The sequence below is a fragment of the Cajanus cajan genome, chromosome 3, assembly GCF_000230855.2.
Source record: "Cajanus cajan strain Asha chromosome 3, NIPB_CcT2T_4, whole genome shotgun sequence".
Classification (NCBI taxonomy): Eukaryota; Viridiplantae; Streptophyta; class Magnoliopsida; order Fabales; family Fabaceae; genus Cajanus; species Cajanus cajan.
The window spans coordinates 44,901,889-45,046,067 of record NC_138519.1 but is presented as its reverse complement, the minus strand read 5'-3'; positions in this window follow the sequence as shown (position 1 = coordinate 45,046,067).

Below are 144,179 nucleotides of genomic sequence, written 5' to 3'. Positions count from 1 at the left end.
GATTTTCTTTTTTTGAAGGAGTGCCTCTGAGTAGGCGAATAATCTTGATGTTCAGTGTTCGGCTGAGTGCCGGATTCCGCTTGGGGAATGGTTATTGATCTTTTCGATTTTTCTATTTTTCAAGGGGTGCCTCTGAGTAGGCGAATGATCTTGATGTTCAGTGTTCGGCTGAGCGCCGGATTCCGCTTGGGGAATGGTTATTGATGTTTTTGATTTTTTGCTTTTTGAAGGGGTGCCTCTGAGTAGGCGAATGATCTTGATGTTCGGTGTTCGGCTGAGTGCCGGATTCCGCTTGGGGAATGGTTATTGATGTTTTTGATTTTTTGCTTTTTGAAGGGGTGCCTCTGAGTAGGCGAATGGGAATTGAAGATCTTATGTATCCCAGAGTATTATTTAGAAAGCCTCTTCAGGCTTAGCTTCACTCGTCGCTCGAGTTGGACAGCTATCTTCCACTGAGGAAGTCTGAGTCCTTTGACTCGGATATTTCGTTTGGATGATCATTGCTTCCATTGGGGGATCTTACTGATCTTGCTTTGATAGCTCTTACTGGGAATTTGGTCCAAGAGTGTGAGCTGAGATGTCTCTTGGGGAGTATTATTTCGGCAAGCCTCTCCAGGCTCAGTTATTCTGTACGATTGGGGAGTATTATTTCGGCAAGCCTCTCCAGGCTCAGTTATTCTGTACGATTGGGGAGTATTATTTCGGCAAGCCTCTCCAGGCTCAGTTATTCTGTATGATGAGGGAGTATTATTTCGGCAAGCCTCTCCAGGCTCAGTTATTCTGTATGATGAGGGAGTATTATTTCGGCAAGCCTCTCCAGGCTCAGTTATTCTGTACGATTGGGGAGTATTATTTCGGCAAGCCTCTCCAGGCTCAGTTATTCTGTACGATTGGGGAGTATTATTTCGGCAAGCCTCTCCAGGCTCAGTTATTCTGTATAATGAGGGAGTATTATTTCGGCAAGCCTCTCCAGGCTCAGTTATTCTGTATGATGAGGGAGTATTATTTCGGCAAGCCTCTCCAGGCTCAGTTATTCTGTATGATGAGGGAGTATTATTTCGGCAAGCCTCTCCAGGCTCAGTTATTCTGTACAGTTGGGGAGTATTATTTCGGCAAGCCTCTCCAGGCTCAGTTATTCTGTATGATGAGGGAGTATTATTTCGGCAAGCCTCTCCAGGCTCAGTTATTCTGTATGATGAGGGAGTATTATTTCGGCAAGCCTCTCCAGGCTCAGTTATTCTGTATGATACGGTTGATTTTCAAAATCTTTTGCCTTTTTTCGTTGATTTCGGCTTTTCTGTATTTTTGCCTTTTTTTGTTGATTTTTGGCTTTTTCTGTACGGAAGGATCTCAAACACACTCACAGATGAAGTATGCAGAGGAATGAAGATGTTGTGATGAATGAGAATGGGCCAATACGGGTCGTATTGAATTCAATACGCCCGTATTGGTGTGGACGTTATGGCCAATGCGGCCGTATTCATTTCGGTACGCCCGTATTGAGTTGAAAATTTGTTCATAACCCTGATTTTAGTACGGGTGTACTGAACATGATACGGGCACATTGTTTTTTCTGAAGTTTATGTTTTTTGTTTTTTTGTTTTTTTGTTTTTTTGTTTTTTTGTGTTTTTTTGTTTGTTTTTTCAATAAACAGAGAATAAGTGATCTTCCAGTACACCTATCATCTGTATGCATGTATGCGGTATGATGCACCTAATTCTATTTGATTTATTTTTTCAAAAGAATTAACCGATGCTTTTCTTTGTTTGGATCTTGCCATTCCTCTAGACAGGCTGTGCGCTGCCGATTTCTGTAACCGAGGAATGATGCGTGTTATATCGAGATTGGTGTCATCAACCCAGTGATTCTTCCCTTCCTTTAGAAGACATGTCAACCCTCCTATTGACCACTATATCTCCATGTTTCCACTAGATTATTCTAAAATCATTTGGGACAAGAGAGAAAAGAAGTGATAGCAAACTTAGGAGAAGTGATGGATGATCTTCTCCACGGATTTGCTTAGGTCGGATCTTCTTCAATGGAGGCTTGATTCTTCAACTCAAGAACACTTAGAAGCTTAAGAACTCACGGATGCACTCAACCTAGAACTAGGAGGGAAGCATCCAAGCTCAAGCATCAATGGAGAGCACACTTCAAAGAGGAGGATTCTAAGGTGAAATCCTAAGGTTTTGAAGATGAACTCTAAGGGACTTTTGAGAGAGGAAACTCGGCCAATGGCTCACAAATTTCAATTATGATCAAAAGTGAATACAAAAGGTGAAAGAATGGCTTAAGTATGCACGGAATTATGACCCATAGGTGCCTAAACTAAAGCCTCACAAAATGGCGCCTAAAGTTTGAATTCAAATTTGAATTTTGAATTCAAACTTTGGTGCACATTGTCGCCACCGGCCCAAACGGGCCTCGGCGGTCGCGAAGACGGTCGAGCTCGCTTTTATTTTAGTTTTGAAAATGTATTGGATTATTAGAACGACTTGTTCTCAAACTGAGACCTTGTCGATCTTATCCAATTTATTTATTAAAAGTCTCACTAATCCATATTAATCCCAAGCGGGACCCTCCATGGATTAGTGGTTTTCGCAAAAGGAGGGTTCGTGGAGTCGCCACCAATGTTTTACTCAAAACATTGGAAAAAGGGATAAGGCAATTGATTTTATAAATCAACTTTGGCCATTACAACCAGAGTCGGGTAAGGGAGTCGGTTACGCGTGGGGAAGGTGTTAGCACCCCACAGCGCCCCTTTCGGGTTCCCTATGACAGATTATTTTCTAAAATAACAGTGTAAAATTACTAAATTACCCCTATTTATCATAAGCGATTATAAATTAACTATCTACATGATGACAGTTTAAATATGCACACAGAAAGCAGTAAAAGGAAGGATTTAAGAAGAAACCTCTTGAAGCGTGCTTTTATATATTGAGTAAAACTGGGAAGCTTTTTGGCGTTCCCTCGCTCTACAAGCTCGCTCGCTCCTTCCTAAAAACTTTTGACTATGGAAATCCGGAGGATTTCCCTTCGACTAGGTTCGAATCTCCAAGCTAAGTGCTCGGAATTCCAGAACTTCGTCGGATCGACTCCCAGAGAGATTTCTAGGGCAGAACACTGCTCAAAAACCCCAGAATACTCAAGGAAGGAGTCAAAACTGAGTGTGAAAGTGTCGAATGACGTCCAATTGACGTCATATTTATAGGGAATAGGCACAATACGGCCTACAGGAGCAATACGGCCGTATTGAAATTTTTGAACTTCAATACGGTCGTATTGAGTTCAATACGGCCGTATTGAAATTCAGAAATTTCAATGCGCCCGTATTGAGTTCACTGCGGCTGTATTGAAGCTTCAATACGGCCGTATTGATTTCAGTACGGCCGTATTGAAGTTTCAGAAACTTCAATACGCCGTATTGAGTTCACTGCGGCCGTATTGAAGCTTCAATACGGCCGTATTAAGTTCAGTACGGCCGTATTGGGCTTCATTCCCTCCACTTCCTTATTTTGAGCTATTCTAAGACCTCTAGACCTACAGAGAACCCTCCTAGGGCCTTCCAGGAGTCCTTCTGGCTGATCTTCCTTCAGTCTTCGAGAGTCTTCAAGCTTTATTTCCGACCCGGACAATTTTAGGGGTCTACAGCTGCCCCCCCTTTTCTTAGTCGGACGGCCTTTTGGTGTACCGGCTGACAAGTAAAGGAGTTGACCCAATTGTCCGGGTGATGTGCCAACCTTCTGACTTGTAGCGTCTTCCGGTGGAAAATTGTCGAGTAGCCTCTCCAGGTTTTGCTTTGCTTGCTGCCCAAGCTGGAAGCTGTGAGTACCCGCCTCTCCAGGCTTAGCTTCACTCTTTGTTCGAGCCGGAAGCTAAGTACCTTTGTGACGACGGTGAGCAGTGAGTTTTTCGCTTCTCCAGGCTTTGCTTTGCTTGTTGCCCAAGCTGGAAGCTGTGAGTACCGCCTCTCCAGGCTTAGCTTCACTCTTTGTTCGAGCCGGAAGCTAAGTACCTTTGTGACGACGGTGAGCAGTGAGTTTTTCGCTTCTCCAGGCTTTGCTTTGCTTGTTGCCCAAGCTGGAAGCTGTGAGTACCGCCTCTCCAGGCTTAGCTTTACTCTTTGTTCGAGCCGGAAGCTAAGTACCCTTGTGACAACGGTAGCAGTGTGAGTTTCGCCTCTCCAGGCTTAGTCTCGTTCTTTGTTCGAGCCGGAAACTAAGCACCTTTGTGACGACGGTGAGTAGTGTGAGTTTCGCCTCTCCAGGCTTTGCTTTGCTTGCTGCCCAAGCTGGAAGCTGTGACTACCGCCTCTCCAGGCTTAGCTTCACTCTTTGTTCGAGCCGGAAGCTAAGTACCTTTGTGACGACGGTGAGCAGTGAGTTTTTCGCCTCTCCAGGCTTTGCTTTGCTTGTTGCCCAAGCTGGAAGCTGTGAGTACCGCCTCTCCAGGCTTAGCTTTACTCTTTGTTCGAGCCGGAAGCTAATGTACCCTTGTGACGACGGTAAGCAGTGAGTGCCTCCTTTCCAGAGATAGCTTCGCTCATTGCTCGAGCCGGAAGCTGCATACCTCCGTGTTTGTGACGACGGGGTAGCGTGAATATCTCCTTTCCAGGGATTTGTGATGATTTTGTCTCCACAGTCCACGATGTTGCTTTGACGGTTTTTTTTTTTTTTTTTTTGATTTTTGTGCCACTGAGGGCTGGATAACGCAGGGATCCGTCTAGGGGATGTGCAGTCATTCATAGGTTCTTGTGTCCCAACTTGCATTGCATTGTTGGTACCCATTGAGGAATTTCTATTTCCTTGGGGTGTAGACACAGATGCTCTTCTTGAATTGAGCGATGCCTTATGTTTGGCTGACGTCCTTTGACGTTGGTGGAGTATCCCGGTTTATCCTTATTCGGGTATCTCTTTTTGATTTTCTGATTTTTGCTGCCTCTGTGTAGGCTGTTATCCGCTGGGGATTCTGGATGTTGATTTTGTCTCCACAGTCCACGATGCTGCTTTGACGATTGTTTTTGATTTTTGTGCCACTGAGGGCTGGATAACGCAGGGATCCGTCTAGGGGATGTGCAGTCATTCATAGATTCCTGTGCCCCAACTTGCATTGCATTGTTGGTACCCATGGGGAATTTCTGACTCCTTGGGGTATAGACACAGATGCTCTCTCTCTGAGTTGAGCGATGCCTTATGATTGGCTGACGTCCTTTCGACGTTGGTGGAGTATCCCGGTTATCCTTATTCGGGTGACTCTTTTTGATTTTCTGATTTTGTAGCCTCTGTGTAGGCTGTTATCCGCTAGGGGATTTTGTCATTGGTTGAAGGAGTGCCTCTTATGTAGGCGACTAAGGAATTGGGGTTCAGTGTTCGGCTGAGTGCCGGATTTCGCTTGGGGAATATTTATTGATATTTTTTTTGATTTTTCTCCTTTTGCAGGGATGCCTCTGAGTAGGCGATTGGGGAATGAGGGATCTTATGTATCCCAGAGTATTATTTAGGAAGCCTCTGCAGGCTTAGCCTCACTCAGCGCTTTGAGCCGGAGAACTATCTTCCACTGAGGAAGTTTAAGTCCTTTGACTTGGATATTCTGCTTGGGAGATCGTACTTCCATTGGGGATTTTGACGATCTTGCTTGATAGCTCTTGCTGGGGATTTTGAGTCCAAGAGCGTGAGTTGAGGTTTCTCTGGGGAGTATTATTTCTGCGAGCCTCTCCAGGCTCAATTATTCTGTTTGTTGGGGGAGTATTATTTCTGCAAGCCTCTCCAGGCTTTAGTTATTCTGAGGAAGTATTATTTCTGCAAGCCTCTCCAGGCTCAGTTATTTCTGAGAGAGTATTATTTCAGTAAGCCTCTCCAGGCTCAGTTATTCTGATGAGAGTATTATTTCAGCAAGCCTCTCCAGGCTCAATTATTCTGTAAGAGTATTATTTCAGCAAGCCTCTCCAGGCTCAGTTATTCTGATGAGAGTATTATTTCAGCAAGCCTCTCCAGGCTCAATTATTCTGAAAGATGTGAAATCTTTGTCTTTTTTGTCGACTTTTGACTTTTTCTGTATGTTTGCCTTTTTTGTCATTTTTTTGGCTTTTTCTGTATTTTTGCCTTTTCTGTTGTTTTTTGGCTTTTTCTGTATTTTTGGCTTTTTCTGTGTTTTTGCCTTTTTTATTGATTTTGGCTTTTTCTGTGTTTTTGCCTTTTTTGTTGATTTCGGCTTTTTCTGTGTTTTTGCCTTTTTTGTTGATTTTGGCTTTTTCTGTACAGAAATGTCTCAGTTATTATGAGAGAGTATTATTTCGGCGAGCCTCTCCAGGCTCAATTATTTCTGAGAGTATTATTTTGGCGAGCCTCTCCAGGCTCAATTATTTCTGAGAGTATTATTTCGGCGAGCCTCTCCAGGCTCAATTATTCTGTATGAGTATTGTTTCGGCAAGCCTCTCCAGGCTCAATTATTCTGTATGAGTATTGTTTCGGCAAGCCTCTCCAGGCTCAGTTATTTTGAGAGTATTCTTTCGGCAAGCCTCTCCAGGCTCAGTTATTCTGTATGACGCTGTTGATTTTCTGAATCTTTGCATTTTGTTTGCTGCTGTCATACACAAGCAATTTTTCCTATTTTTTCTAATTTATGTAGTTGCCTCATGACGAGGTCTTTGAAAATTTCTTTATGGCCAATACGGCCGCATCCATTTCAGTATGCCCGTATTGAATTGAAAATTCGTTCATAACCCTAATTTTGGTACGGGCGTACTGAACATGATACGGGCGTATTGTTTTTCTGAAGTTTATATTTTTTTGTTTTTTCAATAAACAGAGAATAGGTGATCTTCCAGTACACCTATCATCTGTATGCATGTATGCGGTATGATGCACCTAATTCTATTTGATTCATTTTTCAAAAGAATTAACCGATGCATTTTTGTGTTTGGATTTTGCCATTCCTCCAGACGGACTGTGCTCTGCCGATTTCTGTTACCGAGGAATGATGCGTATTATATTTGAGATTTGGTGTCATCAACCAAATGATCCTTCCCTTTCTTTAGAAGATGTGTCAACCCTCCTATTGACCACTATATCTCCATGTTTCCACTAGATTATTCAAAAATCGTTGGGACAAGAGAGAGAAGAAGGAAAGGGTATATTTTTCAAAAGTTTGTGTTTTAGAGGGGATTATTTTATTTTTTGAAAAATGGATTTTGTAAGAATGGCTGGCCAATGGTAGGCTTATGTGTTTAGGTTTGTTCGATTAAACACTTATGAGGTTAAGCACATCTTTGTTATTAATGATTGTGCTTTGACAACTTGGATAGCTTTTCTTGAGCCCCTTGTTGAATTCAATTGATGGTACCATCATGGATTTATTTTTTTCTTTTTTTGACGGCCCTAACTTTTGCCTAAAACACCCATTTGTGATGTCTTAGCGGGCTTTTGTATTCATTTTGTAACCCTAATTTTTGCCTAGGTCACCCTTTTGTGGGATTCCTAGCGGGTCTTTTGCTCTTATTTTGTAACCCTAACTTTTGCCTAGGTCACCCTTTTGTGGGATTCCTAGCGGGTCTTTTGCTCTTATTTTGTAACCCTAACTTTTGCCTAGGTCACCCTTTTGTGGGATTCCTAGCGGGTCTTTTGCTCTTTAGGATTTCTTTATCCATGATGGCACTTATTGAGGCCAAGAAAAGGTGCTCCAAGTTGACACACACACTTCCACATAAAAATGATGTGGGTTTATTATTATTAAGATGATTTTAACCTCATTCATGTTTATTCAAACAGGGTTAAAATAATGTGGTCTAGAATTTTATTGCAAGCGAGAAAAGAAGCAATAAAGAATTAATGAAGAATGATTTTATTATAATCATAATGGAAACATGTGCCCTATCGAGGCTCGGGGGTCGGGCTGTCCCCGAGGAGTAATCTCTAATAGTCATCGGGTCTATACATCCCTATCAGAAGGAGAAGAGCACTTGATGACGACAACCGGTCTTGACGCTTGTGAACCGGCCTTCCTAAAGATCTGGCTTAAAGAACGTCGAGAAGGATCTTGGTTCCTCTTCGTCCTTTGATCTTTATTAGGGTTGTATCCTAACCCTTGTTTCCCCGGATTGTCCTTGATAATGGGTAGCTCCGGGATTCCTTGGGAGTACTTGCCTAATCCTTGTCCTGGCAAGTATCCGTTCTTGATGAGCATATGGGCTACCTTCTTCATTTCTCGGGGAAACGTCTCAACATTGGCAATTTCCAATGCTTGGAAGGTGGTTTCCAAAGCTTCCTCTGCTGCATCCACATAAGGTATGTTGGATGGCTTGCTGATGAGTATGTCATCTTCAGCTTGTACAGTCACCAGTTTGTCATCCACTATGAACTTGACTTTCTGGTGGAGCGTAGAAGGAATAGCTTTCGCATCATGAATCCAAGGTCGGCCAAGGAGACAGCTGTATGCGGGAGTAATGTCCATCACTTGGAATTCGACATTAAAGACGGTGGGTCCAATTTGGATTGGAAGATTGACTTCTCCCACCACTTCTCTTTTAGAGCCGTCGAAAGCTCGAACGATCATGTTGCTCGGGCGCATTTGGACTCCCTTGATTGCCACTTGGCATTACGTTCAAGGAAGATCCATTATCCACCAAGACTTTTGCGATGTGGTACTCCTTGCACTTTACAGAGATGTGCAAGGGTTTGTTATGATTCGGTCTCCCAGTGGGGATTTCTTCATCGGTGAAAGAGAGGTGATCATTAGCCGTGATGTGACTAACAATCCCCTCAAATTTGTCTTGGGAGATAGTGTGCGACACATATGCCTCGTTCAAGACTTTCGACAGAGCTTGCCGATGCGGTTCGGAGCTTAGGATCAACGACAACAGCGTAATCTTTGCTGGCGTCTTATGAAGTTGATCCATGATGGAGTACTCGCTCTGTCGGATATACTTTAACAGCTCGTCTGTCTCCTCCTCGGATTCTTTTTCCTCGGTTTTCTTTTCTTCTTTTTCTTTATTCTTGGGGGCTTTGTTATGAAGATCATCGGGAGTGTAGATCCTGCCACTCCTAGTCATGCCCCCAAGTCCAGCGATGTTAGAGATATCGCTGTCGGCAGAAGAATGGATGTCGTATATCCACGGCACAGCCTTATTTGATTCGTAGGGAAAAGGCCTTGGAGTAGTGATCCTTAATGGTGTTGGACCTTCCCCCTTGTTTGTCTTGATTACCAACAACGGAATTGATGTGTGTTCGCTTGGCGCGGTTGTTGGCTTACACTTGATAACGAATGGCGTGCGATCCATCTTGAACATACGCATCGATTTAATCCTTTCTTTTTATTTATGTTTATTAATGAATTACTAGGAGGGATGTATGAAATGAATGACTCCTAGATCCCTCCATGATCTATATGCATGATATGAGATGATGATGTTGAATATGCATGCATTGTGTTTATTCAACTAAGCATTATCATGTTTTCGGGATGTTCCTAAGATGATGCATGATATTGCTTGGTTTGGATAAATAACCCTTTTTTCTTTTTTTGGGTATTTTTATTTATTATTTTTTTTTGTATTTTTGGGTGAAAAGGGAAACTACCTATATGAATGTGATGAAGGTAGATGTTAACACCATGTAATGGAAGATTCTTATTCCTATTTATTTTTATTTTAAAAGAATAGGAATGTTGTATGTTTAAAGAAATGCAATGTATGCTCAAACAATTTCACATAATCAATGCACAAACAATTCACTCATCCACGAACAGTCACGAGCGAATCACGAGGTAGGGGTATCCTGCAGAAATGGTGCATATTCAAGGTAGGTTCTAACTGTTCTCACCAGTCCAAGGCCCCCAAGGTGCCCCCATTATAGGGACCCAATTCCTCTCATCGTAGGTCGATGGAAAGCTCCAACGCACCGTCGGACTCAAGTTCATGGTTATCACCTTGAGTGATGTTTTCCGACAACGGTCTACGGGCACCTATAGACCCATTCGACAACCGGCCGTACTAACATCCACTCCCTATGGTTAATCACTCATGCCCCCGGGTATAGAGGGAACTGTTGTGTGCAAAGGTTTGTGTGCAGTTTTTATTTCAAACAATTGCGTAAATTTAAAAATACAACAGTTATTAAAAGCCATATAATAAATCATGTTATCATGCAAGCAAGGGGTAACGAAGTAATTTTTAACTATTATTTGTTAAAAATAATCTGTCACTAAATGGGACTGACTCTCGAGGCTTCCCCAGTGGAGTCGCCATCTGTCGCCACCGGCCCAAACGGGCCTCGGCGGTCGCGAAGACGGTCGAGCTCGCTTTTATTTTAGTTTTGAAAATGTATTGGATTATTAGAACGACTTGTTCTCAAACTGAGACCTTGTCGATCTTATCCAATTTATTTATTAAAAGTCTCACTAATCCATATTAATCCCAAGCGGGACCCTCCATGGATTAGTGGTTTTCGCAAAAGGAGGGTTCGTGGAGTCGCCACCAATGTTTTACTCAAAACATTGGAAAAAGGGATAAGGCAATTGATTTTATAAATCAACTTTGGCCATTACAACCAGAGTCGGGTAAGGGAGTCGGTTACGCGTGGGGAAGGTGTTAGCACCCCACAGCGCCCCTTTCGGGTTCCCTATGACAGATTATTTTCTAAAATAACAGTGTAAAATTACTAAATTACCCCTATTTATCATAAGCGATTATAAATTAACTATCTACATGATGACAGTTTAAATATGCACACAGAAAGCAGTAAAAGGAAGGATTTAAGAAGAAACCTCTTGAAGCGTGCTTTTATATATTGAGTAAAACTGGGAAGCTTTTTGGCGTTCCCTCGCTCTACAAGCTCGCTCGCTCCTTCCTAAAAACTTTTGACTATGGAAATCCGGAGGATTTCCCTTCGACTAGGTTCGAATCTCCAAGCTAAGTGCTCGGAATTCCAGAACTTCGTCGGATCGACTCCCAGAGAGATTTCTAGGGCAGAACACTGCTCAAAAACCCCAGAATACTCAAGGAAGGAGTCAAAACTGAGTGTGAAAGTGTCGAATGACGTCCAATTGACGTCATATTTATAGGGAATAGGCGCAATACGGCCTACAGGAGCAATACGGCCGTATTGAAATTTTTGAACTTTAATACGGTCGTATTGAGTTCAATACGGCCGTATTGAAATTCAGAAATTTCAATGCGCCCGTATTGAGTTCACTGCGGCTGTATTGAAGCTTCAATACGGCCGTATTGATTTCAGTACGGCCGTATTGAAGTTTCAGAAACTTCAATACGCCGTATTGAGTTCACTGCGGCCGTATTGAAGCTTCAATACGGCCGTATTAAGTTCAGTACGGCCGTATTGGGCTTCATTCCCTCCACTTCCTTATTTTGAGCTATTCTAAGACCTCTAGACCTACAGAGAACCCTCCTAGGGCCTTCCAGGAGTCCTTCTGGCTGATCTTCCTTCAGTCTTCGAGAGTCTTCAAGCTTTATTTCCGACCCGGACAATTTTAGGGGTCTACACACATGTGTAAGTCCGAAAATTTAGGTGCCAAGGTGAATTTAGGTGTGATTTGAGAGTCATTTAGGGTTAATTTGAGTGGCACATGTTCAGCCACCCATGGTGCTAAACATGTGACTCAAATGTAACTTAAATGACTTCCAAATTAAACCTAATTTAACCTAATTAGCATACTTTAGTATTCCTTGTATTTTCCTATTCTAATGACCTAATTACATTGGTCAAACAATTACAATGGAAAGGAAAAATTACAAGAATGAAAATGAGCCCAATATTGGGTACCAAAAGCCCAAAGGCCCATGAAGCCCAAAACTAGGCCCAACTAGCCTAAAACCTAAAATGCTACTCTATGTGGTCCAAAATACAAGACCAAAATATATGATACCTATACTAACATGATGTATACAAAACATATGAAAATAGCTATAACAAAATATGGCCCATGAAAAGTTCAACTTGGGCCTTCCCAGGCCCATCAGGCCCATTGGGCCCTGACTGACCCAAACCTTCATGTCTAGCCAACTCCTCTTGGTTCTTTGAGTATGTCACCTCTTGCACTCCAAAGCATGATTCCATCATCCCCTCCCTCTTGAAAAGGATTTGTCCTCAAATCTCGAGGATGAATGGAAGAAGAAAAATTAACACCTACATATAAAACATGCAAGGAATAAGAAGTAACATGATAAGATAAAAGATCATGGATCCTAAGAGGAGTCCTAGTATCTAACCTAACAAAGAAAGATAAAATATTAGACTCTCTAGAAATAGGCTCCTCTTCTAAGCATAACCTAGAAGTAAAACCTAAAAATGTAAGAACACTATGACTAAGACAATGAAAAGACTGATTTTTAAACACTACAATATCTTGCCTAAAGTACCCTAAATGGTATCCTAGGCTTTTCCTAAAATATAAAGAAAATACTACTAAAAAACGTCCTAAACAATTTTGGATTTGATTGTTTATTAGATACTCATAGTCATATAATCTATTTTTGTCTTGTAGGGAAGGAAACATATTAAGTTCAAAAAAATAAGAACTTCCCATAAGATCAAACATAGAATATAGATTATTACAAGTTATATCTACTAAACAATGTAAACCGAAAATTGGGTGCTTTATGAAATCTAAAGAAATACTTCCTTCCTTGTGCACCTTCAAGGAAGTAGTATAAGGAGTAACACTAGGTATAGTCCACTCCTTCTTCACTATATCTCGAAGTTGAGAAGAATTCTTTACTTGAAATTCATTTTGTTCCTCATTCTCAACTTTAAGATAAGTGGCAGCATTAGGATAAGAGTCAAGACTTTTGTGAATAAAGAGAGTTCTTTTTAAGTCTTGTTTGGTCATAAAATAACTCTCTTTTGTCATAAAGGTCTTAGTGGAGTCCCATTTATCCACACTCTTTCCTTCTTTCTTTTCTTTGTTTCTTTTCTTTTTCATTTGCTTTTGATCCTCAAACACTTGGGATGGTGTTAAAGGATTAAAAACAATTTCCTTATTTTTATGAGTGAAGGATATTTTGTTAGTGAGGCCATCATGTATAGTTTGTTTATCAAATTGCCATGGCCTACCAAGCAAAATATGACAAGCTTCCATAGGGATCACATCACATAAAACTTTGTTTTTATAATCCCCTATAGAAAACTTGACCTTCACTTGTTGATTCACCTCCAATTCCTCACCTTCATTGAGCCAATGAAGTTTATAAGGGTGAGGGTGAGGAATGGTGGTAAGGGCTAACTTGTTAACCATCCTTGTACTACAACAATTAGAACATGATCCACTATCAACAATGAGAGAACAAGTTCTTTTAGAAACCAAACATCTTGTATGAAAGATGTTCTCTCTTTGAGATAGTGAAGTGGGACAAGGTTGGCTTCCAAGAAGCCTTTTGATCATAAGAAGATCACCATCCACAGGATATAACTTTTCAATTTTAGGATCTTCCTCACTAGTCTCACTACCACTTGAAGTGGTAGAACTAGATTCATCAAGACTACTATAAATGTCTTGTCCTCTCAAAATCATGACCTTTTTAGTTGGACATTGAGAAGCTATATGGCCTCTCCCAAGACATTTAAAGCATTTGATGTCACTAGTTTTACTACTAGAAGTGACAACATTTTTATCATTTTCTTTTTCTTTTTCTTGACTTTTACTAGAGCTTTTAGAAGAGTCATATTGACCCTCCCTCTTGTAGTCATTCTTGATATAAGAGTTAGCTTGAGTTTTTCCTTTTAAAGAATTTTTCCTTAAATTTTGTTGTTCCACCCTTATACAAAGTTGGACCAAATCATCAAGGTCCCTATAAGGGAGTAACTCAACTCTATCTCTTATGTCAAAATTTAGACCACTCAAAAACCTAGCAATGGTCAATCTTTCCTCTTCCCTTATGCCAGCCCTCATGAGATACAACTCCATCTTTTGTCTATACTCCTCAACACTCATATTCTTTTGTTGGAGTCTTTGGAGCTTATCCATAAGCTCCCTACTATAATAAGAAGGTATGTGCCTTCTTCTCATAGCACTCCTCAACTCATTCCAATAAGTGATTGGAGGGTCATTGTGAAGTCTTCTCTCTCTCTCTAAGGATGTCCACCAATACATAGCTTGTCCTTGGAAAGCTAAGGTGGCCAAGGGAACTTTTCTTTCTTCACCTACTTGGTGACAAGTGAAGATTTGCTCCACTTTCATTTCCCAATCCAAGTAGGCATCCACATCTTCTTTTCCATGAAAGTAAGGGAGATCAACCCTTGATTCCCTCACTTTGTGTTCTTTAATGACTCTCCTAGGATGAGGTTGATAGTATGCATCCATGTTCAAACTACCATCATATTCTTGGCTTTGAGAATCATTGGAGCTCTTGGTTGAGCTCCTAGAAGAACCTTTTGGACTTTTATTTTTATTCAATCTTTTCAAAAGTTTTTCTTCTCGTTGCTTAATCTTTTGAATCTCTTGTTCTAAAGCCATGATTTGTACTTCCTTTTCAAGTTTTTCTTTTTGTTTTTGAAGTATTTCATCATGCTTCCAAAGTTTTAGTGCCTCAACCTCCTTGACAATTCTTTTAAAACTTTTAGGAGATTCAAAGTCACTACTACTTTGAGAATGTTGACTCATGATTAAGCAATAAGATTTTATATACTATGCAAAAAGTTATAAAATGTTTTTGGTATTTTCTAGGAATGAAAATAACACTTGGAAGTCTAAGTGTACAAGTTGCACTATCAAGGGAGGTGATCTACAAAGAGCCACTTAATAACCAAGCCTTTTCAAGTGGAAATCACTAAACTCCTTTGTGGTATCTCCAATTCCCCAAAACTTTTCACAAAAAATTTTGAATGCTTTTTCACAATTTGTTTGTTTTTTGAGACTAAACTAAACGTGAGCAAGTAAATCTACACAAGTCTAGACGTTTCAAGGCAACAAAATAAAGCAATTAAAAGAAAAAGAACTTAAAGGAAACAATGTAAGCAACTAGTCGGATATCCTAAGTGGAAGCTTGAAACATATGAAATTTCCAAGCCACTTCCACTAGCACTACACGTGAGAATGCTAACAAGGAGTTAGATATACCTGACCAGCTTCTTAATACTCCCTCCAAGCTTTACAAATTGATTTTAAAATACAAGAGAGATTGCAAAATTTAAACTAGCCTAGAAAGCAATAAATAGCGGTTTTGGTGACCAATTAGTGACGGTTTTGTGTTCAACTTTTCTAACACTTGTTTAAGTGTCTTAATCCGCCACTAATCCTTCAAATTTGATGCTCCTGGACCTGCAAAGAATCACAAAAAAAGAGGTTAATGGTGGCTGCCTCATAAGGTGAAAGGAATGGTCACTCAAGTGAAGGGAGTTTAGGAGAAGTTTTGGTCACTAAATTAGGTCAAATTTTTAGGTCTTAGTGTCCAAACTTTTCCTACTCTTTGTTGAGCAATGCTTGATCCTTGAGCAAGGATTTGAGGCCACTTCCAGCACAGGGAAATTATTGAAAGAAAACTAGACAAGCAATAAAGCACAATTTGGAAAGCTTATACCAAAAGTTAAGAGTAATATGTATATATGACAAGACTCAAAGAGGTTCAACAAGTAAAACTGGAAAATAAGACTCCAAATAAAGCTAGCACTCAGTTAGGAATGTTCCTAGATAGGTACTAGAGTAGATGAACAAAACAAAAAAAATTTGAAAGCAATTGGATAAGTATAGCACAAGTAGTAGTCAAAACAATAACAACGAATCAAGTGATTTTTCACCAATGTACACCTCTCGGCTTTTTCACTTTAAAATGCTTTCTCTAATTTTTTTTTTAATTATTTCTTTTTCTATATTCAAGTTAAGAGTCCAGAGAGTATATTTGCCTTTTGTTTCAAATTTTTCTAAGATTCCAAGCTATAGAAACCGTGACTACAAGTTAGACAAAAATTCAAATGAAAACAAGGAAACTAGTGCACTAGTTTTTAGGTTTTGTCTTGGATTCTTTTGTACACTTTTCTTCTTTGAATCTTTGTACTTTTCTTTTGATTTAGGCTCTGTTTTTGTCTCTGTTTTCAGCCTATTTACTTTTTAAAATTTGAATCCAAAAGATAGTGCACTAGAAGCAAGATTAAGCACTTGAAATTTTGAGTCACAAAAATTTTTATAAGATTTTTCAATGGAAATGTGATTTGAAAACTTAAGACACAATGGAAACCTAACTCTAAAGAAACTTACTAGAACTAATAGCAAGTTATGAACACAATAAGGTAAAAGAAAAAGCACATATAGGAGGCAAGAACAATAAGCAAACCGAGAGCAACAAATTGATGAACAAGACACAAAGAAATTTAGGTCAACATGCTATTCAAGGAATTTTAAGACATATAAAGACTACACAAACATACTAAGACAAAACATGGATTAAAAACCAAAATCTAAATGCAATGTATGCAGTCCAATCACAGACACATATTAGGAATGGAGAGACTCAAAATTAAAATCAAAAACAAGCACAAGCTAATAGGTCCTAAACAAGTTGATTGAGGAAGAAATTCAAGAACAATCAACCAATGGATCTATGGAACAAAATATGATAAAAAGCATGTAGATCCGAAAAGAAACTCAAACAAGACACTTAGAACACAAAGAACACAAAAACAATCGGACCAAAACAAGATGAAGAACTTATCTCCTTGAAGACCTTGCTCTTGATACCAAAAATGATAGCAAACTTAGGAGAAGTGATGGATGATCTTCTCCACGGATTTTCTTAGGCCGGATCTTCTTCAATGGAGGCTTGATTCTTCAACTCAAGAACACTTAGAAGCTTAAGAACTCATGGATGCACTCAACCTAGAACTAGGAGGGAAGCATCCAAGCTCAAGCATCAATGGAGAGCACACTTCAAAGAGGAGGATTCTAAGGTGAAATCCTAAGGTTTTGAAGATGAACTCTAAGGGACTTTTGAGAGAGGAAACTCGGCCAATGGCTCACAAATTTCAATTATGATCAAAAGTGAATACAAAAGGTGAAAGAATGGCTTACGTATGCACGGAATTATGACCCATAGGTGCCTAAACTAAAGCCTCACAAAATGGCGCCTAAAGTTTGAATTCAAATTTGAATTTTGAATTCAAACTTTGGTGCACATGTGTAAGTCCGAAAATTTAGGTGCCAAGGTGCATTTAGGTGTGATTTGAGAGTCATTTAGGGTTAATTTGAGTGGCACATGTTCAGCCACCCATGGTGCTAAACATGTGACTCAAATGTAACTTAAATGACTTCCAAATTAAACCTAATTTAACCTAATTAGCATACTTTAGTATTCCTTGTATTTTCCTATTCTAATGACCTAATTACATTGGTCAAACAATTACAATGGAAAGGAAAAATTACAAGAATGAAAATGAGCCCAATATTGGGTACCAAAAGCCCAAAGGCCCATGAAGCCCAAAACTAGGCCCAACTAGCCTAAAACCTAAAATGCTACTCTATGTGGTCCAAAATACAAGACCAAAATATATGATACCTATACTAACATGATGTATACAAAACATATGAAAATAGCTATAACAAAATATGGCCCATGAAAAGTTCAACTTGGGCCTTCCCAGGCCCATTGGGCCCTGACTGGCCCAAACCTTCATGTCTAGCCAACTCCTCTTGGTTCTTTGAGTATGTCACCTCTTGCACTCCAAAGCATGATTCCATCAAGAAGGGAAAGATATTTTTATTCTGAAGTTTGTGTTTTAGAGGGGATTTATTTTTCAAAAATGGTTTTTGTAAGAATGGTTGGCCAAGGTAGGCTTATGTGTTTAGGTTTGTTTGCTTAAACACTTATGAAGTTAATAAAATCTTGTTTATTGACGTTGTGATTTTGACAACTTAGATAGCTTCCCTTGAACCTTTCTTTTTTGAATTCGGCTCATGGTACCATCATGGATTTCTTTTGCTTTTTTTTATTGTCCTTATTTTCGCCTAAAACACCCCTTTGTGGCGTCTTAGCGGACCTTTGTTTTTGTTCGTTTTTGCAACCCTAACTTTTGCCTAGGTCACCCTTTCGTGGGATTCCTAGCGGGTCTTTTGCTCTTATTTTTGCGCAGCCCCCTTTTTGGGTTTCCTGCCGAGCTTCTTTTATTTTAAAGGATTTCTTTTTTATCCATGATGGCACTTGTCGAGGCCAAGGGAAGGTGCTCCAAGTTGTCACACACACTTCCACATAAAAATGATGCGGGATTATTATTAAAATGATTTTAACCTCATTCATGTTTATTCAAACAGGGTTAAAAATAATGCGGTTTAGAAATTTTATTGCAAGCAAGAAGAGAAGCAGTAAGAAATAATAAAGAATGATTTTATTATAATCATAATGGAAACATGTGCCCTATCGAGGCTCGGGGGTCGGGCTGTCCCCGAGGAGTAATCTCTAATAGTCATCAGGTCTATACATCCCTATCGGAAGGAGAAGAGCACTTGATGACGACGACCGGCCTTGACGCTTGTGAACCGGCCTTCCTAAAGATCTGGCTTAAAGAACGTCGAGAAGGATCTTGGTTCCTCTTCGTCCTTTGATCTTTATTAGGGTTGTATCCTAACCCTTGTTTCCCCAGATTATCCTTGATAATGGGTAGCTCGGGAATTCCTTGGGAATCCTTGCCAAGTCCTTGTCCCGGCAAGTATCCGTTCTTGGTGAGCATGGAGGCTACCTTCTTCATTTCTCGGGGAAACGTTTCAACATTGGCAATTTCCAATGCTTGGAAGGCGGTTTCTAGAGCTTCCTCCGCTGCATCCACGTAAGGTATGGTGGATGGCTTGCTGATGAGTATATCGTCTTCAGCTTGTACAGTCACCAGCTTGTCACCCACAATGGATTTGACTTTCTGGTGGAGCGTAGAAGGAACAGCTTTTGCATCATGAATCCAAGGTCGGCCGAGGAGACAGCTGTATGCGGGAGTAATGTCCATCACTTGAAATTCGACGTTGAAGATGGTGGGTCCAATTTGGATTGGAAGATTGACTTCTCCCACCACTTCTCTTTTAGAACCGTCGAAAGCTCGAACGATCATGTTGCTCGGGCGCATTTGGATTCCCTTGATTGCCACTTGATCGAGCGTTCTTTTTGGCATCACATTCAAGGAAGATCCATTATCTACCAAGAATTTAGCGATGTGATATTCCTTGCACTTGACAGAGATGTGCAAGGGCTTGTTATGATTTAGTCCCCCAGCGGGGATTTCTTCATCGGTGAAAGTGAGGTGATCATTAGCCGTGATGTGACTAACAATGCCCTCAAACTTGTCTTGGGAGATAGTGTGCGACACGTATGCCTCGTTCAAGACTTTCAACAGAGCTTGTCGATGCGGTTCGGAACATAGGATCAACGACAACAGAGTAATCTTTGCGGGCGTCTTATGAAGTTGATCCATGATGGAGTACTCGCTCTGTCGGATATACTTTAACAACTCGTCTGTCTCCTCCTCGGATTCTTTATTTTCCTCGGTTTTTTCTTTTTCTTTTTCTTTTCCTTTATTCTTGGGAGCTTTATCATGAAGATCTTCAGGAGTGTAGATCCTGCCACTCCTAGTCATGCCCCCAAGTCCAGCGATGTTAGAGATATCGCTGTCGGCAGAAGAATGGATGTCGTATATCCATGGCACAACCTTATTCGATTCGTAGGGAAAAGGTCTTGGAGCAGTGATCCTTAACGGTGTCGGACCTTCCCCTTTATTCGTCTTGATTACCAACAACGGAGTTGATGTGCGCTCGCTTGGCGCGGTTGTTGGCTTACACTTAATAACAAATGGCGTGCGATCCATCTTGAACATACGCATCGATTAATTCTTTCTTTTTATTAATGTTTATTAATGAATTACTAGGAGGGATGTATGAAATGCAAACCTAGATCCCTCCATGATCTTCGATAAGAATGCATGATATGAGATGATGGCGTTGAATATGCATGCATTGTGTTTATTCAACTAAGCATTATCATGTTTTCAGGATGTTCCTAAGATGATGCATGATATTGCTTGGTTTGGATAAATAACCCTTTTTCTTTTTTGGGTATTTTGTTTTTTTGTATTTTTATTATTTTTTTGGGTGAAAAGGGAAACTACCTATATGAATGTGGTGAAGGTAGATGTTAACACCATGTAATGGAAGATTATTATTCCTATTTATTCTTATTTTAAAAAGGAATGTTGTATGTTTAAAGAATCCAATGTATGCTCAAACAATGTCACATAAACAATGCACAAACAATTCACTCATCCACGAACAGTCACGAGCGAATCACGAGGTAGGGGTATCCTGCAGAAAAGTGCATATTCAAGGAGGTTCTAACTGTTCTCACTGGTCTGAGGCCCCCAAGGTGCCCCCATTATAGGGACCCAATTCCTCTCGTCGTAAGTCGATGGAAAGTTCCAACGCACTGTCGGACTTGAGTTCATGGTTATCACCTTGAGTGATGTTTTCCGACAACGGTCTACGGGCACCTATAGACCCATTCGACAACCGGCCGTACTAACATCCACTCCCTATGGCTTTCCACTCATGCCCCCGGGTATAGAGGGAACTGTTGTGTGCAAAGGTTTGTGTGCAGTTTGTATTTCAAAGAATTGCGAGAATTTAAACATACAACAATTATTAAAGCCAAATAGATAAAACATGCTATCATACAAGCGAGGGGTAATGAAGTAATTTTAAACTATTATTTTGAAAAGAATCCATCACTAAATGGGATTGACTCTCGAGGCTTCCCCAGCGGAGTCGCCATCTGTCGCCACCCGCCGAAACGGACCTTGGCATTCGCGACGATGGTCGGACTCTTTTTTATAGTTTGAAAAGTGGTGGATTGTTAGAACGACTTATTCTCAAACTGAGACCTTGTCGAACTAACAATTTTATTAAATGATTCACCAATCCATGTTAATCTCAAGCGAGACCCTCCATGGATTAGTGGTTTTCGCAAAGTAGTAGGGTTCTTGGAGTCGCCACCAATGTTTTACTCAAAACATTGGAAAAAGGGATAAGGCAATTGATTTCACAAATCAACTTTGGCCATTACAACCAGAGTCGGGTAAGGGAGTCGGTTACGTGTGAGGAAGGTGTTAGCACCCCACAACGCCCCTTTCGGGTTCCCTATGACGGATTATTTCATAAATAATAGTGTAAAATTACTAAATTACCCCTATTTATTATAAACGATTATAAGTAAAATATTTACATGATGAAAATTCTAAACATGCAATGCAACAATCAGAAAGCAGTAAAAGAAAGGATTTGGAAAAGAAACCTTTGAAGCGTGCTTTTATATATTCAAATGTTAGGAGGCTTTTTGGCGCTCCCTCCCACTACACGCTCGCTCGCTCCTTCCCTAAAAATTAATCTTTACTATGGAAATCAAAAAGATTTCCCTTCGACTAGTTCGAATTCTCAAGCTAAATGCTCAGAACTCAAGAACTTCGTCGGATCGGCTCTCGGAGAGATTCCTAGGGCAGAACACTGCTCAAAAACCCTAGAATACTCAAGAAGAGAGTCCAAGAAGTGTGGAAAAGTGTGGAATGACGTCCAAATGACGTCCTATATATAGGAGTGAGGCGCAGTACGGCCTCTGACATCAATACGGCCCGTACTGAAGATTTGAACTACAGTACGGCCGTATTGAATTCAGTACGGCCGTACTGAAGTTTCAAAAACTTCAGTACGGCCGTATTGGTTTCAATACGGCCGTACTGAAGTTCAAAAACTTCAGTACGGCCGTATTGGGTTCAGTACGGCCGTATTGTAGTTCAAATTGTTCAGTACGGCCGTACTGAACTTCTAGGAGGCCGTATTGAGCTTTAATTCTCCCACATCCTTATTTTAAGCTACTCTAAGACCTCTAAACCTACAGATAATCATCCTAGGGTCTTCCAGGAGTCCTTCTGGCTGACTTTCCTTCGGTCTTTAAGAGTCTTCGAGTCTTATTTCCGACCCGGACAATTTTAGGGGTCTACATTAACGAGGCACATATTTTCATCAATAAAGTAACTCATTCTCTCCTATTCACATTCTTTTATCTTCATCATTTTACCACAAAATGCTTTATGCTTAACGCGCTTATCCAAGGTCAAATTCGAACCTTGGTAAAGTACATTCTGCTATAAGTTCGAGGTCGAGTACGAACCTTAAAACGCTAAAATTCGAGGTCGAATTCGAACCTTGATGAAACACGTTCTACGCTAAAATTTGAGGTCGAGTACGAACCTTAACACGTTTGTTTTAGGTCGAGTGCGAACCTTAACACTTCTATATGAGGTCGAGTCTGAACTTCGATATGATTAAGGTCGAGTCCGAACCTTCACAAAAAACTACTTAACGAAAAACCCGAGGTCGAATTTGAACCTCGATATGATTAAGGTCGAGTCCGAACCTTCACAAAAATTACCTAACGAAAAATCTGAGGTCGAGTTCGAACCTCGGTATGATTAAGGTCGAGTTCAAACCTTCACAAAAAATTACTTAACGAAAAACCGAGGTCGCGTTCGAACCTCGGCATGATCAACTCAAGGCGAAGTATCACCAAGTATAAAAGCATACAATAGACATCGAACGCATGTCTCAAAATGCACAAACAACAAAAATCAAGCCTAAACACAAAGGCAAAGAAAAGCGCAAACGCAAATAGGAAAAGAAAAATATACACATACATAACCATGTTTACCGAGTTCAATACATGAATCCAAGTAAAGGAATAACAAAGCAAAAAAACATAACAAAAACGGCCTAGGTGGAGGCGTTGGCACTAGAGCTATCCTCGACATCGTTTTCCTTGACAAGCTTCCCGAAGCGGATGACTTTCTCCACGTGCATGGCGGAGAAATCGAATCCTGGCGCGAGAAGCCAGGCCTGGCGAGCAGCCTTGAGGAAACGCCTCTTATGCTCAATCAAAACTGAGCGCTCGGTCTCCTCAAGCTTCTTCTCCAGCGCTGCCTTCTTCGCCTCCAGCTTCACGAGGTCCGCTCTCAAGGCGGCAATCTCCTCTTCCCTGCCACCGAGAATGACCTCATCGCATAGACGCTTCTCAGCCGCCACAACAAGCTCGCCCCTCAGAAAGGTCACTTCGTCTTCTAAAGAGCGAACCCGGCCCCAGGAAGACGTCACCTCATCTTCCAAGCTCCGCACCCGACCTCGGGACGACGTGACGAGCCCCTACAGCTCGCCCACCTGGGAAGCATAATTCTCGTTGGAGCGTAGGGCAATCTCCAATGATTTCTGAACCCTGGCGAGATCTGCCTTCGCTGCTTGAAGCTCGGCACCCTGCATCTTCGCCTCGCCAAGGGCGGCACTCAGCACCTTGTTCTCCTCCTTTAGGACCTTGTTCTCATCCTTCAAAGGTTGAACTCGGTTCCTTAACCTGACCAGCTCCTCCTGCTGTGTGGACCACTTATGCTTCTAGTGGTCCACAATCGCCATAGTTCTCTGCAAAAAAACTTGGGCAGCGTCGAAGCTTTCCACAGGCCCAGCCCCGTCGATCAGTCCCTGGTCATCCGAGGTCAGCGAACCTCGAGGGAAGAACTTCTCGGCGGTCACCCCAGTGCTCTACAGCGAGTTCATGTCGGCCGACGCACTCACATGGTCCAGTCGCACCTGGCTGAGGCCTTTCCCGAAGTGGTGAGCTATGTACTGGCTCCGAGAAGCCCCCTGCGACGATCCTGACGGCGCCGCCGAGGTGGCAAGTGTGGCTGTAGGGACCTCAAGACTCAGCCCCATACCACGCGCCTCAATAGAAGCGGAAACGGGTGTCTCCTACTCGGTGACAGGGGGTCCACGTCTGGAATCTCCGACCTCGGAGGCACCTAGACCTCAGCAGCGCCCCCTTCCTGCAACAACCGACCTCATGTCAAGAAACAAGAGACTAACACAAGATAGACGAAAAAGGAAAAAGTGAGGTACTCACCTTGGTAGCCTGGGCGACCTACGCAACAACCAGGACCTCCACCTCGGCAGCTATCCCTGCCTGCAAAGAGAGACAGCACCTCAACAAACTGAGTCAAATCAACATAGAATATAAATTAAAGCACAAAACACCTACCTCCGCAAAGGGAACAGCTTGCTCAGCAGTCCCTGTAACAGCCACTTGGGGAACCTCCCCAAGCGGAGGGCTCCTAGTGAGATTGACTGCATCAACATCTGCAGCCTTGGAGGTCACCTCCTCCATTTCGCGAGGGGCAGAGGTCCCCCCGACCTCTTTCTCACCCCTCTTTCTTTTTCGGTTGACCTTCAGGGGGGACATCTCCTCCTCTTGAGGCTTGGGAACCTCGAGCTCAGCAATGTTGTAGCGGTGCTTCAGCTCCTTCCACTTATTCTTGCCCATTATGCCTGAAAACACAAAAAGCAAAGAACATCAGCAAAAAAAGGTTTTGCAAACCCTAACAATCTAAAGAGGACGAGATACTCACTCTCTAGGCCCCTCTCTTTGTACGCTGAATTCGCAAGTGACAAGACGAGCTTGCAATCCAGCGGGCGAGGAAGCGCAACAAGATTCTCAATGGCGGCCGCCTCCGAAGCCGTCAATTTCAATTTGGCCCACCCCGTGAAACCTAGACGGTTTGGGGCACCAATAGAAAGGGAATTTCGGCAGCCCGCCGAAGTAGAACGCCCCATCCTCCAATGGGTCGACATTCACAAGAGCAACTCGGAAAAACTCTTGTTTGAAGTTTTTGTATGACTGGGAGTAGAGAGTAAACAAACCCCCATCCCTACTCCCACTCAGAGACAATATGCCATATGGCGGAACGCCTAGTAAAAATGAAGAAAGACGGGAAGGGACACCTCTATCCCTAACACCGAACACAGGACTTGAAAAGCCCTCAAAAAACCCAACTATTGGGGTGCAACTAGCAAGGGGCCGAGTTGACAAAGTTCAAAAAATCACACTCGAACTGAGTGAAGGGAAGGCAGACACCTAAATCCCTAAAAAAAATGGTACATATAGAAGTGGGGAGGGTCGGTAGACTTCCCCATGTACACACCCTCACCAACCTGACAAGGTTCAAGCCGGATCATCTGGGAAATGGAAGAGTCACAAACTCTACACGATTTCAAGATCCCGTTAACCTCAAGAAAGGACCGAAAAACGCTTTGGACCCCCGCCATCTCACACCCAACCCAGTCGTACCCAGGAATACCTGGAACGAGGTCCGCTGGCAACGCCACCTCCTTCTTTTTCCCGGCGGCGGCCATTCCGGTAGCCGCCGCCTTGCCCCGCGCTTTGCCTTTACCTTTGGCAGGCGCAGAGGAACCTGCACCACTTCCACCAGCCATTAAAGAAACAGAAAGACTCAAAGAAGGTTAGGGAAGAAGGAAAAAGAAAACTGTAGAAAGGAAGTACCTGGTACTCCTCCTCAGAAAATAGCCCTAACAACGACTGGGTTACCGGAAACGATGACAGAGACTGTGAAAATGGAGACGGAAGACGAACGGAAGCAAGAATTTAGCATATTAATTTATAATATTAATAGTTTATACTTTTATAAAGTAATAAAGTTAATAATTTATAATTTTAATATATTATAATTTTAATGAGTTATAAATTTAATAAGTTATAATTTTAATAATTTTAATTTTAATAAGTTATAATATTAATAATTTATACTTTTAATAATTTAATTTTATAAAAAAAAATTAATGGTATAGAAAATTTTATTGTTCATATATAATAATAATAATAATTTTATAATTTTAATAAGCTAATTACGAACATTAATTTAGAAATTATACATGGGAGAAAAAAATGTGTAGACTACATAAATCAATGACCCCCTTGAACAATGTTTGTACATATCTTCCTTGTGTGATCAAGGGTGTGACAACATGAACAATGTTTTACATGACTTTGTTGTTCTCTAATGCCCATCTCTGTGCTTATTATGCTTGACTTGGGTCGATCCTTGGAACTTCTTTTAAATTCTGGATTTGGACACAAATATGGGCCATTGTAAGTTGGCCAACAGTCTTTGTGTCTCAGTTCCCCAAATTGTCCTTCATATACCTTGGAAATTTTTGTAAGGTATAGATGGAAGATATGTAGATGTTAAAATTGTGGTGTGCGTGTAAGCATGGGATGTGAACTTTTTGAAATTTGCCACAGTCACACCACATCTCATCTAACCTTACTATAAATTTCCTTGCTAGTCGAACTTCTCTCAGATGTTGTGTCTCTTCTACTAAAAATCTTGTGCTTATTTTATCAAAGGTGATCACTCTATGAGTTTTTGCCTTTGATTGCACTTCTTGAATTGTTTTTTACGCAACTTTCGAGTAGACATGTCTAGCATTAATCATGGCATGTACCTCCCTTCCTCTCTCGACGAAGAATTTGTTGCAACGGGTGTATGTTGCCATGACCATGGAGAAAATAGGGAGGTTCCTTATTGTCTTGAGGATCGAATTAATTAACTCTGTTAGGTTTGTTGTCATGTGTCCCCAGCGTCGTTCGTTGTCCCATGCAAGCATCCATTTTTCCCTTGGGATGTTGTTCAACCAATGTCGCCACCCGCCGAAACGGACCTTGGCATTCGCGACGATGGTCAAACTCGTTTTAAAGTTTTGGAAAGTGGTGGATTGCTAGAACGACTTATCCTCAAACTGAGACCTTGTCGAGCTAACAATTTTATTAAATGATTCACCAATCCATGTTAATCCCAAGCGGGACCCTCCATGGATTAGTGGTTTTCGTAAAAAGAAGGGTTCTTGGAGTCGCCACCAATGTTTTACTCAAAACATTGGAAAAAGGGATAAGGCAATTGATTTTATAAATCAACTTTGGCCATTACAACCAGAGTTGGGTAAGGGAGTCGGTTACGTGCGGGGAAGGTGTTAGCAACCCCACAACGCCCCTTTCGGGTTCCCTATGACGGATTATTTATTAAATAATAGCGTAAAATTACTAAATTACCCCTATTTATTATAAACGATTATATATTAAATATCTACATGATGACGAATTTAAATATGCAACAATCAGAAAGCGGTAAAAGAAGGGATTTTTAGAGAAGAAGCCTCTTGAAGCGTGCTTTTTATATATCAATGAAGTTTAGGAGGCTTTTTGGCGCTCCCTCCCTCTACAAGCTCGCTCGCTCCTTCCTAAAAAATAATTTTTACTATGGAAATCCAAAAGATTTCCCTTCGACTAAGTTCGAGACTCAAGCAAATGGCTCGTGACTCAAGAACTTCGTCGGATCGACTCCCAGAGAGATTTCTAGGGCAGAACATTGCTCAAAAACCCCAGAATACTCAAGGAGGGAGTCAAAACTGTGTGGAAAAGTGTGGAATGACGTCCAAATGACGTCCTATTTATAGGGATGAGGCGCAGTACGGCCCCTGGGATCAATACGGCCCGTATTGAGTTTTTGTACTTCAATACGGCCGTATTGAATTCAGTACGGCCGTATTGAAATACAGAAACTTCAATACGGCCGTATTGGTTTCAGTACGGCCGTATTGTAGTACAAAATGTGCAGTACGGCCGTACTGAACTCCAAGGAGGCCGTATTGAGCTCCAATCCTCCCACTTTCTTATTTTTGGCTACTCTAAGACCTCTAAACCTACAGATAGTCATCCTATGGTCTTCTGGGAGTCCTTCTGGCTGACTTTCCTTTGATCTTTGAGAGTCTTCGAGTCTTATTTCCGACCCGGACAATTTTAGGGGTCTACAGCTGCCCCCCCCTTTACTTAGTCAAACGGCCTTTTGGGGTACCGTTTGATAAGTAAAGGAGTTGACCCAATTGTCCGGGGAATAAGCCATCCTTCCGACTTGTAGTGTCTTCAGGTGGGAAAATTGTTGAGTAGCCTCTCTAGGTTGAGTTTGCCCTCTCCAGGGTGAGTATTAGTCGTCGCCTCTCCAGGCTCGTGCATACCTCCGCGCTTCTAGTCACTTTGGTAGCGTGAGTCTTGCCCTCTCCAGGGTTGCATACCTCTGTGCTTCTGATCACTTTGGTAGCGTGAGTCTTGCCCTCTCCAGGGTGAGTTTGCCCTCTCCAGGGTGAGTATTAGTCGTCGCCTCTCCAGGCTCGTGCATACCTCCGCGCTTCTAGTCACTTTGGTAGCGTGAGTCTTGCCCTCTCCAGGGTTGCATACCTCTGTGCTTCTGATCACCTTGGTAGCGTGAGTCTTGCCCTCTCCAGGGTGAGTTTGCCCTCTCCAGGGTGAGTATTAGTCGTCGCCTCTCCAGGCTCGTGCATACCTCAGTGCTTCTGATCACTTTGGTAGCGTGAGTCTTGCCCTCTCCAGGGTGAGTTTGCCCTCTCCAGGGTGAGTATTAGTCGTCGCCTCTCCAGGCTCGTGCATACCTCAGTGCTTCTGATCACTTTGGTAGCGTGAGTCTTGCCCTCTCCAGGGTGAGTTTTCCCTCTCCAGGGTTTTGCCTCTCAACATGGGCAGCTGAGTTTGCCCTCTCCAGGGTTTTGCCTCTCAACATGGGCAGCTGAGTTTGCCCTCTCCAGGGTTTTGAGATAAGTTTGTCTCCACAGTCCACAATGCTGCTTCGACGGTTTGTTTTTCTGATTTTGTGCCGCTGAGGGCTGGATAACGCAGGGATCCGTCTAGGGGATGTGTAGTCATTCATAGGTTTTTGTGCCCCAACTTGCATTGCTTAGTTGGTACCCATGGGGAATTTCTGACTCCTTGGGGTGTAGACACAGATGCTCTCTCTCTGAGTTGAGCGATGCCTTATGTTTGGCTGACGTCCTTTTGACGTAAGTGGAGTATCCCGGTTGTCCTTATTCGGGTGTCTCTTTTGATTTTCTGATTTTTGTAGCCTCTGTGTAGGCTGTTATCCGCTGGGGGATTCTGTCGTTCAATTCTTGACTGGCCTCTTCTGTTAGGCAAATCATCTTGATGTTCGGTGTTTGGCTGGATGCCGAATTCCGCTTGGGGAATATTTATTGATATTTTTTATTTTTCTCCTTTTGTAGGGGTGCCTCTTGAGTAGGCGACTGGGGATTTGGGGATCTTATGTATCCCAGAGTATTTTTTAGGAAGCCTCTGCAGGCTTAGCCTCACTCAGCGCTTGAGTCAGAGAGCTATCTTCCACTGAGAAAGTTTCAAGTCCTTTGACTGAATATTTTGCTTGGATGATCGCGCTTCCATTGGGGATTTTGACGATCTTGCTTTGATAGCTCTCGCTGGGGATTTGTTCCATGAGCTTAAGCTGAGGTTTCTCTGGGGAGTATTATTTCTGCGAGCCTCTCCAGGCTCAGTTATTCTGAGAGAGTATTATTTCGGCGAGCCTCTCCAGGCTCAATTATTCTAAGAGGGAGTATTGTTTCGGCAAGCCTCTCCAGGCTCAATTATTCTGAGAGAGTATTATTTCGGCGAGCCTCTCCAGGCTCAGTTATTCTGAGAGAGTATTATTTCAGCAAGCCTCTCCAGGCTCAGTTATTCTGTACAAACTGAGGAGTATTGTTTGTATCCTTGCCTTTTTTCGTTTTCGGCTTTTGTTGATTGCTGTCATACACAAGCAATTTTCTATTTTTTCTATTTTATGCAATTGCCTCATGATAAGGTCTTTGAATGTGCAGCTAATGTGTGTGTGATGCACAAATGCAAGTTTGATTATTTTATTAATGCTTTTTTTTTTTTTTTTTAAATGAATGGCTCTCCCTATCCTCCTTTTCTTGGAGGAATTTCTGTCGTCGACGTGAGGGAATATCTTTGTGAGCCTTTTTCACAGGAGATTACGGATTTTATAGGAACCCCTCCAATTTTCTTTATTGACTGATTATTAAAGGAATTTCGTACAATTTTTATGAAATACCAATTTTAGAGGCATAATCACATGGTCAAGAGAGAAGAGAAAATGAATAGATATTTTATTGATATTCACAAGTGTTTTTACAGAAAGATATACAGAAGGAATTTCTGAAGAATGGCTGGCCAGGGTAGGCTATATACATTGGGCTTAACAATTATATCTGTAATTGTTGCTCTTTACATTCCCCTAGTTGCTTCGGGTGAGATGCCTGAGCCAGGAGTGTAGATGCTGCAAGACGCTTGCTTCTAGAAGATAATCACTTGAGCTGCCTTTCGGTTTTCGATTCAAGTGATCGTTGCTTGCTTTGTTTTTGTATCTTATTCTTTTGCCCCTAATTTTTGCCTAGGACATATCCTAGCGGGGATAAATTCGCCTTTGTTTTGCCTAGTACCCTTGTACTGGCGGGCTTTTTATTTTGCCCTAACTTTTGCCTAGGACGCCCTTTTTGGGTTTTCATCCTAGCGGGCCTATGCAAGCAACGTCTTCAAGCATAGTACTTCTTTACCACGTCAGCGTTGACTGGATATCGAAGTTCTTCTCCATCCATGTCTGTGAGGATCAATGCTCCTCCTGAGAAGGCTCGTTTTACCACGTATGGTCCTCCGTGATTTGGGGCACACTTTCCGATTTTGTCCTTTCGAGTTGGTAGCAATTTCTTCATTACCAACTCTCCCTCATGGTAGACTCGAGGGTGGACTTTCTTGTCAAAAGCCTTTTTGATCTTCCTCTGATAGGCTTGACCATGGCATATGGCGTTTAGCCGTTTCTTTTTGATAAGGTTCAACCGGTCGTATCGGCTTTGAACCCATTCTACCTCAGAAAGTTTTGTTTCCATGATTACCCTTAGAGAAGGTATCTCGACTTCGACGGGTAGAACTGCCTCCATCCCATAAACGAGGGAGAATGGAGTAGCTCCTGTAGATGTATGTACTGAAGTCCTATAGCCATGAGGAGCGAAGGGTAACATCTCGTGCCAGTCTTTAAATGAGACAACCATCTTTTGCACTATTTTCTTGATGTTCTTATTGGTTGCCTCGACTGCCCCATTCATCTTTGGCCGATATGGGGAAGAGTTATGGTGTTGGATCTTGAATTCTTGGCACAGTTCTTCCACCATTTTGTTGTTCAGATTAGATCCATTATCAGTGATGATTTATTTCTCCATGCTTCCATTAGATTATTCTAAAATCATTTGGGACAAGAGAGAAAAGAAGGGAAAGATACTTTTATTCTGAAGTTTGTGTTTTAGAGGGGATTTATTTTTCAAAAATGGTTTTTGTAAGAATGGTTGGCCAAGGTAGGCTTATGTGTTTAGGCTTGTTTGATTAAACACTTATGAAGTTAAGAAAATCTTTGTTTATTGACGTTGTGATTTGACAACTTAGATAGCTTCCCTTGAACCTTTCTTGAATTCGGCTCGTGGTACCATCATGGATTTCTCTTTTTTTTTTTTGATTGTCCTTATTTTTGCCTAAAACACCCTTTTGTGGCGTTTTAGCGGACTTTTGTTTTCGTTTATTTTGCAACCCTAATTTTTGCCTAGGTCACCCTTTTGTGGGATTCCTAGCGGGTCTTTTGCTCTTATTTTTGCGCAGCCCCCTTTTTGGGTTTCCTGCCGAGCTTTTTTTATTTTAAAGGATTTCTTTTTATCCATGATGGCACTTGTCGAGGCCAAGGGAAGGTGCTCCAAGTTGTCACACACACTTCCACATAAAGATGATGTGGGTTTATTATTATTAAGATGATTTTAACCTCATTCATGTTTATTCAAACAGGGTTAAAAATAATGTGGTTTAGAATTTTATTATAAGCAAGAAAAGAAGCAAAAATAATGATTTCATTATAATCATAGCGGAAACATATGTCCTTATTTCATCACTGATATGGGTCCCAATGTTGACCTCTTTTATCTCTCGGCCCTACCCCAAATTCACAGTCTCCAATTTCTCTTGATACGGTTGGAGTAGACGAGCTTCTTGATCTAGCAGTCTTCGCAGATCCGGAGAGATGGTCTCCTCATCACTGTCCAACTCAACCCATTCATCCTCAACTTTCGGATCCCGGTCAGAGCGAACAATTACAGACATAATTATTTTATTGGTTCTGTTTAGGTTTAGAATTATTAATGTTAATGAGGAAAGAGAGAAAAGAACAAAAGAGAGAGTGATGTGTGAAGAATGCCTCTTTATTGATATATGTAAAATGTACAAAACCCTTATTTATATGAAAGGTCCTCATGATCTCGGGTACTGATCATGAGTCCCAAAAAGAAAAAGAAAATTAAGGAGGGGCCCTATCGTGGCTTGCCCTTCTCTCTACTCTTGCTTTGGCAGAGGGTTCTTGCTCACGTCGGGCGCTGTCGAATCGAAAGTGACCCACCCAGCATCAATAAGGCTTTGGACCTTGTGTTTGAGAGCTAGGCAGTTCTCTGTTGAATGCCCTGGTGCCCCCGAATGGTATAAACATTTGTCTTGTGGCTTGTACCAATCGGGGTAAGGTGGGTCGATCTTCCTTGGTGGAACATAAGCTAGAAGTTTGGCTTCTACTAGCTTCGGCAGGAGATCGCTATAAGTGGTCGGAAGTTTATCAAACTTCTTCACAGGGGTGAATTGCGATCTTCCTGACTTCGAAGTGGAAGTAGCTGAGGGTATGGTTATAGCATTGACTCCTCCCTCTTTCTTCTTCCCGAAGGCCTTCTTAGCTTCATATGATTGGGAAGGCTTAGCCAGCTTCCCACTTTTAAGTCCTTGTTCCACTCTCTCCCCAATGGTGATGATGTCCAAGAAGAGTGTCATTGTGTTCCCTATCATTTTATCGTAATAGGGACCAGTCAACGAGTTGATGAATAAGGACACCGTCTCCTTATCCGACAGCGGGGGCTCTATCTATGCCGCCAACTCCCTCCATCGTTGGGCGTACGCCTTGAAAGATTCATCATTTTTCTTACTCAAGGCTTGAAGATCTGACCTATCGGGTGTTAGGTTGATGTTATATTTATAGCGCTTGAGAAAGGCGTCGGCCAACTGCCTCCATGTATGTACTAGATTTCCATCTAGCTGCATATACCAATTGAGCGCAGTATCGGCTAAGCTCTCTTGGAAGCAATGGATCAAGAGCTTTTCATTTGTGGCATATGCAGCCATTTTGCGACAGTACATGGTGAGATGACTCTTAGGGCAAGTCGATCCCACGTACTTTGGGAAATCCGGCACTTTAAATTTAGGAGGGAATTGGATGTCCCTCACTAAACACATGTCGGCGGCATCTTTAATATCGAAGTCATGCCCCTCCATAGCCCTTAGCCGATCCTCTAGGGCGTGGAATTGTTCCTTTGAAACTTCGGGCTCTTTAATCATGATCCCCTCCCCAAGGGGTACAGCTCGTGGAGGTTCTTCCTCGTGCTCCTCCTCCTCATGATGATGGGACTCATGGTCACTGTGGTGAGACCCATGTACATTATGATGACGCATGAGCTCCATCATTTACGCCATTTGTTCTTTGAGCTGCGAGAGCTCGGCTGTAAGCTTCTTATTTTGGTCCTCCAGCGCTTCCATCTTCTTGATTTTCTACGCGCGTGTGAGGACAGAGAGATGACCAGCCACTTTCTAAAAATGAATATTTAATCTATTTAATTTATGGAATGAATACGCTTTTGACATGAGCTTGATAACCCTCCATTTTTAAGGCGCTGCCTTTTTAAAACAGAGTGTTACTACCCTCCTTGACTTATGATCTCTCCTCAACGGAGAATCTCGATAATTATGGGTCTCTTTTACTCATGTCAAGAGGTATTGGTGAACCTAAAATGCATGGTTTATGAGGATGCATGATGTCTTATTGGTAATGATGCACATGCTCCTCACTTTTATTATATTTTCGCACATGGTCTTTCCTCTCATGTCATGGTATTTTCATGCATGGGGATTATTCTTAGACCTTATCACGAGGTTTATTTTTAGTGCACAAACAATCTCACATAAACCTATACACAAACAATTCACTCATCCACGAACAGTCACGAGCGAATCACGAGGTAGGGGTATCCTGCAGAAAAGTGCATATTCAAGGTGGTTCTAACTGTTCTCACCGGTCTGAGGCCCCCAAGGTGCCCCCATTATAGGGACCCAATTCCTCTTGTCGTAAGTCGATGGAAAGTTCCAATGCACTGTCGGACTCGAGTTCATGGTTATCACCTTGAGTGATGTTTTCCGACAACGGTCTACGGGCACCTATAGACCCATTCGACAACCGGCCGTACTAACATCCACTCCCTATGGCTTACCACTCATGCCCCCGGGTATAGAGGGAACTGTTGTGTGCAAAGGTTTGTGTGCAGTTTTTATTTCAAACAATTGCGAAAATTTAAACATACAACAGTTATTAAAGCCAAATAGATAAAGCATGTTATCATACAAGTGAGGGGTAATAAAGTAATTTTAAACTATTATTTTGAAAAGAATCCATCACTAAATGGGACTGACTCTCGAGGCTTCCCCAGTGAAATCGCCATCTGTCGCCACCCGCCGAAACGGACCTTGGCATTCGCGACGATGGTCAAACTCGTTTTAAAGTTTTGGAAAGTGGTGGATTGCTAGAACGACTTATCCTCAAACTGAGACCTTGTCGAGCTAACAATTTTATTAAATGATTCACCAATCCATGTTAATCCCAAGCGGGACCCTCCATGGATTAGTGGTTTTCGTAAAAAGAAGGGTTCTTGGAGTCGCCACCAATGTTTTACTCAAAACATTGGAAAAAGGGATAAGGCAATTGATTTTATAAATCAACTTTGGCCATTACAACCAGAGTTGGGTAAGGGAGTCGGTTACGTGCGGGGAAGGTGTTAGCACCCCCACAACGCCCCTTTCGGGTTCCCTATGACGGATTATTTCTTAAATAATAGCGTAAAATTACTAAATTACCCCTATTTATTATAAACGATTATATATTAAATATCTACATGATGACGAATTTAAATATGCAACAATCAGAAAGCGGTAAAAGAAGGGATTTTTAGAGAAGAAACCTCTTGAAGCGTGCTTTTTATATATCAATGAAGTTTAGGAGGCTTTTTGGCGCTCCCTCCCTCTACAAGCTCGCTCGCTCCTTCCTAAATGTAGACCCCTAAAATTGTCCGGGTCGGAAATAAAGCTTGAAGACTATCGAAGACTAAAGGAAAGTCAACCGGAAGGACTCCTGGAAGACCCTGGAAGACCCTAGGATGATTATCTGTAGGTTTAGAGGTCTTAGAGTAGCAAAAAATAAGAAAGTGGAGGGAATGAAGCCCAATACGGCCTCCCAAGAGTTCAGTACGGCCGTATTGAACATTTTAAACTACAATACGGCCGCACTGAACTCAATACGGCCGTATTGAAGTTCAATACGGCTGCATTGAACTCAATACGGCTGCACTGAACTTCAATACGGCCGTATTGAGGTTTTTGAACTTCAATACGACCGTATTGAATTCAATACGGCCGTATTGTAGTTCAAAACTTCAATACGGACCGTATTGACCCCCAGAAACCGTATTGAGCCTCTTCCCTATAAATATGACGTCAATGGGACGTCATTTGACACTTTCACACACAGTTTTAACCCTCTTCTTGAGTATTCTGGGTTTTTTTGAGCAGTGCTCTGCCTAGAAATCACTCGGAGAGTTGATCCGACGAAGTTCTTGAGTCACGAGCCATTTGCTTGAGTCTCGAACCTAGTCGAAGGGAAATCCTCTGGATTTCCATAGTTAAAATTTTATAGAAGGGAGCGAGCGGTCTTGTAGAGGGAGGGAACGCCAAAACGCTTCCCAATTTCTGTCAAGATATATAAGAAAGCACGCTTCAAAGGTTTATCTCTTTAAAGTCCCTTCTTTTACCGCTTTCTGTGTGTACATATTTAAACTGTCATAGGGAATTTAGTAAATAGGGGTAATTTAGTAATTTTGCACTATTATTTTTAAATAATCTGTCATAGGGAACCCGAAAGGGGCGCTGTGGGGTGCTAACACCTTCCCCACGCGTAACCGACTCCCTTACCCGACTCTGGTTGTAATGGCCGAAGTCGATTTTTGAATCGATTGCCTTAAACTTCTTTTTCCAATGTTTTGAGTAAAACATTGGTGGCGACTCCATGAACCCTTCCTTTTTATGAAAACCGCTAATCCATGGAGGGTCCCGCTTGGGAATAACATGGATTGGTGAGCCTTTTAATAAAATTGCTCGTTTGACAAGGTCTCAGTTTGAGAATAAGTCATTCTAGCAATCCATATTTTTAAACAAATAAAAGAGTCCAACCATCCTTCGCGAATGCCGAAAGCCCGTTTCGGGCCGGTGGCGACAGATGGCGACTCCACTGGGGAAGCTTCGAGAGTCAGTCCCATTTAGTGACAGATTATTTTTAACAAATAATAGTTAAAATTACTTTATTACCCCTTGTTTGTATGATAACATGCTTTATTTATGTGGCTTTAATAACTGTTGTATGTTTAATTTTACGCAATTGTTTGAAATAAAAACTGCACACAAACCTTTGCACACAACAGTTCCCTCTATACCCGGGGGCATGAGTGGTAAGCCATAGGGAGTGGATGTTAGTACGGCCGGTTGTCGAATGGGTCTATAGGTGCCCGTAGACCGTTGTCGGAAAGCATCACTCAAGGTGATAACCATGAACTCGAGTCCGACAGTGCGTTGGAGCTTTCCATCGACTTACGACGAGAGGAATTGGGTCCCTATAATGGGGGCACCTTGGGGGCCTCAGACCGGTGAGAACAGTTAGAACCACCTTGAATATGCACCTTTCTGCAGGATACCCCTACCTCGTGATTCGCTCGTGACTGTTCGTGGATGAGTGAATTGTTTGTGTAAATGCTTATGTGCAATTGTTTGTGCATTAATAAATAACCTCGCGATAAGGTCTAAAGAATAATCCCCATGCATGAAAATGTCATGACATGAGAGGAAAAACCAATGTGTGAAAATATAATAAAAGTGAGGAGCATGTGCATCATTACCAATAAGATATCATGCATCCTCATAAACCATGCATGCTAGGTTCACCAATACCTCTTGACATGAGTAAAAGAGACCCATAATTATCGAGATTCTCCGTTGGGGAGGGATCATAATTCAAGGAGGGTGGTAACACTCCATTTTAAAAAGGCAGCGCCTTAAAAATGGAGGGTTATCAAGCTCATGTCAAGAGCGTATTCATCCCATAAATAAACTAATTAAAATATTCATTTTAGAAAGTGGCTGGTCATCTCTCTGTCCTCACACGCGCGCAGAAAATCAAGAAAATGGAAGCGCTGGAAGAGCAAAATAAAAAGCTCACAACCGAGCTCTCTCAGCTCAAAGAACAGATGGCGCAAATGATGGAGCTCATGCGTCACCACAATATCCATGGATCACACCACAGTGACCATGAGTCCCATCATGGAGAGGAGGAAGAGCACGAGGAAGACCCTCCGAGAGCTGTACCCCTTGGGGCGGGGATTACGATTAGAGAGCCTGAAATTTCAAAAGACCAATTCCACGCCCTAGAGGATCGGTTGAGGGCTATGGAGGGGCATGATTTTGACATTAAAGATGCCGCTGACATGTGTTTAGTGAGGGACATCCAATTCCCTCCTAAATTTAAAGTGCCGGATTTCCCAAAGTACGTGGGATCGACTTGCCCCAAGAGTCATCTCACCATGTACTGCCGAAAGATGGCTGCATATGCCACAAACGAAAAGCTCTTGATCCACTGCTTCCAAGAGAGCTTGGCTGATACCGCGCTCAACTGGTATATGCAGCTAGATGGAAATCTAGTACACACATGGAGGCAGTTGGCCGACGCCTTTCTCAAGCGCTACAAATACAACATCGACCTAACACCCGATAGGTCAGATCTTCAAGCCTTGAGTAAAAAGAATGATGAATCTTTCAAGGCGTACGCCCAACGATGGAGGGAGTTGGCGGCACAGATAGAGCCCCCGCTGTCGGATAAGGAGACGGTGTCCTTATTCATCAACTCGTTGACTGGTCCCTATTACGATAAAATGATAGGGAACACAACGACACTCTTCTCGGACATCATCACCATTGGGGAGAGAGTGGAACAAGGACTTAAAAGTGGGAAGCTGGCTAAGCCTTCCCAATCATATGAAGCTAAGAAGGCCTTCGGGAAGAAGAAAGAGGGAGGAGTCAATGCCATAACCATTTCTTCATCTTCTTCCACTTCGAAGTCAGGAAAGCCGCAGTATAACTCTGTGAAGAAGTTTGATAAACTTCCGACCACATATAGCGACCTCCTGCCGAAGTTAGTGGAAGCTCATCTTCTAGCTTACATTCCACCAAGGAAGATGGATCCACCTTATCCCGAGTGGTACAAACCACAAGATAAATGCCTATACCACTCGGGGGCACCAGGACACTCAACGGAGAACTGTAAGGCTCTCAAATACAAGGTCCAAGACCTTATTGATGCCGGGTGGGTCACCTTCGATTCGACAGCGCCCGACGTGAGCAAGAACCCTCTGCCAAAGCAGGAGTAGAAAGAAGGGCAAGCCACGATAGGGCCCCTCCTTAATTTTCTTTTTCTTTTTGGGACTCATGATCAGTACCCGAGATCATGAGAACCTTTTCATGTAAATAAGGGTCTTTGTACAATTTTTAATACATATCAATAAAGAGGCATTTCTCACACATTATTCTCTCATTTGTTCTTTTCTCTCTTTCTCTCATTAATATTAATAAATTCTAAACTTAAACAGAACCAATAAAACAATTATGTCTGTGATTGTTCGCTCCGACCGGGATCCGAAAGTTGAGGATGAATGGGTTGAGTTGGACAGTGATGAGGGGACCATTTCTCCGGACTTGCAAAGACTGCTAGATCAAGAGGCTCGTCTACTCCAACCGCATCAAGAAAAATTGGAGACCGTAAATTTGGGGCAAGGCCAAGAAATAAAAGAGGTCAATATTGGAACCCATATCAGTGATGAAATAAGGGAGCAATTGATCCAGTTGTTAAAGGAATACAAAGATGTATTTGCATGGTCGTACCATGATATGCCCGGTTTGGACTCTAATATCGTCGAGCACAAATTACCATTGAAAGAAGGGTTTCGACCCGTCAAACAAAAGCTCCGACGAGTCAACCCGAATGGTCTTTAAAGATCAAGGAGGAGGTAGAAAAACAATTAGACGCGGGGTTCCTGGTTGTGTCCCAGTATCCCGAATGGCTAGCTAACATTGTGCCAGTCATTAAAAAGAATGGAAAGGTTAGAGTTTGTGTTGACTACAGGGATCTTAATCGTGCTAGTCCAAAGGACGATTTTCCCTTACCACACATCGATACATTGGTGGATCATACAGCCACAAACACACTCTATTCCTTCATGGATGGGTACTCTGGGTACAACCAAATCAAGATGAATGTGGAAGACCGCGAGAAGACTTCCTTCATTACACCCTGGGGTACTTTTTGCTACAGGGTAATGCCTTTTGGACTCAAGAATGCGGGTGCCACCTATCAACGAGCGATGGTGACGTTATTCCATGATATGATCCACAAAGAAATTGAAGTATATGTGGATGACATGATCGCAATGTCAAAAGATGAGATGGACCATGTCCAATATTTGAGAAAATTATTCAATCGGCTTCGCAAGTATCAGCTTAAGCTAAATCCGGCTAAGTGTACTTTCGGAGTCCGGTCGGGTAAGCTTCTCGGGTTCATCGTCAGTGAAAAAGGCATAGAGGTGGACCCTGATAAAGTAAAGGCAATAATGGAAATGCCTCCTCCTAAAACTGAGAAAGAAATTAGAGGATTCCTCGGCAGGGTGAACTACGTTGCAAGGTTCATCGCACAGTTGACTGACACGTGCAAGCCAATATTCAAGCTGTTGCGCAAGAATCATTTCGAAGTTTGGGATGAAAATTGTCAACAAGCTTTTGATAAGATCAAACAGTGCTTGGCCAATCCACCGGTATTGGTGCCACCTGTCGAGGGAAGACCATTAATCCTCTACTTGACGGTGCTTGATGAGTCTATGGGGGCTGTGCTGGGACAACAAGATGAAACAGGAAAGAAAGAACAAGCCATCTACTACCTGAGCAAGAAATTTCTTGATTATGAAACCCGCTATACACCGCTAGAAAAAATGTGCTGCGCGTTAGCATGGGCAACGCAAAGGCTCAGGCAGTATATGATAAGGCATACTACTTTGTTGGTTTCCAAAATGGACCCAATCAAGTACGTGTTCGACAAACCAATAATCACTGGGAAGATTGCCCGATGGCAAGTACAGTTATCAGAATTTGACATCATACATGTTACTCAAAAGGCCATCAAGGGTAGTACCCTAGCTGATTACCTAGCACACGGGCCGACCAACGACTACCAATCCCTTCAGGATGATTTCCCCGATGAGCATATAATGCATCTACAACATGAAGAGCTTAAAGATGATGCATGGACCATGTATTTTGATGGAGCCTCCAACATGCTTGGACGAGGGATTGGCACAGTGCTAATCTCTCCACAAGGAAAACACATCCCCATAACGGCAAGACTCAACTTCGATTATACAAACAATATGGCAGAATATGAGGCTTGCGCGTTGGGAATCCAAGCAGCCATCAACAATGGTATCCTAAAGCTCAAAGTATTTGGTGATTCGGCCCTAGTCATCTACCAATTACGAGGTGAATGGGAAGTCCGAAATCCCAAATTGATACCATATGTTGAGCACATCAAAGATTTGACACAACTCTTCCAAAGTGTCATCTTTGAATACATTCCAAGGGAGGAAAATCAGTTTGTCGACGCTCTTGCCACACTATCATCAATGTTCGCCTTGGATAATGAGCATGAAATACCCATCATCAATATCCGGAGGCATGATAAGCAAGCGTTTTGCCTTCTGATAGATGAACTAGTTGATGATCATTCATGGTTCCATGACATCAAGCAATATTTGACAAAAGGGGAATATCCTGATATGGCCAGTGATAATGACAAGAAGCATATCCGAAGAAGGGCCATGGGATTTTTGCTAGTCGGCGAAACCCTCTACAAGAAAAATTATGACTCGGTCTTGTTGAGATGTGTAGACCAAGTCGAAGCCCAAAACATGATCAAAGAAGTTCATGAGGGGGTTTTCGGTACCCACATTCCCGGGCCCGCAATGGCTAAAAAGATCCTCAGGGCGGGATATTATTGGTCGACCATGGAAAAGGATTGTTACCAATATGTGCGAAAATGCCATAAATGTCAAGCATACGCCGACAACATTCATATCCCACCAACCCCACTCAACGTATTGGCTTCACCTTGGCCATTCTCAATGTGGGGCATGGATGTTATTGGACCCATTGAGCCGAAAGCATCCAACGGGCACAGATTCATTCTTGTGGCCATTGACTATTTCACCAAATGGGTAGAAGCGGCATCGTATGCTCATGTGACCCGAAAGGTGGTAACATCCTTCATCAAAAAGAATATGATATGCAGATACGGTATTCCTGATAAAATCATCACTGATAATGGATCCAATCTAAATAACAAGATGGTGGAAGAACTGTGCCAAGAGTTCAAAATCCAACACCACAACTCTTCCCCCTATCGACCAAAGATGAATGGGGCAGTCGAGGCAGCCAATAAAAATATCAAGAAGATAGTGCAAAAGATGGTTGTCTCATTCAAAGACTGGCATGAGATGCTACCTTTCGCTCTCCATGGATACAGGACTTCAGTGCGCACATCCACAGGAGCTACTCCATTCTCCCTCGTTTATGGGATGGAGGCGGTCTTGCCTGTTGAAGTTGAGATACCTTCTCTAAGGGTAATCATGGAAGCGAAACTTTCCGAGGCAGAATGGGTTCAAAGCCGATATGACCAGTTAAACCTTATTGAAGAAAAACGGCTGAACGCCATATGCCATGGTCAAGCCTATCAAAGAAAGATCAAAAAGGCTTTTCAAAGCTGCGGATTTCTAAATTTTCATACGGCCCGCCGGGAATTCCTTCCAAAGCCTGTTGAATAATTTTTATGGATTCTATCATTTCACCAATTCGAACCAAATAACGAGCTAATGAATCTCCTTCTTTTTGCCATTGAACTTCCCAAGCAAATTCTTCGTAACATTCATAATTATCAACTTTACGCAGATCCCATTGTATTCCAGAAGCTCGAAGCATCGAGTCTATCATGAGGGAGAGCTGGTAATGAAGAAATTACTACCAGCCCAAAAGGACAAAATCGGAAAGTGGGCCCCGAATTACGAAGGACCATACGTGGTGAAGCGAGCCTTCTCCGGAGGAGCATTGATCCTCACAGACATAGATGGAGAAGAACTTCGATACCCAGTCAACGCCGACGTGGTAAAGAAGTATTATGCTTGAAGACGTTGCTTGCATAAGCCCGCTAGGATGAAAACCCGAAAAAGGGCATCCTAGGCAAAAGTTAGGGCAAAACAAAAAGCCCGCCAGTACAAGGGTACTAGGCAAAACAAAGGCAAAATTATCCCCGCTAGGATACGTCCTAGGCAAAAGTTAGGGGCAAAAGAATAAGACATAAAAATAAAGCAAGCGACGATCACTTGAATCGAAAACCGAAAGGCGATTCATGTGATTATCTTCTAGAAGCAAGCGTCTTGCAGTGTCTACACTCCTGACTCAGGCATATCACCCAAAACAACTAGGAGAACGTACGGAGCAACAATTACAGATATAATTGTTAAGCCCAATGTAAATAGCCTACCCAGGCCAGCCATTCTTCAGAAATTACCTTCTGTATATCTTTCTGTAAAAACACTTGTGAATATTAATAAAATATCTATTCATTTCTTTTCTCTCTTGACCATGTGATTATGCCTCTAAATTGGTATTTCTAAAAAATTGTATGAAATTCCTTAATAATCGGTCAATAAAGAAAATTGGAGGGGTTCCTATAAAATCCATAATCTCCTGCATAAAAGGCTCACAAAAATATTCCCTCACGTCGACGACAGAAATTCCTCCAAGAAGAGAAGGATAGGGAGAGCCATTCATTTTCCTAAAAAGCATTAATAAAATAATCAAACTTGCATTTGTGCATCACACACACATTAGTTGCACATTCAAAGACCTTATCATGAGGCAATTGCATAAAATAGAAAAAAATAGAAAAATTGCTTGTGTATGACAGCAGTCAACAGAAAAGGCCAAAAAACAACAAAAAGGCAAAATACAGAAAAAGCCAAAATTCGACAAAAAAGGCAAAGATTCAGAAAATCAACAGCATCATACAGAATAACTGAGCCTGGAGAGGCTCGCCGAAACAATACTCTCTCACCATACAGAATACTTGAGCCTGGAGAGGCTTGCCAAAATAATACTCTCACAAAATAATTGAGCCTGGAGAGGCTTGCTGAAATAATACTCCCACAGAATAATTAAGCCTGGAGAGGCTTGCCGAAATAATACTCTCCAAAAGACGTCTCAGCTCGCATTCTCGGGCTGAACAAAAAAACAATTCATCATACAGAATAATTGAGCCTGGAGAGGCTCGCAGAAATAATACTCCCCAGAGATATCTCAGCTTCCACTCACGGGCCAAATTCCCCAGTGAAAGCTATCAAACCAAGATCAGCAAAAATCCCCAATGGAAGCGCGATCATCCAAAGCAAAATATTCAGTCAAAGGACTTAAAACTTCCTCAGTGGAAGATAGCTCTCCAACTCAGGCATTGAGTGAGTCTAAGCCTGTAGAGGCTTCCTAAATAATACTCTGGGATACATAAGATCCCTAAATCCCCAGTCGCCTACTCAAGAGGCATTCCTACAAAAAGGAAAATCCAAAAAAGAAAATCAATAAACCATTCCCCAAGTGGAAATCGGCTTTCAGCCAAAAATCAAGCGTCAAGATGATCCGCCTAACAGAAGAGGCTAATCAAAAATCAACATCTAGAATCCCCAGCGGATAACAGCCTACACAGAGGCAGCAAAAATCAGAAAATCCAAAAGAGTCACCCGAATAAGGATAATCGGGATACTCCACAACGTCAAAGGACGTCAGCCAATCGTAAGGCATCGCTCACATCAGAAAGAGCATCTTCGTGTCTACACCCTAAGGAAACAGAAATTCCCCATGGGTACCAACTATGCAGATGCAAGTTGGGGCACAAGAAACTATGAGTAATTGCACATCCCCTAGACGGATCCCTGCGTTATCCAGCCCTCAGCGGCACCAAAATCAAAAACAAATTGTCAAAGCAGCACCGTGGACTATGGAGACAAAACCATCTCAGATCCCTGGAGAGGGCAAACTCACATTGCCAATGTCGTCAAGAACACGGAGGCAGACCCTGGGGAGGGCAAACCGCAGACCCTGGAGAGGGCAAACTCACGCTACCAAAGTGATCAGAAGCACGGAGGTACGCAGACCCTGGGGAGGGCAAACCGCAGACCCTGGAGAGGGCAAACTCACGCTACCAAAGTGTTCAGAAGCACGGAGGTATGCAGCTTCCAGCTCGGGCGGCGAGCAAAGCAAAGCCTGGAGAGGCGGTACTCACAACTTCCAGCTCGGGCGTCGAGTGAAGTTGAGCCTGGAGAGGCGGTACTCACAGCTTCCAGCTTGGGCGGCAAGCGAAGCTAACCCTGGAGAGGGCAAACTCAACTGCCTAGGATGTCAGAAGCACCGAAGCAGAGCCTGGAGAGGCGGTACTCACAGCTTCCAGCTTGGGCGGCAAGCGAAGCTAAGCCTGGAGAGGCGGTACTCACAACTTCCAGCTCGGGCGTCGAGTGAAGTTGAGCCTGGAGAGGCAGTACTCACGCTACCAGAGTGTTCAGAAGCACGGAGGTATGCAGCTTCCGGCTCGGGCGACGAGCGAAGCAAAACCTGGAGAGGCTACTCAACAATTTTCCACCGGAAGACGCTACAAGTCAGAAGGTTGGCACATCACCCGGACAATTGGGTCAACTCCTTTACTTGTCAGCCGGTACACCAAAAGGCCGTCTGACTAAGTAAAGGGGGGGCAGCTGTAGACCCCTAAAATTGTCCGGGTCGGAAATAAAGCTTGAAGACTATCGAAGACTAAAGGAAAGTCAGCCGGAAGGACTCCTGGAAGACCCTAGGATGATTATTTGTAGGTTTAGAGGTCTTAGAGTAGCAAAAAATAAGAAAGTGGAGGGAATGAAGCCCAATACGGCCTCCCAAGAGTTCAGTACGGCCGTATTGAACATTTTAAACTACAATACGGCCGCACTGAACTCAATACGGCCGTATTGAAGTTCAATACGGCTGCATTGAACTCAATACGGCTGCAGTGAACTTCAATACGGCCGTATTGAGGTTTTTGAACTTCAATACGGCCGTATTGAATTCAATACGGCCGTATTGTAGTTCAAAACTTCAATACGGACCGTATTGACCCCCAGAAACCGTATTGAGCCTCTTCCCTATAAATATGACGTCAATGGGACGTCATTTGACACTTTCACACACAGTTTTAACCCTCTTCTTGAGTATTCTGGGTTTTTTTGAGCAGTGCTCTGCCTAGAAATCACTCGGAGAGTTGATCCGACGAAGTTCTTGAGTCACGAGCCATTTGCTTGAGTCTCGAACCTAGTCGAAGGGAAATCCTCTGGATTTCCATAGTTAAAATTTTATAGAAGGGAGCGAGCGGTCTTGTAGAGGGATGGAACGCCAAAACGCTTCCCAATTTCTGTCAAGATATATAAGAAAGCACGCTTCAAAGGTTTATCTCTTTAAAGTCCCTTCTTTTACCGCTTTCTGTGTGTACATATTTAAACTGTCATCATGTAGATAGTTAATTTATAATTGCTTAGAATAAATAGGGGTAATTTAGTAATTTTGCACTATTATTTTTAAATAATCTGTCATAGGGAACCCGAAAGGGGCGCTGTGGGGTGCTAACACCTTCCCCACGCGTAACCGACTCCCTTACCCGACTCTGGTTGTAATGGCCGAAGTCGATTTTTGAATCGATTGCCTTAAACTTCTTTTTCCAATGTTTTGAGTAAAACATTGGTGGCGACTCCATGAACCCTTCCTTTTTATGAAAACCGCTAATCCATGGAGGGTCCCGCTTGGGATTAACATGGATTGGTGAGCCTTTTAATAAAATTGCTCGTTTGACAAGGTCTCAGTTTGAGAATAAGTCATTCTAGCAATCCATATTTTTAAACAAATAAAAGAGTCCAACCATCCTTCGCGAATGCCGAAAGCCCGTTTCGGGCCGGTGGCGACACTAAAAAATAATTTTTACTATGGAAATCCAAAAGATTTCCCTTCGACTAAGTTCGAGACTCAAGCAAATGGCTCGTGACTCAAGAACTTCGTCGGATCGACTCCTAGAGAGATTTCTAGGACAGAACACTGCTCAAAAACGCCAGAATACTCAAGGAGGGAGTCAAAACTGTGTGGAAAAGTGTGGAATGACGTCCAAATGACGTCCTATTTATAAGGATGAGGCGCAGTACGGCCCCTGGGATCAATACGGCCCGTATTGAGTTTTTGTACTTCAATACGGCCGTATTGAATTCAGTACGGCCGTATTGAAATACAGAAACTTCAATACGGCCGTATTGGTTTCAGTACGGCCGTATTGTAGTACAAAATGTGCAGTACGGCCGTACTGAACTCCAAGGAGGCCGTATTGAGCTCCAATCCTCCCACTTTCTTATTTTTGGCTACTCTAAGACCTCTAAACCTACAGATAGTCATCCTATGGTCTTCTGGGAGTCCTTCTGGCTGACTTTCCTTTGATCTTTGAGAGTCTTCGAGTCTTATTTCCGACCCGGACAATTTTAGGGGTCTACAACCATTCTGCTGCTTCAAGATTATTATCTCTTACTATGTTGTAATAGTAAAAGAATCTAGGCTCAGTCATGCCATATGCTGAAAAAAAAATTATAAATTAAATTAATATAAGTAGCTAACCAAGTGTAAAAAATAATAATAACTGAAGAAAGTTTTAAAATTATCCATATTAACAACATCTTTTTTCAGTGTAACATTTTTGAATCGTCACATGAATTTTTGTGCAATATTTCTAATGCAATAAACATGAACAGAATTGTTTTCAGTCCAACCACTTCTATTTCTGGAGTATGCACTTTTGATAGCCTCGTGACGATCTGAAATGAGACACAACCCCTCTTAAAAAATAAGAACCATGAATCAAAGCATATTTGCTACAAAGAAGCTATCATTGTGTTTAGCTTTTTTGGAAAGTGAAGTGATGACTCGGGGTCGTACAATTGGATGATTCCTCTGAGCCACCTTTCGGTTTTCAACTCAGGTTGCTGCTTTAACGTCCTAATTTTTGCCTAGGTCACTTGAGATGTGTTCCCTAGCGGAAATTTTTCTTTTGATCTTTTCTTTTGCCTAGGTTACCCATTTTTACTTGTGGATTGCCTAGCAGATCTTGCCCTAACTTTTGCGCAGCCCCCTTAGTGGGTTTCCTGCCGGGCCTTCATTTTTTTTTTCTGCAGCACTTATGAGGTATGGGATGTCTTTATTTTATCAAACCCTAGTCATGTTTGAATTCCTGATTGTTCCTTTGTTATCCTTTTCATGCTATTATTGAGTAACATTTTTGTTGCAAATACATTTTTTTTGTTAAGGGTTGATGGATGAGGCCTAGAGTGGATATTTAGAGGGAGAAGAGAAACGAAAGAGTGTTATGGAATTTAAAACAATACTTTCAATTGTCGCCACCCACCGAAACGGACCTTGGCATTCGCGACGATGGTTGGACTCTTTTTAAGTTTTGAAAAATGATGGATTGTTAGAACGACTTATTCTCAAACTGAGACCTCATCGAACTAACAATTTTATTAAATGATTCACCAATCCATGTTAATCCCAAGCGGGACCCTCCATGGATTAGTGGTTTTCGCAAAAAGAAGGGTTCTTGGAGTCGCCACCAATGTTTTACTCAAAACATTGGAAAAAGGGATAAGGCAATTGATTTTCGCAAATCAACCTTGGCCATTACAACCAGAGTTGGGTAACGGAGTCGGTTACGTGCGGGGAAGGTGTTAGCACCCCACAACGCCCCTTTCGGGTTCCCTATGACGGATTATTTCATAAATAACAGTGTAAAATTACTAAATTACCCCTATTTATTAGAAACGATTATAAGCGGAATATTTACATGATGAAAATTCTAAATATGCAATGCAACAATCAGAAAGCGGTAAAAGAAGGGATTTGGAAAAGAAACCTTTGAAGCGTGCTTTTATATATTTAAACAGACGTTAGGAGGCTTTTTGGCGCTCCTTCCCACTACACGCTCGCTCGTTCCTTCCCTAAAAATAATTTTTACTCCGGAAATCAAAGAGATTTCCCTTCGACTAGTTCGAATCCTCAAGCTAAATGCTCAGAACTCAAGAACTTCGTCGGATCGGCTCTTGGAGAGATTTCTAGGGCAGAACACTGCTCAAAAACCCCAGAATACTCAGCCAGAGGGTCCAGAAGTCTGGAAAAAGTGTGGAAGGACGTGCCAATGACGTCCTATTTATAGGATTGAGGCGCAATACGGCCTGGGAGGTTAATACGGCCCGTACTGGGTTTTTGAACTACAGTACGGCCGTATTGAATTTGGTACGGTCGTACTGAAGTTCAAAAACTTCAGTACGGCCGTATTGATTTCACTACGGCCCGTACTGAGCCATTTTGAACTACAGTACGGCCGTGTTGAATTTGGTACGGCCGTACTGAAGTTCAAAAACTTTAGTACGGCCGTATTGAGTTCAATACGGCCGTATTGCAGTTCAAATGGCTCAGTACGGCCGTACTGAACCTCTGGGAGGGTGTATTGAGCTCCAATCCTCGCACACCCTTATTCTAAGCTACTCTAAGACTTCTAGACCTACAAAGAATCATCCTAGGGTCTTCCAGGAGTCCTTCCGGCTGACTTTCCTTCGGTCTTTGAGAGTCTCTGAGCTTTATTTCCGACCCGGACAATTTTAGGGGTCTACAGCTGCCCCCCCTTTACTTAGTCGAACGGCTTTTTGGTGTACCGGTTGACAAGTAAAGGAGTTGACCCAATTGTCCAGGGAGTAAGTCATCCTTCCGACTTGTAGTGTCTTCCGGTGGGAAAATTGTTGAGTGGCCTCTCCAGGTTGAGTATTAGTCGTCGCCTCTCCAGGCTCGTTGCATACCTCGGTGTTTTTGACAACCTCGGTAGCGTGAGTTTGCCCTCTCCAGGGACTGCATGCCTCCATGTTTCTGACGATGTTGGCAGCTGCATACCTCCGTGTTTCTGACGACGGGGTAGCTGAGTATTAGTCGTCGCCTCTCCAGGCTCGTTGCATACCTCAGTGTTTCTGATCACTTTGGCAGCTTGAGTTTGCCCTCTCCAGGGTCTGCGGTTTGCCCTCCCCAGGGTTGCATACCTCCGTGCTTCTGGTCACTTTGGTAGCGTGAGTTTGCCCTCTCCAGGGATTTGTGATGATTTTGTCTCCACAGTCCACGATGCTGCTTCGACGGTTGTTTTTTATTTTGATGCCGCTGAGGGCTGGATAACGCAGGGATCCGTCTAGGGGATGTGCAGTTACTCATAGGTTCTTGTGTCCCAACTTTCCATTGCGTAGTTGGTACCCACTGGGAAATTTCTGATTCCTTAGGGATGCAGACACAAAGATGCTCTTTCCGAAGTGAGCAATGCCTTATGATTGGCTGACGTCCTTTCGACGTTGGTGGAGTATCCCGGTTATCCTTATTCGGGTGACTCTTTTGATTTTCTGGTTTTGTTGCCTCTGCGTAGGCTGTTATCCGCTGGGGGATTCTGTCGTTTTGATCTTGATTGGCCTCTTCTGTTAGGCGGATTATCTTGACATTCGGTGTTTGGCTGAATGCCGAATTCCGTTTGGGGAATGGTTATTGATGTTTTTGATTTTTCTCTTTTTGAAGGAGTGCCTCTGAGTAGGAGAATGATCTTGATGTTCGGTGTTCGGCTGAGTGCCGGATTCCGCTTGGGGAATGGTTATTGATCTTTTTGATTTTTCTCTTTTTGAAGGGGTGCCTCTGAGTAGGCGAATGGGGATTGAGGATCTTATGTATCCCAGAGTATTATTTAGAAAGCCTCTTCAGGCTTAGCTTCACTCGTCGCTCGAGTTGGAAAGCTATCTTCCACTGAGGAAGTCTGAGTTCTTTGACTCGCATATTTCGTTTGGATGATCATTGCTTCCATTGGGGGATCTTACTGATCTTGCTTTGATAGCTCTTACTGGGGATTTGGTCCAAGAGTGTGAGCTGAGAAGTCTCTGGGGAGTATTATTTCAGCAAGCCTCTCCAGGCTCAGTTATTCTGTACGATTTATTGATTTTCTGTTCAGCCCAAGAGTGCAAGCTGAGATGTCTCTTGGGGAGTATTATTTCGGAAAGCCTCTCCAGGCTCAGTTATTCTGTACGATGCGGTTCATTTTCTGATTTTTTGCCTTTTCTGTTGATTTGCGGCTTTTTCTGTTGACTGCTGTCATACACAAGCAATTTTTCCTACTTTTCTATTTTATGCGACTGCCTCATGATAAGGTCTTTGAATGTGCAACTAATGTGTGTGTGATGCACAAATGCAAGTTTAATCATTTTGTTAATGTTTTTTTTTTTTTTTTTTTTTTTAGAAAAATGAATGGCTCTCCCTATCCTCCTCTTCTTGGAGGAATTTCTGTCGTCGACGCGAGGGAATATTTTTGTGAGCCTTTTACGCAGGAGATTACGGATTTTATAGGAACCCCTCCAACTTTCTTTATTGACCGATTATTAAAGGAATTTCGTACAATTTTTTAGAAATACCAATTTAGAGGCATAATCACATGGTCAAGAGAGAAGAGAAATGAATAGATATTTTATTGATATTCACAAATGGTTTTACAGAAAGATATACAAAAGGAATTTCTGAAGAATGGCTGGCCAGGGTAGGCTTATATACATCAGGCTTAACAATTATATCTGTAATCGTTGCTCTTACGTTCCCCTAATTGCTTCGGGTGAGATGCCTGAGCCAAGAGTGTAGATACTGCAAGACGCTTGCTTCTAGAAGATAATCACCTGAACCGCCTTTCGGTTTTCGATTCAAGTGATCGTTGCTTGCTTTGTTTTTGTATCTTATTCTTTTGCCCCTAATTTTTGCCTAGGACGTATCCTAGCGGGGATAAATTCGCCTTTGTTTTGCCTAGTACCCTTGTACTGGCGGGCTTTTTATTTTGCCCTAACTTTTGCCTAGGACGCCCTTTTCGAGTTTTCATCCTAGCGGGCCTATGCAAGCAACGTCTTCAAGCATAGTACTTTTTTACCACGTCAGCGTTGACTGGGTATCGAAGTTCTTCTCCATCCATGTCCGTGAGGATCAATGCTCCTCCTGAGAAGGCTCGTTTTACCACGTATGGTCCTTCGTAATTCGGGGCCCACTTTCCGATTTTGTCCTTTTGAGCTGGTAGCAATTTCTTCATTACCAGCTCTCCCTCATGGTAGACTCGAGGGTGGACTTTCTTGTCAAAAGCCTTTTTGATCTTCCTCTGATAGGCTTGACCATGGCATATGGCGTTCAGCCGTTTCTCTTCGATAAGATTCAATTGGTCGTATCGGCTTTGAACCCATTCTGCCTCGGAAAGTTTTGCTTCCATGATTACCCTTAGCGAAGGTATCTCGACTTCAACAGGTAGAACTGCCTCCATCCCATAGACGAGGGAGAATGGAGTAGCTCCTGTAGATGTGCGAACTGAAGTCCTATAACCATGAAGAGCGAAGGGTAACATCTCATGCCAGTCTTTAAATGAGACAACCATCTTTTGCACTATTTTCTTGATGTTTTTATTGGCTGCCTCGACTCCCCCATTCATCTTTGGCCGATATGGGGAAGAGTTGTGGTGTTGGATCTTGAATTCTTGGCACAGTTCTTCCACCATTTTGTTGTTCAAATTAGATCCATTATCAGTGATGATTTTATCGGGAATACCGTATCTGCATATAATGTTCTTCCTGATGAAGGATGTTACCACCTTTCGGGTCACATGAGCATACGATGCCGCTTCTACCCATTTGGTGAAATAGTCAATGGCCACAAGGATGAATCTATGTCCATTGGAAGCTTTTGCCTCGATGGGTCCAATAACATCCATGCCCCATGTAGACCCTAAAATTCTCCGGGTCGGAAATAAAGCTTGAAGACTCTCGAAGACCAAAGGAAAGTCAGCCGGAAGGACTCCTGGAAGACCCTGGAAGACCCTAGGATGACAATCTGTAGGTTTAGAGGTCTTAGAGTAGCAAAAAATAAGAAAGTGGAGGGAATGAAGCCCAATACGGCCTCCCAAAAGTTCAGTACGGCCGTATTGAACATTTTAAACTACAATACGGCCGCACTGAACTCAATACGGCCGTATTGAAGTTTCTGAACTTCAATACGGCTGCATTGAATTCAATACGGCTGCACTGAACTTCAATACGGCTGCACTGAACTTCAATACGGCCGTATTGAGGTTTTTTGAACTTCAATACGGCCGTATTGAATTCAATATGGCCGTATTGTAGTTCAAAACTTCAATACGGACCGTATTGACCCCCAGAGGCCGTATTGCGCCTCATCCCTATAAATATGACGTCAATTGGACGTCATTCTACACTTTCACACTGAGTTTTAACCCTCTTCTTGAGTATTCTGGGTTTTTTTGAGCAGTGCTCTGCCTAGAAATCACTCGGAGAGTTGATCCGATGAAGTTCTTGAGTCACGAGCCATTTGCTTGAGTCTCGAACCTAGTCGAAGGGAAATCCTCCAGATTTCCATAGTTAAAATTTTATAGGAGGGAGTGAGCGGTCTTGTAGAGGGAGGGAACGCCAAAACGCTTCCCAATTTCTGTCAAGATATATAAGAAAGCACGCTTCAAAGGTTTATCTCTTTAAAGTCCCTTCTTTTACCGCTTTCTGTGTGTACATATCTAAACTGTCATCATGTAGATAGTTAATTTATAATTGCTTAGAATAAATAGGGGTAATTTAGTAATTTCGCACTATTATTTTTAAATAATCTGTCATAGGGAACCCGAAAGGGGCGCTGTGGGGTGCTAACACCTTCCCCACGCGTAACCGACTCCCTTACCAGACTCTGGTTGTAATGGCCGAAGTCGATTTTTGAATCGATTGCCTTAAACTTCTTTTTCCAATGTTTTGAGTAAAACATTGGTGGCGACTCCATGAACTCTTCCTTTTTATGAAAACCGCTAATCCATGGAGGGTCCCGCTTGGGATTAACATGGATTGGTGAGCCTTTTAATAAAATTGCTCGTTTGACGAGGTCTCAGTTTGAGAATAAGTCATTCTAGCAATCCATATTTTTAAACAAATAAAAGAGTCCAACCATCCTTCGCGAATGCCGAAAGCCCGTTTCGGGCCGGTGGCGACAGATGGCGACTCCACTGGGGAAGCCTCGAGAGTCAGTCCCATTTAGTGATGGATTCTTTTTAAAATAATAGTTTAAAATTACTTTATTACCCCTCACTTGTATGATAACATGCTTTATTTATTTGGCTTTAATAACTGTTGTTTGTTTAATTTTCCGCAATTGTTTGAAATATAAATTGCACACAAACCTTTGCACACAATAGTTCCCTCTATAGCCGGGGGCATGAGTGGTAAGCCATAGGGAGTGGATGTTAGTACGGCCGGTTGTCGAATGGGTCTATAGGTGCCCGTAGACCGTTGTCGGAAAGCATCACTCAAGGTGATAACCATGAACTCGAGTCCGACATTGCGTTGGAGCTTTCCATCGGCTTACGACGAGAGGAATTGGGTCCCTATAATGGGGGCACCTTGGGGGCCTCAGACCGGTGAGAACAGTTAGAACCACCTTGAATATGCACCTTTCTGCAGGAAACCCCTACCTCGTGATTCGCTCGTGACTGTTCGTGGATGAGTGAATTGTTTGTGCATTGATTATGTGAAATTGTTTGAGCATACATTGCACCTTTTAAACATACAACATTCCTTTTTAAAATAAGAATAAATAGGAATAAGAATCTTCCATTGCATGGTGTTAACATCTACCTTCATCACATTCATATAGGTAGTTTCCCTTTTCACCCAAAAAATACAAAAAATACCCAAAAGAAAAATAAAGAAAAATATTATTTATCCAAACCAAGCAATATCATGCATCATCTTAGGGACATCCTAAAAACATGATAATGCTTAGTTGAATAAACACAATGCATGCATATTCAACGTCATCATCTCATATCATGCATTCTTATCAAAGATCATGGAGGGATCTAGGTTTACATTTCATACATCCCTCCTAGTAAATCATTAATAAACATTAATAAAAAGAAAGAATTAATCGATGCGTATGTTCAAAGAATGGATCGCACGCCGTTCGTTATCAAGTGTAAGCCAACAACCGTGCCAAGCGAACACACGTCAACTCCGTTGTTGGTAATCAAGACGAACAAAAGGGAAGGTCCAACACCGTTAAGGATCATCGCTCCAAGACATTTTCCCTACAAATCAAATAAGGATGTGCCATAGATATACGACATCCATTCTTCTGCCGACAGCGATATCTCCAACATCGCTGGACTTGGGGGCATGACTAGGAGTGGAAGGATCTACACTCCCGAAGATCTGCATGACAAAGCTCCCAAGAATAAAGGAAAAGAAAAGGAGAAAACCGAGGAAGATAGAGAATCCGAGGAGGAGACTGATGAGCTGTTAAAAATCATCAAACAAAGCGAGTATTCCATTGTGGATCAACTTCACAAGACACCAGCAAAGATCACTTTGTTGTCGTTGATCCTAAGCTCCGAACCGCATCGGCAAGCTCTGTTGAAAGTCTTGAACGAGGCATACGTGTCGCACACTATCTCCCAAGACAAGTTTGAGGGGATTGTTAGTCACATCACGGCTAATGATCACCTCACTTTCACCGATGAAGAAATCCCCGCTGAGGGACCGAACCACAACAAGCCCTTGCACATCTCTGTAAAGTGCAAGGAGTATCACATCGCTAAAGTCTTGGTAGATAATGGATCTTCCTTGAACGTGATGCCAAAAAGAACGCTCGATCAAGTGGCAATCAAGGGAGTCCAAATGCGCCCGAGCAACATGATCGTTCGAGCTTTCGACGGATCTAAAAGAGAAGTAGTGGGAGAAATCAATCTTCCAATCCAAATTGGACCCACTATCTTCAACGTCGAATTTCAAGTGATGGACATTACTCCCGCATACAGCTGTCTCCTCGGCCGACCTTGGATTCATGATGCGAAAGCTGTTCCCTCTACGCTCCACCAGAAAGTCAAATTCATAGTGGATGACAAACTGGTGACCGTACAAGCTGAAGATGACATACTCATCAGCAAGCCATCCACCATACCTTACGTGGATGCAGCAGAGGAAGCTTTAGAAACCGCCTTCCAAGCATTGGAGATCGCCAATGTTGAAACATTTCCCCGAGAAATGAAGAAGGTAGCCCATATGCTCACCAAGAATGGATACTTGCCGGGACAAGGACTTGGCAAGGATTCCCAAGGAATTCCCGAGCTACCTATTATCAAGGATAATCCGGGGAAACAAGGGTTAGGATACAACCCTAACAAAGATCAAAGAACGAAGAGGAATCAAGATCCTTCTCGACGTTCTTTAAGCCAGATCTTCAGGAAGGCCGGTTCACAAGCGTCAAGGCCGGTCGTCGTCATCAAGTGTTCTTCTCCTTCCGATAGAGATGTATAGGCCTGATGACTATTAGAGATTACTCCTCGGGGACAGCCCGACCCCCGAGCCTCGATAGGGCACATGTTTTCCACTATGATTATAATAAAATCATTCATCATTATTTCTTATTGCTTCTTTTCTTGCTTGCAATAAAATTCTAAACCACATTATTTAACCCTGTTTGAATGAACATAAGTGAGGTTAAAATCGTCTTAATAATCAATAAACCCATGTAGACCCCTAAAATTGTCCGGGTCGGAAATAAAGCTTGAAGACTCTCGAAGACTGAAGGAAGATCAGCCAGAAGGACTCCTGGAAGGCCCTAGGAGGGTTCTCTGTAGGTCTAGAGGTCTTAGAATAGCTCAAAATAAGGAAGTGGAGGGAATGAAGCCCAATACGGCCGTACTGAACTTAATACGGCCGTATTGAAGCTTCAATACGGCCGCCGTGAACTCAATACGGCGTATTGAAGTTTTTGAAACTTCAATACGGCCGTACTGAAATCAATACGGCCGTATTGAAGCTTCAATACAGCCGTATTGAACTTAATACGGCCGTATTGAAATTTCTGAATTTCAATACGGCCGTATTGAAGTTCAAAAATTTCAATACGGCCGTATTGCTTCTGTAGGCCGTATTGCGCCTATTCCCTATAAATATGACGTCAATTGGACGTCATTCCACACTTTTTCAGATAGTTTTGACTCCCTCCTTGAGTATTCTGGGGTTTTTGAGCAGTGTTCTGCCCTAGAAATCTCTCTGGGAGTCGATCCGACGAAGTTCTGGAATTCCGAGCACTTAGCTTGGAGATTCGAACCTAGTCAAAGGGAAATCCTCCGGATTTCCATAGTCAAAAGTTTTTAGGAAGGAGCGAGCGAGCTTGTAGAGCGAGGGAACGCCAAAAAGCTTCCCAGTTTTACTCAATATATAAAAGCACGCTTCAAGAGGTTTCTTCTTAAATCCTTCCTTTTACTGCTTTCTGTGTGCATATTTAAACTGTCATCATGTAGATAGTTAATTTATAATCGCTTATAATAAATAGGGGTAATTTAGTAATTTTACTGTTATTTTAGAAATAATCTGTCATAGGGAACCCGAAAGGGGCGCTGTGGGGTGCTAACACCTTCCCCACGCGTAACCGACTCCCTTACCCAACTCTGGTTGTAATGGCCAAAGTTGATTTATAAAATCAATTGCCTTATCCCTTTTTCCAATGTTTTGAGTAAAACATTGGTGGCGACTCCACGAACCCTCCTTTTGCGAAAACCACTAATCCATGGAGGGTCCCGCTTGGGATTAATATGGATTGGTGAATCATTTAATAAAATTGCTCGTTTGACAAGGTCTCAGTTTGAGAATACGTCATTCTAGCAATCCACATTTTTTAAACAAATAAACGAGTCCAACCATCCTTCGCGAATGCCGAAAGCCCGTTTCGGGCCGGTGGCGACAGATGGCGACTCCACTGGGGAAGCTTCGAGAGTCAGTCCCATTTAGTGACAGATTGTTTTTAACAAATAATAGTTAAAAATTACTTTGTTACCCCTTGCTTGTATGATAACATGATTTATTATATGGCTTTAAATAACTGTTGTATGTTTAAATTCCGCAATTGTTTGAAATACAAACTGTACACAAACCTTTGCACACAACAGTTCCCTCTATACCCGGGGGCATGAGTGATTAACCATAGGGAGTGGATGTTAGTACGGCCGGTTGTCGAATGGGTCTATAGGTGCCCGTAGACCGTTGTCGGAAAACATCACTCAAGGTGATAACCATGAACTTGAGTCCGACGGTGCGTTGGAGCTTTCCATCGACCTACGATGAGAGGAATTGGGTCCCTATAATGGGGGCACCTTGGGGGCCTTGGACTAGTGAGAACAGTTAGAACCTACCTTGAATATGCACCTTTCTGCAGGATACCCCTACCTCGTGATTCGCTCGTGACTGTTCGTGGATGAGTGAATTGTTTGTGTAAATGCTTATGTGCAATTGTTTGTGCATTAATAAATAACCTCGTGATAAGGTCTAAAAAATAATCCTCATGCATAAAAAAACCATGACATGAGAGGAAAAACCATGTGTGAAAATATAATAAAAGTAAGGAGCATAGGCATCATTATCAATAATACCTCATGCATCCTCATCATTATTTATAGGTTCACTAATACCCTCTCGATGTAAGTGAAAGAGACCCGTGACTATTGAGATTCTCCGTTGTGGAGAAATCATAGGCTAGGGAGGGTGATAAACTTTCATCTTAAAAAGGCAGCGCCTCAAAGATGAAAGATTATCAAGCTCACATCAAGAGTGTATTCATATCATAAATAAGCTAATTAGAATAAACATTCATTTTAGAAAGTGGCTGGTCATCTCTCTGTCCTCACACGCGCAAAGAAAATCAAGAAAATGGAAGCGCTAGAGGAACAAAACAAGAAGCTCACGACCGAGCTTTCACAGCTCAAAGAGCAGATGGCGCAAATGTTGGAACTCATGCGTCACCATAACATTCATGGATCTCATCACAGTGACCATGGGTCCCATCATGAGGGAGAGGAGGAGGAGCATGAAGAAGATCCTCCACATGCCATACCTCTTGGGGCTGGAATTATAATCAAAGAGCCCGAGGTTTCAAAAGAACAATTCCACGCCCTAGAGGATCGGTTGAGGGCTATGGAGGGGCATGACTTCGATATTAAAGATGCCGCCGACATGTGTTTAGTGAGGGATATTCAATTCCCTCCCAAATTTAAAGTGCCAGATTTCCCGAGATACGTGGGATCGACTTGCCCCAAGAGTCATCTCACCATGTACTGCCGAAAGATGGCTGCATATGCCACAAACGAAAAGCTCTTGATCCACTGCTTCCAAGAGAGCTTGGCTGATACCGCACTCAACTGGTATATGCAGCTAGATGGAAATCAAGTATGTACATGGAGGCAGTTGGCCGACGCCTTTCTCAAGCGCTACAAATACAACATCGACCTAACACCCGACAGGTCAGATCTTCAAGCCTTGAGTAAGAAAAATGATGAATCTTTCAAGGCGTACGCCCAACGATGGAGGGAGTTGGCGGCACAGATAGAGCCCCCGCTGTCGGATAAGGAGACGGTGTCCTTATTCATCAACTCGTTGACTGGTCCCTATTATGATAAAATGATAGGGAACACAACGACACTCTTCTCGGACATCATCACCATTGGGGAGAGAGTGGAACAAGGACTTAAAAGTGGGAAGCTAGCAAAGCCCTCCCAATCATTCGAAGCTAAGAAGACCTTTGGGAAGAAGAAGGAGGAAGGAGTCAACGCCATAACCATTTCTTCATCTTCTTCCACTTCGAAGTCAGGAAGATCGCAATTCATCCCTGTGAAGAAGTTTGATAAACTTCCGACCACTTATAGCGATCTCCTGCCGAAGCTAGTAGAAGCCAAACTTCTAGCTCATGTTCCACCAAGGAAGATCGACCCACCTTACCCCGATTGGTACAAGCCACAAGACAAATGTTTATACCATTCGGGGGCACCAGGGCATTCAACAGAGAGATGCCTAGCTCTCAAATACAAGGTCCAAAACCTTATTGATGCCGGGTGGGTCACCTTCGATTCGACAGCGCCCGACGTGAGCAAGAATCCTCTGCCAAAGCAGGAGTAGAGAGAAGAACAAGCCACGATAGGGCCCCTTCATATTTCTCTTTTAGGGACTCATGATCAGTACCCGAGATTATGAGAACCTTTTCATGTAAATAAGGGTTTTTGTACAGTTTTAATACATATTAATAAAGAGGCATTTTTCACATTATTCTCTTTTTTGTTCTTTTCTCTCTTTCCTCATTAACATTAATAATTCTAAACCTAAACAGAACCAATAAAATAATTATGTCTGTAATTGTTCGCTCTGACCGGGATCCAAAAGTTGAGGATGAATGGGTTGAGTTGGACAGTGATGAGGAAACCACTTCTCCGGATCTGCAAAGATTGCTAGATCAAGAAGCTCGTCAAGAGAAATTGGAGACTATAAATTTGGGGCATGGCCGAGAGATAAAAGAGGTCAACATTGGGACCCATATCAGTGATGAAATAAGGACACATGCTTCCACTATGATTATAATAAAATCATTCTTTCTCATTGCTTCTTTTCTTGCTTATAATAAAATTCTAAACCACATTTTTTAACCCTGTTTGAATAAACATGAATGAGGTTAAAATCATCTTAATAATAATAAACCCACATCATTTTTATGTGGAAGTGTGTGTGTCAACTTGGAGCACCTTTTCTTGGCCTCAATAAGTGCCATCATGGATAAAGAAATCCTAAAGATAAAAAGACCCGCTAGGAATCCCACAAAAGGGTGACCTAGGCAAAAGTTAGGGTTACAAAATAAAAGCAAAAGACCCGCTAGGAATCCCACAAAAGGGTGACCTAGGCAAAAGTTAGGGTTACAAAATAATGAACAAAAACAAAAGCCCGCTAAAACTCCACAAATGGATGTTTTAGGCAAAAGTTAGGGCAAAAGAAAAACAAAATAAATCCATGATGGTACCATCAATTGAATTCAACAAGGGGCTCAAGAAAAGCTATCCAAGTTGTCAAAGCACAATCATTAATAACAAAGATGTGCTTAACTTCATAAAGTGTTTAATCGAACAAGCCTAAACACATAAGCCTACCTCGGCTAACCATTCTTACAAAAACCATTTTTTCAAAAATAAAATAATCCCCTCTAAAACACAAACTTCAGAATAAAAAATATCTTTCTCTTCTTTTCTCTCTTGTCCCAAAAGATTTCAGAATAATCTAGTGGAAGCATGGAGAAATAAATCATCACTGATCTGAACAACAAAATGGTGGAAGAACTATGCCAAGAATTCAAGATCCAACACCACAATTCTTCCCCATATCGGCCAAAGATGAATGGGGCAGTCGAGGCAACCAATAAGAACATCAAAAAATAGTGCAAAAGATGGTTGTCTCATTTAAAGACTGACACGAGATGTTACCCTTCGCTCCTCATGGCTACAGGACTTCAGTACGTTCATTTACAGGAGCTACTCCATTCTCACTCGTTTATGGGGTGGAGGCAGTTCTACCCATCGAAGTCGAGATACTCTATCTAAGGGTAATCATGAAAACAAAACTTTCCGAGGCAGAATGGGTTCAAAGCCAATATGACCAGTTGAACCCTATCAAAAAGAAACGGCTGAACGCCATATGCCATGGTCAAGCCTATCAGAGGAAGATCAAAAAGGCTTTTGACAAGAAAGTCCACCCTCGAGTCTACCATGAGGGAAAGTTGGTAATGAAGAAATTACTACCAACTCAAAAAGGGCAAAATCGGAAAGTGTGCCCCAAATCACGGAGGACCATACGTGGTAAAACGAGCCTTCTCAGGAGAAGCATTGATTCTCACAAACAGGGACGGAGAAGAACTTCGATACCCAGTCAACATTGACGTGGTAAAGAAGTACTATGCTTGAAGACGTTGCTTGCATAGGCCTGCTAGGATGAAAACCCAAAAAAGGCGTCCTAGGCAAAAGTTAAGGCAAAATAAAAAGCCCGCCAGTACAAGGGTACTAGGCAAAATAACGGCAAAATTACCCCGTTAGGATACGTCCTAAGCAAAAGTTAGGGGCAAAAGAATAAGATATAAAAACAAAGCAAGCAACGATCACTTGAACCGAAAACCGAAAGGCGGTTCAAGTGATAATCTTCTAGAAGCAAGCGTCTTGCAGTATCTACACTCCTGGCTCAGGCATCTCACCCGAAACGATTAGGGGAACGGGAAGAGCGACAATTACAGATATAATTGTTTAAGCCAAAAATGTATAGCCTACCTTGGCCAGCCATTCTTCAGAAATTTCCTTCTGTATATCTCTCTGTAAAAACACTTGTGAATATCAATAAAAATATCCATTTGTTTCTTTTCTTTCTTGACCATGTGATTATGCCTCTGAATTGGTTTTTCATAAAAATTGTACGAAATTCCATTAATAATCGGTCAATAAAAGAAAATTGGAGGGGTTCCTGTAAAATCCATAATCTCCTGCATAAAGGCTCACAAAAATACTCCCTCGCGTCAATGACAGAAAGTCCTCCAAGAAGAAGAGGATAGGGAGAGCCACTCACTTTTCTAAATAAATGAACAAAAATAAAAAAATTGTATTGCATTTGTGCATCACACACACATTAGTTGCACATTCAAAGACCTTATCATGAGGCAACCGCATAAAATAGAAAAATAGAAAATTGCTTGTGTATGACAACAGCAAACAAAATGCAAAGATTCAAAAAATCAACAGCGCATACAGAATAACTGAGCCTGGAGAGGCTTGCCGAAAGAATACTCTCAGAATAACTGAGCCTGGAGAGGCTTGCCGAAAGAATACTCTCAAAATAACTGAGCCTGGAGAGGCTCGCCGAAATAATACTCTCTCAGAATAATTGAGCCTGGAGAGGCTTGCCGAAATAATACTCGTACAGAATAATTGAGCCTGGAGAGGCTTGCCGAAACAATACTCCCACAGAATAATTGAGCCTGGAGAGGCTTGTCGAAATAATACTCCTTCAGAATAATTGAGCCTGGAGAGGCTTGCCGAAATAATACTCCTACTGAGCCTGGAGAGGCTCGCAGAAATAATACTCTCTCATAATAACTGAATTTAATTTCTTTAGCACTTTTAATTTCTGTACAGCAAAAGCCAAAACCAACAAAAAGGCAAAAATACAGAAATCAACAAAAATACAGAAAAAGCCGAACTCAACAAAAAAGGCAAAAACACAGAAAAAGCCAAAATCAACAAAAAAGGCAAAAACACAGAAAAAGCCAAAATCGAAAAAAGGGCAAAATACAGAAAATCCAACAAATCATACAGAATAACTGAGCCTGGAGAGGCTTGCTGAAATAATACTCTTTCAGAATAATTGAGCCTGGAGAGGCTTGCAGAAATAATACTTCCTCAGAATAACTAAAGCCTGGAGAGGCTTGCAGAAATAATACTCCCCCAACTGTACAGAATAATTGAGCCTGGAGAGGCTTGCTGAAATAATACTCTCATCAGAATAACTGAGCCTGGAGAGGCTTACTGAAATAATACTCTCTCAGAACTAACTGAGCCTGGAGAGGCTTGCCGAAACAATACTCATTCAGAATAACCGAGCCTGGAGAGGCTCGCCAAAATAATACTCCACATCAAAGAATAATTGAGCCTGGAGAGGCTCGCAGAAATAATACTCCCCAGAGAAAACCTCAACTCAAGCTCATGGAACGAATCCCCAGCAAGAGCTATCAAAGCAAAATCGACGCAATCCCCAATGGAAGTGCGATCATCCAAACAGTATATACAAGTCAAAGGACTTAACACTTCCTCAGTGGAAGATAGCTCTCCGACTCAAAGCGCTGAGTGAGGCTAAGCCTGCAGAGGCTTCCTAAATAATACTCTGGGATACATAAGATCCCTCATTCCCCAATCGCCTACTCAGAGGCATCCCTGCAAAAGGAGAAAAATCAAAAAACATCAATAACTATTCCCCAAGCGGAATTTGGCACTCAGCCGAACACTGAACTCCAATTCCTCAGTCGCCTACATAAGAGGCACTCCTTCAAAAGGAAAAATCATAAAAAGATCAATAATCATTCCCCAAGCGGAATCCGGCTCTCAGCCTATCATTGAATATCAAGATGATCTGCCTAACAGAAGAGGCCAATCACAACCAATGACAAAATCCCCTGGCGGATAACAGCCTACACAGAGGCAACAAAATCCAAGAGTTAAAAAGAGTTACCCGAATAAGGATAACCGGGATACTCCACCAACGTCCAAAGGACGTCAGCCAATCATAAGGCACTGCTCATCTCAGAAAGAGCATCTTCGTGTCTACACCCCAAGGAAACAGAAATTCCTCAATGGGCGCCAACTACTCAATGGAAAGTTGGGACACAAGAACCTATGAGTAACTGCACATCCCCTAGACGGATCCCTGCGTTATCCAGCCCTCAGTGGCACAAAAATCAAAAACAATCGTCGAAATAGCATCGTGGACTGTGGAGACAAAATCAACATCCAGAATCCCCAGCGGATAACAGCCTACACAGAGGCAGCAAAAATCAGAAAATCAAAAAGAGATACCCGAATAAGGATGAACTGGGATACTCCACCAACGTCAAAGGACGTCAGCCAAACATAAGGCATCGCTCAACTCAGAAAGAAAGAGCATCTGTGTCTACACCCCAAGGAGTCAGAAATTCCCCATGGGTACCAACAATGCAATGCAAGTTGGGGCACAGGAACCTGCGAATGACTGCACATCCCCTAGACGGATCCCTGCATTATCCAGCCCTCAGTGGCACAAAATCAGAAAAAACCGTCGAAGCAGCATCATGGACTGTGGAGACAAAATCATCTCAAAGCCTAAAAGGCAACACTCAGCTACCCAGTTGTCGAGAGCACCGAGGTATGCACAAGTCTGGAGAGACGGTACTCAAACAAAGTCTGGAGAGACGGTACTCAAACAAGGTCTGGAGAGACGGTACTCAAACAAGGTCTGGAGAGACGGTACTCAAACAAGGTCTGGAGAGACGGTACTCAAACAAGGTCTGGAGAGACGATACTCAAACAAAGTCTGGAGAGACGATACTCAAACAAAGTCTGGAGAGACGATACTCAAACAAAGTCTGGAGAGACGATACTCAAACAAAGTCTGGAGAGACGATACTTAAACAAAGTCTGGAGAGACGGTACTCAGACAAAGTCTGGAGAGACGGTACTTAGACAAAGTCTGGAGAGACAATACTCAAACAAGGTCTGGAGAGACAGTACTCAAGGTCTGGAGAGACAGTACTCAAGGTCTGGAGAGACAGTACTCAAGGTCTGGAGAGACAATACTCAGCCATCAGCGTCGTCAGAAGCACGTTGGTGTTAAACTTAGCTACCAAGGTTGTCAGAAGCGCCGAGGTATGCAACAACCTGGAGAGGCTACTCAACAATTTTCCACCGGAAGACATTACAAGTCAGAAGGTCGGCACATCACTCGGACAATTGGGTCAACTCCTTTACTTGTCAGCCGGTACACCAAAAGGCCGTCCGACTAAGTAAAGGGGGGGCAGCTGTAGACCCCTAAAATTGTCCGGGTCGGAAATAAAGCTTGAAGACTCTCGAAGACTGAAGGAAGATCAGCCAGAAGGACTCCTGGAAGGCCCTAGGAGGGTTCTCTGTAGGTCTAGAGGTCTTAGAATAGCTCAAAATAAGGAAGTGGAGGGAATGAAGCCCAATACGGCCGTACTGAACTTAATACGACCGTATTGAAGCTTCAATACGGCCGCCGTGAACTCAATACGGCGTATTGAAGTTTTTGAAACTTCAATACGGCCGTACTGAAATCAATACGGCCGTATTGAAGCTTCAATACAGCCGTATTGAACTTAATACGGCCGTATTGAAATTTCTGAATTTCAATACGAAGTTCAAAAATTTCAATACGGCCGTATTGCTTCTGTAGGCCGTATTGCGCCTATTCCCTATAAATATGACGTCAATTGGACGTCATTCCACACTTTTTCAGATAGTTTTGACTCCCTCCTTGAGTATTCTGGGGTTTTTGAGCAGTGTTCTGCCCTAGAAATCTCTCTGGGAGTCGATCCGACGAAGTTCTGGAATTCCGAGCACTTAGCTTGGAGATTCGAACCTAGTCAAAGGGAAATCCTCCGGATTTCCATAGTCAAAAGTTTTTAGGAAGGAGCGAGCGAGCTTGTAGAGCAAGGGAACGCCAAAAAGCTTCCCAGTTTTACTCAATATATAAAAGCACGCTTCAAGAGGTTTCTTCTTAAATCCTTCCTTTTACTGCTTTCTGTGTGCATATTTAAACTGTCATCATGTAGATAGTTAATTTATAATCGCTTATAATAAATAGGGGTAATTTAGTAATTTTACTGTTATTTTAGAAATAATCTGTCATAGGGAACCCGAAAGGGGCGCTGTGGGGTGCTAACACCTTCCCCACGCGTAACCGACTCCCTTACCCAACTCTGGTTGTAATGGCCAAAGTTGATTTATAAAATCAATTGCCTTATCCCTTTTTCCAATGTTTTGAGTAAAACATTGGTGGCGACTCCACGAACCCTCCTTTTGCGAAAACCACTAATCCATGGAGGGCCCCGCTTGGGATTAATATGGATTGGTGAATCATTTAATAAAATTGCTCGTTTGACAAGGTCTCAGTTTGAGAATACGTCATTCTAGCAATCCACATTTTTTAAACAAATAAACGAGTCCAACCATCCTTCGCGAATGCCGAAAGCCCGTTTCGGGCCGGTGGCGACAACCCACATCATTTTGTGTGGAAGTGTGCACGACAACTTGGAGCACCTTTCCTTGGCCTCGACAAGTGCCATCATGGATAAAAATAAATCCTTTAAAATAAAAGAAGCTCGGCAGGAAACCCAAAAAGGGGGCTGCGCAAAAATAAGAGCAAAAGACCCGCTAGGAATCCCACAAAAGGGTGACCTAGGCAAAAATTAGGGTTACAAAATAATGAACAAAAACAAAAGCCCGCTAAAACTCCACAAATGGGTGTTTTAGGCAAAAGTTAGGGCAATCAAAAACAGAATAAATCCATGATGGTACCACCAACTGAATTCAACAAAGGGGCTCAAGAAAAGCTATCCAAGTTGTCAAATCACAAACGTTAATAACCAAGACGTGCTTAACTTCATAAGTGTTTAATCAAACAAGCCTAAACACTTAAGCCTACCATTGGCCAAGCCATTCTTACAAAATCCATTTTTCAAAAAATAAATAATCCCCTCTAAAACACAAACTTTCGAAAAAAATATCCTTTCCTTCTTTTCTCTCTTGTCCCAAACGATTTTTGAATAATCTAGTGGAAACATGGAGATATAGTAGTCAATAGGAGGGTTGACACATCTTCTAAAGGAAAGGAAAATCATTTGGTTGATGACACCAAATCTCAATATAACATGCATCATTCCTCGGTTACAGAAATCGGCAGCACACAGCCCGTCTAGAGGAATGGCAAAATCCAAAAACGCATCGGTTAATTCTTTTGAAAAATGAATCAAATAGAATTAGGTGCATCATACTGCATACATGCATACAGATGATAGGTGTAATGGAAGATCACTTATTCTATGTTTATTGAAAAAAAAAAAACAAAAAACAAAAAAATATAAACTTCAAAAAAACAATGCGCCCGTACCATGTTCAGTACACCCGTACTAAAAATAGGGTTATGAACAAATTTTCAACTCAATACGGGCGTACTGAAATAGATATGGCCGTATTGGCCACAAAGAAATATTCAAAGACCTCGTCATGAGGTAGTCGCATAAAATAGAAAAAATAGAAAAATTGCTTGTGTATGACAGCAGCAAACAAAATGCAGAAATTCAGAAAATCAATAAAACGTACAGAATAACTGAGCCTGGAGAGGCTTGCCGAAATAATACTCTCAAAATAACTGAGCCTGGAGAGGCTTGCCGAAATAATACTCTCAGAATAACTGAGCCTGGAGAGGCTCGCCGAAATAATACTCTCTCAGAATAATTGAGCCTGGAGAGGCTCGCCGAAATAATACTCCCTCAGAATAACTGCGCCTGAAGAGGCTTGCCAAAATAATACTCCTCAGAGACATTTCTGTACAGAAAAAGCCAAAACCAACAGAAAAGGCAAAAATACAGAAAAAGCCAAAATCAACAAAAAATACAGAAAAAGCCAAAATCAACAAAAAAGGCAAAAACACAGAAAAAGCCAAAATCAACAAAAAGGCAAAATACAGAAAATCCAACAAATTATACAGAATAACTGAGCCTGGAGAGGCTTTCCAAAATAATACTCTCCAAAAGACGTCTCAGCTCGCATTCTCGGGCTGAACAAAAAACCAATTCATCATACAGAATAATTGAGCCTGGAGAGGCTTGCCGAAATAATACTCTCTCAGAATAATTGAGCCTGGAGAGGCTCGCCGAAATAATACTCCCTCATCAGAATAATTGAGCCTGGAGAGGCTTGCCGAAAAAATACTCCTTCAGAATAGCTGAGCCTGGAGAGGCTTGCCGAAATAATACTCTCTCAGAATAACTGAGCCTGCAGAGGCTCGCAGAAATAATACTCCCCAGAGATATCTCAGCTTCCACTCACGGGCCAAATTCCCCAGTGAAAGCTATCAAAGCGAGATCAGCAAAATTCCCCAACGGAAGCATGATCCAAACAAAATATCCAAGTCGAAAGGACTTAAACCTCCTCAGTGGAAGGTAGCTTTCCAACTCAAGCGATGAGTGAAGCTAAGCCTGAAGAGGCTTTCTAAATAATACTCTGGGATATATAAACTTTAAATCCCCACTCGCCTACTCAGAGGCACCCCTTCAAAAAAAGAAATTATAAAGATCAATAAATCATTCCCCAAGCGGAATCTGGCACTCAGCCGAACACCGAACATCAAGATAATTCGCCTACTCAGAGGCACTTCTTCAAAAAGAGAAAATCAAAAGATCAATAACCATTCCCCAAGTGGAATCCGGCTCTTAGCCAAACATCAAGCGTCAAGATGATCTGCCTAACAGAAGAGGTCAATCAAAAGTCAACATCCAGAATCCCCAGTGGATAACAGCCTACACAGAGGCAACTGTCGCCACCGGCCCAAACGGGCCTCGGCGGTCGCGAAGACGGTCGAGCTCGCTTTTATTTTAGTTTTGAAAATGTATTGGATTATTAGAACGACTTGTTCTCAAACTGAGACCTTGTCGATCTTATCCAATTTATTTATTAAAATGTCTCACCAATCCATATTAATCCCAAGCGGGACCCTCCATGGATTAGTGGTTTTCGTAAAAGGAGGGTTCGTGGAGTCGCCACCAATGTTTTACTCAAAACATTGGAAAAAGGGATAAGGCAATTGATTTTATAAATCAACTTTGGCCATTACAACCAGAGTTGGGTAAGGGAGTCGGTTACGCGTGGGGAAGGTGTTAGCACCCCACAGCGCCCCTTTCGGGTTCCCTATGACAGATTATTTTCTAAAATAACAACGTAAAATTACTAAATTACCCCTATTTATTATAAGCGATTATAAATTAACTATCTACATGATGACAGTTTAAATATGCACACAGAAAGCAGTAAAAAGAAGGATTTAAGAACAAACCTCTTGAAGCGTGCTTTTATATATTGAGTAAAACTGGGAAGCTTTTTGGCGTTCCCTCGCTCTACAAGCTCGCTCGCTCCTTCCTAAAACTTTTAACTATGGAAATCCGGAGGATTTCCCTTCGACTAGGTTCGATCCTCAAGCAAAATGGCTCGGGGCTCAAGAACTTTGTCGGATCAACTCTCCGAGTGATTTCTAGGGCAGAACACTGCTCAAAAACCCCAGAATACTCAAGGAGAGGGTTAAAACTATCTGAAAAAGTGTCGAATGACGTCCAATTGACGTCATATTTATAGGGAATAGGCGCAATACGGCCTACAGAAGCAATACGGCCGTATTGAAATTTTTGAACTTCAATACGGCCATATTGAGTTCAATACGGCCGTATTGAAATTCAGAAATTTCAATACGGCCGTATTAAATTCAATACGGCTGTATTGAAGCTTCAATATGGCCGTATTGATTTCAGTACGGCCGTATTGAAGTTTCAGAAACTTCAATACGCCGTATTGAGTTCACTGCGGCCGTATTGAAGCTTCAATACGGCCGTATTAAGTTCAGTACGGCCGTATTGGGCTTCATTCCCTCCACTTCCTTATTTTGAGCTATTCTAAGACCTCTAGACCTACAGAGAACCCTCCTAGGGCCTTCCAGGAGTCCTTCTGGCTGATCTTCCTTCAGTCTTCGAGAGTCTTCAAGCTTTATTTCCGACCCGGACAATTTTAGGGGTCTACAGCTGCCCCCCCTTTACTTAGTCGGACAGCCTTTTGGTGTACCGGCTGACAAGTAAAGGAGTTGACCCAATTGTCCGGGTGATGCGCCGACCTTCTGACTTGTAGCGTCTTCCGGTGGAAAATTGTCGAGTAGCCTCTCCAGGTTTTACTTTGCTTGCTGCCCAAGCTGGAAGCTGTGAGTACCCGCCTCTCCAGGCTTAGCTTCACTCTTTGTTCGAGCCGGAAGCTAAGTACCCTTGTGACAACGGTAGCAGTGTGAGTTTCGCCTCTCCAGGCTTAGTCTCGCTCTTTGTTCGAGCCGGAAACTAAGCACTTTTGTGACGACGGTGAGCAGTGAGAGTTTCGCCTCTCCAGGCTTAGTCTCGCTCTTTGTTCGAGCCGGAAACTAAGCACCTTTGTGACGACGGTGAGCAGTGTGAGTTTCGCCTCTCCAGGCTTTGCTTTGCTTGCTGCCCAAGCTGGAAGCTGTGAGTACCCGCCTCTCTAGGCTTAGCTTCACTCTTTGTTCAAGCCAGAAGCTAAGTACCTTTGTGACGACAGTAAGCAGTGAGTGCCTCCTTTCCAGAGATAGCTTCGCTCATTGCTCGAGCCGGAAACTGTGTACCTCCGTGTTTGTGACGACGGGGTAGTGTGAATATCTCCTTTTCAGGGATTTGTGATGATTTTGTCTCCACAGTCCACGATGCTGCTTCGACGGTTGTTTTTTGATTTTTGTGCCACTGAGGGCTGGATAACGCAGGGATCCATCTAGGGGATGTGCAGTTACTCATAGGTTTTTTGTGTCCCAACTTTCCATTGCGTAGTTGGTGCCCACTGGGGAATTTCTGATTCCTTAGGGATGCAGACACAAAGATGCTCTTTCTGATGTGAGCGGTGCCTTATGATTGGCTGACGTCCTTTCGACGTTGGTGGAGTATCCCGGTTATCCTTGTTCGGGTAACTCTTTTTGATTTTTGGATTTTGTTGCCTCTGTGTAGGCTGTTATCCGCCAGGGGATTTTGTCATTGGTTGTGATTGGCCTCTTCTGTTAGGCAGATCATCTTGATATTCAATGATAGGCTGAGAGCCGGATTCCGCTTGGGGAATGATTATTGATCTTTTTATGATTTTTCCTTTTGAAGGAGTGCCTCTTATGTAGGCGACTGAGGAATTGGAGTTCAGTGTTCGGCTGAGTGCCAAATTCCGCTTGGGGAATAGTTATTGATGTTTTTTTTTTTTTTTTTTTTGATTTTTCTTCTTTTGCAGGGATGCCTCTGAGTAGGCGAATTATCTTGATGTTTGATGATTGGCTGCATGCCGAATTCCGCTTGGGAAATATTTACTGATATTTTTTTGATTTTTTCTCCTTTTGCAGGGATGCCTCTGAGTAGGCGATTGGGGAATGAGGGATCTTATGTATCCCAGAGTATTATTTAGGAAGCCTCTGCAGGCTTAGCCTCACTCAGCGCTTTGAGTCGGAGAGCTATCTTCCACTGAGGAAGTGTTAAGTCCTTTGACTTGTATATACTGTTTGGATGATCGCACTTCCATTGGGGATTGCGTCGATTTTGCTTTGATAGCTCTTGCTGGGGATTCGTTCCATGAGCTTGAGTTGAGGTTTTCTCTGGGGAGTATTATTTCTGCGAGCCTCTCCAGGCTCATTTACTCTGTACAGTTGGGGGATGAGGAGTATTTTGGTAAGCCTCTCCAGGCTCAGTTATTCTGTACAAACTGTTTGTTGGATTTTCTGTATCCTTGCCTTATTTATTTTCGGCTTTTTCTGTATTTTGCCTTTTCTTCTGATTTGGCTTTTTCTGTATTTTGCCTTTTTTATGTTTTTGGCTTTTGCTGTACAGAAATTAAAAGTGCTAAAGAAATTAAATTCAGTTATTATGAGAGAGTATTATTTCGGCAAGCCTCTCCAGGCTCAGTTATTTTGTAGGAGTATTATTTCGGCAAGCCTCTCCAGGCTCAATTATTCTGAAGGAGTATTATTTCGACAAGCCTCTCCAGGCTCAATTATTCTGTGGGAGTATTGTTTCGGCAAGCCTCTCCAGGCTCAATTATTCTGTACGAGTATTATTTCGGCAAGCCTCTCCAGGCTCAATTATTCTGAGAGAGTATTATTTCGACAAGCCTCTCCAGGCTCAGTTATTCTGTGGGAGTATTGTTTCGGCAAGCCTCTCCAGGCTCAATTATTCTGTACGAGTATTATTTCGGCAAGCCTCTCCAGGCTCAATTATTCTGAGAGAGTATTATTTCGACAAGCCTCTCCAGGCTCAGTTATTCTGTGGGAGTATTGTTTCGGCAAGCCTCTCCAGGCTCAGTTATTCTGTGGGAGTATTGTTTCGGCAAGCCTCTCCAGGCTCAATTATTCTGTGGGAGTATTGTTTCGGCAAGCCTCTCCAGGCTCAGTTATTTTGTATGACGCTGTTGATTTTCTGAATCTTTGCATTTTGTTTGCTGCTGTCATACACAAGCAATTTTTCTATTTTTTCTATTTTATGCAATTGCCTCATGATGAGGTCTTTGAATGTGCAATTAATTGTGCGCGATGCACAAAATGCAAGTTTAATTTATTTTATTTTTTGGAAAAAATGAATGGCTTCCCCTATCCTCTTCTTCTTGGAGGAATTTTGTCATTGATGTGAGGGAGGATTTCTGTTATTGCCAATACGGCCGTTATTCATTTCAGTATGCCCGTATTGAATTGAAAATTTGTTCATAACCCTAATTTTGGTACGGGCATACTGAACATGATACGGGCGTATTGTTTTTCTGAAGTTTATATATTTTTGTTTTTTCAATAAACAGAGAATAAGTGATCTTCCAGTACACCTATCATCTGTATGCATGTATGCAGTATGATGCACCTAATTCTATTTGATTCTTTTTTCAAAAGAATTAACCGATGCGTTTTTGTGTTTGGATTTTGCCATTCCTCCAGACGGACTGTGCTCTGCCGATTTCTGTTACCGAGGAATGATGCATATTTGATTTTGGTGTCATCAACCAAATGATTCTTCCCTTTCTTTAGAAGATGTGTCAACCCTCCTATTGACCACTATATCTCCATGTTTCCACTAGATTATTCAAAAATCGTTGGGACAAGAGAGAAAAGAAGGAAAGGATATATATTTTCAAAAGTTTGTGTTTTAGAGGGGATTATTTTATTTTTGAAAAATGGATTTTGTAAGAATGGCTGGCCAATGGTAGGCTTATTGTGTTTAGGTTTGTTCGATTAAACACTTATGAAGTTAAGCACATCTTTGTTATTAATGATTGTGCTTTGACAACTTGGATAGCTTTTCTTGAGCTCCTTGTTGAATTCAATTGATGGTACCATCATGGATTTATTCTGTTTTTTCCTTTTTTGATGGCCCTAACTTTTGCCTAAAACACCCTTTTGTGATGTCTTAGCGGGCTTTTGTTTTTGTTCATTATTTTGTAACCCTAATTTTTGCCTAGGTCACCCTTTTGTGGGATTCCTAGCGGGTCTTTTGGTCTTATTTTGTAACCCTAACTTTTGCCTAGGTCACCCCTTTGTGGGATTCCTAGCGGGTCTTTTGGTCTTATTTTGTAACCCTAACTTTTGCCTAGGTCACCCTTTTGTGGGATTCCTAGCGGGTCTTTTGCTCTTTAGGATTTCTTTATCCATGATGGCACTTATTGAGGCCAAGAAAAGGTGCTCCAAGTTGACACACACATTTCCACATAAAAATGATGTAGGTTTATTGTTATCAAGATGATTTTAACCTCATTTATGCTTATTCAAACAGGGTTAAAATAATGTGGTCTAGAATTTTATTGCGAGCAAGAAAAGAAGCAATAAAGAAGTAATGAAGAATGATTTTATTATAATCATAATGGAAACATGTGCCCTATCGAGGCTCGGGGGTCGGGCTGTCCCCGAGGAGTGATCTCTAATAGTCACTGAATTTAGACATCCCTATTAGAAGGAAAAGGACACTTGATGACGACAGCTGGCCTTGACGTTTGTGAACCAGCCTTCCTAAAGATCTGGCTTAAAGAACGTCGAGAAGGATCTTGGTTTCTCTTCGTCCTTTGATCTTTGTTAGGGTTGTATCCTAACCCTTGTTTCCCCGGATTATCCTTGATAATGGGTAGCTCCGGGATTCCTTGGGAGTCCTTGCCTAATCCTTGTCTTGGCAAGTATCCGTTCTTTGTGAGCGTATGAGCTACCTTCTTCATTTCTCGGGGAAACGTTTCAACATTGGCGATTTCCAATGCTTGGAAGGCGGTTTCTAAAGCTTCCTCTGCTGCATCCACATAAAGTATGTTGGATGGCTTGCTGATGAGTATGTCATCTTTAGCTTGTTCGGTCACCAGTTTGTCACCCACTATGAACTTGACTTTCTGGTGGAGCGTAGAAGGAATAGCTTTCGCATCATGAATCCAAGGTCGGCCGAGGAGACAGCTGTATGCGGGAGTGATATCCATCACTTGAAATTCGACGTTGAAGATAGTGGGTCCAATTTGGATTGGAAGATTGATTTCTCCCACTACTTCTCTTTTAGAACCGTCGAAAGCTCGAACGATCATGTTGCTCGGGCACGTTTGGACTCCCTTGATTGCCAATTGCTTGAGCGTTCTTTTTTGGCATCACTTTCAAGGAAGATCCATTATCTACCAAGACTTTAACGATGTGATACTCCTTGCACTTTATAGAGATGTGCAAGGGCTTGTTGTGGTTTGATCCCTGTAGACCCCTAAAATTGTCCGGGTCGGAAATAAAGCTTGAAGACTCTCGAAGACTGAAGGATAATCAGCCAGAAGGACTCCTCGAAGGCCCTAGGAAGGTTCTCTGTAGGTCCAGAGGTCTTAGAATAGCTCAAAATAAAGAAGTGGAGGGAAAAAGCCCAATACGGCCGTACTGAACTCAATACGGCCGTATTGAAGCTTCAATACGGCCATACTGAAGTCAGTACGACCGTATTGACACTTCAATACGACCGCTGCGAACTCAATACGGGCGTATTGAAATTTCTGACTTTCAATACGACCGTATTGAACCCCAATACGACCGTATTGAAGTTCAAAAATTTCAATACGGCCGTATTGGCCCTGTAGGCCGTACTGCGCCTATTCCCTATAAATATGACGTCAATTGGACGTCATTCCACACTTTTGAACATAGTTTCAACCCTCTCCTTGAGTATTCTGGGGTTTTTGAGCAGTGTTCTGCCCTAGAAATCACTCGGAGAGTTGATCCGACGAAGTTCTTGAGCCCCGAGCCATTTTGCTTGAGGATCGAACCTAGTCGAGGGGAAATCTTTTTGATTCCCTTAGTTAAAATTTTGTTCTAGGAGAGCGAGGAGCGGGCTTGTAGAGCGAGGGAACGCCAAAACGCTTCCCAGTTCTTTGCAATATATAAAAGCACGCTTCAAGAGGTTTCCCTTCAATCCTTCCTTTTACTGCTTTCTGTGTGCATATTTAAACTGTCATCATGTAGATAGTCAATTTATAATTGCTTAGAATAAATAGGGGTAATTTAGTAATTTTATACTGTTCTTTTAAAAATAATCTGTCATAGGGAACCCGAAAGGGGCGCCGTGGGGTGCTAACACCTTCCCCACGCGTAACCGACTCCCTTACCCAACTCTGGTTGTAGTGGCCAAAGTTGATTTTTAAATCAATTGCCTTATCCCTTTTTCCAATGTTTTGAGTAAAACATTGGTGGCGACTCCACGAACCCTCCTTTTGCGAAAACCACTAATCCATGGAGGGTCCCGCTTGGGATTAATATGGATTGGTGAGCCTTTTAATAAAATTGCTCGTTTGACGAGGTCTCAGTTTGAGAATAAGTCATTCTAGCAATCCACATTTTTAAAACAAATAACGAGTCCAACCATCCTTCGCGAATGCCGAAAGCCCCGTTTCGGGCCGGTGGCGACAGATGGCGACTCCACTGGGGAAGCCTCGAGAGTCAGTCCCATTTAGTGACAGATTATTTTTAACAAATAATAGTTAAAATTACTTTATTACCCCTTGCTTGTATGATAACATGATTTATTATATGGCTTTAAAATAACTGTTGTATGTTTAAATTCCGCAATTGTTTGAAATAAAAACTGCACACAAACCTTTGCACACAACAGTTCCCTCTATACCCGGGGGCATGAGTGATTAACCATAGGGAGTGGATGTTAGTACGGCCGGTTGTCGAATGGGTCTATAGGTGCCCGTAGACCGTTGTCGGAAAACATCACTCAAGGTGATAACCATGAACTTGAGTCCGGCGGTGCGTTGGAGCTTTCCATCGACCTACGACGAGAGGAATTGGATCCCTATAATGGGGGCACCTTGGGGGCCTTGGACTGGTGAGAACAGTTAGAACCTACCTTGAATATGCACCATTTCTGCAGGATACCCCTACCTCGTGATTCGCTCGTGACTGTTCGTGGATGAGTGAATTGTGTGTGCATTTTTATGTGACATTGTATGAGCATACATTTGCATTCTTTAAACATACAACATCCCTAGTAAAATAAAAATAAATAGAAATAAAGATCTTCTAGTACATGGTGTTAACATCTACCTTCATTGCATTCATATAGGTAGTTTCCCTTTTCACCCAAAAAATACAAAAAAGATACAAAATATTCAAAAGAAAAATATGTATTTACCCAAACCAAGCAATATCATGCATCATCTTAGGAAAATCCTAAAAACATGATAATGCTTAGTTCAATAAACACAATGCATGCATATTCAACATCATCATCTCATGCATATAGATCATGGAGGGATCTAGGAATCATTCATTTCATACATCCCTCCTAGTAATTCAGTAATAAACATAAATAAAAAGAAAGGATTAAATCGATGCGTATGTTCAAAAATGGATCGCACGCCGTTCGTCATCAAGTGTAAGCCAACAACCGCGCCAAGCGAGCGCACATCAACTCCGTTGTTGGTAATCAAGACAGACGAAGGGAAAGGTCCAACGCCATTAAGGATCATCGCTCCAAGGCCTTTTCCCTTACGAATCGAATAAGGCTGTGCCATGGATATACGACATCCATACTTCTGCCGACAGTGATATCTCCAATATCGCTGGACTTGGGGGCATGACTAGGAGTGGCAGGATCTACACTCCCGAAGATCTTCATGATAAAGCTCCCAAGAATAAAGAAAAAGGAAAAGAAAAAAACCGAGGAAAATAAAGAATCCGAGGAGGAGACAGACGAGCTGTTAAAGTTTATCCGACAGAGCGAGTACTCCATCGTGGATCAACTTCATAGGACGCCAGCAAAGATTACGCTGTTGTCGTTGATCCTAAGTTCCGAACCGCATCGGCAAGCTCTGTCGAAAGTCTTGAACGAGGCATACGTGTCGCACACTATCTCCCAAGACAAGTTTGAGGGGATTGTTAGTCACATCAAGGCTAATGATCACCTCACCTTCATCGATGAAGAAATCCCCGCCAAGGGATCAATCCACAACAAGCCCTTGCACATCTCTGTAAAGTGCAAGGAGTATCACATCGCTAAAGTCTTGGTAGATAATGGATCTTCCTTGAATGTGATGCCAAAAAGAACGCTCAAGCAATTGGCGATCAAGGGAGTCCAAATGCGCCCGAGCAACATGATCGTTCGAACCTTCGATGGATCTAAAAGAGAAGTAGTGGGAGAGATCGATCTTCCAATCCAAATTGGACCCACTATCTTCAACGTCGAATTTCAAGTGATGGACATCACTCCCGCATACAGCTGTCTCCTCTGCTGACCTTGGATTCATGATGCGAAAGCTGTTCCTTCTACGCTCCACCAGAAAGTCAAGTTCATAATGGGTGACAAGCTGGTGACCATGCAAGCTGAAGATGACATACTCATCAGCAAGCCATCCACCATACCTTATGTGGATGCAGCAGAGGAAGCTTTGGAAACCGCCTTCCAAGCATTGGAAATTGCCAATGTTGAAACGTTTCCCCGAGAAATGAAGAAGGTAGCTCATATGCTCACAAAGAACGGATACTTGCCAGGACAAGGATTAGGCAAGGACTCCCAAGAAATCCCGGAGCTACCCATTATCAAGGACAATCCGGGAAAACAAGGGTTAGGATACAACCCTGTTAAAGATCAAAGAACGAAGAGGAATCAAGATCCATCTCGACGTTCTTTAAGCCAGATCTTTAGGAAGGCCGGTTCACAAGTGTCAAGGCCGGTCGTCGTCGTCAAAATGTTTTTCTCCTTCTAATAGGGATGTGTAAATTCAGTGACTATTAGAGATCACTCCTCGGGGACAGCCCGACCCCCGAGCCTCGATAGGGCACATGTTTCCATTATGATTATAATAAAATCATTCTTCATTATTTCTTTATTGCTTCTTTTCTTGCTCGCAATAAAAATCTAAACCACGTTATTTAACCCTGTTTGAATAAACATGAATGAGGTTAAAATCATCTTGATAATAATAAACCCGCATCATTTTTATGTGGAAATGTGCATAATGACTTGGAGCACCTTTTCTTGGCCTCAATAAGTGCCGTCATGGATAAAAGAAATCCATTCAGGACAAAAATCCTAAAAAACAAAAAGCTCGGCAGGAAACCCAAAAAGGGGGCTGCGCAAAATAAGAGCAAAAGACCCGCTAGGAATCCCACAAAAGGGTGACCTAGGCAAAAATTAGGGTTACAAAATAATGAACAAAAACAAAAGCCGGCTAAGACATCACAAATGGGTGTTTTAGGCAAAAGTTAGGGCCGTCAAAAAAAGAAAAATAAATCCATGATGGTACCATCAATTGAATTCAACAAGGGGCTCAAGAAAAGCTATCCAAGTTGTCAAAACACAATCATTAATAACAAAGATGTGCTTAACCTCATAAGTGTTTAATCAAACTAACCTAAACACATAAGCCTACCATGGCCAGCCATTCTTACAAAATCCATTTTTCAAAAAATAAAATAATCCCCTCTAAAACACAAACTTTTGAAAAATATACCCTTTCCTTCTTTTCTCTCTTGACCCAACGATTTTTGAATAATCTTGTGGAAACATGGAGATATAGTGGTCAATAGGAGGGTTGACACATCTTCTAAAGAAAGGGAAGAATCATTTGGTTGATGACACCAAAATCAAATATGCATCATTCCTCGGTAACAGAAATCGGCAGAGCACAGTCCGTCTGGAGGAATGGCAAAATCCAAACACAAAAACGCATCGGTTAATTCTTTTGAAAAAAGAATCAAATAGAATTAGGTGCATCATACTGCATACATGCATACAGATGATAGGTGTACTGGAAGATCACTTATTCTCTGTTTATTGAAAAAACAAAAAAAAATATATAAACTTCAGAAAAAACAATACGCCCGTATCATGTTCAGTACGCCCGTACCAAAATTAGGGTTATGAACAAATTTTCAATTCAATACGGGCATACTGAAATGGATGCGGCCGTATTGGCCATGAAGAAATTTTCAAAGACCTCGTCATGAGGCAACTACATAAAAAAAAAATAGGAAAAATTGCTTGTGTATGACAGCAGCAAACAAAATGCAAAGATTCAGAAAATCAACAGCGTCATACAAAATAACTGAGCCTGGAGAGGCTTGCCGAAAGAATACTCTCAAAATAACTGAGCCTGGAGAGGCTTGCCGAAAGAATACTCTCAGAATAACTGAGCCTGGAGAGGCTTGCCGAAATAATACTCTCTCAAAATAACTGAGCCTGGAGAGGCTCGCCGAAATAATACTCTCTCAGAATAACTGAGACATTTCTATACAGAAAAAGCCAAAACCAACAAAAAAGGCAAGAATATAGAAATCAACAAAAATACAGAAAAAGCCGAACTCAACAAAAAGGCAAAAACACAGAAAAAGCCAAAATCAACAAAAAAGGGCAAAAACACAGAAAAAGCCAAAATCGAAAAAAGGGCAAAATACAGAAAATCCAACAAATCATACAGAATAATTGAGCCTGGAGAGGCTCGCCGAAATAATACTCTTTCAGAATAACTGAGCCTGGAGAGGCTTGCCTAAATAATACTCCCGCAGAATAATTGAGCCTGGAGAGGCTTGCCGAAATAATACTCCTTCAGAATAATTGAGCCTGGAGAGGCTCGCCGAAATAATACTCTTTCATCATAACTTGAGCCTGGAGAGGCTCGCAGAAATAATACTCCCCAAAGAAACCTCAACTCACGCTCTTGGACTCAAAATCCCCAACAAGAGCTATCAAAGCAAGATCGACGACATCCTCAATGGAAGTACGATCACCCAAGCAGAATATCCAAGTCAAAGGACCTAAACTTCCTCAGTGAAGATAGCTCTCCAACTCAAGTGTCGAGTGAGGCTAAGCCTGTAGAGGCTTCCTAAATAATACTCTGGGATACATAAGATCCCCAAATCCCCAGTCGCCTACTCAAGAGGCATCCCTGCAGAAGGAGAAGAAAATAAAAATCAATAATTATTCCCCAAGTGGAATCTGGCTCTCAGCCAATCATTGAACGTCAAGCTGATATGCCTAACAGAAGAGGCTAATCAAAATCAACGACAATATCCCCCAGTGGATAACAGCCTACACAGAGGCAGCAAAATCAGAAAACCAAAAGAGACACCCGAACAAGGATAACCGGGATACTCCACCAACGTCGAAAGGACGTCAGCCAATCATAAGGCACCGCTCACATCAGAAAGAGCATCTTTGTGTCTACACCCCAAAGGAATCAAAAATTCCCCAGTGGGCACCAACTACGCAATGGAAAGTTGGGACACAAGAACCTATGAGTAACTGCACATCCCCTAGACGGATCCCTGCGTTATCCAGCCCCTAGTGGCACAAAATCGAAAAACAACCGTCGAAGCAGCATCGTGGACTGTGGAGACAAAATCATCACAAATCCCTGGAAAGGAGATATTCACGCTACCCCGTCGTCACAAACACGGAGGTATGCAGCTTCCGGCTCGGGCAATGAGCGAAGCTATCTCTGGAAAAGGGGTACACACTGCTTACCGTTGTCACAAGGGTACTTAGCTTCCGGCTCAAACAAAGAGTAAAGCTAAGCCTGGAGAGACGGTACTTACAGCTTCCAGCTTGGGCAACAAGCAAAGCAAGGCCTGGAGAGGCAAAACTCACACTGCTCACCGTCGTCACAAGGATACTTAGCTTCCGGCTCGAACAAAGAGTGAAGCTAAGCCTAGAGAGGCGGTACTCAACCATCAGCGTCATCAGAGGCGCGTTGATGTCCAACTTCCAGCTCGAGCGTCGAGTGAAGTTGGCCTTGGAGAAGGTAAACTCAGCTACCGAGGATGTCAGAAGCGCCGAGGTATGCACCCACCTGGAGAGGCTACTCAACATTTTCCCACCGGAAGACGCTACAAGTCAGAAGGTCGGCACAATACCCGGACAATTGGGTCAACTCCTTTACTTGTCAGCCGATACACCAAGAGGCCGTCCGACTAAGTAAAGGGGGGGCAGCTGTAGACCCCTAAAATTGTCCGGGTCGGAAATAAAGCTTGAAGACTCTCGAAGACTGAAGGATAATCAGCCAGAAGGACTCCTCGAAGGCCCTAGGAAGGTTCTCTGTAGGTCCAGAGGTCTTAGAATAGCTCAAAATAAAGAAGTGGAGGGAAAAAGCCCAATACGGCCGTACTGAACTCAATACGGCCGTATTGAAGCTTCAATACGGCCATACTGAAGTCAGTACGACCGTATTGACACTTCAATACGACCGCTGCGAACTCAATACGGGCGTATTGAAATTTCTGACTTTCAATACGACCGTATTGAACCCCAATACGACCGTATTGAAGTTCAAAAATTTCAATACGGCCGTATTGGCCCTGTAGGCCGTACTGCGCCTATTCCCTATAAATATGACGTCAATTGGACGTCATTCCACACTTTTGAACATAGTTTCAACCCTCTCCTTGAGTATTCTGGGGTTTTTGAGCAGTGTTCTGCCCTAGAAATCACTCGGAGAGTTGATCCGACGAAGTTCTTGAGCCCCGAGCCATTTTGCTTGAGGATCGAACCTAGTCGAGGGGAAATCTTTTTGATTCCCTTAGTTAAAATTTTGTTCTAGGAGAGCGAGGAGCGGGCTTGTAGAGCGAGGGAACGCCAAAACGCTTCCCAGTTCTTTGCAATATATAAAAGCACGCTTCAAGAGGTTTCCCTTCAATCCTTCCTTTTACTGCTTTCTGTGTGCATATTTAAACTGTCATCATGTAGATAGTCAATTTATAATTGCTTAGAATAAATAGGGGTAATTTAGTAATTTTATACTGTTCTTTTAAAAATAATCTGTCATAGGGAACCCGAAAGGGGCGCCGTGGGGTGCTAACACCTTCCCCACGCGTAACCGACTCCCTTACCCAACTCTGGTTGTAGTGGCCAAAGTTGATTTTTAAATCAATTGCCTTATCCCTTTTTCCAATGTTTTGAGTAAAACATTGGTGGCGACTCCACGAACCCTCCTTTTGCGAAAACCACTAATCCATGGAGGGTCCCGCTTGGGATTAATATGGATTGGTGAGCCTTTTAATAAAATTGCTCGTTTGACGAGGTCTCAGTTTGAGAATAAGTCATTCTAGCAATCCACATTTTTAAAACAAATAACGAGTCCAACCATCCTTCGCGAATGCCGAAAGCCCCGTTTCGGGCCGGTGGCGACAATCCCTCGGCGGGGATTTCTTCATCGATGAAGGTGAGGTGATCATTAGCCGTGATGTGACTAACAATCCCCTCAAACTTGTCTTGGGAGATAGTGTGCGACACGTATGCCTCGTTCAAGACTTTCAACAGAGCTTGCCGATGCGGTTCGGAGCATAGGATCAACGACAACAGAGTAATCTTTGCTGGCGTCTTATGAAGTTGATCCATGATGGAGTACTCGCTCTGTCGGATATATTTTAACAGTTTGTCTGTCTCCTCCTCGGATTCCTTATTTTCCTCGGTTTTTTCTTCTTTTTCTTTCCCTTTATTCTTGGGAGCTTTGTCATGAAGATCTTCGGGAGTGTAGATCCTGCCACTCCTAGTCATGCCCCCAAGTCCAGCGATGTTGGAGATATCGCTGTCGGCAGAAGAGTGGATGTCGTATATCCACGGCACAGCCTTATTTGATTTGTAAGGGAAAGGCCTTGGGACTGTGATCCTTAATGGTGTCGGACCTTCCCCTTTATTCGTCTTGATTACCAACAACGGAGTTGATGTGCGCTTGCTTGGCGCGGTTGTTGGCTTACACTTAATAACGAACGGCGTGCGATCCATTCTTTGAACATACGCATCGATTAATCCTTTCTTTTTATTAATGTTTATTAATGGATTACTAGGAGAGATGTATGAATGACTCCTAGATCTCTCCATGATCTATATGCATGATATGAGATGATGAGGTTGAATATGCATGCATAGTGTTTATTCAACTAAGCATTATCATGTTTTTAGGATGTTCCTAAGATGATGCATGATATTGCTTGGTTTGGATAAATACATATTTTTCTTTTTTTTTTGGGTATTTTTCTTTTATATTTTTTTTGGGTGAAAAGGAAAACTACCTACATGAATGTGATGAAGGTAGATGTTAACACCATGTACTAGAAGATCTTTATTTCTATTTATTCTTTTTATTTTAAAAGGAATGTTGTATGTTTAAAAGGTGCAATGTATGCTCATACAATGTCACATAAAAATGCACAAACAATTCACTCATCCACGAACAGTCACGAGCGAATCACGAGGTAGGGGTATCCTGCAGAAAAGTGCATATTCAAGGTGGATCTAACTGTTCTCACCGGTCTGAGGCCCCCAAGGTGCCCCCATTATAGGGACCCAATTCCTCTCATCGTAGGTCGATGGAAAGCTCCAACGCACCGTCGGACTTAAGTTCATGGTTATCACCTTGAGTGATGTTTTTCCGACAACGGTCTCGTAGGCTCCTATAGACCCATTCAACCGGCCGTACTAACATCCACTCCCTATGGATTACCACTCATGCCCCCGGGTATAGAGGGAACTGTTGTGTGCAAAGGTTTGTGTGCAATTTATTTCAAACAATTGCGGAAATTTAAACAAACAACAGTTATTTAAAGCCAAATATATAAAGCATGTTATCATACAAGCAAGGGGTAATGAAGTAATTTTTAACTATTATTTGTTAAAAATAATCTGTCACTAAATGGGACTGACTCTCGAAGCTTCCCCAGTGAAGTCGCCATCTGTCGCCACCGGCCCAAACGGGCCTCGGCGGTCGCGAAGACGGTCGAGCTCGCTTTTATTTTAGTTTTGAAAATGTATTGGATTATTAGAACGACTTGTTCTCAAACTGAGACCTTGTCGATCTTATCGAATTTATTTATTAAAATGTCTCACCAATCCATATTAATCCCAAGCGGGACCCTCCATGGATTAGTGGTTTTCGTAAAAGGAGGGTTCGTGGAGTCGCCACCAATGTTTTACTCAAAACATTGGAAAAAGGGATAAGGCAATTGATTTTATAAATCAACTTTGGCCATTACAACCAGAGTTGGGTAAGGGAGTCGGTTACGCGTGGGGAAGGTGTTAGCACCCCACAGCGCCCCTTTCGGGTTCCCTATGACAGATTATTTTCTAAAATAACAACGTAAAATTACTAAATTACCCCTATTTATTATAAGCGATTATAAATTAACTATCTACATGATGACAGTTTAAATATGCACACAGAAAGCAGTAAAAGGAAGGATTTAAGAAGAAACCTCTTGAAGCGTGCTTTTATATATTGAGTAAAACTGGGAAGCTTTTTGGCGTTCCCTCGCTCTACAAGCTCGCTCGCTCCTTCCTAAAACTTTTAACTATGGAAATCCGGAGGATTTCCCTTCGACTAGGTTCGATCCTCAAGCAAAATGGCTCGGGGCTCAAGAACTTTGTCGGATCAACTCTCCGAGTGATTTCTAGGGCAGAACACTGCTCAAAAACCCCAGAATACTCAAGGAGAGGGTTAAAACTATCTGAAAAAGTGTCGAATGACGTCCAATTGACGTCATATTTATAGGGAATAGGCGCAATACGGCCTACAGAAGCAATACGGCCGTATTGAAATTTTTGAACTTCAATACGGTCGTATTGAGTTCAATACGGCCGTATTGAAATTCAGAAATTTCAATACGGCCGTATTAAATTCAATACGGCTGTATTGAAGCTTCAATACGGCCGTATTGATTTCAGTACGGCCGTATTGAAGTTTCAAAAACTTCAATACGCCGTATTGAGTTCACTGCGGCCGTATTGAAGCTTCAATACGGCCGTATTAAGTTCAGTACGGCCGTATTGGGCTTCATTCCCTCCACTTCCTTATTTTGAGCTATTCTAAGACCTCTAGACCTACAGAGAACCCTCCTAGGGCCTTCCAGGAGTCCTTCTGGCTGATCTTCCTTCAGTCTTCGAGAGTCTTCAAGCTTTATTTCTGACCCGGACAATTTTAGGGGTCTACAGCAACAAAATCCAAAAATCAAAAAGAGTCACCCGAATAAGGATAACCGGGATACTCCACCAACGTCAAAGGACGACATCCAAACATAAGGCATCGCTCAACTCAGAGAGAGAGCATCTGTGTCTACACCTCAAGGAGTCAGAAATTCTCCATGGGTACCAACTAAGCAATGCAAGTTGGGGCACAAAAACCTATGAATGACTGCACATCCCCTAGACGGATCCCTGCGTTATCTAGCCCTCAGTGGCATTAAAATCAAAAACAACTGTCGAAGCAGCATCGTGGACTGTGGAGACAAAATCATCTCAAAGCCTGGAGAGGCGGTACTCAGCTACCCAGTTGTCGAGAGCACCGAGGTATACACAAGCCTAAGAGGCAATACTCAGCTACCCAGATGTCCAGAGCACCGAGGTATGCACAAGCCTGGAGAGGCGGTACTCAGCTACCCAGTTGTCGAGAGCACCGAGGTATGCACAAGCCTGGAGAGGCGGTACTCAGCTACCCAGTTGTCGAGAGCACCGAGGTATGCACAAGCCTGGAGAGGCGGTACTCAGCTACCCAGTTGTCGAGAGCACCGAGGTATGCACAAGCCTAAGAGGCAATACTCAGCTACCCAGTTGTCGAGAGCACCGAGGTATGCACAAGCCTAAGAGGAAATACTTAGCTACCCAGTTGTCGAGAGCACCGAGGTATGCACAAGCCTGGAGAGGCGGTACTCAGCTACCCAGTTGTCGAGAGCACCGAGGTATGCACAAGCCTAAGAGGAAATACTCAGCTACCCAGTTGTCGAGAGCACCGAGGTATGCACAAGCCTGGAGAGGCGGTACTCAGCTACCCAGTTGTCGAGAGCACCGAGGTATGCACAAGCCTGGAGAGGCAATACTCAGCTACCCAGTTGTCGAGAGCACCGAGGTATGCACAAGCCTAAGAGGCAATACTCAGCTACCCAGTTGTCGAGAGCACCGAGGTATGCACAAGCCTAAGAGGCAATACTCAGCTACCCAGTTGTCGAGAGCACCGAGGTATGAACAAGCCTAAGAGGCAATACTCAGCTACCCAGTTGTCAAGAGCACCGAGGTATGCACAAGCCTGGAGAGGCGGTACTCAGCTACCCAGTTGTCGAGAGCACCGAGGTATGCAATGAGCCTGGAGAGGCGACGACTAATACTCACCCTGGAGAGGGCAAACTCAACCTGGAGAGGCTACTCAACAATTTTCCCACCTGAAGACACTACAAGTCAGAAGGTTGGCACATCACCCGGACAATTGGGTCAACTCCTTTACTTGTCAGCCGGTACACCAAAAGGCCGTCCGACTAAGTAAAGGGGGGGCAGCTGTAGACCCCTAAAATTGTCCGGGTCGGAAATAAAGCTTGAAGACTCTCGAAGACCAAAGGAAAGTCAGCCGGAAGGACTCCTGGAAGACCCTGGAAGACCCTAGGATGACAATCTGTAGGTTTAGAGGTCTTAGAGTAGCAAAAAATAAGAAAGTGGAGGGAATGAAGCCCAATACGGCCTCCCAAAAGTTTAGTACGGCCGTATTGAACATTTTAAACTACAATACGGCCGCACTGAACTCAATACGGCCGTATTGAAGTTTCTGAACTTCAATACGGCTGCATTGAATTCAATACGGCTGCACTGAACTTCAATACGGCTGCACTGAACTTCAATACGGCCGTATTGAGGTTTTTTGAACTTCAATACGGCCGTATTGAATTCAATACGGCCGTATTGTAGTTCAAAACTTCAATACGGACCGTATTGACCCCCAGAGGCCGTATTGCGCCTCATCCCTATAAATATGACGTCAATTGGACGTCATTCTACACTTTCACACTGAGTTTTAACCCTCTTCTTGAGTATTCTGGGTTTTTTTGAGCAGTGCTCTGCCTAGAAATCACTCGGAGAGTTGATCCGATGAAGTTCTTGAGTCACGAGCCATTTGCTTGAGTCTCGAACCTAGTCGAAGGGAAATCCTCCGGATTTCCATAGTTAAAATTTTATAGGAGGGAGTGAGCGGTCTTGTAGAGGGAGGGAACGCCAAAACGCTTCCCAATTTCTGTCAAGATATATAAGAAAGCACGCTTCAAAGGTTTATCTCTTTAAAGTCCCTTCTTTTACCGCTTTCTGTGTGTACATATCTAAACTGTCATCATGTAGATAGTTAATTTATAATTGCTTAGAATAAATAGGGGTAATTTAGTAATTTCGCACTATTATTTTTAAATAATTTGTCATAGGGAACCCGAAAGGGGCGCTGTGGGGTGCTAACACCTTCCCCACGCGTAACCGACTCCCTTACCCGACTCTGGTTGTAATGGCCGAAGTCGATTTTTGAATCGATTGCCTTAAACTTCTTTTTCCAATGTTTTGAGTAAAACATTGGTGGCGACTCCATGAACCCTTCCTTTTTATGAAAACCGCTAATCCATGGAGGGTCCCGCTTGGGATTAACATGGATTGGTGAGCCTTTTAATAAAATTGCTCGTTTGACGAGGTCTCAGTTTGAGAATAAGTCATTCTAGCAATCCATATTTTTAAACAAATAAAAGAGTCCAACCATCCTTCGCGAATGCCGAAAGCCCGTTTCGGGCCGGTGGCGACACCCCACATTGCGAATGGCCAAGGTGAAGCCAATACATTTAGTGGAGTCGGTGGGACATGAATGTTGTCGGCGTATGCTTGACACTTATGGCATTTTCGCACGTATTGGTAACAATCCCTTTCCATGGTCGACCAATAGTATCCCGCCCTGAGGATCTTTTTAGCCATTGCAGGCCCGGGGATATGGGTACCGAAAACCCCCTCATGTACTTCTTTGATCATATTTTGAGCTTCGACTTGGTCTATACATCTCAACAAGACCGAGTCATAATTTTTTTTGTAGAGGGTTTCACCAACTAGCAGAAATCCCATGGCCCTTCTTCGGATATGCTTCTTGTCATTATCGCTGGCCGCATCAGGATATTCCCCTTTTGTTAAATATTGCTTGATGTCATGGAACCATGGACGATCATCGACAGCTTCATCTATCAGAAGGCAGAACGCTTGCTTATCGTGCCGCCGGATATTGATGATGGGCATTTCATGCTCACTACCCAAGGCGAACATCGACGAGAGCGTAGCAAGAGCGTCGGCAAACTGATTCTCCTCCCTTGGAATGTATTCAAAGATGACACTTTGGAAGAGATGTGTCAAATCTTTGATGTGCTCAACATATGGTATCAGTTTAGGATTTCGGACTTCCCAATCACCTCGTAGTTGGTAGATGACTAGGGCCGAATCACCAAACACTTTGAGCTTTAGGATACCATTGTTGATGGCTGCTTGGATTCCCAACGCGCAAGCCTCGCATTCAGCCATGTTGTTTGTACAATCGAAGTTGAGTCTTGCCGTTATGGGAATGTATTTTCCTTGTGGAGAGATTAGCACTGTGCCAATCCCTCGTCCAAGCATGTTGAAGGCTCCATCAAAATACATGGTCCACGCATCATCTTTAGGCTCCTCATGTTGTAGATTCATTATATCCTCATCGGGGAAATCATCCTGAAGGGATTGGTAGTCGTTGGTCGGCCCGTGTGCTAGGTAATCAGCTAGGGTACTACCCTTGATGGCCTTTTGTGTGACATGTATGATGTCGAATTCTGATAACTGTACTTGCCATCGGGCAATCTTCCCAGTGATTATTGGTTTGTCAAACACGTACTTAATTGGATCCATTTTGGAAACCAACCAAGTAGTATGCCTAATCATATACTGCCTGAGCCGTTGTGTTGCCCATGCTAACGCACAACATGTCTTTTCTAACGGCGTGTAGCGGGTTTCATAGTCAAGAAATTTCTTGCTCAGGTAGTAGATGGCTCGTTCTTTCTTTCCCGTTTCATCTTGTTGTCCTAGCACACATCCCATGGACTCATCAAGCACAGTTAAATAGAGGATTAATGGTCTTCCCTCGACAGGTGGCACCAATACTGGTGGATTGGCCAAGCACTGTTTGATCTTACCGAAAGCTTGTTGACAATCCTCATTCCAAGATTCGGAATGATTCTTGCGCAACAGCCTGAATATTGGTCTACACGTGTCGGTCAACTGTGTGATGAACCTTGCGACATAGTTCACCCTGCCGAGGAATCCTCTTATCTCTTTCTCGGTCTTAGGAGGAGGCATTTCCATTATTGCCTTCACTTTATCGGGGTCCACCTCTATGCCTTTTTCACTGACGATGAACCCGAGAAGCTTACCCGACCGAACTCCGAAAGTACACTTAGCCGGATTTAGCTTAAGCTGATACTTGCGAAGTCGGTTGAATAATTTTCTCAAATATTGGATATGGTCCATTTCGTTCTTTGATTTCGCGATCATGTCGTCCACGTAGACCTCGATTTCTTTGTGGATCATGTCGTGGAATAACGTCACCATCGCTCGTTGGTAGGTGGCACCCGCATTTTTGAGTCCAAAAGGCATCACCCTGTAGCAGAAAGTGCCCCAGGGTGTAATGAAGGAAGTTTTCTCGCGGTCTTCCACATTCATCTTGATTTGGTTGTACCCAGAGTACCCATCCATAAAGGAATAGAGTGTGTTCGTGGCTGTATGATCCACTAGTGTATCGATGTGTGGTAAGGGAAAATCGTCCTTTGGACTGGCACGATTCAGATCCCTGTAGTCAACACAAACTCTAACCTTTCCATTCTTTTTAATGACTGGCACGATGTTAGCCAGCCATTCGGGATACTGAGATACAACCAAGAATCCCGCGTCTAATTGCTTTTCGACCTCCTCCTTGATCTTTAAAGACCACTCGGGCTTGATTCGTCGGAGCTTTTGTTTGATGGGTCGAAACCCTTCTTTCAATGGTAACTTGTGCTCGACGATGTTAGTGTCCAAACCGGGCATATCACGGTACGACCATGCAAATACGTCCTTATATTCCCTTAACAATTGGATCAATTGTGCCCTTATTTCATCACTGATATGGGTCCCAATGTTGACCTCTTTTATCTCTTGGCCCTGCCCCAAATTCACGGCCTCCAATTTCTCTTGATACGGTTGGAGTAGACGAGCTTCTTGATTTAGCAGTCTTTGCAGATCCGGAGAGATGGTCTCCTCATCACTGTCCAACTCAACCCATTCACCCTCAACTTTCGGATCCCGGTCGGAGCGAACAATCACAGACATAATTGTTTTATTGGTTCTGTTTTTGGTTTAGAATTATTAATGTTAATGAGAGAAAGAGAGAAAAGAATAAATGAGAAAATGATGTGTGAAAAATGCCTCTTTATTGATATGTATAAAAAACTGTACAAAAAACCCTTATTTACATGAAAAGGATCTCATGATCTCGGGTACTGATCATGAGTCCCAGAAAGAAAATAAAAATGTGGAGGGGCCCTATCGTGGCTTGCTCTTCTCTCTACTCCTGCTTCGGCAGAGGATTCTTGCTCACATCGGGCGCTGTCGAATCAAAAGTGATCCACCCAGCATCGATAAGGTCTTGGACCTTATATTTGAGAGCTCTATAGTTCTCCGTTGAATGCCCCGGTGCCCCCGAATGGTATAGACATTTGACTTGCGGATTGTACCAATCGGGGTAAGGTGGATCAATTTTCCTTGGTGGAATGTAAGCTAGAAGATGAGCTTCCACTAGCTTCGGCAGGAGGTCGCTATACATGGTCGGAAGTTTATCAAACTTCTTCACAGGGTTGTATTGTGACTTTCCCGACTTCGAAGTGGAAGAAGATGAAGAAATAGTTACGGCATTGACTCCTCCCTCCTTCTTCTTCCCATAGGTCTTCTTAGCTTCAAATGATTGGGAAGGCTTAGCTAGCTTCCCGCTTTTCAGCCCTTGTTCCACTCTTTCTCCAATGGTGATGATGTCCGAGAAGAGCGTTGTCGTGTTCCCTATCATCATGTCATAATAGAGACCGGTCAACGAGTTTATAAATAGGGACACCGTCTCCTTATCCGACAGCGGGGGCTCTATTTGTGCTGCCAATTCCCTCCATCGTTGGGCGTACGCCTTAAAGGATTCATCATTTTTCTTGCTCAAGGCTTGAAGATCGGACCTATCGGGTGTTAGGTCGATGTTATACTTGTAGCGCTTGAGAAATGCGTCGGCCAACTGCCTCCATGTACGCACCTGATTCCCATCCAGCTGCATATACCAGTTGAGTGCGGTGTCAGCCAAGCTCTCTTGGAAGCAATGGATTAAGAGCTTTTCATTAGTGGCATATGCAGCCATTTTTCGGCAATACATAGTGAGATGACTTTTGGGGCAAGTCGATCCCACATACTTTGGGAAATCAGGCACTTTAAATTTGGGAGGGAATTGGATGTCCCTCACTAAGCACATGTCGGCGGCATCTTTGATATCAAAATCATGCCCCTCCATAGCCCTCAGCCGGTCCTCGAGAGCGTGGAATTGCTCCTTTGAAATCTCGGGCTCTCTAATTGTAATCCCCGCCCCAAGGGGTACAGCTCGCGGAGGGTCTTGCTCTTCCTCATGATCCTCCTCATGATGGGACTCATGGTCACTGTGGTGAGCCCCGTGCATGTTTTGGTGACGCATGAGTTCCATCATTTGCGCCATCTGCTCCTTGAGCTGTGAGAGCTCGGCTGTAAGCTTTTTATTTTGTTCCTCCAACGCGTCCATCTTCTTGAGTTTCTGCGCGCGCGTGAGGACAGAGAGATGACCAGCCACTTTCTAAAATGAATACTTAATCTAATTAGTTTATTTATGGAATGAATACACACTTGACATGAGCTTGGTAACCCTCCATCTTTAAGGCGCTGCCTTTTTAAGACGGAGGTTTATCACCCTCCTTGACTTATGACCTCTCCCCAACGGAGAATCTCAATAGTCGTGGGTCTCTTTCACTCATGTCAAGGGGTATTGGTGAGCCTAAAATGAATGATTATGAGGATGCATGATGTCTTATTGGTAATGATGCACATGCTCCTTACTTTTATTATATTTTCACACATGGTCTTTTCTCTCATGTCATGACATTTTTCATGCATGGGGGTTATTCTTAGACCTTATCACGAGGTTTATTATTAATGCACAAACAATGTCACATAGACCTATACACAAACAATTCACTCATCCACGAACAGTCACGAACGAATCACGAGGTAGGGGTATCCTGCAGAAAAGTGCATATTCAAGGAGCTTCTAACTGTTCTCACTGGTCTGAGGCCCCCAAGGTGCCCCCATTATAGGGACCCAATCCCTCTCGTCGTAAGTCGATGGAAAGTTCCAACGCACTGTCGGACTTGAGTTCATGGTTATCACCTTGAGTGATGCTTTCCGACAACGGTCTACGGGCACCTATAGACCCATTCGACAACCGGCCATACTAACATCCACTCCCTATGGCTTTCCACTCATGCCCCCGGGTATAGAGGGAACTGTTGTGTGCAAAGGTTTGTGTGCAGTTTTTATTTCAAACAATTGCAAAATTTTAAACATTCAACAGTTATTAAAAGCCACATAGATAAAACATATTATCATACAAGCGAGGGGTAATGAAGTAATTTTAAACTATTATTTTAGAAATAATCCATCACTAAATGGGACTGACTCTCGAGGCTTCCCCATCAGAGTCGCCATCTGTCGCCACCCGCCGAAACGGACCTTGGCATTCGCGACGATGGTTGGACTCTTTTTAAGTTTTGAAAAATGATGGATTGTTAGAACGACTTATTCTCAAACTAAGACCTCATCGAACTAACAATTTTATTAAATGATTCACCAATCCATGTTAATCCCAAGCGGGACCCTCCATGGATTAGTGGTTTTCGCAAAAAGAAGGGTTCTTGGAGTCGCCACCAATGTTTTACTCAAAACATTGGAAAAAGGGATAAGGCAATTGATTTTCGCAAATCAACCTTGGCCATTACAACCAGAGTTGGGTAAGGGAGTCAGTTACGTGCGGGGAAGGTGTTAGCACCCCACAACGCCCCTTTCGGGTTCCCTATGACGGATTATTTCATAAATAACAGTGTAAAATTACTAAATTACCCCTATTTATTAGAAACGATTATAAGCGGAATATTTACATGATGAAAATTCTAAATATGCAATGCAACAATCAGAAAGCGGTAAAAGAAGGGATTTGGAAAAGAAACCTTTGAAGCGTGCTTTTATATATTTAAACAGACGTTAGGAGGCTTTTTGGCGCTCCTTCCCACTACACGCTCGCTCGTTCCTTCCCTAAAAATAATTTTTACTCCGGAAATCAAAGAGATTTCCCTTCGACTAGTTCGAATCCTCAAGCTAAATGCTCAGAACTCAAGAACTTCGTCGGATCGGCTCTTGGAGAGATTTCTAGGGCAGAACACTGCTCAAAAACCCCAAAATACTCAGCCAGAGGGTCCAGAAGTCTGGAAAAAGTGTGGAAGGACGTGCCAATGACGTCCTATTTATAGGATTGAGGCGCAATACGGCCTGGGAGGTTAATACGGCCCGTACTGGGTTTTTGAACTACAGTACGGCCGTATTGAATTTGGTACGGCCGTACTGAAGTTCAAAAACTTCAGTACGGCCGTATTGATTTCACTACGGCCCGTACTGAGCCATTTTGAACTACAGTACGGCCGTATTGAATTTGGTACGGCCGTACTGAAGTTCAAAAACTTCAGTACGGCCGTATTGAGTTCAATACGGCCGTATTGCAGTTCAAATGGCTCAGTATGGCCGTACTGAACCTCTGGGAGGGTGTATTGAGCTCCAATCCTCGCACACCCTTATTCTAAGCTACTCTAAGACTTCTAGACCTACAAAGAATCATCCTAGGGTCTTCCAGGAGTCCTTCCGGCTGACTTTCCTTCGGTCTTTGAGAGTCTTTGAGCTTTATTTCCGACCCGGACAATTTTAGGGGTCTACATCAATTTACACGTGCCACTTTAACAAAGCTCGAAGGCCTGGGCATGCCCTGAGTTCGTGATTCATACACAGAGAGATAGACGAAGGTTGCCCCCTAGAAAGTCATGGATGATTTGATAATTTCAAAAAATTGTTCCACTTGCTTGGACGTCGGTGTTTCGAACTAGGAGTGAAATCTTTATGAATTCTTGCTTTCGAAGGGAATACTCGAGCCACCTTTCGATTTCAACTCAGATAGACAATTTTATATATCCCTAACTTTTGCATAGGACGTATCTTATCGGGATTTTGATTCTCTTTTTTCTTTACCCTAATTTTTGCCTAGGACGCCCTTTACGGGTTTTCATCCTAGCGGGTTTTTGTCGCACAATGTCTTTATTCCTCAATTGGATTTTGTCTTGCAATCCCCTAGGAGCAAGGATTTGTCCATTCTTGATCATTACTCCTATCCCGGCAATTGTCATTTCATCATGGGAAAGTCTCACTGTTTGAATCGTCAATTTGGGCGTGTGATGCCCCCAATTACTAATAAGTGTTCCCCGATTTGGTGTGTTGGGTTCGCATTTGATTACAGTAATTTCCATTATCCGGCTAACACGCACAAATTAAATTTCCCTTTTTATTCTTATTTATTATTTACAAGAAAGGCGTGTTATCTATATGAAACGTAAAATAGGATGCAAAGACATATGAGAAATTCAACGGATATCATTCTCATTGATTTTTGTTTAGAGAATATTCTTTGCATACTATTATATATGCCTTCCATTTCTAATGAATGTGTGCTAATGTACTATCCTAGGAGATGCATGATATTTATTTTCTGCCTAAATTTTATCATGTTTTTTGGCTAAGGGTTATGATGCATGATTTTTTTGCTATATTTTTTTGTTTTTGTTGTTTTTTTTTATTTTAAATAAACTATCTTATATGATGCTTTGAGGTTTAGGTATATAGAAGGGAGTTAAATTTTTTATCATATTTTTTTATTAGTTTATTCGTTTGTAATTCTTATCCATTTGAAATAAATAACCACAAACAAATGCAACACACATATGCTCAAACAAATGTACACCCGCGAACAACCACGTTTAAATCCTTGGTCTGTGGTCCCTGCAAGAAAAGTGCATTGTATAGGACAATTCTAATCTCACTGGTCTTAAGGCCCCCAAGGTGCCCCCATTATAGGGACCCAGTATCTCTGTCGCCGTCACCTAGCAAACTCTAAGGTCTGTCGCAGTATTTTGGGCTAGAGTAACCGGTTATCACCTTGAGTGTGATTTCCGACAAGGCTCGCAGGCTCCAAGGCCAAACTTGGGCCGGTCGCACGTCAACCACTCCCTATGTTTTTTACCCTCATGCCCCCAGGTATAGGGGGAACTGATGTGTGCAAAGGATTGTGTACAGTTTTATTCAAACAGGTGCAGAATTTAAACAAACAAACAGATATTAAAGCCAAACAAATAAAACAAACAAAGTAAAGGGGAAAAATATTTAAATTATTATTTTTATTTTATTAACTTCATCAATTAAATGGGCCTAACCCTCTTTAAACTTCCCCAGTGGAGTCGCCATCTGTCGCAACCCAAAAATTTTTGATCTTGCGACCTATGGTTTAAACATCCTTTTAAAGATCTCATCAATTAAGGAATGTCCGGGCACCAGACTAATCCTTAACTAAAATGTCTACATGATTGCTCTTGTTATAACAAAAAATAAGAAGTAAAAGAAAGAGAAGAAGATTAAATGAAATACCTCGTGGAAAGCTTTGTTAGATCTTCAAATATGAAAAATATAGGTGCTTTGTGGCAACCTTTCACACTACAATGCCTCACAAAATCTCAAGAAATACAAAAGAGAGGGGGAGAGAGAAAAAGAGAGAAATTTCGTGCTCTAAGGAGCCTGGACGAAATTTTGGAATCCTTTAGAAATGAGCCCAAGCTGCCTATTTATAGCCTTCAGAAGGGGTCCAGAACGGCCCGTTCCGAAATCGGAACGGCCCGTTCTGGATATGGCCGTTACGTGTTAATTTAGTATATTGGAACAGGCCGTTCTGAAATTAGAACGGCCCGTTCCAGAGGCGAGTTTAACACATAAATGCCATTCCAGAACGGCCCGCTCCAATTTACAAATTCAAGCCTTTTTTGTTATTTGGAACGGCCCGTTCCAATTTGAGAACGACCCGTTCCAAAATTTAAATTTTAGCCTTTTTAAAAGAGTCTGGAACGGCCCGTTCTGGTATTGGAACGGCCCGTTCCAGTATTGGATCTTTAGTTGTTTTCGTCACATTGGAACGACCCGTTCTGATATTGGAACGGCCCGTTTTGAGGTTCGGAACGGCCCGTTTCGAGGTTCGGAACGACCCGTTTCGAGGTTCGGAACGACCCGTTCCAATTTTGGAACAACCCGTTCCGGGCTACTAAAATAACCTTATTTGGCCTTTAGGCCTTCTAATGTCCTATTTTGTTGTTTGCCTGCTTCGGGAGCTCCTTCCCTTCATGACAGAGGTCCATTTTCTTGTTTGTGTGCCCCCCGGACGAAATTGGGTGTCTACATATATCATGTTAGTATAGGTTTCCTATATTTTGGGTCTTGTATTTTGGACCATTTAGGATAGCATTTTAGGCCATAGGCTTATTGGGCCTAGTTTTGGGCTTCATGGGCCTTTGGGCTTTTGGTACCCAATATTGGGCTCATTTTCATTCTTGTAATTTTTCCTTTCCATTGTATTTGCTTGGCCATTGTATTTAGGCCATTAGAATAGGAATTTAGAAGGATTAAGTATTAAAGCATGAATCATAGAATGTTAATTACATTTAAGAGTAATTAGAGTTTCATTTGAGTCACATGTTTTGTGCCAAAGGTGGCTGCACATGTGTACACTTAAATGAACCCTAAATTACTTCTAAATGCAATTAGAATTCTAGAAGGGCTGGCTGCACATGGCTTGTGCTAGTGGACGTTCAACTTTGAATTCAAATTTGAATTTGAATTCAAATTGGCGCCACTTTTGAGTGCACATGGAGTGGCTCCAAAACTCCTTTGATTCGTGGCTTTAAATGCTTGAAACCTTCACTCTTGTAGGGACTTTTGATTAATAGAGAATTCTGAGTTTTACTTCAGCCAAATTCTCTCCAAGAGTCACCGAAATCTCACTAACCTTAACCTTAGGAAAACCTCCATTCCTAAGCTTGAAAGTGAGCTTTCATTTGGATCTTTAGCTTGGATGCTTCCATCCTTAGCTTAGGGATTCTCCTATCATTCTATTCATCTTCTTCCTCCATTTGAATCATGGCAAGCTCAAGGAAAAGGTCTTCATATTCGGAGTAGGTCACAAGAAGCAAGAATCCATCCATTGCTTCAACCTAAACTGCATCAAGTGGTATCATGAGCAAGGTTGTTTCCTTGAACTAAGTAATCTCTTTTCATCGATTTTTTTTGTGTTTTTGTGTTCTCCTATGTCTCATATTGGTTGTGCTGTTTGGATCTAAATTTTGGCTTAAATTTGATGGATCCAAGTTAGTGATTGTCACTTGTATTCAATCCGGCAATTACTACAAATTAGTGATGGAATCATGCTTTGGAGTGCAAGAGGTGACATACTCAAAGATCCAAGAGGAGTTGGCTAGACATGAAGGTTTGGGCCAGTCAGGGCCCATCGGGCCCATTGGGCCTAGGAAGGCCCAAGTTGAACTTTTCATGGGCCATATTTTGTTATAGCTATTTTCATATGTTTTGTATACATCATGTTAGTATAGGTATCATATATTTTGGTTTTGTATTTTGGACCACATAGAGTAGCATTTTAGGGTTTAGGCTAGTTGGGCCTAGTTTTGGGTTTCATGGGCCTATGGGCTTTTGGTACCCAATATTGGGCTCATTATTTTCCTTGTAATATTTCCTATTGATTGTATTCATTAGACCATTGTATTTTGGTCATTAGTTTAGGGTTTAAGGAGGTTTAATAGTTCATTTGAATTAGGACAAATTAGGTCAAATTTAGGATGAATTTAAGTTGCATTTAGGTCACACTTTTGGCACCACCTTGGTTGCACAAGTGTGACACCGAAATGCAACCCTAAATTCACTCTAAATTCAACCTAATCTCTCATTTAGCTCTACATGACCGGTCATGAGCATGTGACACAAGGTTTGAATTCAAATTTGATTTTGAATTCAAATCTTGGCGCCAACATGTGACCAATCATGTGGCGCCAAGTGATTCTCCTCAAATTCGGATGCTATATGTTTCCCTCCTCTCACCTATTGTACTCACTTTGAACATTATTTAAATTTGAGAGCCAAGTGCCGAGTTTCTTCAAAGTCTTCTAGAGAGAGAGTGAGCTTCACCTTTAGGAATTAATTAGGATTTCCTTCTCTTTGAGTGTGAGCTTTCTCTTGCATCTTGAGCTTGGATACTTCCATCCAAGGCTTTAGCCTTCATCATCCGTGTTCATTCATCCTTCAAGCTTCATTTCCATTCGGTGTTATCTCCTTAAAGAGGATCCGTGGCTAGGAGGAGCTAAGGAGAAGAACATCCATCACTTCTCCCTACTTTCTTCCATCAATTTTGGTATCAAGAGCAAGGTTCTTCAAGGAGATAAGTCCTTCTTCTTGTGTCCGTTTTTCTTCTTGTGTTTTTGTGTGTTCTTTGAGTTCTAATTGTCTTGTTTGAGTTTTTCAATTCGGATCTATATGCTTTTAATCATATATTGTTCCATAGATCCATTGTTTGATTGTTTTGAATTTCTTCCACAATCAAATGTTTAAGAACTTTTTTGCTTGTGCTATTTTGATTTTATTTTGAGTCTCTCCATTCCTTGTATGTGTCCGTGATTGGACCTCATGCATTGCATTTAGATTTTGGTTTTGAATCTATGTTTTGTCTTAGAAGTTTGTGTTTAATCCTTATATGTTGCAAATTCCTTGAATAGCATGTTTAACCTTGTTTTGTTTTGAATTTTGTCTCATATTTTGCTCTCGGATTTGTGTCTCTTTTGCCTCCTATATGTGCTTTTTCTTTTACCTTATTGTGTTCATGATTTGCTATTAGTCCTAGCAAGTTTCCTTAGAGTTAGGTTTCCATTGTGTTCTTTAAGTTTTCAAATCACATTCTCTTGAAAATCTTCTAAACATTTTGTGACTCAAAATTTCAAGTGTAATCCTACTTCTAGTGCACTCTTCTTGTGGATTCAATTTAAAAAAAAAATGATGATTAAGAGGCTGGAAAACAGAGTTTAAAACAGAGCCTAAAAGACCTAAAAGTTGAAAAGCAAAATAGTTCAAAAAGAATCCAAACCAAAACCTAAAACTAGTGCACTAGTTTATCATTCTCACTTGAAATTTGACCTAATTTTTGGCTGATTTGTATTCTCGTTTTCCATAGCTTGGAACCTTAGAAAAATTTGAAATAAAAGGCAAAAACACTCTCTGGAATCTTAATTTGATACTGTAAAAAGAAAGAATTAAAAAAAAAATATATAAGACAATTTAAAATACAAAAGCCGAGAGGTGTACATTGGTGAAAATTCATTTGGTTCCTTGTTATTGTTTTGGCTACTACTTTTGCTATACTTGTCCCATTGCTTTCAAATTTTTTTGTTTTCTTCATCTACTCTAGTACCTATCTAGGATTCATTCTAACTGAGTGCTAGCTTCATTTTGGAGTCTTAATTTTCCAGTTTTACTTGTTGAACTTCTTTGAGTCTTGTCATATACACATATTACTCTTAATTTTGGTATAAGCTTTCCAAATTGTGCTTTGTTGCTTGTCTAGTTTTCTTTCAATAATTTCCTGTGCTGGAAGTGGCCTTAAATCCTTGCTCAAGGATCAAGCATTGCTCAACAAAGAGTAGGAAAAATTTTGGACACTATAATCACCAAATTTGACCTAATTTAGTGACCAAAATCCTCCTAAATTTCCTTCACTTGAGTGACCAATCCCTTCACCTTGTGAGGCAGCCACTTTAACCTCTTTGTTGTGTTTCTCTTGCAGGTCCAGGAGCATTATATTGAAGGATTAGTGGCGGATTAAACACTTGGTTAAGTGTTGGAAAATTTGCACAACAATCCGTCACTAATTGGTCACTAAAGCCATCATTTACTTGTTTTCCTAGGCTAGTTTACATTTTTTGTCAAAACTCTTGTATTTTAAATCAATTTGTAAAGCTTGGAGGGAGTATTAAGAAGCTGGTCAGGTATATCTACATCCTTGATAGCATCTCACGTGTAGTACTAGTGGAAGTGGCTTGGAAATTTCATATGTTTCAAGCTTCCACTTAGGGTTATCCGACTAGCTACTTGTTCTTGCTTCCTTTAAGTTTCTTGTCCTTAATTGTTTAATTTTGCTGCCTTGAAACGTCTAGAATTGTGTAGTTTATTTGTTCACGCTTAGTTTAAGTGTCAAAAGAAACAATTTGTGAAAAAGCATTCAAAATTTTTTGTGAAAAGTTTTGGGGAATCAAAGATACCACAAAGGAGTTTAGTGATTTCCACTTGAAAAGGCTTGGTTATTAAGTGGCTCTTAGTAGCTCACCTCCCTTGATAGTGCAATTTGTACACTTAGACTTCCAAGTGCTATTTTTGTTCCTAGAAAATCTCAAAAACATTTTATAACTTTTTGCATAGCATACAAATTCTTTTTGCTTAACCATGAGTCATCATTCTCAAGGTAGTAGTGACTTTGATACTCCTAAAAGTTTTGAAAGAATTGTCAAGGAGGTTGAAGCACTAAAACTTTGGAAAAATGATGAGATACTTCAAAAACAAAAAGAGAAACTTGAAAAAGAAGTACAAATCATGGCTTTGGAACAAGAAATCCAAAAGATTAAGCAAAGGGAAGAAAAACTTTTAAAAAAATTGAATAAACCAAAAAGTCAAAAAAGTTCCTCAAGGAGCTCAACCAAGAGCTCCCATGATTCTCTTAGCCACAATGAGGATAGCCTAAATCTTGATGCATTTTATCAACACCAACCTAGGAGAGTCATTAAAGAACACAAAGTGAGGGAATCAAGGGTTGATCTCCCTTACTTTCATGGAAAAGATAATGTGGACACCTACTTAGATTGGGAGATGAAAGTGGAGCAAATCTTCACTTGTCATAAAGTAGGTGAGGAAAGAAAAGTTCCCTTAGCCACCCTAGCTTTTCAAGGACAAGCCATGTATTGGTGGACATCCTTGGAAAGAGAGAGAAGACTTCACAATGACCCTCCAATCACTTATTGGAATGAGTTGAGGAGTGCTATGAGAAGAAGGCACATACCTTCCTATTATAGTAGGGAGCTTATGAATAAGCTCCAAAGACTCCAACAAAAGAATATGAGTGTTGAGGAGTATAGACAAAAGATGGAATTGTATCTCATGAGGGCTGGCATAAGGGAAGAGGAAAGATTGACCATTGCTAGGTTTTTAAGTGGTCTAAATTTTGATATAAGAGATAGAGTTGAGTTACTCCCTTATAGGGACCTTGATGATTTGGTCCAACTTTGTATAAGGGTGGAACAACAAAATTTAAGGAAAAATTCTTTAAAAGGAAAAACTCAAGCTAACTCTTATATCAAGAATGACTACAAGAGGGAGGGTCAATATGACTCTTCTAAAAGCTCTAGTAAAGGTCAAGAAAAAGAAAAAGAAAATGATAAAAATGTTGTCACTTCTAGTAGTAAAACTAGTGACATCAAATGCTTTAAATGTCTTGGGAGAGGCCATATAGCTTCTCAATGTCCAACTAAAAAGGTTATGATTTTGAGAGGACAAGACATTTATAGTAGTCTTGATGAATCTAGTTCTACCACTTCAAGTGGTAGTGAGACTAGTGAGGAAGATCCTAAAATTGAAAAGTTATATCCTATGGATGGTGATCTTCTTATGATCAAAAGGCTTCTTGGAAGCCAACCTTGTCCCACTTCACTATCTCAAAGAGAGAACATCTTTCATACAAGATGTTTGGTTTCTAAAAGAACTTGTTCTCTCATTGTTGATAGTGGATCATGTTCTAATTGTTGTAGTACAAGGTTGGTTAACAAGTTAGCCCTTACCACCATTCCTCACCCTCACCCTTATAAACTTCATTGGCTCAATGAAGGTGAGGAATTAGAGGTGAATCAACAAGTGAAGGTCAAGTTTTCTATAGGGAATTATAAAGACAAAGTTTTATGTGATGTGATCCCTATGGAAGCTTGTCATATTTTGCTTGGTAGGCCATGGCAATTTGATAAACAAACTATACATGATGGCCTTACTAACAAAATAACCTTCACTCATAAAAATAAGGAAATTGTTTTTAATCCTTTAACACCACCCCAAGTGTTTAAGGATCAAAAGAAAATGAAAAGAAAAAGAAATAAAGAAAGAAAAGAAGGAAAGAGTGTGGAAGAAGGGGATTCCACTAAAACCTTTGTGACCAAGGAGAGTTATTTTATGACCAAGCAAGATTTGAAAAGAACTCTCTTTATTCATAAAAGTCTTGACTCTTATCCTAATGCTGCCATTTATCTTAAAGTTGAGAATGAGGAACAAAATGAATTTCATGTAAAGAATTCTTCTCAACTTCGAGATATAGTGAAGAAGGAGTGGACTATACCTAGTGTTACTCCTTATACTACTTCCTTGAAGGTGCACAAGGAAGGAAGTATTTCTTTGGATTTCATAAAGCACCCAATTTTTGGTTTACATTGTTTAGTAGATATAACTTGTAATAATCTATATTCTATGCTTGATCTTATGGGAAGTTCTTATTTTTTTGAACTTAATATGTTTCCTTCCCTACAAGACAAAAATAGATTATATGACTATGAGTATCTAATAAACAATCAAATCCAAAAATGTTTAGGACGTTTTTTAGTAGTATTTTCTTTATATTTTAGGAAAAGCCTAGGATACCATTTAGGGTACTTTAGGCAAGATATTGTAGTGTTTAAAAATCAGTCTTTTCATTGTCTTAGTCATAGTGTTTTTACATTTTTAGGTTTTACTTCTAGGTTATGCTTAGAAGAGGAGCCTATTTCTAGAGAGTCTAATATTTTATCTTTCTTTGTTAGGTTAGATACTAGGACTCCTCTTAGGATCCATGATCTTTTCTCTTACCATGTTACTTCTTATTCCTTGCATGTTTTATATGTAGGTGTTAATTTTTCTTCTTCCATTCATCCTCGAGATTTGAGGACAAATCCTTTTCAAGAGGGAGGGGATGATGGAATCATGCTTCGGAGTGCAAGAGGTGACATACTCAAAGATCCAAGAGGAGTTGGCTAGACATGAAGGTTTGGGCCAGTCAGGGCCCATCGGGCCCATTGGGCCTAGGAAGGCCCAAGTTGAACTTTTCATGGGCCATATTTTGTTATAGCTATTTTCATATGTTTTGTATACATCATGTTAGTATAGGTATCATATATTTTGGTTTTGTATTTTGGACCACATAGAGTAGCATTTTAGGGTTTAGGCTAGTTGGGCCTAGTTTTGTGTTTCATGGGCCTATGGGCTTTTGGTACCCAATATTGGGCTCATTATTTTCCTTGTAATATTTCCTATTGATTGTATTCATTAGACCATTGTATTTTGGTCATTAGTTTAGGGTTTAAGGAGGTTTAATAGTTCATTTGAATTAGGACAAATTAGGTCAAATTTAGGATGAATTTAAGTTGCATTTAGGTCACACTTTTGGCACCACCTTGGTTGCACAAGTGTGACACCGAAATGCAACCCTAAATTCACTCTAAATTCAACCTAATCTCTCATTTAGCTCTACATGACCGGTCATTGTAGACCCCTAAAATTGTCCGGGTCGCAAATAAGACTCGAAGACTCTCAAAGACCGAAGGAAAGTCAGCCAGAAGGACTCCTCGAAGACCCTAGGATGATTATCTGTAGGTTTAGAGGTCTTAGAGTAGCTTAAAATATGGATGTGGGAGAATTGAAGCTCAATATGGCCTCCTGGAAGTTCAGTACGGCCGTACTGAACAATTTGAACTACAATACGGCCGTACTGAACCCAATACGGCCATACTGAAGTTTTTGAACTTCAGTACGGCCGTACTGAAACCAATACGGCCGTACTGAAATTTTTGAAACTTCAGTACGGCCGTACTGAATTCAATACGGCCGTACTGTAGTTCAAATCTTCAGTACGGACCGTATTGATGTCAGAGGCCGTACTGCGCCTCACTCCTATATATAGGAAGTCATTTGGACGTCATTCTACACTTTTCCACACTTCTTGGACTCTCTTCTTGAGTATTCTGGGGTTTTTGAGCAGTGTTCTGCCCTAGAATTCTCCCCGAGAGCCGATCCGACGAAGTTCTTGAGTTCTGAGCATTTAGCTTGAGAATTCGAACTAGTCGAAGGGAAATCTTTTTGATTTCCATAGTAAAGATTAATTTTTAGGGAAGGAGCGAGCGAGCGTGTAGTGGGAGGGAGCGCCAAAAAGCCTCCTAACATTTGAATATATAAAAGCACGCTTCAAAGGTTTCTTCTTCAAAATCCTTCCTTTTACTGCTTTTTGATTGTTGCATCGCATGTTTAATTTATTCATCATGTAGATATCTTATTCATAGCCGTTTATAATAAATAGGGGTAATTTAGTAATTTTACACTGTTATTTATGAAATAATCCGTCATAGGGAACCCGAAAGGGGCGTTGTGGGGTGCTAACACCTTCCCCGCACGTAACCGACTCCCTTACCCGACTCTGGTTGTAATGGCCAAAGTTGATTTATGAAATCAATTGCCTTATATCTTTTTCCAATGTTTTGAGTAAAACATTGGTGGCGACTCCAAGAACCCTTCTTTTTGCGAAAACCACTAATCCATGGAGGGTCCCGCTTGGGATTAACATGGATTGGTGAATCATTTAATAAAATTGTTAGTTCGATGAGGTCTCAGTTTGAGAATAAGTCATTCTAACAATCCATCATTTTTCAAAACATAAAAAGAGTCCGACCATCGTCGCGAATGCCAAGGTCCGTTTCGGCGGGTGGCGACAGATGGCGACTCCACTGGGGAAGCCTCGTGAGTCAGTCCCATTTAGTGATGGATTGTTTTTAAAATAATAGTTTAAAATTACTTCATTACCCCTCACTTGTATGATAACATGCTTTATCTATTTGTCTTTAAATAACTGTTGTATGTTTAAATTCTCGCAATTGTTTGGAATACAAACTGTACACGAACCTTTGCACACAACAGTTCCCTCTATACTCGGGGGCATGAGTGGTAAGCCATAGGGAGTGGATGTTAGTACGGCCGGTTGTCGAATGGGCCTAGGTGCCCGTAGACCGTTGTCGGAAAACATCACTCAAGGTGATAACCATGAACTCGAGTCCGACAGTGCATTGGAACTTTCCATCGACTTACGACGAGAGGGATTGGGTCCCTATAATGGGGGCACCTTGGGGGCCTCAGACCAGTGAGAACAGTTAGAACCTCCTTGAATATGCACTTTTCTGCAGGATACCCCTACCTCGTGATTCGCTCGTGACTGTTCGTGGATGAGTGAATTGTTTGTGCATTGTTTATGTGACATTGTTTGAGCATACATTGCATTCTTTAAACATACAACATTCCTTTTTAAAATAAGAATAAATAGGAATAAGAATCTTCCATTACATGGTGTTAACATCTACCTTCATCACATTCATATAGGTAGTTTCCCTTTTCACCCAAAAATACAAAAAATAATAAATAAAAAATACCCAAAAAAAAAAGAAAAAAAAGGGTTATTTATCCAAACCAAGCAATATCATGCATCATCTTAGGGACATCCTAAAAACATGATAATGCTTAGTTGAATAAACACAATGCATGCATATTCATCGCCATCATCTCATATCATGCATTCTTATCAAAGATCATGGAGGGATCTAGGTTTGCATTTCATACATCCCTCCTAGTAATTCATTAATAATAGTAATAAAAAGAAAGGATTAAGCGATGCGTATGTTCAGAATGGATCGCATTCCATTTGTTATTAAATGCAAGCCAACAACCGCGCCAAGCGAACACACGTCAACTCCGTTGTTGGTAATCAAGACAAACAAAGGGGAAGGTCCAACACTGTTAAGGATCACTACTCTAAGGCCTTTTCCCTACGAATCAAATAAGGTTGTGCCATGGATATACGACATCCATTCTTCTGTCGACAGCGATATCTCTAACATCGCTGGACTTGGGGGCATGACTAGGAGTGGCAGGATCTACACTCCCGAAGATCTTCATGATAAAGCTCCCAAGAATAAAGGAAAGAAAAAACGAAAAGGAGAAAACCGAGGGAAATAAAGAATCCGAGGAGGAGATTGACGAACTGTTAAAGTATATCCGACAGAGCGAGTACTCCATCGTGGATCAACTTCATAGGACGCCCGCAAAGATTACCCTATTGTCGTTGATCCTAAGCTCCGAACCGCATCGACAAGCTCTGTTGAAAGTCTTGAACGAGGCATATGTGTCGCACACTATCTCCGAAGACAAATTTGAGGGGATTGTTAGTCACATCACGGCTAATGATCACCTCACTTTCACCGATGAAGAAATCCCCGCTGAGGGACCGAACCACAACAAGCCCTTGCACATCTCTGTAAAGTGCAAGGAATGCCACATCGCTAAAGTCTTGGTGGATAATGGATCTTCCTTGAATGTGATGCCAAAAAGAACGTTCGATCAAATGGCAATCAAGGGAGTCCAAATGCGCCCGAGCAACATGATCGTTCGAGCTTTCGACGGTTGTAAAAGAGAAGTGGTGGGAGAGATCAATCCTCCAATCCAAATTGGACCCACCATCTTTAATGTCGAATTCCAAGTGATGGACATTACTCCCGCATACAGCTGTCTCCTCGGCCGACCTTGGATTCATGATGCGAAAGCTGTTCCCTCTACGCTCCACCAGAAAGTCAAAATCATAGTGGGTGACAAGCTGGTGATCGTACAAGCTGAAGATGACATACTCATCAGCAACCCATCCGCCATACGTGGATGCAGCAGAGGAAGCTCTAGAGACCGCCTTCCAAGCATTGGAGATTGCCAATGTTGAAACGTTTCCCTAAGAAATGAAGAAGGTAGCCCATATGCTCACCAAGAACGGATACTTGCCAGGACAAGGACTTGGCAAGGATTCCCAAGGAATTCCCGAGCTACCCATTATTAAGGATAATCCGGGGAAACAAGGGTTAGGATACAACCCTAATAAAGATCAAAGGACGAAGAGGAACCAAGATCCTTCTCGACGTTCTTTAAGCCAGATCTTTAGGAAGGCCGGTTCACAAGCGTCAAGGCCGGTCGTCGTCATCAAGTGCTCTTCTCCTTCCGATAGGAATGTATAGACCTGATGACTATTAGAGATTACTCCTCGGGGACAGCCCGACCCCCGAGCCTCGATAGGGCACATGTTTCCATTATGATTATAATAAAATCATTCTTTATTATTTCTTACTGCTTCTCTTCTTGCTTGCAATAAATCTCTAGACCACATTATTTTTAACCTTGTTTGAATAAACATGAATGAGGTTAAAATCATCTTAATAACAATAAACCCACATCATTTTTATGTGGAAGTGTGTGTGACAACTTGGAGCACCTTCCCTTGGCCTCGACAAGTGCCATCATGGATAAAAAAAGAAATCCTAAAAACAAAAAGCTCGGCAGGAAACCCAAAAAGGGGGCTACGCAAAAATAAGAGCAAAGAACCCGCTAGGAATCCCACAAAAGGGTGACCTAGGCAAAAATTAGGGTTGCAAAAATAAACAAAAACAAAGGTCCGCTAAGACGCCACAAAGAGGTGTTTTAGGCAAAAATAAGGACAATCAAAAAAGCAAAAGAAACCCATGATGGTACCATGAACCGAATTCAAAAAGAAAGGTTCAAGGAAAGCTATCTAAGTTGTCAAATCACAACGTCAAATAACAAGACTTTCTTAACTTCATAAGTGTTTAATCAAACAAGCCTAAACACATGAGCCTACCTTGGCCAGCCATTCTTACAAAAACCATTTTCAAAATAATAATAACCCCCTCTAAATCACAAACTTTTGAACAAAAAAAATATTTTTCCTTTCTTTTCTCTCTTGTCCCAAACGATTTTAGAATAATCTAGTGGAAACATGGAGATATAGTGGTCAATAGGAGGGTTGACACGTCTTCTAAAGGAAGGGGAGGATCACTGGGTTGATGACGCCCATCTCAATATAACACGCATCATTCCTCGGTTACAGAAATCGGCAGCGCACAGCCTGTCTAGAGGAATGGCAAAAATCCAAACAGAGAAACGCATCGGTTAATTCTTTTGAAAGATGAATCAAATAGAATTAGGTGCATCATACCGCATACATGCATACAGATGATAGGTGTAATGGAAGAGCACTTATTCTCTGTTTATTCAAAAAAAAAAAAAAAAAGAGGCCCAATACGCCCGTACCCAGTTCGGTACGCCCGTACTGAAACTAGGGCTACGGGCAACCTTTCAGATTCAATACGGGCGTACTGAACCCAATACGCCCGTATTGATCTCAATGGACACACCAATACGGGCGTATTGAATCCAATACGTCCCGTATTGGTCCCCCGTTTTACACACAAACGGCCAAGTCAGTACGGCCGTACTGAATTCAATACGGGCCGTACTGACGTAAAATTTTCTATAAATAGGCCCCTTCCCCTCTCATTTCTGCACAACATTCTTCACTCCTTTGCATACCTTCTTTGTGAGTGTGTCTGAGATCTTCCCAAAATCTGAGAAATGGCCGAATCATCGAGAAAAAGGCACAGGGTCCCCGCACAAATCGAGATGACTGCCCGACACCAAGAACGGCTGGAGCTCCTTGAGTCGTTCATATTCCAACCGTCGAGGGTGCTCGACCTCAACATCCTTCGAGCGATGGAATGGGAGGATGAGGTCGTTGGCTACATCAACGCCATAGGATGGGGGTTCCTCCTTAACCCCCATTCTATGATCTATCCGACGGCAACGAAGGAGTTCCTAGCTACCGTCGGCATGACAGAGTCGACGAACAGTTATGGTGCGATGGTTTACTCAGTGGACTTTTGGATGATGGGAGGGTACCGCTCCCTAACGCTGGACGAATTCAACGTCCAAGCTGGTTTCTTCCAGCGAGCCGATCAGCTGGAGTATCGGGACGCCATCTGCGAGTGCCACGATAGTCTGACCACGAACGAAATGTGGAGAGAGCTTACGGGTCAGTTGGACTACCACGCCGGAGTGAAGGGTACTCGGCTCCCGACAGCGCTCCGCATCTGCCACAAGCTGGTCACCGGCTCCATCCATGCCAGACCAAAAAGCCCAGAGTCAGTGACACGACAGGATCTACTGGCTCTCTATTGCATGGTCACTGGACAGAAGGCCAACCCCGGATTCTTTTTCCTCGAGCACATAAAGAATCTGGGGGCAAGGGAGGGAAGCGACGCTCGGCGAGGGTACATCATGGTCTCCACGCTACTTTCGCGACTCGCCGAGACTTGGGGGTGCCCCGATGGCATAGACGCAGGGGATTTGGCGCCCAAGCCCATTAATGCCGCCACCTTGATCAACATGAAGATCATTGCCAGGGCAGGGAGGCAATTTGTACGGGCGACCACACACGACACCTTTAGCGAGCTCTTCGAGAACATCGAGCTCCCGGGTGACGTGGACTCGCAGCCAGAGGCCAGCACCTCGCAGCAGGACAGGGCCTATTTCGATGCTCGCTTCGACGCCTTGCAGCAGAGCATCGTTACTCGATTTGATACCGTTCAGCACAGCATCGGCGCCTTACAGCAGAGCGTCGACACTCGATTCGATGCTGCACAGTACGGCATCAACGCCCTCAGACAGGATTTCGATAGCCTGTCGGTCTGGCTGCACAGTCGTTTCCCAGACCCTCCACAGGACCCGCCGGCAGAGGAGTGAATACCGACTATTTTTCTTGCTTTTTGTGTATTTGTTTGATTGGGCTGTGTCCCACTTTCTTCATTTCCATTGTAGAAATTTCATTCTACTTAATAAATGAAATTTTTCACTTTTGAATCCAAATTCTTTAGCATTTTAATTTCTGTACAGAAAAAGCCAAGATCAACAAAAAAGGCAAAAATACAGAAAAAGCCAAAAAATCGACAGAAAAAGGCAAAAGATTTAGAAAATCAACCGCATTGTACAAAATAACTGAGCCTGGAGAGGCTTGCCGAAATAATACTCGTACAGAATAACTGAGCCTGGAGAGGCTTGCCGAAATAATACTCCCTCATTGTACAGAATAACTGAGCCTGGAGAGGCTTGCCGAAATAATACTCCCTCATCATACAGAATAACCAAGCCTGGAGAGGCTTGCCGAAATAATACTCAACAAATTGTACAGAATAACTGAGCCTGGAGAGGCTTGTCGAAATAATACTCCCCAGAGACTTCTCAGCTCATTCTCGTAGATCAAATCCCCAGTAAGAGCTATCAAAGCAAGATCAGCAAGATTCCCCAATGGAAGCATGATCATCCGAACAGAATATCCGAGTCAAAGGACTTTGACTTCCTCAGTGGAAGATAGCTTTCCAACTCGAGCGACGAGTGAAGCTAAGCCTGCAGAGGCTTTCTAAATAATACTCTGGGATACATAAGATCTTCAATCCCCATTCGCCTACTCAGAGGCACCCCTTCAAAAAGAGAAAAATCGAAAAGATCAATAACCATTCCCCAAGCGGAATCCGGCACTCAGCCGAACACTGAACATCAAGATCATTCGCCTACTCAGAGGCACTCTTTCAAAAAGAGAAAAAAAAATCGAAAAGATCAATAATCATTCCCCAAGCGGAGTTCGGCATCGAGCCAATCATTAAACGTCAAGATGATCCGCCTAACAGAAGAGGCCAATCAAAATCAACGACAGAATCCCTCAGTGGATAACAGCCTACACAGAGGCAACAAAAACTGGAAAATCAAAAGAGTCACCCGAATAAGGATAACCGGGATACTCCACCACCGTCGAAAGGACGTCAGCCAACCATAAGGCACCGCTCACATCAGAAAGAGCATCTTTGTGTCTGCACCCCCAAGGAATCAGAAATTCCCCAGTGGGCACCAACTACGCAATGGAAAGTTGGGACACAAGAACCTATGAGTAACTGCACATCCCCTAGACGGATCCCTGCATTATCCAGCCCTCAGTGGCACAAAAATCAAAAACAATCGTCGAAGCAGCATCGTGGACTGTGGAGACAAAATCATCACAAATCCCTGGAGAGGGCAAACTCACACTGCCACCGTCGTCACAAACACGGGGGTATGCAGCTTCTGGCTCGGGCGTCGAGCGAAGCTATCCTTGGAGAGGGCAAACTCACACTGCCACCATTGTCACAAACACGGAGGTATGCAGCTTCTGGCTCGGGCGTCGAGCGAAGCTATCCCTGGAGAGGGCAAACTCACACTGCCACCGTCGTCACAAACACGGAGGTATGCAGCTTCTGGCTCGGGCGTCGAGCGAAGCTAACCCTGGAGAGGGCAAACTCACACTGCCACTGTCGTCACAAACACGGAGGTATGCAGCTTCTGGCTCGGGCGTCGAGCGAAGCTAAGCCTGGAGAGGCGGTACTCACGCTACCCCGTCGTCACAAACACGGAGGTATGCAGCTTCTGGCTCGGGCGGCGAGCGAAGCTAAGCCTGGAGAGGCGGTACTCACGCTACCCCGTCGTCACAAACACGGAGGTATGCAGCTTCTGGCTCGGGCGGCGAGCGAAGCTAAGCCTGGAGAGGCGGTACTCAGCTACCGAGGTTGTCAGAAGCACCGAGGTATGCACGAGCCTGGAGAGGCGACGACTAATACTCAACCTGGAGAGGCTACTCAACAATTTTCCACCGGAAGACACTACAAGTCAGAAGGATGGCCTACTCCCCGGATAATTGGGTCAACTCCTTTACTTGTCAACCGGTACACCAAAAAGCCGTTTGACTAAGTAAAGGGGGGGCAGCTGTAGACCCCTAAAATTGTCCGGGTCGGAAATAAGACTCGAAGACTCTCAAAGACCGAAGGAAAGTCAGCCAGAAGGACTCCTGGAAGACCCTAGGATGATTATCTGTAGGTTTAGAGGTCTTAGAGTAGCTTAAAATAAGGATGTGGGAGAATTGAAGCTCAATACGGCCTCCTGGAAGTTCAGTACGGCCGTACTGAACAATTTGAACTACAATACGGCCGTACTGAACCCAATACGGCCATACTGAAGTTTTTGAACTTCAGTACGGCCGTACTGAAACCAATACGGCCGTACTGAAGTTTTTGAAACTTCAGTACGGCCGTACTGAATTCAATACGGCCGTACTGTAGTTCAAATCTTCAGTACGGGCCGTATTGATGTCAGAGGCCGTACTGCGCCTCACTCCTATATATAGGACGTCATTTGGACGTCATTCTACACTTTTCCACACTTCTTGGACTCTCTTCTTGAGTATTCTGGGGTTTTTGAGCAGTGTTCTGCCCTAGAATTCTCCCCGAGAGCCGATCCGATGAAGTTCTTGAGTTCTGAGCATTTAGCTTGAGAATTCGAACTAGTCGAAGGGAAATCTTTTTGATTTCCATAGTAAAGATTAATTTTTAGGGAAGGAGCGAGCGAGCGTGTAGTGGGAGGGAGCGCCAAAAAGCCTCCTAACATTTGAATATATAAAAGCACGCTTCAAAGGTTTCTTCTTCAAAATCCTTCCTTTTACTGCTTTTTGATTGTTGCATCGCATGTTTAATTTATTCATCATGTAGATATCTTATTGATAAATCATAATTTGATATGTATCTTTTCCTTCAATTTAGCTATTTTACATTCCATCTATGGTTAATTATAGGATTTAGATAGATATGTGTGTTGTTGGGCCAAATTGGAAAGTTGGGAATTATTATTCTAAATTCTCGCTGTTTTTGGGCTGATGAACATGTCTCGGTTTTCAGGGCATAACTTGGGCTGTAGTGATCCAAATGGTGCAAACTCGGTGGCCCTGGAAAGCTAAGACAAAGACCTAAATATTTGAAGAAGGCGCCGTCGGCCAATTCGATCATCTAGAAGGTCTAATTCGGTGGAAAACAACTCGGTGCGGAAAAGAATATGGAATCCAACTCATCCCACCAACTCATCCCACCAACTCTCCCATTTCGTTTTGTCTAAGCTTTTTCCATTATTTTATATTTCTTATGTGTTATATGAAGGCTATAAATAGGCCTTCACTTCTCCATTGTAAGACATCCCAAAAACACCTTCAAATAAGTTACTCTTGGGTGTTCTTCTACCTCCCTTCTCTTTGTTTTCTTTAAGTTTATTTTCTCTCTTGTAGTTGCAATTTATGTTTTATTGTCTTCTCCTTTTGTATGCATTTTAGTTCTGTTCTTTGCCTCCTCCATGGAAGGCTAGGTTGTAATACTCTTTAACTTGATTTAATGCATTTTCATTTTCCTTGCATTTTCATTTCATTTCTATTTTAATGGAAGGCTAAAACCTTTGGGTTGGTTTCTTGTTATGGATTGTAATCTCTGTTTGAGGTTGTGTATGTTTGTATGTCTCTGTTCTACTTTGTTCTTCTTCATTTAACCTCTATATCAGTATGTCCATGCTTAATGGGCTATGCTTAATGACACAGTTGCTTAATCTGTGAAGAGGTTGATGTTGTATACGTTTGCTTAATTCGTGTAGGGAAATCTTGAGTTAATCTTCGCTTAGTTGGTTAACTTGGATGGAACAAGGATTAAGTGGTTAATAGAGCAATCTTATTGTGAACCAAGGATAAGAGAGTTACAATCCAAACAAGAAGCCAATCTATTTTACTTGTTGTGTTATCTACATTTTATTGTGTTATAAACTTAAATCTGAACAACCAAATTCCCCCCCCCCATTTGGTGTGTTTAAGCCTTTGGCAGATAAAAATGGTCCTTGAGAGACGACCTAGGACAACTTCCTAGTACTACATTTAATTGTTTTTATTTGACCGGATACGACTTCGATCAAATTTGGCGCCGTTGCCGGGGAACATCGGTTTCTGTAAAAGGCTGTGTGTTTATGTGTATTTGTTTTTGTTGTGTTTTGTTGTGTGTTTTGTGTCTTGCGTTTTATGTTGATTAGCTTAGGGTTTAATTTACTAGCTAGTGCTATGAGTAGCTAAGTAGCTTTGGTTGGATTTCTTAATGTGGATAGCAACGTCTCTTTGAGGTTAATGGTATTGTAATATTGTTTTTGAGTTGAATTATGTTCCATAATCTCTAATTAAGTCCTTAATGAATGGTTCTTATATTTTCGCTTAGTTAATTGACGAACCATTAATAATTTCACAAGTCATATAATTGGGTTTTCGCTTAGTTAACAAGATTATGTGAATTGTGATGAGATTTATAATTAGAGAATTGAAGTGGGTTGTGTAAGTGCTTAACTGCAACTTACTTTGTTTAATTCTTAATTAATCTTCGCTTAGTTGGTTAATTAGGAGCTCGAATGTGATTTAACTCAGTAACTTGCATCTTTAGATTAATTGAGGATAAGAGGTCAAGCTATCTAGTTAAGGAATCCAACTATTTAGTTTATTGTTTGTTACCGTTTGGTTACCATTTATTCGTTTCTTTCAAAACCCCCCCACTCTATTTTAATTTCAGTTGCTTGATATGAGTGTCAGTAGTGCTTCAGCCTCAATAAATACGAAGAAATTAGAGGGGAAGCTTGATGCCTTGGTTAATCTGGTTACCCAGCTCGCAGTTCAGCAGAAATTCTCCCCTATTGCCAGAGTTTTTGGCAAATGTTCCTCAGATCCGTGTCCTTCATTGCAGCCACCGCAGCATCAGATGCCACCACCTATTCAGCAGTTTAGACAACATTCCGCTGAATTGCATGCACCAGTTGCTACTCTTCCTCCTTCTCAGTCATCACCATCATTAGTGGAGTTGCTTAGGCAGATAAATCTTCAAAACATGCAGTTCCAACAAGAGACTAGAGCTTCCATTCAAAGTTTGACAAATCAAATGGGTCAAATGGCAACTCAGCTCAATCAGGCACAGTCCCAAAATTTAGACAAGCTACCTTCACAAACTGTGCAAAATCCAAAGAATGTGAGTGCTATCACCTTGAGGTCTGGCAAACAAATTGACATCCCAGCACCACCTACAGCTGTTGTACCTCCACCTGAGCCTACACTTGAGAAAGAGGGCCACACAGGTAGTAGCAAAAATCTTCATGCAGGTAGACCTTCTTCCATTACACACGGTGATGATCTATATCAGCCTCCTATCCCTCTTCCATTTCCACCAAAATCAATTCCAAGCAAAAAGATGGAAGAGGTGGACAAGGAAATATTAGAAACCTTCAGGAAGGTAGAGGTGAACATACCTCTACTAGATGCCATCAAGCAAATTCCCAGATATGCTAAGTTCCTGAAAGACTTGTGCACCCATAAGAGGAAGCTAAAGGGTACTGAGGGAGTGAACATGGGCAAAAATGTATCTGCACTTATAGGGAAATCTGTTCCTCAGATTCCTGAGAAATGCACAGATCCAGGTTCTTATTTTGTGCCACCACCTCCACTGAGGAAGGATCATTATCCACCACCCTTTGATGATTGGCTGTTGGAGATTTCTCACCCGCCGCTCCACTCCCATTCCCATCTTTCACTTGATGCTATTCCCAATGCCATTTCTGCAGTGTCTTGGCATCCTCCATAAATAAGGGAGTTTCTTTATCCTCTCCTTTTATTTCACTTGTCATAATTTACATTGCATAACATTGGGACAATGTGTGATTTAAGTATGGGGGGAACTGTTTTGGTTTGATGTTTTTAGGATTTATTTGTTATTTTGTGTTTATGTGTTTTGTACAGCTTTGCATGTTTCTCTGTGATTTCTGGGTTTTGATTATTTGTAGGCACTTACTTCATTCTTGGATAGGAGTTTCTTGATACTATATGGTTTGAAATCCCTATTTTTCTCTGCTTGGAAAGATGATTTTGAGGTTTGAGAGGTTGAATTGAATGTGATAGATATACCCTGTGTGAGGAATTGAGCCACTCTCTATTCTTTCTTGTGTGTTATGCCTCTTGATTGCTTGCACAGTTGCCTTGTCTTGACTCTATTTGATACCTCTTGATTCACATGCATGTTTGGATATGATTAAGGCATTTATGTTCCTATAAATCTCTGGCCAAATAAGCTTACCCTGAATTATCTCCTCTGATAACCCCTGCTGAGCCTACTTCCCCTTCTTTGTTTGAAGCTCATTACAAGCCTTAAGCGAAAAACCATGATTACCTTAACCTTAGGGAGTTTTGGAGCTTTGGAATTGTTTTGGGAATAAGTTCTTGAATAAGTGTGGGGGTGTATGTATGTTTCATTGGATGATGTATATTGGCCAGTTGATTCCTTATGCTGTACACTTTACTTCTTTATATGATATCTCATTTAAATTTTCAGGTGTACTGTTCAAATTTTCCTTGCAAAAAAAAAAAAAAAAAAAAAAAAAAAAAAAAAGTTGTTTGAGGCAAGAGAAAGAGGATTGATCATTATAAAGGTCATTAGAGGTTTCTGGGTTTATTTCTTGTGCGTATTCTTGACTTATTCCCCATTGCTCCTCTAGTTCCTCTGGTTTGCAGTTACTTATCCCATATATTTTTCTCTACCCTGACCTTGGCCTCGTTACAACCTTAAAAAGACCTTTTGATCCTTATGTGCATGTTTATTGGGTGTTGATTTTAGAGGCTTGCCAAGTCTATCTGTTGCTTGTTTTTCATGAGTGCTTTGAGAGTATACAATTGCCTAGACACTTGAGAGATAGAGTGATACAGTGTATCTTGTGAGGTTCTGTTACTTTTAATTCACCTCTTGAGCTGATTAATTGTCTTGCAATGCTTGGATGATTTCCATAAGTATCTGGTTTCTCTGACTCTTTATATGTTGGATGTTGTCTACTTCTTTTCTTTTCCCAGGAGTCATTGAGAATTGTGTAAATCTGTTTGTTTTCTTGTGTGTATTGTTGTCTCTGTTTCTTCCTGTGTCATCACTTTCTTTGATATCTTTGGAATTGTTCTTTGCTTTGCTTTCTTGATTTTGCCCAGGAGTGCAAAAAGCTAAGTGTGGGGGTATTTGATAAATCATAATTTGATATGTATCTTTTCCTTCAATTTAGCTATTTTACATTCCATCTATGGTTAATTATAGGATTTAGATAGATATGTGTGTTGTTGGGCCAAATTGGAAAGTTGGGAATTATTATTCTAAATTCTCGCTGTTTTTGGGCTGATGAACATGTCTCGGTTTTCAGGGCATAACTTGGGCTGTAGTGATCCAAATGGTGCAAACTCGGTGGCCCTGGAAAGCTAAGACAAAGACCTAAATATTTGAAGAAGGCGCCGTCGGCCAATTCGATCATCTAGAAGGTCTAATTCGGTGGAAAACAACTCGGTGCGGAAAAGAATATGGAATCCAACTCATCCCACCAACTCTCCCATTTCGTTTTGTCTAAGCTTTTTCCATTATTTTATATTTCTTATGTGTTATATGAAGGCTATAAATAGGCCTTCACTTCTCCATTGTAAGACATCCCAAAAACACCTTCAAATAAGTTACTCTTGGGTGTTCTTCTACCTCCCTTCTCTTTGTTTTCTTTAAGTTTATTTTCTCTCTTGTAGTTGCAATTTATGTTTTATTGTCTTCTCCTTTTGTATGCATTTTAGTTCTGTTCTTTGCCTCCTCCATGGAAGGCTAGGTTGTAATACTCTTTAACTTGATTTAATGCATTTTCATTTTCCTTGCATTTTCATTTCATTTCTATTTTAATGGAAGGCTAAAACCTTTGGGTTGGTTTCTTGTTATGGATTGTAATCTCTGTTTGAGGTTGTGTATGTTTGTATGTCTCTGTTCTACTTTGTTCTTCTTCATTTAACCTCTATATCAGTATGTCCATGCTTAATGGGCTATGCTTAATGACACAGTTGCTTAATCTGTGAAGAGGTTGATGTTGTATACGTTTGCTTAATTCGTGTAGGGAAATCTTGAGTTAATCTTCGCTTAGTTGGTTAACTTGGATGGAACAAGGATTAAGTGGTTAATAGAGCAATCTTATTGTGAACCAAGGATAAGAGAGTTACAATCCAAACAAGAAGCCAATCTATTTTACTTGTTGTGTTATCTACATTTTATTGTGTTATAAACTTAAATCTGAACAACCAAATTCCCCCCCCCATTTGGTGTGTTTAAGCCTTTGGCAGATAAAAATGGTCCTTGAGAGACGACCTAGGACAACTTCCTAGTACTACATTTAATTGTTTTTATTTGACCGGATACGACTTCGATCACTTATTCATAGCCGTTTATAATAAATAGGGGTAATTTAGTAATTTTACACTGTTATTTATGAAATAATCCGTCATAGGGAACCCGAAAGGGGCGTTGTGGGGTGCTAACACCTTCCCCGCACGTAACCGACTCCCTTACCCGACTCTGGTTGTAATGGCCAAAGTTGATTTATGAAATCAATTGCCTTATATCTTTTTCCAATGTTTTGAGTAAAACATTGGTGGCGACTCCAAGAACCCTTCTTTTTGCGAAAACCACTAATCCATGGAGGGTCCCGCTTGGGATTAACATGGATTGGTGAATCATTTAATAAAATTGTTAGTTCGATGAGGTCTCAGTTTGAGAATAAGTCGTTCTAACAATCCATCATTTTTCAAAACATAAAAAGAGTCCGACCATCGTCGCGAATTCCAAGGTCCGTTTCGGCGGGTGGCGACAGTCATGAGCATGTGACACAAGGTTTGAATTCAAATTTGAATTTGAATTCAAATCTTGGCGCCAACATGTGACCAATCATGTGGCGCCAAGTGATTCTCCTCAAATTCGGATGCTATATGTTTCCCTCCTCTCACCTATTGTACTCACTTTGAACATTATTGAAATTTGAGAGCCAAGTGCCGAGTTTCTTCAAAGTCTTCTAGAGAGAGAGTGAGCTTCACCTTTAGGAATTCATTAGGATTTCCTTCTCTTTGAGTGTGAGCTTTCTCTTGCATCTTGAGCTTGGATACTTCCATCCAAGGCTTTAGCCTTCATCATCCGTGTTCATTTCAAGCTTCATTTCCATTCGGTGTTATCTCCTTAAAGAGGATCCGTGGCTAGGAGGAGCTAAGGAGAAGAACATCCATCACTTCTCCCTACTTTCTTCCATCAATTAGGCATTCTACTTGTGCTTATTTTTTTGGTTTTATTGAGTCATTGCTTATCTCCTTGATTTGATTCGGCTATTTTCATTGAGTATGCATGTGTGTTGATTTTATTGAAATTTTAAGTGATACTTTGTGTTTTAGTGTATTGATTGCATTGGATCCAAATTTGACAAGTTTGATTGCTGGAAAACAGAGAAAAAAACAGAGAATATTGACACAAAAGAGATTGAAAAAGAAAAGAAAAGAAAGATCAAAAAGGATCCAAAACATTTTCAACTTAAACTACACTAGAATTTGAATTTTCACTTGAAATTAATCATTCTAGTAGATTCGGTTGATGTCCATTTGATTTGTAAACTTTTTTATGTAAAAGGCAATTTATCTTCTCTGGAAAAGAAATTTGAATTTAGCAAAACAAAGGATTAAAAAAAAAAATATATATATATATAACAAAATAAAAGAAAAAGCCGAGAAGGAAAAACAATTGAAGAAAAATCAAATTTCATCAAATGCTTTGAACTACTAGTTTGGTTTCTCTTCTTTGATTGCTTCCAAATTTTGTTTAGTTTTGTTAATCTACTCTAGAACCTATCTAGGAACTTTCCTAATTGAGTGCTAGCTTATTTTGAGTCTTAATTTTTGCATTATTTCCTTGGTTTTCTTTGAGTCTTGTCATAAACACTTAACTCTTCAATTTTGGTATAAGCTTTCTAAATTGTGCTTTTGTTGCTTGTCTAAGTTTTCCTTGAATAAAATTCTGTGCTGGAAGTGGCATCAAATCCTTGCTAAAGAACCAAACATTGACTCAACAAGGATAGGAAAGGAGTTTTGAAAAAAGGACCTTAAAATTTGACCTAAATTTGGTGACCTAAAACTCCTAAAACTACCTTCACAAGAGTGATCAATCCTTTCATCTTGTGAGCAGCCTTCTTTCACCTATTTGTTGTGTTCACTGTGCAGGTTCAAGGAGCATCAAAGGACCAAGGTTGGAGGGGGACTAAAGCATTCAAACCAGTGATGGAAAAATGTGGCTGAAAATCCGTCATTAAAGTGGTCACAAAACCGTCACAACTTTGTTTTTAGGACTAGTTTAATTTCTTGCATTTTTCTTGTAAATTCAATCAATTTGTAATAGCTTGGAGGGAGTATTAAGAAGCTATTCAGGTATATCTAATCCATTATAGTCACTCACGTGTAGTACTAGTGGAAGTGGCTTGGAAATTTCATATGTTTCAAGCTTCCACTTAGGGAAAATTCGACTAGTTGCTTATTATTGTTTTCCTTTGAGTTGTTTGTTCTTAGTTTGTTTACTTTGTTTTATTAAATCGACTAGCATGAGTAGAATTTAAATTGTTCACGTTTAGTTGTAATCAAAAACACTTGAGAAAACCATCAATCATTAAAAGTTTGTGAAAACAATTTGTGGAATTGAGAATACCACAAGGAAGTTTAGTGATTTCCACTTGAAAAGACTTGGTTATTAAGTGGCTCTTAGTAGCTCACCTCCCTTGATAGTGCAATTTGTACACTTAGACTTCCAAGTGTTAGTCTTGTTCCTAGAAAAGACCAAAAAAAAAATTCTTTTTGCATAGCATATAAAACGCTTTTTGTTTAATCATGAGAAAACACTCCTTAGGTATTAGTGAAACAAGCTCTTCAAAATATTTTTTGCAATCTATTCAAGAGCTTCTTGGACAAAGAAAGAAGTGTTAAAAAGAGAAAAAGAAAAACTTGAAAGACAAGCACAACTTGCAATTTTGGAGGAAGAAATTCTTATTCTTAAACAAAAGGAAGAAAAACTTTTAGCAAAAGAAAAATTGAGAAAAACAAGAGAAAAAGAAAGAAAAAAGGCATGTCTCTTAGGGAAGAGTAAGGAGGAACATATCTCCTCTAAAGGACTTGTGAGTGAAGAGAGTTGTTCTAAAACCCATTTGCAAAATACTCTCTTCATACATAAAGACCTTAACTCTTATCCTTATACTACCACTAGTCATGAAGTGGAGATTCTAAAACAAAATATTTTAAAGAAAAATGAATCTCAACTTCAAGATGTAGTGAAGAAGGAGGGGACTACACTTAGTTCTACTTCTTGCGCTACTTCTTTGGAGGTGCCCCAAGAAGATAGCCTTCCTCTCTTTAGGACTCCTTCTACCATAGTTGTTCTAATAAAGCACCCAAATTTTGGAATATATTGTTTGATAGATACATCTTGTCATATTTCATATTCTATTTTTGATTTTATGGGAAGTTCATCTTTATTTGAACTTAATTTGCATCCTTCCCTACAAGACAAAAATAGTTTATATGAGTTTTCATGATTTCACAAGACATTATCTTTTTATATAGCAAACAATATGTTTCAAAATTGTTTAGGATTTCCTTCTAGGTTATGCTTAGCAGAGGATCCTATTTCCACTTGTAGGGATTTTAATTTCAAAAGTTTAGTTTTCTTTGTTAGGATAGATGGAAGGATTCTTCTTAGGATCCACAGTCCATTTTCTTCACATGTCACCTCTTACACATGGTATGGTATGCATGTAGGTGATGATTCTTATTCCATGGATCCTCGTGATTTGAGGACAAATCCTTTTCAAGAGGGTGGAGATGATGGAATCATGCTTAGGAAGGCAAGAGGTGACACATTGAAAGAGCCAAGATGATGGAAGAGCATGGGCTAAAGGCCCAACCACTAGAGCTATGGCTAGGAGATTACTTGAAGACTTGTCTGCTTCAGAGCTTAGTGGGCTCAATGGGCTTGGTGGGCCTAGGGTGCTTCTCACTTGGGCTTTAATAGATTGACACCATGTTTATATTATAATTTCATAGAATAGGGATTTACTTTGTTTTGGTCTTGTATTTGACCTTAGATTAGGGTTTGTACACTTTGTGATGAGGTTCCACTTGGAAATCCTCAAGAATTCCCTCAATGCTCCTCGGTTCCTTGGAAGATTGACAAGGAATGGAGGCTCCAAGAAGCTCCAATGTGACTCTAGCTTGCGTCTAGCTAAGTCCGGAAGAAGGAATGCTTTCCTAACTCTACAAGGAGAGGATCTCAAGTAGGGTAGAGTTTAGGAGAGTGACTTTCGGATAGGCAATTTCTATGGTAAGAAATCTCATCAATATATCATCCAAAAGTATCCTACAATCTGGCCATACAAGTATTTATAATAGAAATTAGGTTAAGGGTTTAAGTTGGGTTCACCTAGAGTTAAGTAAAACCATGGTATGGTTAACTTAACTCTAGGCGCCAAAATTTGAATTCTAAAATTCAAATTTTGGTGCCAACCGGCCACCCCCCCATGTGCACTCATTTGGCATGTAATTAGGAAGCTATTTGAGTTGCATTTCGGATCACACCTTGTGCATGTGTAGCACATGGCCGAAATGCACTCCAAATGTGCTTCTAATTACATGCTAATGGAGATTCACATGTAACCTAATTAACCCTAAATTCACATGACCTCTAAATGACATTCCTACACTACTAGGCCGAAAATACAAGGCCCAAAAGAAATACATGGCACTAAGGCCCACTCCTATGCTAACCCTAATCTAATGGGCTTGAAACAAAGCCCAACAAAATAAAGTAGTGGGCTTTCCTTGGGCTTGGGCCCACTCTTCATGCATCATCCTTGCCATGGCTCTAGTAGTTGGGCCCTTAGCCCATGGGCCTCCTCCATCATCCCCTCCCTCTTGAAGAGGATTTGTCCTCAAATCCAAAGCATCTTCCTCTTGTGTGGGGAGTCCTGTAAAAAGAGACAAATCAGCAACATTGAAACTAGAACTAACACCATACTCAGAAGGGAGATCTAGGACATAGGCATTATTATTGATTTTCTTAAGGATTTGGAAAGGACCATCCCCTCGAGGACTAAGTTTGGACTTTCGTTTGGAAGGAAACCGATCCTTCCTAAGGTGGAGCCAAACCCAGTCACCTTCCTTGAAGATAACCTCTTTCCTACCCTTATTATTATATTTTTGGTATTTTTCAGTTTGGGATTGAATATGAGTTCGAACCCTCTCATGTAATTTCTTGACAAACTCAGCCCTAGAGGTGCCTTCTTTATGAATAAAGGAAGCAACATCGGGTAGAGGTAATAAATCTAATGGAGTGAGAGGATTAAAACCATAAACAATCTCAAAAGGAGACATGTTAGTGGTCTTATGAACCACTCTATTATAGGCAAACTCCACATGAGGGAGATAGTCATCCCATGACTTTTTATTGCCTTTGAGGATTGCCCTCAACATAGTCCCTAGAGACCTATTGACTACCTCAGTTTGCCCATCAGTTTGGGGATGACATGTGGTAGAAAATAGAAGTTTAGTTCCTAACCTAGCCCAAATAGTTTTCCAAAAGTGGCTTAGGAACTTAACATCTCTATCTGAAACTATAGTTTTAGGTAACCCATGAAGTCTCACAATTTCTTGAAAGAATAATTTAGCAATGTGACTTGCATCATCCACTTTGTGGCATGGAATAAAGTGTGCCATTTTGCTAAAACGGTCCACTACCACAAAGATGGAATCTTTCCCTCTTTGAGTTCTAGGCAATCCAAGGATAAAATCCATGGAAATGTCTACCCAAGGAGAAGAAGAGATGGGCAAGGGGGTGTATAATCCATGAGGTTTTGTGGTAGACTTTGCTTGTAAACAAGCAATGCAACTACTACAAAACCGTTGGACATCACGTTTCATGTGAGGCCAAAAGAATTTCTCTTTCAAAAGTGAAAGAGTTTTCTCCATTCCAAAATGCCCCATGAGCCCACCCTCATGGCTCTCCTTTACCAAAAGTTTCCTAATAGATCCTTGGGGTATACAAAGTTTGTTTTCTTTAAAAAGAAACCCCTCAGAAATATAGTAACCTTGGTAAGGTTTTTGAATACATAAAGAATAAAAGTTAGCAAAATCAAGGTCTTTCTCATACAAATCCTTAATATCATCAAATCCTAGAATTTGAGAACCTAGGATATTTAATAACACATGTCGTCTAGACAAAGCATCAGCCACTACATTTGTAGAGCCTTTTTTATATTTGATGACATAGGGAAATTGTTCAAGGTACTCAACCCATTTTGCATGCCTTTTATTTAATTTATGCTGACCCTTCAAATATTTAAGTGATTCATGATCACTATGAATGACAAATTCCTTGGTCACAAGATAATGTTCCCAAGTTTGAAGGGCACGAACTAAAGCATATAACTCCTTGTCATAGGTAGGGTAGTTCAAGGTAGCCCCATGAAGTTTTTCACTGAAATAAGCTATGGGATGACCACCTTGTAACAACACAGCGCCTATGCCAAGTCCAGAAGCATCACATTCTAGCTCAAAAGTTTTAGAAAAATCAGGCAGAGCTAGAACAGGTGCTTGAGTAAGTTTATGCTTTAGATCTTGAAAAGCTAAGTTATGTTTTTCCGTCCATTCAAAGACCACATCCTTCTTCACCAACTCATTGAGAGGGGAAGCTAATGTAGAGAAGTTAGGAACAAATCTCCTATAAAAGCTTGCCAATCCATGGAAGCTCCTAACTTCACTTACATTAGTAGGAATAGGCCATTCTTGGATGGCTTTGATTTTCTCGGGGTCCACATGAACCCCATTTTTACTCACCACAAAACCTAGAAAAATAACATTATCTACACAAAAAGTGCACTTGTCGACATTGGCAAACAAGTGATTGTCTCTAAGGACAAGAAAAACTTGCCTTAGGTGATCTACATGATCACTTAGACTTTTGCTATAGATTAAAATATCATCAAAATAAACAACTACAAACTTCCCAATGCAATCCCTAAGGGCATGATTCATCAACCTCATGAATGTGCTAGGTGCATTAGTAAGCCCAAAAGGCATTACTAACCATTCATATAGTCCAAATTTAGTCTTAAAAGCGGTTTTCCACTCATCACCTTCTTTGATTCTAATTTGGTGATAGCCACTCTTAAGATCTACTTTGGAAAATATGGATGACCCATGCAATTCATCAAGCATGTCATCAAGCCTAGGAATTGGGTGCCTATATTTGATGGTGATGTTGTTGATAGCTCGACAGTCACAACACATCCTCCATTTTCCATCTTTTTTTGGCACCAAGATGACTGGTACAGCACAAGGGCTTAGACTCTTTTGAATCCAACCCTTCTCCAACAACTCTTGTACTTGCTTCTCTATCTCTTTGGTCTCTTGTGGATTTGTCCTATAAGCTGGTCTATTTGGAAGACTAGCCCCAGGCACAAGATCTATTTGATGCTCTATTCCCCTAAAAGGTGGAAGTCCCATTGGACCTTCCTTGGGAAATATATCATCAAATTGATTTAAAAGATTTTTCACCTCAAGAGGTAGAGAAGTGTTCAAAGAAGATGTGGCAGTGCAAGTTAATGTTCCTCTACACATGAGGATATGAGAAGATGGTTCAATAAAGAGAGAAGTTTTATTTAAAGGTTTTGATTGAAAACTCTCTTTTTGAACTATCTCTAGAGAGGGAACATTAATCTCTCTAGAATCCTCCTTTTCATCAATTTTTAGAAGTTTTTTTTTTTTTTTCAACTTTTTTTGGTTTTCCTTTTTCTTGCTCACGTTTGGCTTTCATTTGTACTTGATCTTCTATCACTTGTGAAGGTGACAAAGGATGAAGTACAAACTTTTTACCCTTATGAGTGAAAGTTATTTTATTAGTTAGGCCATCATGATGAGTTTGTTTATCAAATTGCCATGGCCTACCCAATAAAATATGACAAGCCTCCATAGGAACTACATCACATTTAACTTTATCTTGATAGTTCCCTATAGAAAACTCTACTTCCACTTGTTGGTTGACCACCATATCCCCATCATCATTAAGCCAATGAAGTTGATAAGGTTTTGGGTGGGGTGTGGTAGTCAATCCCAACTTCTCAACCATCCTAGTGCTACAACAATTGCACCAAGATCCACTATCCACTATGAGAGAACAAGCCTTGTTTGAAATGTTACATCTTGTATGAAAGATGTTCTCTCTTTGGGATTGTGTATCACTAGGTTGGTTATTGAGGACCCTTCTCATCATAAGAAGTTCCCCATTATAAGGATAAGTAACCTCACATGACTCTTCTTCACTTGCTTCTTCTTCATCCTCACTTGAAGATGAAGAAGTAGTAACTTCATCATGGCTACTATAAATGTCTTGGCCCCTTAGAATCATCATTTTTTTGTTAGGGCATTGAGAAGCAATGTGGCCTCTCCCAAGACACTTAAAGCATTTTATGTCACTAGACTTGGTGCTAGTGTATGAGGTGTTTGTTTTTTTATCTTTTTCTTTACCTTTATCTAGATTTTTGGAGGAAGAAGTATTTTTCTTGTCAAAATCATTTTTCTTACTTTCCCTCTTGTAGTTATCCTTAGAAAAAGAAGATGAGTATGAGCTTACTTTAAAACCTTTTCGTAAATTTTGTTGTTCCACCTTTATGCAAAGTTGAACCAAATCATCCAAATCCCTATAAGGGAGAAGCTCAACCTTATCTCTTATTTCATAGGATAATCCACTCAAAAATCTAGCAATGGTAATATTTTCCTCTTCTCTAATGCCAGCCCTCATGATGTACAACTCCATTGTTTGTCTATATTCTTCCACAGTCATATTCTTTTGATGGAGTCTTTGGAGCTTGTTGATAAGCTCCCTAGTGTAATAAGAGGGTATATGCCTTCTCCTCAAGGCACTCCTTAATTCATTCCAATATTGAATTGGAGGTTCATTATGGAGACGCCTATCTCTCACAAGAGAGGTCCACCAATACATGGCATGACCTTGAAAACTCAAAGTGGCTAGGGAAACTTTTCTTTCTTCACTTACTTGGTGGCAAGTAAAGATTTGTTCCACTTTCATTTCCCAGTCTAGGTATCCCTCCACATCATCTTTTCCATGAAAATAAGGGAGATCTACCCTAGATTCCCTTGTTGTGGAGTTCCTATGGATTCTCCTAGGAGGTGGTTGATAATGATCTCCTAAGGCTAGGCTATTATGCATTGACTCTCCTAGTGTGGAACTATGAGCATAGGAACTATGTTGACCATGGTGATGTTTTCTTTTATCTTTCTCCTTTAATAAACGAATTTCCTCCTCCATTAGAGCAAATTGAGCTTCTTTTTCAAGTTTTTGTTGTAATTCTTGCTCTTTCCATAGTTTTAGTGATCTTAATTCACGTGACAATTTAGTAAAACTTTTGTTGTCACTTGAATTAGTATCACTATGAGGAGTAGAAAATTCTTCCATTATAGGTGAAAGATTATTTTTTATGAATGAACTTTGAAAAGCAATTGTTTTTATGCAAGGTTAAGACTAAGTACTTAGAGGATTATGTATACAAATTGAACTTTGGAGGGAGGTGAGCTACTAAGAGCCACTTAAAAACCAAGCCTCTTCAAGTAAAAATTACTAATCCCCTTTGTAGTTAATCTTTACCAAATTCTTTTCAATAAAAATTATTTTGGATGTTTTTTTTATGAACTATGATAAGCTAGCCGTATAAAAGCAAGTAAAACAAGGATTAAGCAACAAAAATTAAACTACCTAAACGTGTCCTAAGGTGAGAGCTTGAGAGATACCAAAGATCAATCAAGGACCACTCCCACCAAGTACTAACGAAAATTCTATTCCTAAGGAGAGATGGTTGTGTACCAAAGACACTTCCAAGACACTCCTTGAAATGGCCAAATACAAAGTATAAACAACTAAGAACAAGTGGCTAAAATAAAGTATTAAAAACAGCCACAAAGAATTAGTGATGGATTAGTGACCAAATTTTGCAACAAAATTCAAATTAGTAAGGTAAAATCGGTCACTAAAATCCGTCACTAATGCTTATACAATTTTTTTTTTAAATTTAAGTACAATCTTCAATTGAATCTCCAAGAAGTCTTCATGGAATTGCTAGGCCAGCCACTTCAAATTTCCAGCCACAAGTGTTTGGTGTTTGATAGCCAAATCCAAAAGCCTCCTTTTCCCTTTCCTCCTCCTTTTCTTAGTCCTCTTTTGATGACCCTTGTAGAACTAGCTTCTAAGGAGATAAACTAGGTCAAGCATAAGTCACATTTGAGTTCCATGATGAATTCAAACAAAGACAAGTATGGAAGAGTTATAGGAAAGAAGATTAGAATAGAAGAAGTGAATATAGATGACACAAGACAAGATTAAACTAGGTCAAGGAAGAACAAACCTAAGAAAGGTTCTAGAGTAGATGCACAAAACCAAACACTCAAAAATAGGTGAGCTGAAAATTCCTTTTAATGACTCCAAAACAAGTAGAAACCGAGAAGAACAAATTGAGAAATTAAACTCCTTAATTTGGCTTTTACTTTTCAAATTAGGTTTAGCATATTTTTTTTTTTTTAAATTCACTTTTGATTTTGAACTTTTCTTTTTTTTTTCTTTTTTTTTTAAATCTTAGGAGTTGCCTTTTTCTTTAAAAGAACCTCACAAACTCTCGGTCACACCTTAAGTGAAACACCAAAACCGAATTCAAATTGAAATTCAAATGCCACACAAATTAGTTCAAAATGTAATGAACATGTGACATGCTTTTGTTGCTTGGTTGGTTTATGTAGCACATGCACGGTTTTGGCTCCAATTTTCAAATTCAAATTACAATCCTAACACAATTTTTCAGCACACACCAATGATACAAGATCAAACACTCACGGATTGAAGAATTTTTGTGTAAGACATTTTTTTCAAAATTTTGGAAGCCTAAAATTCTAAGAAAACTACTAATGATCTAATAGTAGTTTATGAACTCAAAAATGAAACAAAAATTCATGAGCTTATACCAAAGAAAAGAAATGGATCTCGGCCAAATCCAGAAAATGGTTTCAAGGTGCAAATCAAAAATCAAGGATCAACAAGCATAGCTAAGATAGATGAACATAAAAGAACTACACAAACCTACTAGACATGGATTTAAAAATAAAAGACTCAAGCATTTAAATGACCGAATAAGATGCAAAGATGACTCAAACAAATTCAAAGGCTATTAGGCAGAAAATTCCTAATTAAGCACAAGAGAATGGAGCATGATTCATGGAAGCAATTCAAAGTAAAATGCATATATGAATCACTCAAGCAAATCCAAAACTAGATCCATCAATTTTAAGACAAGAAAATAGATCTAGGAAAGAATCAACTCTAAAATGACATGAACTCAAACATTGAACAATAAGAACACAAGATGACAAGTTGAACCACGGATCAAAATTCAAGAAGATGACTTATGATGGGTTCCTCCTTCCATGGTTGATGTAGAGTATGAAGGGGAAGACCTTGCCCTTGATCTAGGTTCAACAAGGAAGACAAAAAGGGAAGTTTAGGATGGAGAAAAGGAAGATGGCCGTGAGGTCTAGGTGGTTGGGCGGAAGCTTTTTAGGTGATGGTGTTTGGTGATTTAGGTTGGCTCACTCCAAGGTAGGTGGAGGCCACTCTAGGTATCACTCTCCAAGGGTGGAGAATGAAGGTAGGCTAGCCGAAGCAACCCTAGGGACTAAGGATAGGATTTGAGGCAAAGAAATGCTCTCTCAAATTCATATAATCCAAAGTATTTACAAGTGGTGGGGTGTTGGGTATTTATAGGAGGGGAGGCATCTAGGGTTGCATTTGGAGCAATGCATGGCCGAAATTCACAAGGCAAATGCACTCCAAATGCAATGCCAAATGAACCCTAGATGCTACTTGGTGGCCAAGGATGGAATCTAAGGGGTTAGATTGGCTACAACTAGGTGCATGATAAGTCCATGCAACCTTTGCCCTCCACTTGGGCCTAAGCCTTTCTAACACCAAAAATAGATCCAAAAACCACCAAAATAGGCGTCACCTCCTAATGGAATACCCTAGCCCAAAATAAAAACCCTAATCATCTAAAGCACCCCATAATACAAGGGTAAAATAGGAAATACAAAGAAAATAAATCTTATGACTAAAATACCCCAAAATACAAGGGTAAAATTGGAATAAACCAAATAAATCCTACACTACTCAAAATTAGTCATAGCATTGGACCATGTGATGGGTTTCACATGAAGTACCATGGATGGTCCTCCATCATACCCTCCTTCTTGAGAAGGATTTGACCACAAATCTTCAAGTTCTTCCATTCCATTGATCCTTCAAAAGAAGTGAAACCACAGTTAGGGGAGTAAAATATTAAAACTTAACTATGCAATCCTTAAGTACATAATTTGTTGAATGAAGGTGCTTAGGGCAAAAGGGAAGAGCCAAAGAGGCATCACCATTTAAAATTTATTGACCCATGCAATTCATTCACCAAATCATCTAACTTAGGATTGGGTGCCTTTTATTCAATGATGGCTTTTAAAAAGGTGCTCATCCTCCATTGCCATCTTTCTTTGGCACCAAAGAAAAGAGGATGGCACAAGGGTTAAGGTTCACTTGAACCTAGCCCTTTTTCTTCAAAGGAAAAATTCTTTTTTTCTTTTCTTTTCTTTTTGTTTTTGTTTTTGCTTTTCTCTTCATCATCTTTCTTAGCCTTTAGTTTGAGTTGGTCCTCATTCACTTGAGAGGGTGATAGAGGACACCACACAAACTTCTTACCTAAGTGTTGGAAACTTATTTTATTGGTGAGGCCATCATGGATTATGTGCTTGTCAAATTGCCATGGCCTCCCAAGCAAGACATGACTAACCTCTAATGGCACTATGTCACACAAAACATTTTCTTTATAGTTGCCAATAGAGATTGGTATGCTTGCTTGTTGGTTGACTACAACACCTCTTTCCTCATTGATCCATTGCATTTTGTAAGGTTTAGGATGAGGTTTTGTAGTTAAGGCTAGCTTATCAACCAATCTAGTACTACAACAATTAGAAGTAGACCCACTATCGACAATGAGAGAACAAGTACTTTCTAAGACCTTGCATTTTGTTTGAAACAAGTTCTCTCGTTGTGATTGGTCAATTTCACTAGATTGATTGTTAAGGAGCCTTCTAACCAACAATAAGTCTCCTTCACAAGGTAAAATTTCTTCCTCGGAGTCTATGGCTTCTTCTCCACTAGAGGAAGATGAAGTAGCTTCATCAAGGCTACTATAGTGATCTTGGGCTTTTAAAACCATGGTTTTCTTTGTAGGACATTGAGAAGCAATATGTCCTCTTCCAAGACACTTAAAGCACTTGATTTCACTTGACTTAGACTCTTTGGAAGGTGCTTTAAAAGATGAATTTTCTTTTTCTTTTCCTTTTTCTTTTTCTTCTTTGGGATAAGGTAGGGAAGAGTGGCCCTCCTTCTTAAAACTCTTGGAATAAGAGGGAGTGGAGTCTTTTCAAAAAGGTTTTCTTGTAAGTTGATGCTCCACTCTTGAGCAAAGTTGAACAAGTTCATTCAAATCCCTATAAGGTAGAAGTTCAACTTTGTCTCTTATCTCAAGATTAAGACCACTTTGAAATCTAGAGATTGTGGTCCTCTCTTCCTCCCTAATCCCAGCCCTCATCATTAGCAACTCCATAGATTGCCTATATTCTTCCACACTAGAGGACCCTTGTTTCAATCTTTGAAGCTTATCCATAAGCTCTCGGTCATAGTATGGAGGAATATGCCTCCTTCTTAAGGCACTACGGAGCTCATTCCAATATTGGATTGGGGGCTCATGATTTATTCTCCTTTCTTTTTCTAAGGAGGTCCACCAATACATAGCATGCCCTTGGAAGCTAAGGGTTGCTAAAGAAACCTTCCTATCTTCACTTATTCCATGGCAAGAGAAAAGTTGCTCAACTTTCATTTCCCAATCTAAATAATTTTCAACATTATCCTTGCCATGAAATGGGGGAAGATTGATGTTAGGTTCCCTATTGGAGGACTCCCTATTTCTATGATGTCTTGGGGGCCTTTGATAGTAATCATCATTGTGATGACTACTAAAGAAGATATCACTTGGAGGTTGGGTATGATGCCCTTCCTCCTCATGAGCACTTGCATACATGTGCCCCTTTCCTCTTGAGGGTTGAGGAGAAGTGACTTTTGGTCTTGAACCACTAGCCTCTCCTCCCACAACTAATCTTTCAAGTAATCTTTTTATTTCCTCATTGTTTCTTTCAAACTCTTTTTCTTTCCTTTTCAATTCTTCTTCTCTTTTTATATTTTCCTCTTCTTTTTTTCTTAGGTACTCTTTCAATTCCCTAAGTTCATCCCTAACACTAGACCTAGTGCTACGAGAATTATGACCATGGACACTAGAATGATCACTCATCTTTGATCAAGAAAAAGGTTTTCACAAATTGTTTTCAAAAAGGGATTGAAAATGGTTTTCACAAAGAGTGAGTGATAAAAGGTTTTCACAAATTAAAGGTTTTCAAGGTGCAAGATAGGTAGGAAAGGCCTAAGTGCACAAAGTGAACTTTCAAGGGGAGGTGGACTACAATGAATCACTTAATAACCAAGCCCTATCAAGTAAAAATCACTAAGCCTTTTCTACTTTTTCTTACAAAAACGAATTGGCACAATTAAAGGTGATTGTGTGCACGTTACCCCTAGTAGGCAAATCAAGCCTTCTAAACGTAATTGCACAAAGATAAAGTCCTAAGCAATTATACTACTAAAAGCTTTAAAACATGCAAAAGGAAAGCACTTAAAATATGTTCTAGTCGAGGTCCTAGGTGAAGGTTTTCAAATCACCTTCAACTACACAAACTAAAACCAAGTTGAAGAGGTTTAGAAATGGCCAAATTACAAACCAAAAGAATGAAACCAAGGCCAAAAACAAAGAGGCCGAAAATAGAAAATTAAGCAAAAATCAAGTAAAACAAAGATTCAAGTCTTCAAACTCCTCCAAATGGGTTCCTTCACAATGAACAAACGTGTTAGACCTCTCCAAGTGTTTGTTCACTCCTTTATGTGTGGTGTAAGTCCCTCCAAAGGCTAGGCTTGGATTCGGTTCACCCCTCCACTCAAATCCACCAAAGGTGTGAAAATTGACTAGAGTGGGTTTTGACCTACAATGAAATTAAAACCAACCCAAAGCAAGAGTCCAAGAAATAAAAACTGAAAAGCACAATTAAGAAAGGCTAAACTCAAAGAGAATTTAAGATGACAAAACAAAAGAGGCCAAGAAAGACAAGCAAAAAATTAAGACTCAATCAAAGAAAGGAAGCACACAAAGAGAATAATCCTAGAAAAGCACTAGAATGAATAAGTGTTTAAGCTCACTTGATTAAGTCCTTTATATGTTTCGGTCCAGCCAAAGGTAAGGTCCCAAATTAAGGTCAAAATGTCATAAGTCCAACTCCCAAATGCATAGGTAATTGTCCAAGTCCACAAGTATAGCAACAAGTCCTTTTTGGTCCAAGAATTTTTTTTTGTTCTAGTCTTTTTCTTTGTTGCTCACGGCATTCTTTCTTTTATATGTCTTGGGTCCGAAATTTTTTGTTAAATTAAGCCCAATTATTGCTTAGGTTTTGCACTTGTGGATGGTCAAAAATTAGGTTAAACTTTTAGGAGAGGAGGTGATGACAAGTGGCGTGAATTTAGAGGTCCAAAGGGAATCTTTTTAGTGGAATTGGTTTTGTACTATTTTGGACAAGTAGTTTTGCACAAAAAAATTCAGCACACCTCTTAGATTCTTTTAGGGTTTCATTAGGCATACAATAGACTAAATCAAGTGAGAAATGCAAGGAAGTGGGGCGGCAATGCATGTGCAAGAAGGCATTTACACATGGATGACAAAAATCACTTAGAACATGCTAGAACTAAATAGCATGCATGAATGACTCCTAGATGGTTCATGTATGGCACGCCCACTATGTAATGCAAAATGACATATTTTGTTGATTTGTTTCATGCAAAGTGTTTGGTACATACATGGAATTTATGTAGACAAAAATATAGGAAACAAAAAATGACAAAACTATAGGTGGATTCAAAAATCAAAAAGCATGTTCATCATGTTCATGTGAAACTCAAGAAAATGAAAATCATGGCAAAACCTAATCATGGAAACCTAAAATGGCAAGGAAAGGCTCACAAGGACAAGGTGTGAACCCTAAAGCTATTCGGCCACACAAAGAAAGCAAGGAGAAGGGAAGTGACCGAAAGCAAAAAGACTCAAAAAGACTCAAAGAGACTCAAAAGGATTAGATGTTACCCTTGTAGAACCTTGGCTCTTGATACCACTTGATGGGTTCCTCCTTCCATGGTTGATGTAGAGTATGAAGGGGAAGACCTTGCCCTTGATCTAGGTTCAACAAGGAAGACAAAAAGGGAAGTTTAGGATGGAGAAAAGGAAGATGGCCGTGAGGTCTAGGTGGTTGGGCGGAAGCTTTTTAGGTGATGGTGTTTGGTGATTTAGGTTGGCTCACTCCAAGGTAGGTGGAGGCCACTCTAGGTATCACTCTCCAAGGGTGGAGAATGAAGGTAGGCTAGCCGAAGCAACCCTAGGGACTAAGGATAGGATTTGAGGCAAATAAATGCTCTCTCAAATTCATATAATCCAAAGTATTTACAAGTGGTGGGGTGTTGGGTATTTATAGGAGGGGAGGCATCTAGGGTTGCATTTGGAGCAATGCATGGCCGAAATTCACAAGGCAAATGCACTCCAAATGCAATGCCAAATGAACCCTAGATGCTACTTGGTGGCCAAGGATGGAATCTAAGGGGTTAGATTGGCTACAACTAGGTGCATGATAAGTCCATGCAACCTTTGCCCTCCACTTGGGCCTAAGCCTTTCTAACACCAAAAATAGATCCAAAAACCACCAAAATAGGCGTCACCTCCTAATGGAATACCCTAGCCCAAAATAAAAACCCTAATCATCTAAAGCACCCCATAATACAAGGGTAAAATAGGAAATACAAAGAAAATAAATCTTATGACTAAAATACCCCAAAATACAAGGGTAAAATTGGAATAAACCAAATAAATCCTACACTACTCAAAATTAGTCATAGCATTGGACCATGTGATGGGTTTCACATGAAGTACCATGGATGGTCCTCCATCAACTTATCTCTTGAAGACCGAAGCTCTTGATACCACTTGATGAGGTTCCACTTGGAAATCCTCAAGAATTCCCTCAATGCTCCTCGGTTCCTTGGAAGATTGACAAGGAATGGAGGCTCCAAGAAGCTCCAATGTGACTCTAGCTTGCGTCTAGCTAAGTCCGGAAGAAGGAATGCTTTCCTAACTCTACAAGGAGAGGATCTCAAGTAGGGTAGAGTTTAGGAGAGTGACTTTCGGATAGGCAATTTCTATGGTAAGAAATCTCATCAATATATCATCCAAAAGTATCCTACAATCCGGCCATACAAGTATTTATAATAGAAATTAGGTTAAGGGTTTAAGTTGGGTTCACCTAGAGTTAAGTAAAACCATGGTATGGTTAACTTAACTCTAGGCGCCAAAATTTGAATTCTAAAATTCAAATTTTGGTGCCAACCGGCCACCCCCCCATGTGCACTCATTTGGCATGTAATTAGGAAGCTATTTGAGTTGCATTTCGGATCACACCTTGTGCATGTGTAGCACATGGCCGAAATGCACTCCAAATGTGCTTCTAATTACATGCTAATGGAGATTCACATGTAACCTAATTAACCCTAAATTCACATGACCTCTAAATGACATTCCTACACTACTAGGCCGAAAATACAAGGCCCAAAAGAAATACATGGCACTAAGGCCCACTCCTATGCTAACCCTAATCTAATGGGCTTGAAACAAAGCCCAACAAAATAAAGTAGTGGGCTTTCCTTGGGCTTGGGCCCACTCTTCATGCATCATCCTTGCCATGGCTCTAGTAGTTGGGCCCTTAGCCCATGGGCCTCCTCCATCACTTTGGGCTTATTGGGCTTCATGGGCCTTTGGGCTTTTGACACCCAATATTAGGCTCATTCTCCTTCTTGTAATTTTTCCTTTTCATTGTATTTCATTGACCAATGTATTTAGGGTTAAGTTTTGAATTCAAAAATTCAAATTTGAATTCAAAACTTGGCGCCACATGTGAAGCCTCCACATTGGCACCAAGTTAACCTAAATCCGGATGACATATAAGCTTCCCTCCTTACCTATTGTATTCACTTTTGAGATAAATGAAATTTGAGAGCATCATTTGCCAAGTTTCCTCCAAAAGTCACCGAGAGTTCCATCTTCAAAACCCTAGGAGAGTTCACCTTCTTCCTACCTTTTGAAGTGAGCTTTCATTTTCTCCTTAAGCTTGGATGCTTCCATCCATAGCCTAGGACACCTTAGTTCCGAAAATCCTCCTCCATTCAAGTGTTCTTACATTTGGTTCAATACTTCTTGAAGAGAATCCATGCATAGGTGAAGCTAAGGAGAGGAACACCTACCACTTCTCCTTCCTTTGCCATCACAAGAGGAATGGGCTAGACAGAAAGGTTTGGGCCAGTCAAGGCCCAATGGGCTCGATGGGCTTGGAAGGCCCAAGATGAGCTTTTCATGGGCCATATCTTGTTTTAGCTATTTTCTTATGTCTTATATATATCATGTTAGTATAGGTTTCCTATATTTTGGGTCTTGTATTTTGGACCATTTAGGATAGCATTTTAGGCCATAGGCTTATTGGGCCTAGTTTTGGGCTTCATGGGCCTTTCGGCTTTTGGTACCCAATATTGGGCTCATTTTCATTCTTGTAATTTTTCCTTTCCATTGTATTTGCTTGGCCATTGTATTTAGGCCATTAGAATAGGAATTTAGAAGGATTAAGTATTAAAGCATGAATCATAGAATGTTAATTACATTTAAGAGTAATTAGAGTTTTATTTGAGTCACATGTTTTGTGCCAAAGGTGGATGCACATGTGTACACTTAACTGAACCCTAAATTACTTCTAAATGCAATTAGAATTCTAGAAGGGCTGGCTGCACATGGCATGTGCAAGTGAACGTTCAACTTTGAATTCAAATTTGAATTTGAATTCAAATTGGCCCCACTTTTGAGTGCACATGGAGTGGCTCCAAAACTCCTTTGATCTATGGCTTTAAATGCTTGAAACCTTCACTCTTGTAGGTACTTTTGATTAATAGAGAATTCTGAGTTTTACTTCAGCCAAATTCTCTCCAAGAGTCACCGAAATCTCACTAACCCTAACCTTAGGAAAACCTCCATTCCTAAGCTTGAAAGTGAGCTTTCATTTGGATCTTTAGCTTGGATGCTTCCATCCTTATGATGGAAGAACTTTGGAGGGGCCCGGATTGATGTAGCTTCCTTCAAGTCTCTCCCTAGATCTTTGGCTCCTAGAATCCTTCCAATGCTTGTGTAAGGCTCCAATGGAGGGAGGAACCTCACGGCCACCTTAAGATGGTGGAGAAGCCTCTCAAGAATGCGCCACTCTTGGTGAAGGGATAAGCATTCTTCAACCCGCCACACTTGTCTTTGGAAAAAGTGATAAGAGATTGGTTTTGCACAAAGAGGTTTAGGACCTTTGGGAGGAGAGAAATCTGATCTCTAATCTGAATACTCACTTCTCATTAATGCCAAAAGTGTCATACAAGTGAAAATTTGAGGCTATATAGGCGTGGCCACCTAGGGGTTAAGCTAGACTAGATCATGGTTCACTAGGAACCATGGTTGGGTCCGTCCAACTTAGGGAGCAAGAAAAGGCTAGACCATGGTTCACTAAGAACCATGGTTGAGCCTTCCTAAACCGCCCTTGTGTAGGAGAGAAAAGAGGTCCAAGCATTTGGCCAAGTGTGCACCAATGTGAACACAAGGTGTGAACACAAAGGTGTGGACGGTTTTGATTGGTTTCATTTAACTCCACCCGGTTTGAAAATGGTTCATTTGGTTTAGTTAGATTCATTCAATGTGAATGGAACCTAGCTAAAGCAAATCTATGAAAAATTAGGAGTTAAATGAGTCCAATATGTAAAACCTTTATCCTAAGACCTGATGGAGGACCATCCTTGGTACTTCACTTCATGTGAGACCCATCACATGGTTCATGACTATGGCTAATTTGAGTAGTATAGAATTTATTGCTTTATTCCATTTTTACCCTTGTATTTTGGGGTATTTTAGTCCTAGGATTTATTTCTTTGTATTTCCCATTTTTGCCCTTGTATTTTGGGGTAATTTAGATGCTTAGGATTTTAATTGGGCTAGGGTGCATCCATTAAGGAGGTGACGCACACTTAGTGGTGTTGTTTGGTCATTTTTTTTGGTGTTAGGTAGGTTTAGGCCCAATTGGAGGGCCAAGGATGCATGGACTTATCATGCACCTTGTTGTAGCCAACCTAAACCCTTAAAGATGCCAAACTTGGCCACCAAGTAGCATCTAGGGTTGCATTTGGCATTTCATTTAGGGTGCATTTCTCCCTAGTGAAATTCGGCCACTCACCCTAAATGCAACCCTAAATGCAAGCCTTCCTATATATTCCCCTAGTCTAGCTCCTTGTAGACACTTTGGATATTAATGATATTGAGTGTGCATTTTGCCTCATTGTCATTCTCCTTAGTCTCTAGGAACTCCACGGCCTCCTCCCCTTCTCCTCCTCCTTCCACCACCGTGAGTGAGTGAGTTTGGCCTACCTTGGGTGGCCTTCACCAACCTTAGTGAAGTGAGCTAGCCAAAAGGAGCAACACCCCACCAAACACCTCCCATACACCTTGTGTGCCACCTCCATCACCCTAAACACCAACCTTTTCCTTAGCACTAGGTTGCCTTTGGCTAACCTCCTCCCATCTCCACCATAAAAGCAAAACCCTAAATAGGTTTCATCCTACACTTGGATGAAACAACCTTGAGCAAACCCTCTTCACCTTCACCTTTGTGCTTCCGCCACCATCTCCTTCATTTTTCATCATCTTTTGGAGTCTCCCTTGTTGAACCAAGATCAAGGGCGTGCATGGAACTAAGCCACCTTCCATCAAGTGGTATCTAGAGCCATGGTTCTTCAAGGGTAAATGTTTTCCTTCCTTATTTCCCTTTGAGTCTTCTTTGTTCTCTATTTTTTTGGTATTCGGTCATTTCTCTTCTTCTCCTCTCTTGACCGAATATTTTTGTGTGGTTCATACTTGTTTTCCTTGAACCTTCCATGTTTTAGGTTCCATTGTTAGGTTGTCATATTTCTATGCTAGGTTGAGTATTACATGTTCATGCATTTTTCTTTTTGAATCTACCTATTGTTTTGTCATTTTTTTACTTCCTATATTTTGTCTTACTGTCGCCACCGGCCCAAACGGGCCTCGGCGGTCGCGAAGACGGTCGAGCTCGCTTTTATTTTAGTTTTGAAAATGTATTGGATTATTAGAACGACTTGTTCTCAAACTGAGACCTTGTCGATCTTATCCAATTTATTTATTAAAAGTCTCACTAATCCATATTAATCCCAAGCGGGACCCTCCATGGATTAGTGGTTTTCGCAAAAGGAGGGTTCGTGGAGTCGCCACCAATGTTTTACTCAAAACATTGGAAAAAGGGATAAGGCAATTGATTTTATAAATCAACTTTGGCCATTACAACCAGAGTCGGGTAAGGGAGTCGGTTACGCGTGGGGAAGGTGTTAGCACCCCACAGCGCCCCTTTCGGGTTCCCTATGACAGATTATTTCTAAAATAATAGCGTAAAATTACTAAATTACCCCTATTTATTATAAGCGATTATAAATTAACTATCTACATGATGACAGTTTAAATATGCACACAGAAAGCAGTAAAAGGAAGGATTTAAGAAGAAACCTCTTGAAGCGTGCTTTTATATATTGAGTAAAACTGGGAAGCTTTTTGGCGTTCCCTCGCTCTACAAGCTCGCTCGCTCCTTCCTAAAAACTTTTGACTATGGAAATCCGGAGGATTTCCCTTCGACTAGGTTCGAATCTCCAAGCTAAGTGCTCGGAATTCCAGAACTTCGTCGGATCGACTCCCAGAGAGATTTCTAGGGCAGAACACTGCTCAAAAACCCCAGAATACTCAAGGAGGGAGTCAAAACTGAGTGTGAAAGTGTGAAATGACGTCCAATTGACGTCATATTTATAGGGAACAGGCCCAATACGGGCTACAGAATCAATACGGCCGTATTGAAATTTTTGAACTTCAATACGGCCGTATTGAGTTCAATACGGCCGTATTGAAATTCAGAAATTTCAATACGGCCGTATTGAGTTCACTGCGGCTGTATTGAAGATTCAATACGGCCGTATTGATTTCAGTACGGCCATATTGAAGTTTCAGAAACTTCATACGCCGTATTGAGTTCACTGCGGCCGTATTGAAGCTTCAATACGGCCGTATTAAGTTCAGTACGGCCGTATTGGGCTTCATTCCCTCCACTTTCTTATTTTGAGCTATTCTAAGACCTCTAGACCTACAGAGAACCCTCCTAGGGCCTTCCAGGAGTCCTTCTGGCTGATCTTCCTTCAGTCTTCGAGAGTCTTCAAGCTTTATTTCCGACCCGGACAATTTTAGGGGTCTACAGCTGCCCCCCCTTTACTTAGTCAAACGGTCTTTTTGGTGTATCGATTGACAAGTAAAGGAGTTGACGCAATTGTCCGGGTAATACGCCAACCTTCTGACTTGTAGTGTCTTCCGGTGGAAAATTGTTGAGTAGCCTCTCCAGGTTGAGTATTAGTCGTCGCCTCTCCAGGCTCATGCATACCTCGGTGCTCTCGACAACTGGGTAGCTGAGTACTGCCTCTCCAGGCCTGTGCATACCTCGGTGCTCTCGACAACTGGGTAGCAGAGTATTGCCTCTCAGGCTTATGTATACCTCGGTGCTCTCGACAACTGGGTATCTGAGTATTGCCTCTCAGGCTTGTGCATACCTCGGTGCTCTCGACAACTGGGTAGCTGAGTATTGCCTCTCAGGCTTGTGCATACCTCGGTGCTCTCGACAACTGGGTAGCAGAGTATTGCCTCTCAGGCTTGTGTATACCTCGGTGCTCTCGACAACTGGGTAGCTGGGTATTGCCTCTCAGGCTTGTGCATACCTCGGTGCTCTCGACAACTGGGTAGCTGAGTATTGCCTCTCCAGGCTTGTGCATACCTCGGTGCTCTCGACAACTGGGCAGCTGAGTATTGCCTCTCCAGGCTGGTGCATACCTCGGTGCTCTCGACAACTGGGCAGCTGAGTATTGCCTCTCCAGGCTGGTGCATACCTCGGTGCTCTCGACAACTGGGCAGCTGGGTATTGCCTTTTAGGCTTTGATATGATTTTGTCTCCACAGTCCACGATGCTGCTTCGACGGTTTTTCTGATTTTGTGCCACTGAGGGCTGGATAACGCAGGGATCCGTCTAGGGGATGTGCAGTCATTCATAGGTTCCTGTGTCCCAACTTGCATTGCATTGTTGGTACCCATGGGGAATTTCTGTTTCCTTGGGGTGTAGACACAGATGCTCTTCTTGAATTGAGCGATGCCTTATGTTTGGCTGACGTCCTTTGACGTAGGTGGAGTATCCCGGTTATCCTTATGCGGGTGACTCTTTTTGTTCTTCTGGTTTTGTCGCCTCTGTGTAGGCTGTTATCCGCTGGGGGATTTTGTCATTGATTGTGATTAGCCTCTTCTGTTAGGCAGATCATCTTGACGCTTGATGTTTGGCTAAAAGCAGGATTCCGCTTGGGGAATATTTATTGATATTTTTGATTTTTTTCCTTTTTTGAAAGAGTGCCTCTGAGTAGGCGAATTATCTTGATGTTCAGTGTTCGGCTGAGTGCCGGATTCCTCTTGGGGAATGGTTATTGATCTTTTTGTGATTTTTCTTGAAGGGGTGCCTCTGAGTAGGCGACTGGGGATTTAGGGATCTTATGTATCCCAGAGTATTATTTAGGAAGCCTCTGCAGGCTTAGCCTCACTCAACGCTTGAGCTGGAGAGCTATCTTCACTGAGGAAGTTTAAGTCCTTTGACTTGGATATTCTGCTTGGGAGATCGTACTTCCATTGGGGATTTTGACGATCTTGCTTTGATAGCTCTCGCTGGGAAATTTGGCCCGTGAGCTTGAGTTGAGGTTTCTCTGGGGAGTATTATTTCTGCGAGCCTCTCCAGGCTCATTTATTCTGAGAGAGTATTATTTCTGCAAGCCTCTCCAGGCTTTAGTTATGATGAAAGAGTATTATTTCGGCGAGCCTCTCCAGGCTCAATTATTCTGAAGGAGTATTATTTCGGCAAGCCTCTCCAGGCTCAATTATTCTGCGGGAGTATTATTTAGGCAAGCCTCTCCAGGCTCAATTATTTTGCGGGAGTATTATTTCGGCGAGCCTCTCCAGGCTCAATTTTTCTGTACGAGTATTTTTTCGGCGAGCCTCTCCAGGCTCAGTTATTCTGTATGATTTGTTGGATTTTCTGTATTTTGCCCTTTTTTCGATTTTGGCTTTTTCTGTGTTTTTGCCTTTTTTTGTTGATTTTGGCTTTTTCTGTGTTTTTGCCTTTTTTGTTGAGTTCGGCTTTTTCTGTATTTTTGTTGATTTCTGTATTTTTGCCTTTTTTGTTGGTTTTGGCTTTTTCTGTATAGAAATGTCTCAGTTATTCTGAGAGAGTATTATTTCGGCGAGCCTCTCCAGGCTCAGTTATTTTGAGAGAGTATTATTTCGGCGAGCCTCTCCAGGCTCAGTTATTCTGAGAGTATTCTTTCGGCAAGCCTCTCCAGGCTCAGTTATTCTGTATGACGCTGTCGATTTTCTGAATCTTTGCATTTTGTTTGCTGCTGTCATACACAAGCAATTTTCTATTTTTCTATTTTATGCGGTTGCCTCATGATAAGGTCTTTGAATGTGCAACTAATGTGTGTGTGATGCACAAATGCAATACAATTTTTATTTTTTATTTTTTATTTTTGTTCATTTATTTAGAAAAGTGAGTGGCTCTCCCTATCCTCTTCTTCTTGGAGGACTTTTTGTCATTGACGCGAGGGAGTATTTTTGTGAGCCTTTATGCAGGAGATTATGGATTTTATAGGAACCCCTCCAATTTTCTTTATTTGACCGATTATTAAAAGAGTTTCGTACAATTTTTGAAACATCAATTTAGAGGCATAATCACATGGTCAAGAGAGAAAAGAAACAAATGGATATTTTATTTGATATTCACAAGTGTTTTTTTTTTTACAGAAAGATATACAGAAGGAAATTTCTGAAGAATGGCTGGCCAGGGTAGGCTATATACATTGGGCTTAACAATTATATCTGTAATTGTTGCTCTTTACGTTCCCCTAATTGCTTCGGCCTGAGCCAGGAGTGTAGATGCTGCAAGACGCTTGCTTCTAGAAGATAATCACTTGAACCGCCTTTCGGTTTTCGATTCAAGCGATCGTTGCTTGCTTTGCTTTTACATCTTATTCTTTTGCCCCTAACTTTTGCCTAGGACGTATCCTAGCGGGGATAATTTTGCCGTTGTTTTGCCTAGTACCCTTGTACTGGCGGGCTTTTTATTTTGCCCTAACTTTTGCCTAGGACGCCTTTTTTTGGGTTTTCATCCTAGCAGGCCTATGCAAGCAACGTCTTCAAGCATAGTACTTCTTTACCACGTCAATGTTGACTGGGTATCGAAGTTCTTCTCCGTCCATGTTTGTGAGAATCAATGCTTCTCCTGAGAAGGCTCGTTTTACCACGTATGGTCCTCCGTGATTTGGGGCACACTTTCCGATTTTGCCCTTTTTGAGTTGGTAGTAATTTCTTCATTACCAACTCTCCCTCATGGTAGACTCGAGGGTGGACTTTCTTGTCAAAAGCCTTTTTGATCTTCCTCTGATAGGCTTGACCATGGCATATGGCGTTCAGCCGTTTCTTTTTGATAGGGTTCAACCGGTCATGTCGGCTTTGAACCCTTTCTGCCTCGGAAAGTTTTGTTTTCACGATTACCCTTAGAGAAGGTATCTCGACTTCGACGAGTAAAACTGCCTCCATCTCATAGATGAGGGAGAATGGAGTAGCTCCTGCAGACGTGCGTACTGAAGTCCTATAGCCATGAAGAGCGAAGGGTAACATCTCATGCCAGTCTTTAAATGAGACAACCATCTTTTGCACTATTTTCTTGATGCTCTTATTGGTTGCCTCGACTGTCCCATTCATCTTTGGCCGATATGGGGAAGAGTTGTGTTGGATCTTTGAATTCTTGGCACAGTTCTTCCACCATTTGGTTGTTCAGATTAGATCCATTATCAGTGATGATTTATTTCTCCATGCTTCCACTAGATTATTCTAAAATCGTTGGGACAAGAGAGAAAAGAAGGAAAGGGTATATTTTTCAAAAGTTTGTGTTTTAGAGGGGATTATTTTTCAAAAATGGTTTTTGTAAGAATGGATGGTCAAGGTAGGCTTATGTGTTTAGGCTTGTTCGATTAAACACTTATGAGGTTAAAAAGTCGTGTTGTGATTTGACAACTTGGATAGCTTCCCTTGAACCTTTCTTTTTGAATTCGGTTCATGGTACCATCATGGATTTATTTTGTTTTTTGATTGTCCTTATTTTTGCCTAAA